This window comes from Amblyomma americanum, chromosome 3 (genome assembly GCF_052857255.1).
Source record: "Amblyomma americanum isolate KBUSLIRL-KWMA chromosome 3, ASM5285725v1, whole genome shotgun sequence".
NCBI classification, from domain to species: Eukaryota; Metazoa; Arthropoda; class Arachnida; order Ixodida; family Ixodidae; genus Amblyomma; species Amblyomma americanum.
Window position 1 is genome coordinate 100,923,153 of NC_135499.1, and position 143,743 is coordinate 101,066,895.

At 47.1% G+C, this 143,743-nt stretch overlaps 5 protein-coding genes and 2 pseudogenes across 8 annotated transcripts; 3 read left to right on the forward strand and 4 right to left on the reverse strand.

Moving 5' to 3' along the window:
* Positions 1 to 24,822: 24,822 nt before the first annotated feature.
* Positions 24,823 to 26,134, reverse strand: LOC144123168 (uncharacterized). The gene is made up of 2 exons (XM_077656049.1): positions 26,037 to 26,134; positions 24,823 to 25,213 (listed from the first exon to the last, which is right to left on the reverse strand). The coding sequence occupies exon 2, from the start codon at positions 25,211 to 25,213 to the stop codon at positions 24,869 to 24,871; it is 345 nt and encodes a 114-aa protein (XP_077512175.1). The 5' UTR covers positions 26,037 to 26,134; the 3' UTR covers positions 24,823 to 24,868.
* A 10,183-nt stretch (positions 26,135 to 36,317) lies between these two features.
* Positions 36,318 to 103,618, forward strand: LOC144123171 (uncharacterized). Its single transcript, XM_077656051.1, has 8 exons — positions 36,318 to 36,466; positions 85,678 to 85,901; positions 88,856 to 88,899; positions 91,424 to 91,489; positions 92,633 to 92,656; positions 95,413 to 95,460; positions 96,740 to 96,773; positions 102,495 to 103,618. The coding sequence occupies exons 1-8, from the start codon at positions 36,450 to 36,452 to the stop codon at positions 102,773 to 102,775; spliced, it is 738 nt and encodes a 245-aa protein (XP_077512177.1). The 5' UTR covers positions 36,318 to 36,449; the 3' UTR covers positions 102,776 to 103,618.
* LOC144123170 (uncharacterized) lies at positions 43,007 to 44,982 on the reverse strand. Its single transcript, XM_077656050.1, has 2 exons — positions 44,916 to 44,982; positions 43,007 to 43,393 (listed from the first exon to the last, which is right to left on the reverse strand). Exons 1-2 carry the CDS (start codon positions 44,925 to 44,927, stop codon positions 43,055 to 43,057), a joined length of 351 nt encoding a protein of 116 aa, XP_077512176.1. The 5' UTR covers positions 44,928 to 44,982; the 3' UTR covers positions 43,007 to 43,054.
* LOC144126361 (uncharacterized) lies at positions 49,027 to 53,899 on the forward strand (annotated as a pseudogene).
* On the reverse strand, positions 59,826 to 81,092 carry LOC144123172 (uncharacterized). Of its 3 annotated transcripts, none has more exons than XM_077656053.1 (2): positions 81,013 to 81,082; positions 59,826 to 60,218 (listed from the first exon to the last, which is right to left on the reverse strand). In XM_077656053.1, the coding sequence occupies exons 1-2, from the start codon at positions 81,022 to 81,024 to the stop codon at positions 59,877 to 59,879; spliced, it is 354 nt and encodes a 117-aa protein (XP_077512179.1). In that variant the 5' UTR covers positions 81,025 to 81,082; the 3' UTR covers positions 59,826 to 59,876. The 3 variants fall into 3 exon arrangements, with proteins under 3 accessions (XP_077512179.1, XP_077512178.1, XP_077512180.1); XM_077656052.1 differs by lacking the exon at positions 81,013 to 81,082 and adding an exon at positions 61,771 to 61,857; XM_077656054.1 differs by lacking the exon at positions 59,826 to 60,218 and adding an exon at positions 79,146 to 79,564 and having other exon boundaries at positions 81,013 to 81,092.
* Positions 103,619 to 105,786: 2,168 nt separating the features above from the next.
* On the forward strand, positions 105,787 to 106,745 carry LOC144123173 (uncharacterized). The gene is made up of 2 exons (XM_077656055.1): positions 105,787 to 105,924; positions 106,339 to 106,745. Exons 1-2 carry the CDS (start codon positions 105,811 to 105,813, stop codon positions 106,690 to 106,692), a joined length of 468 nt encoding a protein of 155 aa, XP_077512181.1. The 5' UTR covers positions 105,787 to 105,810; the 3' UTR covers positions 106,693 to 106,745.
* A 28,302-nt stretch (positions 106,746 to 135,047) lies between these two features.
* LOC144123174 (iris pseudogene) lies at positions 135,048 to 138,622 on the reverse strand (annotated as a pseudogene). Its single transcript, XR_013313029.1, has 2 exons — positions 138,590 to 138,622; positions 135,048 to 136,203 (listed from the first exon to the last, which is right to left on the reverse strand). The product of XR_013313029.1 is annotated as an iris pseudogene (transcript).
* Between the last annotated feature and the right edge of the window lie 5,121 nt (positions 138,623 to 143,743).

Below are 143,743 nucleotides of genomic sequence, written 5' to 3' on the forward strand. Positions count from 1 at the left end.
TGTAACAAAACTGACTCGGATAGGTTGTTCTCTCTACAAAAAAGAGCCTTGTGCACTTTGGGTAGATATACTCTTAGTACTAATGACATATTTACCTCTTGTAAGGTGTTACCGGTTTTTCTATGCTACAAACACTCCTTAGCACTCCTAATCTACCAAAAAATAAAACATGACAATCTTTTTCCCGTTCTTATTTGAATAGAGCAATCACACATAACTTGCGCACAATTTCTTTGATTGGTTCTAGGCCTCTTACTAATTACGGCACCCAGACTACAGATCACCAAATAACAGTTTTATGCAACACATATCCAACATTAATTGCTTGTGCCCAAGAGAGTGTCAACATTCATCAATTCAAGAAGAAAATGAGGCATCTTTTGAACACCCCCGTGTTAAATTTCATTATGCGTACCTGCTGCATTTCATTGTTATTCCTACTGTACTGTGTGTATGTGTTTTTCTTTTGTACGCCACTTACTATTGCTCATTGTTGACAACCTCTTCAGTATTATTTTCTACCTGACCAGTGCTTTTGTAATTTTGAATTCCTGTCTCGCCGTGTTTGGTGTACCACTGTTCTTACATGTTACTCCGCACCACCTGCACCGACGTGTAATGCGGGTGTTAGGCTTCGTCAGGAGACATCCTGGTCTCCTTTAGCCTCTCCCAGTGGACCCCATGTATCGTTGTTCGAAATAAATGGATTTACAACTTACTTACTATTTCAGAAATACAGATATACATACCGCATCCCCACTACTAAGAAAAACAGATTCAACTTGCTGCGCGAAAAGATGCCGAAAAAAAGCACGTGCACAGCTCATGACAAAAGACACCTGAACTAGTGATGAACCGGCAAAAAGGTGAACGGGGGCAACAACAGGTTGACCGGGTGAAAAAAAAAACAATAACAACGGCAAAAAAATTTTTACTTCTAAAGGCTCGCCTCAATAATGAAATGAATGTAAGTGCCGAGGTGAATGGCACGTGCTTATTTAGAAAGGAGGAAAAGGGGGCGATAAAACGACACCAGAAGAGATGATACGGTGAAAACAGAAAAGAACAACACCAATAACGTTAAAGGCACATCGGGGAGGCTGCTGGCGAGTATCAGGACTGATGCCCAAGAAAAGCGATTTCTTTTTAAAGTAATGGGATAGACGCAAGCTTCCCAGATTTCTAGAGCAAGCTGGCTCAAATATTTCTTCATGATGCGGGTTTTGTCAAGCAGGGGAGAGCATTTTCATTTGGTGCGGTGAATGACTAGGTTACACCCCGAAGTGGCATTTTGAGAATTAGCGTGCTCGCGCAACCTGCCGCTGAGACATCTTCGAGTTTCCCTTACCTAGGAACTGCCGCAGGAAAGCGGAATTTCGTCCACAACGTTCTTCTTCTCTATTCAGCCTCTTCCCTATTCACACGTTTGCACACAGGACCAAGATTGTTCGGGGCGGAAAAAAATTCACGAACTCCATCCTTAGCACCTATCTTCTTGAGCTTGTGGGACACACGTTTCACATAGGGAACAACGACTGTACGCGATCGTTGGATGTCCGTGTGTTTCTTCTTAAAATTCCCGCGGATTTCCTGAAAAAGTTTCTCCGCCAGGTATCGCAGCAGGTCCTCCGGGAAACAAGCCGATCTGAGCCGGCTCACCTGCGAGTTGAGGCTGGCGGAGACTTAGTGTTGGCAAGATCTGTAAAGGGCCTTTTTATTGCGGAGGACATGCTTCGCAACCTGGCGGAAAAACATGTTCAGGAAATCCGCGGAAATTTTACGAAGAAACATACGGAGTGGGAATGATCGCGCACATTCGTTCTTCCCTATATGCATGGTGTGTCCCACAAGCTCAAAAAGGTAGGCGCTAAAGGTGGAGTTCATGTAATTTTTTCTTCCCCGAAAAAACTTTGTGCTCTGTGGAAATGTGTGAATAGGGAAGAGACTGAACGGAATGAATGTAGGAAAAAAACGCCAGAATCCATTTGTACACTGTACGAAAAACGCTGTGTACGAAATTCCGCTTCCCTGCGGCAGGTCCTATGGAGGACAAACTCGAAGGTGTATTAGCGACAAATTGCGCGAGCACGCTAATTCTCAAAATGCCACTATGGGGCCTAACCTAGTCATTCACCGCACCAAATGCAAATGCTCTCCGCTGCTTGACAAATCCCGTGCCATCAAGAAATATTTCAGGCAGCTTTCTCAAAAAATCTGGGACTCTTATCATCAATACAAAAGATCACAGTTGTGTCAGTGCGCCGTCTATCACATTACATTCAAAAGAAATCGCTTTTCTTGGGCATCAGTCCTGATACTCGCCAGCCACCTCCCCGATGTGCCTATAACCTTGTTGGTGTTCTTGTTTGTTTTCACCAGATAATCCTCTTTTTGGTGTTGTTTTATCGCCTCTTTTTCTCCTTCAAAATGAGCACGTGGCATTCACCTCGCCACTTACTTTCATTTCATCCTTGACGCGCGCCTCTAGCAGTATAAATGTTCTGACCCTTTTTATTGTTTTTACTTGTATGTTTTCATCCGGTTACCCTGTTATTACCTCCGTTCACCTTTTTGCCAGGTCGTCTCTAGTTAAGTTTCTTTCGTCATGAGCGGAGCATGTGCCTTTTTTCTTCGCCATCTTTTCGCTCAGCAAGTTGAATATGTCTGTATTTCTGAAAAAAACGCCAGTTGCTAGTTAGCGCCTGTGTTATGTTCTCGCTCCGTCCTGGATTAGCTCTGTTCCCAACATGATCTTAAACCAGCAAGCCTAACTCTCCACTCGTCTGAAAGAATCCTCGTTCAGTGAATGATAACACCACTCGGGGTTGTAAATTTTAAGGCGGTGTCTGTTCGTTAGCACCGATATTTTTCTCTTAAGTTAATTTTAAAGAGGCTCTGAAACACCTGCTGAGGAATGCACATCAACTCGCTGAATCACTGCATTGTGTTGTCATGGAAACCTGAGCGAAATAATACACTTCTACACGCAGCACAGGACCCACAACCACGCGCAAAAGTTGGCGAGCCCTTCCCGGTGACTTCTTTATGCTCGCACCTTCCTCCGCATCTCGCATCTACGTATACATGTTAAGAGTTGGCTACTGGTTGGATTCTTTCAGACGTCAGGCCAATGCCGCCGCCAATAAGGCGCGGAGTTCCGGAGGGTCAGGAAGCTCTCCCCCGGAGGAGGGGCCGGCGGAGGAGCGCCTACCTTAATAATAATAATAATAATAATAATTGGTTTTATGGGGAAAGTAAATGGCGCAGTATCTGTCTCATATATCGTTGGACACCTGAACCGCGCCGTTAGGGAAGGGATAAAGGAGGGAGTGAAAGTAGAAAGGAAGGAAGGGGTGCCGTAGCGGAGGGCTCCGTAATAAATTCGACCACCTGAGGATCTTTAACGTGCACTGACATCCCACAGCACACGGGCGCCTTAGCGTTTTCCCTCCATAAAAACGCAGCCGCCGCGGTCGGGTTCGAACCTGGGAACTTCGAATCAGTAGTCGAGCGCCCTAACCACTGAGCCACCGCGGCGGGGCGCGCGAAAACTCGGAAATTCTAATTTTGACTACAGATAACTCGGGTTCTACAAAGTGCATTAGAAAATTTCTTGCTGGAGAGTATTTGTGAACAGGCGTGCTTTATCATCCCAGCCCTACTGGAGCCCCTTTCAGAGCCCCTTTAAGCAAATTAAGCTTTCCGTTCGTCCCTTTATTATATATCGGCAAACTGGGTCATTCAAAACTGTCCTTTTTTCACATCCCACTGAGCGTTCGGTGTTTAGTGTGGGTCTCACTCTGCCATTAAAAAATCAATGTTCATTAGCACAGCTAATCCAGGATATACAAAGCGAAAGCGAGATTGAGGTCTCCACTAACCTACGGAGCCGGTTGTGCGCCTTTCCATTTGTGAAAATGAACGGTCTTTGCAACATTGTCTTCCCCCTATCCCCTCTTCCTGTCCCCTCACCTTTTTCATTTCATTTCTCCATTCTGCCTGCTGTCCTTTATTTCCGCTGCCCCAGCTCAGGTGCTTCAGTATCGATGGCAGATGCCGGGGCTAGCAAAAATCTTTTCCTTGCTTTTTACTATTACTTTTAATAAAACCACTACCACCACCAACATTGTCAACTCCAATGAACTGTATGAACGATGTCTGCTCACTTGTGTTCTTTATTTTTTGACGAAAGGAAATCGCACAGAAACCGTCTCACATATCTCGGTGGACACCCGAACCGTGCCGTAAAGGAAGGGATAAAGGAGGGAGGGAAAGAGGAAAGAGAAAACTGAAAATCGTGAAAATTGAAAGTTGCATTTTGAGGAAAGGCGCGGCGCTGCGCAGTGGCGGAACACCTGTGGCTCAGTGCTACTAGCGGCGCATGCGCAGTTGTGACTAGGGAACGAGAGAGAGAGAAATGCGCCGTGTGTCGTCACTGCTCCTCGAGCATGCGCAGCACGGCTCTCCAGAGATCACGCAAAACAAAGGCTTTCGCTTTAAAATTGGTTTTTCAAGGAAAGAAATAGCGCAGTACCTATTTCACTGCTTGATGAAAACCTCAAGCGCACCGTAAGGGAAAGGAGAAAGGTTGGAGTGAAAGAAGGAAAGAGAGTGAGGTGCCGCATTGGAGGGCTCCGGATAAATTCGACCTCCTGGGGTTGTTTAACGTGCCGTTGACATCGCACAGTACACGGATCTCTAGCGTTTCGCCTGCATTGAAATGCGAGCACCGTGGACGGGATCGAACGTGCGTATTACGGGTCGGCAGCCGAGCGCCATAAACAATGAGTCACCGCGGCGGATTGTGTGCAGCGTCCGTGAGGGTAGTGTGTGCCTTTTGCAATGCACGGACTCGCTTGCGTCATGGTCCATATGCCTGATCTGCCAGAGCAAGCTCAGAGATCAGATTAATATTTGCTATAACAAAGAAGAAGTGTCAGAACTTGTGACACGAGATACGATTTCTTGTATCAAATTTTCGGAAATATGGCCGCTTTGATACATGCTTGCTGGTATCTGTGAAGCGAAATTACGTGTGCTAACAGGAATACTGAGACAGCCAGCAGCGGTGCCTCACAAAATATTGGGAATGCTTGTGACACATCCCCCAATATTATTGCCTAATAGAAAACCCAATTAAACACGTGTTTCTGTGCTACTACGGTGCAAGGAACAACCGCTCTGGTTTCGTACGTATAAGAACATATTGGGTATTTTTTCCCCATGGAATGAATGGGTACGTCGTTTTAACCAACAGTTACCAGCACGCAAATCATCTGCATCTTTCTGTAGATGTGCATTAAATTTTAGTTGCTTTATGAGACGCGCTTATGACTCTAATATAATGCCACGTGATCGCACTTCTAGGCGTTGGCTACTCCCGGCTGCACTGTGCATGGATTGGAAATATTATAGTGCTGCAACAACGAAAAAGGAAGGTTATTGCACACACTGAACTATTCTAAAGGTTTCTTCAGCAGGACCTCGTCTTATCTTCATTGCTGTTCAATGTGTTGGCTCGCCATATACCTAATCTTTGGGATCTCCGTGTCAACGTAAACGTTTATGAAGCATCACTTTCTGCCGATGGCGGAGACATTCATGCGCTATAGCATTTTTTGCAAGAGCACTTCAGAGCTCTGAACTTTTCCTTGGAGATTAAAAGCTCTATCTTAAACGTGAACAAAAGTGCCCTCGCCGTTTTTCTAAGGCCTCTCCGGGGCGCTGGAGGTGGTGAACACCATTTAAACAGGTTGCAGAGAGGTTCTTGGGTTAGGACCCTCTTGGCCTCATCCCCTCACAATACTTGGTGGAGCCTCTATTCTGGGCGGCACCCCTGGCGGTTCCAGGTATCCGGACTTCATGCGTGCTTCGGTTGGCCACAAATTACACATAGCTCGAAAGTAACGTATAAAAATTTAAAGGCCGTGCGCTTACGCTCAAAATAAAAGCACGCACAAAGCAAAGTAGTCCGCCTACACATGTTGTATGAGAAGTGGTCCGATGGTTTCCTCGAACAACTTATCACCTGTTGTCTATTTATATGTGTCGACAGTATCCTGGCAACACATGGGCGTTGCCGTGATTGGGCATCTCAGCACGGCCAGCACTCTGATTGCGTCGGAGTCGTCACTACAGCGCAGATAATTTGACAGTTGACACGGCTTCCGTGCAGGGGCAATCCAGTCGAATAAAGGTGTCGGCGAGGTAAAGGTTAACAGCTTTATATACAGTATTTACATCTGCATCGTACAAGAGTTCCGCATGGAAGCGGAAAGTGTTATGGCGTCTCAGACAGGGCTGACTCGGTGACGAACTTATACTACACTTAGTATAACAGTCCGCTTTAGATTATTACTCCAATCCAAGAACTTAAAATACCAGGTGGAGCTGGCGGACATGTCTTTCGATGCGAAATACCTTCTTTGTATGGCTTTCAGCCAGGCTGACCGAAATTCTTCTTCTGAGGGGAACTCGTTCCAACTAAAACACAGTTTTGAAGCGATAAGCTTCACTACGCCAGCTTTTCGAGCCGTCAGCGGAACCGCAAGTTTGATCTTGAATGTAGCTAGAGGTCAGCGGGGCCGTAAGTTTTACCTTGAATGCTGCTAGAGGTCAGACCATGAGCATAGATATACTGTGCTGTGTATCGTCCTTTCTTGTCCTCTGGCCTTGTGCCGTTGCGCTGTTTCACTGGAAAGCTATACTCCGTTTCAAACATCATGTGAAACGCTGCCAAAGCTAGCGCCCTTTTTTGCGCTGCCTGCATCCGCGACACAAAATACTGCGTTGCTTGTGGTGAGCGAAAAATAACAAATGCTTTGCCAGCAGGCCTCGCAGATAATACAATTGTCATCAAAGTGACAAAAATTCTCTTATTCCGAGCGAATCGATCGAGATCTTTGATATTGTATTCTGCGTTTGTCGTCTTTTTCCAATTGATGTTTTCGCTGTTCCCGCAACCCTGGCCACCGTGTTTAGTTTTCCGGCTTTTTTTCTCTTTTGAGAAAATGGTGTCCAGCATAGCGACCGCGGTCACCTCTCCTGTACGCATTTTCTTGAAGGTCCGTACATCCAAGCTGTCCAGGACCCGTTTTCCGGAGAAGTCTGTTCGGGAAGCGCTGAGTGCTGTGAGCGAAGATACCGGAGTATTTCCGCGTACAATTGCCACAATCAAGGCGGAGCGTCTGTGTGGGCCTTTGGAGTCTCCGAAGAAAAGACCTCGCGACGTGAAGATTTCAATCTCGCGAACAGTCAAGCATGACAGCATCACAGTCCATGCCATCCGTCCGAATGTGCGCAGTACGTACGCGAAGAGAGAAGTCCCAGCACTGGACAGTGTGCTAACGGCTGTCAATGAGGACGACGACCTGCCGAACTTCAAGAAAACGACGTTGTGGAGGTTTATAAAGGATGTCGGATTCACATTTGAAAAAAGAAAACGGAACCTTGCGCTGATCGAGCGAAGTGACATCATTGCCTGGCGTCGCAGGTACCTGCGGGCGATCAAGGAATTCTTAAGACAGGGCAGGTACGAGTCGTTCCTTCGTTATTTTCTTAAGCAGCACATTTAGACTGGCTTCATATAGCGCTTGATATTAGCGGTGTAACCTCGTAGTCGTAACAGTGAATGTTGCTTCAGAATAACAGATTTAGAAGACATCGTCTTAACCACGGTACTGTAGACGGCCTTTTCATAGAGGTGACGTTTCATGGCCAGTTTTGCGCAACGTTTGTCTGGGGCACGTGTCTGCTTGGGTCAGATTTAATCGCTAAATTCCAATTCGTGCGGCAAGCAGAAACAACAAAACTGCCAAAAATGTCGCAGCATTGCAATGGGTAGTGCCATCTCGTCGTCACCATAGGAACGAATGAACACCCACTGTACGCTGCCCGTTGCTCCGGAAGTGCGAGCTACTGGCGCTACTGCTACGAACGTTGGCAATTTTTGGTCACCGTCGCCGCAAGTGAAGAAACTTCAGATGTTGCCGAATTAGTCAAGTACCCCATGTAAACATACAGTGAATATAAACTGGCTACCAAATGCCGCCTGAGCGCGAAATATAAGCCCGAACAAGGAAGCAATAAAGCCGCGATAATTCTTTTTCTCGATTGTCTTTGAGCGGCTGTTTGAGAGACAGTGGTCAGCAGTGTGTTTCAGTGCATTGCCTACTTACATTCTGCAGTGTGTTTGTTTGCTTAGAAGCATTAACTCGTGTTCTCGGTTGCTTCGCATGTACAGGTGCATCATCTACCTAAATAAAACCTGGGTCAACGCAGGACACACAAAAGAATATGTCTGGCAGGACAAGACCGTGAAGTCATCTCAGGATGCCTTCCTGAAATGTTTAACTACGGGATTGGCTGCGCCTTCGGGCAAAGGGGCCCGTTTGATCCTTGTACATGCTGGGAGCAGTGCAACAGGACTCGCGCAAGTCGCTGCTGACTTCTTCGCAGCAAAAAAGGGAAACAACGCTGACTACCACTCTGATATAGATGGCAGCTACTTTGAGAAGTGGTTCACCGACATGCTTTTGCCCCGGCTAATAGCATTGCCGTCATCGACAATGCTTCATATCATAGCGTGCCTCTTGAAAAAGCACCTACCAAGTCTACGCGCAAAGTTGATATTAGGCTTTGGCTCACAAGGAAAGGTGTTCTGTGGTCACAGGACATGGTGAGGGCAGAACTGCTGGATCTTTCTCAAAAGGTAAACACACCCAGCGTTGTGTGCCGCATCGACACCCTGGCAGCTACCCATGGCCACGAAGCGCTTAGTTTACCACCGTACCACTGCGGGTTCAATCCCATTGAACTTGTCTGGAGCGAGGTGAAGGGATACATCGCAAGTCGCAACAAATGTTTCACTTTGGTTGAAGTGGAAACGCTCCTGCCGGAAGCACTGGCGTCTGTAAGTCAGGAAAACTGGCTGTTGTATTCAAGTGGAGCAAGTTGAGGCTGAAGCATGGCAACGCGATATGATTGTTGATCCTGAATTTAAACCGGTTGTCTTCAGCATTTGCGACTCGTGCAACTCCTCTTCTGATGAGTCAAGCACTCATTTCAGTGACGAATATTTAAGTGACATCGAGCAACTTGTTTGACTTCGAATGGATGTGTAATACACATGCTACTGAGAAGCAAGAGATGACTCATCAGCATGCTGTGATCACCCTTGTGCGTGTGTGGGTGGAGAGCAGAAAATATGTGTGCATGTGGGTGTGTGTGCGTTGATCAGTCTACCGAGGAAAGAGAGAGGACTCATCGGCATGCTGAGATCACTCTTGTGTGTGCATGTGTATAAAATCACATGCTCCTAAGCATCAAATTGTATCAGGCAGTAAATTGTAGTGCAGGTGTTGAGGTGGATGTGAAGGCCGTGGTGGTGGGGGCGGAGGATGAGGAGATGGTGGTGTTAGTGGTGGTGTTGGTGGTGCTGCGCGGTCGTGTTAATAGTGTCTGTATCGAAGTATAATTTGTAAGGAAGGGCCAATACTACTTTAACCAATTAGAATGTGAATCGTGTTACATGTCGTCAATGTGTGCAGTTTTTTGGAGATTCATTGCAGAAAAATACACTGCAGCTTAATGAAGTGTTGTGTCAATTATTCGAAAAGTATCTGAAAATCTGAGAGCGAATTCGATTCGTTTAAAATAATTTTCAACATGTGCTGTTTGATTCAGTCGACTATTGAAAAGGAATTTATTCAATTTGCAGTCCAAAATTTTCGAACATTCACTCACCGCTAAGAATGGGTCTAATTTTGTGTGTGAGGGTTGGGAACGGTATGTATGGGTGTCTGATCTTCATGTCCTGAAAAGGAAGCCCTGGTTTTGTGTTTTCTTTCATTGCTGTCAATTCCTGGTCGTTTGACACGTTATGCAATGCTGCAGTGCCAGTGTTGAGGTAGCCAGTACTGTTTGTTTTATCCTTAATTTTCGGGGGTGTGAATGATTTCAATAATGGCTGTGGTGTCTTGTCTCGCTTCGTCCCCGTCTTTATTCGCGCTGTATCGCATTATGGAAAAATACCAACTAGCCCGATCTGCCACTCTTGCAAATGATTTCAAGCTGGCTCTTGCTCGGTTCAGTGTGAATGTTTTGTTTCGAGTCATGTCTTTGTTAGTACATGTCCCAGGAATTTAATTTCGTTGACTGAATAATGCACTGCTTTTTGAACCCTCTCCAGATATTGGTCCGGTTCACGTGGTATGAAATAATGTTCGATGGCCTGCAGATCTTTTTTTTCAATTTTGGAGCACTTGACTGATTGTGTGTTGGAGTACCACCACTGCGCGTGTCCTTTAATTTGTATGCACTGTGATACATGCCACTGGCTGTTTCCAGAAAAAACCATTTCTCGCAAACACTGCGGGGTCAACATTCTTTATTGTCCTGTCTCATTTATTGTTTGCTCTTTTGAAATATTTCTTCATAGCGTTGTACAACTTTTACTGAGTTCTTACTTGGCGCTCCCACATATTCATATATGCAGCCGACATAGCTCTGTGGTGCCGGGGACCACCGGGCGACTTGTTCCGCGGGCGGGGGTGCCTTCAGGGAACCCTGACCGCAATCGATGCCAGCTTCCGCGGTCTTCGTCTGTTGCTGAGCGCGGACAAATCGGTGGCCATGGCCTGCGTTTCGCGCTCGCGCGCGCACCTTACACCACTGTCAATGGACGGGACACCGATTCTTTGGCATAAATCGGTGCGGTACCTTGGCCTGGACATCGAATGGCGCCTTTCCTTCCGCCCCGCGGCGACCAAGGCCTGTCTGCAGACGAAGAGGATCACCTCCGCCGTACACATGCTCACCGCTCGAGGCCAGGGCATCTCCCAGCAAGCCGCGCTGCGGCTATACAATGCCGATGCTTTGAGGGCGGAACTCTATGCGCTGCCGCTCGTCACGGTGCGCAAGCCGTGCTGGAAGAAACTCGAGCTCCAGCACCGCAAGTTCCTGCGCGTGTGCCTATATAGGCCTGTCCAAAAACTCGCAGTGCGCCGCAACGTTGGCCGAGACAGGAGTGTGGCCACTTGAGCTCCAAGCAGCGCGCAGGACACTGAATCACATCGATCGGCTTCACCGCGCACCGGACAGCGGCTCGCTGCTGCAGCGTATGCGCTCGCACCCGCGCTCAAGAATGGGCGCGGCGCTGCTCGAGTATGAGCGCTTGGCACAAAGCCCACCCCCCTACGACTACTGCGCGCCCTGGCCTGCTGCCTCGGAGGTACAGCGAGAGATCGTCGGCATTGTGGGAAAGTGGAGCACACCCCTCTGTGCTGTGCAGCAGCTGGCCAGAGCCGTCATACACGAGGAGCTCCAAGATCATCTCCTCATGTACACCGACGGCTCAGTGGCCCACGACAGCTGCTCCCTTGCAGCGGCGGCTACCATCCCCGCCCTGCGACTGCACAGCCAGCAACACGCAACCTTCCTGGGCTCCTCCACCACGGCGGAGTTGATGGGGATCCAGCTAGGGCTGGACCTGCTGCTCACCCTCGGCCCTCCGCCGCCCAGGAGTGCTCTGCTGTGTTACTCCCGCGCCTCCCTCAACCGCCTGAAATGTAACGGCCGCGGTACCCCTCTAGTACGGGAAATTCGCTCGCGCATCGAGCGCCTCGCGTAGAGAGGATGTGCCGTGCGTGCACAGTGGGTGCCCGGTCACTGCGGCATCGCCGGCAACGAAGACGCTGACGACCTCGCGACCGCTGCACAGCAACTACCTGCAAGCGAACTGCCCCTTGCGCTGGAGGACGTGCGTTCGGCCATCCACGACCTCTCCAAAAGCAGCACCCCGACCCACGCATCGCCGAGGTGAGCGCATCGACAGTATCACCGGCTGTCGCACACTTACACGGTCACAACGCGTAATGATCCTCCGCGCACGCATTGGCTGCGTGTGGCCCGGGGAACGACGGGAGCGTCACGGAATCGCGACGAGTGATGTATGTGACGGATGCGGTGCAGTGGAAACACTAGAATACCTGCTCCTTCACTGTGCCGCGTTCGCCGATGCTCGTCGCGATATGCTTGCGGCCTATAGGGCTCTGGGCATATTACCAGACTCCATCAAGACGCTGTTGTGGCCGCAGGGCAGTGCGCGCACTCGTGAGCGAACTTTGGTGAGCCTCTGTGCATTCCTCGAACACAAGGGCTTGACGTCACGTCTATTCTCCGTCAGGTAGCTACACGCAGTGACCGAACGCTCCGCAAGTTCTACTTTGAACGATTAATAACTGGACGCCCCACTCCAATTGTAGCAAAAACAGTGCTGTGGGCGTGTGTTTTAATTCCTATAAATTGAACTTATCGCGTGCACAACGTGGACACATTTCTTATTGTGTAAATAGTTTGCATATATTACTGCTCCCCCTATCCTCTCTTCCTGTCCCCTCACCTCTTTCATTTAATTTCTCCATTCTGCCTGCTATCCCTTATTTCCGCTGTCCCAGCTCAGGTGCTTCAGTATCGATGGCAGATTCCGGGGCTAGCAAAAACTTTTCCTTCCTTATTTCTATTATTTTAATAAAAAGCCACTACCACCAGCATAAAACGCCGATGCACTTTGATGCGTTCAGCGGAACGCTAGGTGTGAAGGATGCGACGCCTGCCGTGGAGAGCGGCAGATGGGTGCTCCGTCACCGCCTTGCGGAGAGAAGGAAAGGAGGCGTCCCAGACGCGGTATTACGGATCGCTCTCAAAAACGGTCTCAATTTTGAGTTCGTGACATCCAAATGACGACACCGTGGGATGCCGACCGCGGAATCAGCCAATTAGCAGCAAGGTCGCGGTGGCTATTAGCAGGGCTCCGCCCCAGAACCATTTATTCGCACTACAAGGGACCGTGGATTAATGTTTTGCTGTAAAGACGCAGTGAATAAAACGAGTAATGTTTTATTTTGCTAAGAAACTGTATTTCAAACTCAACAGCATCAAGCAAAACAACCAGTATTTTCAGTTTTGCAATTAAGTTTCTTCTTCACTCACATTTGTTGCCGCGAAGGTGCGCTGTCAGCGGTAAAGCGTGAACTTGTCAGTTTAAAAATAAACAGGAACACAATTAATAAAACAAATAATGTTTTGTTTTAGTAACAAATTGTTTTGAAAACTCAACAACATGAAGGAAAATTAGAAGCGTTTTCAGTTTTGCAATTTGCTGTTGGATAACTTCATTTGCTTGAGGGCGCGCTGGCTGTGGAATCGCGTGAGCAGTGCGGCCTGCAACAAAACATGTGATTCCATGGCTAGTTCCTGTTTTCTTGCGTGTCGTCTAAAATCAAGGTACTTTACGGGTGTCTTAAGTGCGCAGACAAATCTTATTGAAGGCAGTGAATGCTACGGGCCTGCCGAGATCAACTTACAAGCAGCGCTCGGCTCGAAAATCGACGAAGATAACTTTAGTCTGTGTTCTCGGTCGGCGCCTACTATCGATGACCAAGTGTCGTGTGGTTCTCTTTATTTTTTTTAGAAAATACCATAAAACCATGAATTATCACACAGAAGCAACTGCCGACAGACGGGAGCAGAGATGTGCAGCTGCTGATAGTTTGCAATGTCGTTGCGGGAAATGAGAGCCGACACGATCTGCCGCTGTGGCAGCAATCACTCTTCTGCCTCGTAACCAAGTGATGCCGCCCACATCGGGCTAAGCAATTGATGTCCTGTTGGTGTTTTGTAGCTCCGCTCGGTTGATGTTAAGCTCTTGCGGTAGTTTTTTTTCTGTGCAAGATGCAGAAATTGCGATGTATATGCTCCACTGAGTTTGTTCACAGAAAAGGAAGCACTTGGTTTGATAACTTTGCTATTGTCGTTGAGGAGGGAACGAGCTTGTTTCATTAACGTTATTTGCTGATCTTTACTGTGGTCAACCAGGCAAGAATAAGATGCTTGTATGGCTTGTGTAGAGGCTAATTGCTACAGCGCAGAAAGTTGAGCAAGTTTGTTCACGTTCGCTGGTACACAGCACTTTAATTCTCCACATTGAATGTGTAGAGGCAATGTTCAAGTTTGCATATGATCCAGGGAAATGAAGTAGGTAGGACAGGGGAGTGATGTTGGTATAGCTAGGTTTATGAGGGAAGTGTTTCAAGGGACTTAAATACTTTACATAGCTCCTAAAAACATGCACTTCCTTTCTGCCCGGAAGAACACATAGGTTTTTTTTATAGCCCATCTTATCTGAGGCACCCTGTATACAGGCCACTCCAGTAGGAAAGGAATCAACCAGTTGAAAATGACTAGGATATTAAATACCTAGAGAGAAAGTAGCTTGAAAACAGTTACACTTGTCACACATATTATGCGTTAGCATAAGGCATTGTAACCGTCTCATGTCATCATGGACAATACTTCATAGCCTTGTGTTATCGCAAACCGAGCTAGGTATCAGTTATAGGGCAATAACCGAGTGCTCAAAATTTCCCAAATAGAGCTGCCTGTATATACTTAGATCTGTAGAGCATTCCCAGTAACGGTGTTGCATGTTTTGTTATTGTAATATGGCCTCTACTCACACACCACCTCCTCGGTGATGTGTCTGTGATGTTTACACATCTTTGTCTATCAGTGAAGATGTTCTAGTCGTTCAGCCGTCATTGTAGCCACTGCACCTTACAATATTTATTATGCATTGTTGTACAGTGGTCTCCTTGCAGTAGGTACAGCTTTTAGCACAGAGTGAACCCCTAGTCACATTCCAACAAGCTAAAAGCTTAGCGTTGGTATTTAGAGATCTTATATGTGCGAAAATGTATTATAGTACAGCAAATGCATTAATTACACTGTACCATGCAGTATTTATTGTAAGGGTAGCCTCTGTATGAAAGAAAAGAGGCACTTTGAACTAAATTTTTCAAATTTTTAACTGCACTTGGAAATGCCATATGATAATTGTACATCAAGGAAAAGTATGCTTGTATGCACACAGCCTTTTCTGCAAAAGAAACACTCGTCTCAAATGCTGTGCCTAAAAAATAAATGCACTTATTGAATGTATGATGCACTAAAACACAGTTTTGGTGGTGCTTTTTGATTCCAACAACCATCACAAATATTTCGTGTCTTATTCCAGCACTACACTTTGGTTCATGCATGTTTGTCACACGGGTAATGACCACAGGCATTCCACCAAGCTGGAAGGAGATAGCAGAGAAGCGGCAGGTGGGCTGACATAAGCATTGGCAAAAGAGAGTGCAAAATGATGCTTTTCATAAAATGTGTAAGCTGTTTCAACACACCGCCTTTAGGAAGAGACTGCACAACACGCTGCTGAGTGACTGGCAGATATACTGGCAAACACACTGTCAATGAAGTGACAGCCGGTGGGGGCACTTGTTTGTCATTGCAGTCATCTGGCCGCACATAGGTTGGCCAAGAGTACAACCACATCACACAGTTGCTCACAGTCTTTACGAGGTAGCGACCATTTAAAGGTGGCTCGTTGTTATCTGGGTCAGTGGCAATGTCGCCTCCACCCTCTGCTGACATGGGCGCATCCAAACAAAGGCTATGAAGCACAGCCCGTGCGGTGATGATGCGCACTGTCCACTCCCACTGGCAGTGGGTCGTTTGGTGCCTTCGCAAGCACCGGAAGCAGCTCTTCAGCGCACCGGTACAGGGCTCAACCACAAATTGTGCGAAAGCAGGTGGCGTGTTGTATAGGCTTTCTGCTGAGTCGGGTCTGTGATGCCACGCAATTGGTGCAAGCAGCCATGGCTCCAGTCGGTAGACATAGTGTTCTGCACAGCAAAAAATGACGCAATTAAGCACGTCCTTTCTCAGTGATCTAAACAGCCTTACAGGTCGCTCTGCTATAGAATAGAAGACTCGTGCCAAGTAGCCCACATCCAGGGTTTGCTGAATATGACATTCAGGAGCATACAGACACGCAGGATTCAGATGTATAAGTGGCACTGCTGTAAGGTCAGTCTTTTACTACCATATTGATATAAATGATGCGCTATGATTACATATAAACACAAGCGCTGTCAGGTACATTTTGCTTTCTTTTCTTCAACAGGAAAGGCTATGCATTTCAACAATGTAATATGTGTCCTGTGTTTCTGCTGCAATTATAATTAACAAAAGGGTGGAAATACACTGTATCATACTGTAACGTGTCTGCATTGGTGTAACTAGCCAGACTCATACTTGTAGCTTTAGTAGATCCGGGCAAATGCATAGTGCTGTAGTGACTGAGTTCGCCCGACGGTTGACACAGCTCTTCCTCAGCCTCGGAATGCCGCCAGACGAACGCATCGTGGAAGGACGCGGGTCAGCGCATGTCCACGGCCAGATTGCTCATGTTCGCGCCACAGATCTGAGAAAGAACACGCACAGCACGAACTTACCCTAGCTGCTGAGGTCCGCACTTGTGCTAAACTCATGCGGTCAAAAACAATGGCCGAGGTATACTCACTATCACGTTCGCAGCGTAGAAGCGCTTGCGGCTCGTTCACAGCACTGCCCCAGACTCATTGATAGTGATGAGTGCCCAATCGACACACCTGAAGACGCCGGGGATGCTGCCTCGGCGAACGTTTAGGCAAAGGAAGCCCTCCTTCGCCGCCGCCTTCTTCTCGGGTCTCCTCGGAAAGCGAACACACCCCTTCTGCGCCTTAACATTGAGACTGGTCTCCGCTACACGCCGCAAACACTTGTTCACAGTCGGTTGGGCTGCGCCGATGTGTTCTTTATTTACAACGGCGCCTTGAAACCCACCGGTGGCGAAGAAGCGCAGCGGATCTTTAACGCGTGCACTGACATCGCACAGCACACGGGCGCCTTAGCGTTTTTCCTCCATAGAAACGCATAAAGATCCCCAAGTGGTCGAAATTATTCCGGAGCCCTCCACTACGGTATTTCTTTCTTCCTTTGCTCTTTCACTCCCCACTTTATTCCTTCCCTTACGGCGCGGTTAAGGTGTCCAACGATATATGGGACAGGTGCTGCGCCATTTCTTTTCCCCAAAAACCAATTATTATAATTATTTTTTGACGAAAGGAAATGGTGAAATATTGTCTTATATCTCGCTGGGCAGCTAAACCGCGCAGTAACGGAAGGGGTAAGGAAGGGACGAAAGAAGAAGGGAATTGTTGCCGTTGCCGTAGTGCAGAACTCCGGAATATTTTCGACCACCTGAGCATATTTAACGAGCAGCGACATCCGGGCCCGCTGTAGTGGCTCGTGGTTAAGGCGCTCGTCTAGTGAGCCGGAGTACAGGGGTTTCAAACAAGACTGCGGCGGCCGCGCTTCGATGGCGGCGAAACGCAAAAGGCGCTCGTGTGCTGTGCGATGTCAGTGCACGCTAAAGATCCCCAGGTGGTCTAAATTATTCCGACCTCCACTCTGGCACTTCTTTCTTCCTTTCTTCTTTCACTTCCTCCGTTATTTCTTCCGTACAGCGCGGTCCGGGTGTCCGCCGAGAAATGTGAGGAAGCTACTGCGCCATTTCCTTTCCTCAGAAACCAGTGTTCATTACACTGGCACCCGGCAGGTGGTTGTGGAGATATTTTAATGAAATTGTGAAGGAGGTTGTATCCGTGGATCGGCTACTCATCATATTAACGCGACAGCGTTAAGGAGCGCGTGTAACAGAAAAGCCGGTGTCGGCATCAGCGCCCTTGGCCTTGAGCGAAAAATACTCCTTCTCGGACTCCTCCTCTTCCTACCCGCAGTGAACCCCACTGCCCAACAGCTGGGTTCCTCTGTGAGGTGCCCCTGTTCGGTCGCTGTTCTGGTGCGCTCCGTCAATTTTTGTTTGCATCATGTGCCTGACCGCCGTTTCGTGAGCCCACTGGCCCTTGTGTGGACAGCAGCAGTTCCAGCGGGATTCCGGTACGTCGAGTCCAAGATACGAAGTGCGCTCTTTTTGACTTTGCGCTTCCGCTGCCACCACGATGGTGGGGGACCAACCCCCAAGCCCCCAGTCTTCCCAGCCTCGAGAGCTCTCCTGGGAATAATGAATGCCATTCCTGGGTGCATTGGAGTGCCGGATGGCCATCATTTGGTGAATAACATCAAGCCACCATTAACTATGATTGATGGAGCGGGAGCTATGACAATGCAACCTCCAGCAGAGGATAAAGAAGAGGAAGTGGATAACAAAAAAATTGCCGTGGTTTAGCTCTGGTTAAACCTAGTTGAACTGCGAAAGCTTCGTTTCCTCGGCACGTCGTCTACGCAATGTCTCATTCTGACGCTCTCGAAAACTCAAACTGGTCTCTTCCGCAATTGAAGAGTCACTCCAGGACGTGGCACGACTTCTTCTAGCCGCATCTTTGTTACGACGCTTCTCGTGTCGTGCGTCGCGTTCTTCTGGTGTCTCTTGAGCGCGTTGTCCCTTCCTCGCTTCGTTCTGTCGTTGTTGCGTCTTTTTAGCGCTCTCCATAACGACTACAATACACTGTTTCTCTTTCTGATATGAAGAAAGAAAAGTAAAGTGCACGGGCCTGCCTACTGGCTCAAGCCAAGCCACGCTCGCTGCCGCGTGCTGAAAGTAGGCGAGTTAAAGAATAGGAAAGCGAAGATAGAAAGAGAAGGCGCGCGCTAACATGCCCCGGGTCGATCCCAGAGGCAGTGCAATACAGGGCCGACCCTGACCAGAGTGCTTCAAGCCAAGCACTCCGCCATATTTCAAAATAAGTTTAATACCTTGGGTGCAATGGCCGGCAGCATTTATTAAATCAGGTATCAGATATAATCGCTACAATACACTGAGGCGAAGCGCATATATATATACCCCTGCAGAGCACATCTGGTGAAGGAAACGGTGACGGCAGTGGCGTCGACGGCGGCGGGATCTGTTGGAGCGCGGCTGCGGCTTTGCCAGGCAACGGCGGCTCAAGGTCGTTCGTCGACCACGACACAAGGCTTACGGCACACGGCATACGGCATCCGGCTGAAGTGCGCGACGAGCCGAAATGGCTCGCTGGCTTACGTAGTAAAGCTTTCGCTTTAAAAACCTCACCTCCGGGAAATTTCCAAAGTGAGAGCACATTAGAGGATGTGCGGAGCGAGCCGGAGGATATAAAGTCTGATGAAGCCCCGTTTACGCTCGTCTCGTATAAGAAAAAGCGACCGGAAGGAATTCCTGTGCAGTTCCGTCCTACTGAAGAGGGCCAAAGCTTTTGGCAAATGAACCCAAACAGAGTTTCGTCAGAAAGGGTTGCTGCCGCAAAGGAGAAAGTTACGTCACTCAGGGTAAATAGAGATGACAGCTTCTCTGTATGTGTCAATTCCTTAGTATCAGCTAAGCGACTCTTGTTGCTATGCGAGGTGGCTGGATTAGGTGCCAATCCTTACATTCCGGAGTCCTACACAAGGAACGTTGGTATAATCCGCCACGTTCATCTCCAGTGCAGCAATGAGTAACCTAAAATTTGTGGGGGATGCCGGAGTGATCTGAGCACGCCGAAAGACTATGCATCGTCGTTAAGAGGATGATGCGGTGGAATCCCGTCCCCTATACTCAGCGATTCTCACATTGAGGGATGACCACCAAATGCAAGGGAGAGTGCCTTATGGGCTTTACTAGTGATCCTGTGCACGCGTACTCTAAGCCAGCAGCCCGCTTTATTTATTTTTATTTGTTAAACATTTTTTCTTCGAAACGCAATTACAGGCGCTCACACAAGACAGTATATATTTAATGTAGCTTCGGCGATATTTACATCTCTATTATTGCTCGTTCTATGTGGAGATATGGAGCCAAATCCGGTTCCAAACGACGCGAGAACCATGAAGGTAATTTCAGAAAGCCAACTGAAAAAGAAATTGGGTTTGGGGGGAAAGAAAATGGCGCAATGTGAGACAGGCGTCATTTCCCTTTCTTAAAACGAACTTTCATTTTCCTTAGCTTACGGCGCGGTTCGGGTGAACACCGATATATGTGAGACCGGCAACGTTAGCATTGCTGAGCGCAGTGCTCGTCACGTTGGTAGCCACGTGCTCTCCATGCTATGCGTGGCATCGATCACAGCTAGCGTTCCGCTGAACGTTTCAATAATTGGTTTTTGGTGGAAAGTAAATGGCACAGTATTTGTCTCATATATCGTTGGACACCTGAACCGCGCCGTAAGGGAAGAGATAAAGGAGGGAGTGAAAGAATAAAGGAACGTTTCAATGTGCATCAGCGTTTTATGGAGAACCCATTTTCATGATCGGCGCATGCGATGCCGGCAGGCGCTTTAGCGTAAACCAAAGGTCAAAGGTGGAGATAGTTGGTGTAACAGCCGCTGGTGTCGCTGATGTAGCTGACGTCATGTGTCAAACCTGAAGCTACCAGCATGGTGGCTGAGGCCGTGAAGCATCAGCTACACCGTCCTCAGCCGACGGGCTCTGTTCTGATCGTGAATAGCCTTCGGCCGAGCATGAGAGATGGTAGGGAGAGCCCCGTCTGCCGAAAATAATGTTTTTCTAGACTAGATTAGACTACCACCAGTTATGCTCATGGTTTGACCTCTTGCTACATTCAAGGTCAAACTTTCGGCCCCGCTGACGGCTCGAAAAGCTGGCGTAGTGAAGCTTTTCGCTTCAAAATTTTGGATTGGACTGCAAAAAATTTATTGTCCAATATAAAAGAGAGCTTGTAAGGCTCCCCGCCTAGACGACGGCTAAGAAGTCTTGACTCTTGGAGGCGGCTTCGGCCATTCGGACAGCTTTTGGTTGGATCTCTGGGCTAGAGCTGCGTAGTAAAGCCTCCCATTGGTCCAGTGACTATTTTGCGACTTTCAGGTGGGGCAAGAGAGAGTTCCGAAAGGATATGATTAAGGTTAGCTTTATTTTTACAGAGCTTACAGAGATCAGAATATTGATCCGGGTAATAAATTCTGGACATCGCCGGGTTTGGAAATGTATTCGTTTGCAGACGACGCCAAGTAGTGACTTGGCTTGGGGATACCTAGTGCTGCCGAGTCTGTAATATTGTGTAATCTCTCTGTAACACACATGGTGATCCCTATCTGTGAAGCCTTCGGTGCGACCTACAGCTCGGAAAGCGAGACCGCGAGACAGTTCGTGAGCTCTTTCATTACCAGCGAGGGATGCGTGTGAAGGTGTCCAGATACTTCAATTTTTCGATCGTGCTTTGCGTTATAGGGTATTGTGTTCCGCAACGGGTTGATCCTCCCTCTGGCGAAGTTCATCACTTCAAGCTTGGAATCGCTGACTATAATTTGCGCCTTTGAGCCCGCAATAGCGAGCGTGGTGGCAGCTTCCTCTACTATTTCCGGGCAGCCCGAAGTGAATGAGGCACCGGTTCTGAGATGCATTTCGGCGCTAGCTACCGCTATCACCATTTCTCTATCAAATAGATTTGAAACGTCTTCCGAGGGCTTAAAGCCGTTTCTCGCTCGGATCCCTGTAGTGGACGGCATGCCTGTTCTTAGGTGGTGGTTTCCTTACCCTATCACGGTCACTTTAATCTTACCTTGTTGATTTTCATAATTTATTACAAGTTGCCATAGGATCTCACTGCCTGTGACGCTTCCCGACAGTCTTTCGTACTGCGAGAAGCGAATAAAGGACTTTGGCTAACTATACAGTTATCTTGCTAAAACGAGTTTTGCCATGGTGGTAATGGAAATGGGCTCAATATTTAAACGCGGGCTACGCTCAATTCTCGTTCGCCTTCCAGCATAGCTTTGATTGACAGGGGAATAAAGCCTCCCGTCTGCTGCTGTGCCGGGTGCATCGTCGGTCGAGTCGGTAGCGCCGTCTCACAGGCCCGTTTGGGCGTGTCTCAGGTGTCTGCAAGGTTGGATCTGCCACAAAGCGGGGACATGGCACCTGCGAAGAAACGCCGCAATTACTGGCGGTGCGGTTTCTGTATCGAACTTTGCGGGTCGGAAAGAGACGGCGGTCGGTCGCATTGGGTTCTTGCAGTGCCTTGACCGTGCCCGTAAGCGCAGCCGTGCCACGCCGCGTACACTTACGGCTTTGCGGAGTGCGCCGCGTCTTTGTTGCGAGCGCTTTTCTCTGAAGACACCATGCGGGAAAAGGAGCGAAGCCGCCGCCTGCGTACCGGCCTAGCGGCGGACAGCCATGAAGTGGTCGTACCGAAGTCTTACTATTCAAGACCTCTCGGCCGCTAAGTTTAGCTCAACCAAGTATTTTTTCATCTTACTTCAATTTTGATAACTCCGCTCGCGTTGCTTTTCAAGTGTCCACTCGGAGTGAGAAAGGCAGCATGCATATTTAGCATATTTACTACGGACTAAACGAACCCTAGAATTTGTAACTTGCTGTGAAGAGAACGTAAAAGAATCCACTTTTTTGCATGTACTGATCATTGCCTACTTGAATGCACTGTATGACTGGGAACAGACTTGCCAAAAAGGAATTTACCGTTACTACTACCCTGTATATTCATTCGGCAGACATCGTAAAATATTATGTGGCTTTGGCGTTAGGGCCCTGATGCCAAGGTCGCGCGTTCGAACTCCACCATGATGGCTCTACTTCGATGAACACGGATTACGAAAACGCCTGTGTACTGTGCTATGTCAGCGCTCGTTAAGGACCCCCAGATTGCTTAAATTAATCTCGAGTCCTCGACTGCTGCGTCCGTCAAAACCCATGTGTGACTTTTGGATGATATCTCCACAATCTGCAATTTTTTGTAAATAAAACACTCCATTCCCATTAATCACCATTATGCAACGACCGTAACAGCAATCTCCAGCCCTTTGCTCTTAGCAACAACCTTATGTAGCCTAATGAGAAGACACATTGTGGCAGTCTGCTAATTTTTTTGGTACGTGACTCTGGAAAAGCCGCCTCTAGGTTGCGTTAGAAATCCATCTCACTACCACTTTTTAAACATTGCTGGTACTCAATATTACTTCCCGTTGGCTTACCAGTTTTCGACTCATTTGTCTTGTTTTACACGCTTTCAAAAATACTTTGCACTCATGCTTGTCTAGCCGCCTTTTTCTCACCTAAGTCTATCGATTTGTTAGCATTGATAAGAGATTCTTTGAAGTTCTTAGAATTTTGGACACATTTCTTTTTTTTCATCGTGTAACGTGGCATTTGACGTGACGGTGTGAGCTTTTGGAGCACCATACTTACTTTTATCATAAAACATCAGTTTCTGATAAAAAATAGACACTTCTTCTGACAGTTGTACTAACGTTTCACACACGGGCAAGTTCTGTATTCGAATGACTGGCGGTCAGTGGAGCATCGGGAAAAGGCTGCTCATTACGTTAATTAGTGTGAAGTAGTAAATGAAACTGCTTGACTCTGATTTCATCTTCGCTTTGAATTTGTACATCGCTGCCAGGGATTTCTTGAAGATGATGCCTATACTAAGAACGGCAACCGCGGGTAATCGTCTTACCCTGTATGTTCCTTTCTTCTCTGGTACAAATTGTGGGGTTGCCACTGCGACCATGGGTCAACACCACTCCACTAGCGGCGACCGACCAGACCTGTGGTCGCTCTGAACAGCGCACAGAGAAAAAGCCAGCTGACAAAAGAGTTTATTGGCGGCCTTCTCTTCTGCCACAGGCAGGCAGGCATAAGAGGGCAGATATTACCTTGGCAGCTTTGGCCCTCGTCTTCTAGCCCACCCCCTCCCTTTAAGGGGCAGGGTATGCTGCCCCAGTTCAGGAGTAGCTTTCGATCACGAAATATACGGAATGCTTACTCTTAGCAACAGAGGCAAGTGCAGGCATAGTAACCTGATGCTGTGAGCAATTTGGGGGGGGGGGGGGGGGGTAAACGCGACACCGGAGGCTTTCAGGCTAGCAAATACAGTAGGTTGAAACCTCGGTTAAAATCTTCGTAGCTGCTAGAACTCCAAATGTTTTGAAGAGAGGTTATGTTCCCGTTGCCAACCATAAGCATTCCCTCTTTTTAGTGGAGCAAGTCTACCCCAGGGCTTGGGAAGCATACCCTGGCATGTGAAGGGGTGCGCTAGAAGAAAACTTACTCCCTTTTTACACCTTTCTGCTTACAGTGTAGTGTTCTTTCTCTGCTTTCTCCGCCACCGACCTGAGAGAAGTCGGGGCGGGAAGCAGTCGCGGTGGGCCTCGAGAGAGACGTGAAGAGGCTGATGGGCGTCTCAGGAGGGCGAGAAATAAAACACTGTTCCGCGTGAACTTCGAACAATATAAAGATTATTTGTGTAATAATGTGTAGATTGAAATGAGCCTTATAACCGTGATAGAACTGGCGCCAAAACTTAGTCCTAGATAGGCTCGTCCTGACACCAGAAAAGTTGAAACAAAAACTTGTGAGTGGCTAAAGTTGGTATTCATTCTTTTACGTCTACACGTTAAATACCACTTGAGAAAAAGCTACTGCGCGCGCCCTACTATCATGAAAAGCGCACTGAATATGTGGACATCATACAACTGAGTTCCTTGTCATGTAGAATGAGCATCAGAAACCAAGTCGGCAAAAACGAGCTGTTATCTGGTGAGAAAATTTTTCAGCTACATTTAGAGAAAATATGTGCGTTTTTTCGTTCGCGTAGAAAAATTCTGGCCGAGTCTTGAATTCACATCAAAGATAAGGAAATACCTGTAACGTCGAGATACTAGTAAAATTGTTAACATAAAAAAGCGGGTTATTTGATGCCTGCGCGCAACATGCGCAGTCATGCCAGGAACCATAACAGAAACTCGAGAACAAAAAAGACAGGATCATAAAAAGGGATCAGTTTAAATTATGGCGAGGGCGAATATACTTCCGCTCTTACAGACCTGTCATCTTCACACAATCTATCCAGAGTACCGCAAGTCGGAAGTGTTTCAGATCATTCCACATAGCATGAAGGAGCCAGAGCTACGTCACAAGCACATCACGAAGGCACAAGCATATTTATTTACACATTAATAAATACAAAGTCTTTTTATAACTACCCGTGATAGCCATGTCCGTGCCCGTAGCTTATTACTTTGTACCCGTGTCCGTAACCACCATGGCCGTATCCTCCATAACCGCCATAGCCACCGTAGCCGCCGTGGCCGTACCCTCCATAGCCGCCGTAGCCACCATGACCGTATCCTCCATACCCTCCGTAGCCACCATAGCCTCCGTAGCCTCCGTAACCACCGTGGCCATATCCCCCGTAACCGCCGTAACCCCCGTAGCCACCATATCCGCCATAGCCGCCGTAACCTCCGTAGCCACCATAGCCGTGTCCGTAGCCGTAACCGGCTGCGGCAGCAGCTATCAGGAGGCAGAGGGTAAGCACTGACATCTGAAAGTAAAAGAAAAAAAATTCTCACATTACTTTTAGGACCTTGTGTTCTGGAATTCTCCAAGAATTATTTGCGCCCTTTGCGACCGGTTCTGTGCTTCAAATGATAAAGAACTAGTGATGCTGATTTACGACCTGAAACACTATCCGGCGTCAGTAGTTGAATGGCTTTGTTGGAGAAACTGCAAGCAAATAAGTGTTCGAACTTAACTTTCAGGTCTCTGGATTCTGTTTACCATATGCTGAAAGCGGTATTTCGTTTTCACAACGCAGTACGGGCCCAATTAGGCAGGATACAGAACTGAACTCATTTGGCCTTGGCAGCTTTTATGCGGCGGGAACACGAAATTGGTGGGTAAGAATAATACTTCGAAATGGTTCCGTTCATCTAATGGACATTGGACATAACGACCTTAAAAATAAATGGCTGCTAGATAATTTTGTAAACAACAGAAAACCAAGATAATTATAAGCAGGCGAGTAAGCAGGCGTCTAAACACTCGGGTGTCGTGATTAAGTATTAGCATCTGTAGGGTCGACGCCTTCATGGTTGTTGTATCGAAGTCGATGTCCACTGCATTAGCAAAGAAAATGAATATTTCAAACAAGACTTTATTCTTTTTCATGAGTTCCATGTTTCTTTCTCATCAAAAACAATGGGTGGCCTGCTTCGATGCTCTCTGTCTATAGATTGTACGCTAACATCTCCGAACTGAAACAATCCTGCGTCAGTGCTAAGCAAACCGCGCTCCCAACTTGTCTACATGAAGCACTCAAGCGAACGCGCAAAACAGCGGGCTGATGTTTCAGGAATCGATCTCACCAGGGCCTTTATATTTCGCTCGAGTTGGCGGCAACGGAGTGCGTCTTGTCCGAGAGCGAAGCTTGCAGTATGTCTTAACGTTCAAGCGCGTCAGGTTCCTATATATACCAGCGCCCTGCCGGGAACCTCCCTCCGCCCTAAATATCTGTAGACACGGCCGCTTCGGTGCAGAGCCGGAGAAAGGGTGAACGCTTGAAAAACAGTGAAATCCGGAAGCACTTTTCCGGTTACAATGTATTCAAGCTAGGTATTATTTTTGCTTTTCGACTGCATTTTTTTTACTTGAATAGCTCAGGGTCAGTGGCATTCGTGAAGGGAGTCGGCAAAAAGAGACACGGTAAGCGCGTTAGGTCGCTCAAAAGGAACAAAATTCTTGATAATGGCAGGTCTGAAACGGTGCAGCGCTGGGGTTGATGTGAGCCTTCCGGGTGTGTTACTACTCCCAAGACCAAGGCTCACGATGCAGTCGTAATGTTTTCCGTCTTTTTTAGCACCTTGTGTGGCAGAGGGTGTGGTGTCTAGTTTACAAATGTGCCATACACATTTGCGTGGTGCGGTTGTTATGAAATATCTGCACATGTTGATGCTGAGTGCCTCTAGGTTTTTAGCCCCATAGACCCAATGATTGAAAATTGTAATCACCGGTAGGCTTCACCGGACGTAATAGTTCGACTGTTTTCGTGATCGGTTCCACAATTATCCATTTATCTGCACATTATAGCTGTCTATCACTTAGCAGACAAATGCTGCACAGAATACGACACGTTCGTTTTGATCGATCTTACAGCTTGGTATCACATCCGATACATTCCGTGAAGAGAAGTAGCCCCGACGACTTGTGCCTGTTTATCGCGCCGATTTTATGGCACTGACAGTTTAAAACCTGCATGCTGTTAGTTATCACTATGTCAATACGTTTTATTCTCAGTGGCCAGCAAAAATAAACGCACCCCGGAGTAAATTAGATAAGGTCTGGTGGATTCTTCGGAGGGGCACAGGCCTCTCCAAACGTAGTTATTCGGCAGTACTGAAGGAGATGATCGATGATGCAGATGATGAAGACGACGAAATATATTTACATGAATGTACAAGGGCAAAATGTAAGTTACAGAATTAAAGTCACGCAGACGAGCTGAACAAACTGTAACATAAAGGAACTCATCTCGCACGTAGAAACAGCACTCGAACACCTTACTTATTGATCAAAGATCTCGGTTAAAGCTTAGATAGTATTTAAGTACTTCCTAAGCATGGAACCTCTAACTAGGCTGCGGTCCAATGCCTTTTCTTGCATTTTTATATGGTTCGCCAATAAAGAAGTTAGGGCGGTGATGATTCAATGCCCGCCCTAGAATTTCCTAACCAGTGAAGGTTTAACACAGTAGCCAAAGCCTCTGAAGTTTCAGCTCAACCTCTAGCCCAGGGCTTGGTTAAAAAAAAAATTCGCAGCTGCTTAGCTCGGCTATGCCAGGTTATACGAAGCGAAACATTGATCTTCCCCTGTCCATACCGCTTTACAGTTGTACCGCTTTACCGCTGCAGCCACTGTACAGTGGCCTAACCCATGCGAAACGACTGTGATACGGCCGATGTGTCACCTCTGCATTTTGTACACGCAGCTGTGCAAGCGCAGTTATGCGCATAGCTAGCACGTGGCATCCACGTGTGTCATCCGTGGCCCCAACGGTGAAGGCCAGCCAGCTGCTCCTCTCTGGTTGCCGCGCATGCGTACAACTACGGTGACTAGGAGCCACCGCAATACAACCGCTCTTCCACGTGACCTCACACGCGGCGCCGGCGGTGGAGTCGGCGTGCGACAGCGGCGGCGGCGAAGCTCTGACGTCACGCGCGGCGCACCTGCTGCTCCACTCCGGCCACTACGCATGCGCACAACTGGCCTCTCAGGACCACAGTGAAATGCTCGACTGGTAGCCAAGTGTAGCTCTCGCTACAAAAAAGAATCACATCAAGAAAGCATTCCGAAAACCCTCTACTCGCGGGAGTCCTTGTCCTTATCGCGTGATGTTCTTTCCCTTTTCACTTTCGCCGCCGAATATGCGTGGTGGTGGTGGTGGTGGAAACTTCAATTGCCAACCAAGTAAATGGTGGGGGCGGAACCCCTACATGGCACTTGGATGCTCCCTCACTGTGAGGAGTCAGCCCTAGAAAGCGAAGGATAGCCCTTGGAGAGCAATCCTTTTGAGAGCGCTGGAGATAAGCTGGTGCTGGTCTTGTGGAGAAGTTTCGGTCAGAAGAGCCTCCCAGTAAGACTCCGCCACGGTCAGTGATGGGGGATGAGGGAAGGTGGGGCATGTGAACAGGTTGTGTAGAAAGTCTCCTGGTTTGCCGCAGTTTGCATGACGAGGGGAATTGGTCTGAGTATCGGGCATGTAGTAGTATGGGGTATGGTGCAGTCCGAGATCGTAGTCGTCGCCAGTGTGAGGCCTTCGCTATGGGGGGGAATGGGGCTGGGGGTGCGTACTGCCTTCGTTGTTGCCGATAGTACGAGAGAATATCACGGAGGGAGAGCAGGTGCTCCTCGGCCCGTAGAAAGGGCTCGACTCCTGCCCGGGATGTGAGACCTCGGGCTAAGGAATGAGCCTCTCGTTTCCAAGGAGGCCGGCATGTTCTGGCCTCCGGATGTGGGTTATGGGGTGCCAGGGCTGCCAGAAGCGTAGTAAATGAGCCGCAGTGCGGGATATGTAGCCATTGGCATAGTTGAGAACGGCAGATTTAGAGTCAGATATCATTTTTGTAGCAGAGGTAGAAATTAGAGCAAGCGCTATGGCTGCCTCTTATGCCTCTGAGGTAGAATTGGTGGTGATTGAGCTGGAGGTCAGAAGCTTTGCTTGATTGCCGGCTACCGCCAGGGCCATACGAGAGCCTGACGTGTACTCCGCTGCGTCCACATAGACCACCTCATGGTCATCGCCATACTGTTTGTGGAGGGCCCGAGCCCTTGCTACTCTGCGGTCCCTGTCCCGCTCAGGGTGCATGTTCTTGGGGACGGAGGTATTTTGACGTTAGAGCGGAGGATAGGAGAAAGGGGGAACCCCTCGGTAGGGTGTGTATTTGGGGTAAGGTTTAATTGCGGTAATAAAGTGCGGCCAGCCTCTGAGTTGGATAGACGGGATATTTGTGCCGTAAAGGTAACCTCTCGGAGGATGACGAGTTCTAGCTAACTGCAGGACGAGTAATTTGCTGGCTCGTCGCGGGAGTGTAGATCGCGGAGGCAGGGAGCCAGCCCCGTGAGTCGTGACGATTCGGTGCTGGTAAGAATGCCATAAAACGAACGGGCCCTTCGCGAACCTATTCGCATGTTCGCATGTTTCCGCGGAAGTGTTATGGGTGTCCGCTGCCGTGGGAACGGCAGACCGGATGGAGCGGCACCGCCTAAAGCCCCTTGATAATTTATCAATGGGCTTTAGCGCCGCCTGCCGCTTACTGCCATCTGCACGCGCCACGCGTGCTTTCTTGGTGCGCTGGCGGATGCGCGCGCTTAACAATGCAGGAGTCCTCGGCCGTCGTAGCGAAGTTTTTAAACCGAAAATAACTTCCGCGCATTTTTGCGTGTTTGCGGGGGCGCGTGGGCGGGGAACTCCGAGAACTCAGAGCGTAGACCGGAGCCGTGCAGTAAACGCAAGCTAAATTAATTACGAATGTTAACAGGCCTTAACGAGCCGCGGCCTTACACACCCCCTCTAAAAGTGTAATTGAGCTTGAAATGCGTTCAATTCGACTAAAAAAGACAGCTGCGATAACTAAAGCCTACAAGCTTTCCTCCTTATCCGACAACAGTGTCTCCTGGCTACGGCGCACGAATCTGCTCGCGATAACCACAAACTCAGATAAATGAAAAACCAAGGAATGCACAAAACTGGTCCATGTCAGCATGCAGATCCGTATATGGCACAAAAATTTCTCATGTAAATAATTGCGACGCGACATGCACATAATACAAATTGCTGGTGGTTTAGCTCTGGTTAACTCTGGTGGAAAGCCAAAAGCTGCATCTCCCTGGCTACGTTTGTGGTAGAGTTGCTGGCAGTTTCCACAGATAGGCATATTGACACACAAACAGTAGTAGGCATTTTTTTATTTTTGAAACATCTTGCTTTCTTCGAAGCGGCCTTAAAGGCCCTCACAGAAGACAGTATATACTTAATATAGCTTCGGTGATATTTACAACTGCTTATTATTGCTCGTCGTATGCGGTTGGTTGATTGGTTGGTTTTTGGGGGGAAAGCAAATGGCGCAGTATCTGTCTCATATATCGTTGGACACCGGAACCGGGCCGTAAGGGAAGAGATAAAGGAGGGAGTGAAAGAAGAAAGGGAGAAAGAGACGCCGTAGTGGAGGGCTGCGGAATAATTTCGACCATCTGGGGATCTTTAACGTGCACTGACATTGCACAGCACACGGGAGGCTTAGCGTTTTGCCTCCATAAAAACGCAGCCGCTGCGGTCGGGTTCGAGCCAGGGAACTCCGGATCAGTAGCTGAGCGCCCTGACCACTGAGCTACCGCGGCGGGTGACAGATATGAGACCAAATCCACTGCCAAATGACGCCCAAACCCTACAGATACTCTCAGAAAGCCAAATTGAAAAAGTAATTGGTTTTTTCAGGAAAGGAAATGGCGCGATGTGAGACAGGTGTCATTTCTTAAAATCATTTTTCATTTTCCTTCGCTTAAGGCGCGGTTATGGGTGTCCACCGAGATACGTGCGACAGACGTAATTTCTTTTCCTTAAAACCAACTTTCAATTCACTTTCCCTTCCTTACGGCGTGGTTCGGGTGTCCGCCGAGATATTTGAGACAGGCGTCGTTTCCTTGTCTGACCTCTAGCTACATTCAAGGTGAAACTTGCGGCTCCGCTGACGGCTCGGAAACAGCTAGCGTAGTGAAGCTTTTCTCTTCAAAACAGGATCAGGTAGAGGCGTACACAAATCTGCTATCATAGCCGCACAGCGCAAATACACGGAAGACGCACTCGCATAAGAAACAAAGCAAAGTACACTTAGTTGCAAGTGTCTCTACGCCAATTTTGGCGGTGCTGAACAGTTCGGTGTACGTCGGCTGTTGGTTGAGCGAGAACGTTAACGCTGGCTATTCCGTTTGATCTGCCCCAAAGGTGGATCATCGGTCCTTCCCTGGTGCGGTACCGCGCGAAAGAATTGTACGGCGGCTCCAGAACCGATGCCGCCCAGTTTCTATCTATGCCATGCTGGAGGCATCGGAGCCTCCTCCGGTTACCCTGACCTAACTGGACTCTTCCCCAGTTCATATGCGCATCTCGTCCCTCGCGCTGCGAGGCGGATGTGCTCATTACTGCCTGTGTCATCTCTATGAGACCTGAGCTTACCCTGCGGGCCTCTGGAGTCTCGCCGACTGATTAAGGGCAAGCCGACACTGGCTTGCCGTTGCAGATTCTTTCTGGCGGCTGCATATTTTTGAGGCTGTCAATTGCTGTCACGCTTGCGTAACTTATGAGGGACTCGTCCGCGTAGACGTCGCCACTGCTCTGTTCTAGCTTAGCTTGGTCGCTGTGCTGACCAGGGCTATTCAGCTAGCAAGGAAGGGTCGGTTCAGCGCACTCAGCACTCCGGTCCTACTTCCCCAAGCCCGCTTTTGGGCGTCTTGCAAAATCCTGCACAAGTTGCGCGTCTCTCGATTCATATAGTTCCCTCCCTCGCCCTTCTGAACCTTTACCTCTAGCTTCGTGAATCGAGTGACTGCACAGAACCCTCGAAAGCTGCTCTTCTTCTATAGGGATAGAGCGAGCCGCGGCCTGCACGGGGTGCTGATCCGGAGCGTCGGTAGCCGCTGCTGTTCTAAGCTCTTTATTGGGAGTCTGAGTGAGCTTTTGATCGGCCAACGGCCTCACTTAAGCGCGATGGTAGTCTGCCACTCCGGAGGTTCGAGTATTTCATTTTCAGCTTCGCGACTCTCCTTCCCTGCCGTAGAGCTATCAGGGCTGGTGAGCTGGTCCTCCCCTGAACCTGGTTCAACTAGCTGAGCCTGCCACACTGCGTTGTCGGTCTCAGCGGTCGTGAGTTTCCCCAGCTGCGCGGCGAATGTTCCGTTCATCACCGAATATTCGGCTGCTGTGTGGACTAAAGCGGTAACTTTCCGGCTGTCGATAGCCGCTTCCAAGTCGGATGACCTGGCTCTTACGTTGCCTGTCCTCCTCGGCGTCGGGTCACAGCTTCATTGACCGTGTGAATCGTGGGTTGGGTGTGTCGTACGGGCTTTTATGGGTGACCCGCTACGCCGAGGCAAAAGCCCTACCGAACTGAATAGTAGCAGAAGTCGCAAATTTTTTTCGTAGCGATATATATACCATCCGCAGACCAATGCATACCATCCGCAGACCAACGGACTGACAGAGCGCCTGAACAAAACCACCGCTGGCATGTTCGTCATGTATACACATCGATGCCAAATACAAGACCTCGGTCGTCATCCTACCTTACATCGCCTTCGCCAACAACACCGCAGTGCAGAACAGCACCCAGATGACGCCTTTTAGTCTCGACCATGGCAGGGAGGCTACGACCACGATAGACGCCATGCTGCCCAACGTTACCGAAGAAGATAACGTCGACGTCGCCGTCTACCTGCAGGGTGCAGAAGAAGCCGGAAGACTTGCCGGACTACGGATCAAAGACCAGCAGTGGACCGATGCCAGACGCTGCAACCCACGAAGACGCAACGCGGAATACAAGCCCGGGGACCGTGTCTGGCTCCCGTTGTCCATTTGCCGCCGCGGTTTGAGTGAAAAACTTTTGCACTGCTATTTCGGTCCGTTGAAAGTTTTTCATCGGTTAGTTGAACTGGACTACGAAGTCGTCACTGAGAAAATGACTGCATCTGAGTGACGCCGCATACGACCAGAAGTTGTCCATGTCGTCTGTATAAAGCTTTATTATGCGCGCAAAAGTATTCTGTGTTTCTACTTTCGGTGTTTATTGTGCAGTCTCTTTTATTTGTTTCTAGTCAAGTTATTTCTTTTAAAGCATTGGGTTGATGATTCTTTCAGAGGGGAGTAATGCCGCGAATGTTAGCAACGTTTGATACCGCAGCGGTGGCCAAGTGGCGGTGGCATGCGGGAGGTGCAGGGTGCGATCCCCAGTGCCGCCGGGTACCCACCGGTGATACAATGGGTACAACATTTCCCCTGGCCTGGTGCTCGGCTTATTTAGGGTGAAATGCATGAGAGGTGGGTCTTCGATCCTACCTAGAGAATTTGAAAATACCTTGTGTCATGGCGCTCTTTGGCCATAGGTTACCTTGCGCCATAAAAATGCATCACCATCAACGTTTGTACCGTTTCTTTGTTTATTCTTTGTTTGTGATGCAAGACGAGACCAGATTTATCTCAATCGATCGCATTTAGGCGGAGCCGATTCTACGTTGTTCCAGAGCGTTGCGGTAACTGTGCACGCCGTGTCTCGAAAGTTCGCTATCAGTTTTAAATTGAGCACGGCCGAGAGCGGCGGGCATTTCTGTTCGACGACCACCAAGCACGCTTGTTGCTTTCGCCACCGCCGAGTCCTTCGGTTCCTTGTGGCTGCAGGTCAGCCCAATAAACAGTTTCTTTTGGAAGCTTTCTTTCGCTGCCTTCTTCACTGCCTGGACTGCCATCACCACTACGTGACAGTGTTAAAGGGACACTAAGGAGAAATTGAAGTTGGCTTGTATCGATAGAATACCAGCTCCTGATCACAAAAACGCCGCTCTTACTGAAAACAAAGCTCTTGTAAGGTAGAAAATAGCAAGAACCAAAATACATGTACCGCCACCACAGGCCAATCTCGCAAGTACAAGCGTGGTGACGCCATAGGACAAGAAACGCCACCTTGGAGGAATTTTCCATCCTACATGGCTTCGCGAATCTCTGAGGCTGACAAAGGTAGGTTGCGCAGATCAATATTGAAGTAAGTTTTGTTTAAAAACCAATAGTGCACTTTTATCACACAAGGAAGGCAGGCAAAAGACAACCTGAATGTTGTAAGCAAAGAAAACGGATGCTTGGCGGCGCCACAGGCGGTCAGGAAAGTTTCCATTTGTTATGGCGCTTCGCGTCTATGAGTTTTGCGTGCCATGTGGTTTTGTTTTTGACGCGCTTCGATTTACAAGCGCCGAACAGCAGAGGAACTCCAAGTGCCGCTTCAAGTGCTAGTTAGCCTTTGAACGAGCCAGTTAAGGCTTGTCAGATGATCGCCACGGTCGATGAAAAGCTATCATGGCACGATGGTCGGTGATCGTACAAGGCAGCACTTGTGTATTCGCACGCTCGCCCGGCGAAACATTCCCGGCTATGCCAGTCAACTTCAAACTACTTAACGGAAATCGTTTATTAGGGACGGGAGACAAGGTACAAGGCAGTTCAGAAAAATTGCTGATGGCCTAGCTCTGTTAGGCCAGAATATACCTAGCGAAAGCGCGGAGATTTCTGCATTAGAAGAGTGCATTCACTAGATGCGCCTTTATTAACGGCTCTAACTTGAGCTGTGAACTTGAGCCGTCGTGGCGGAGCGGTAACGCTTCCGCCTCAAACGCCGAAGGCCCTGGTTAGATCCCGAACCTCGGCATCGGACATCTTTTCTTTTATTTAGTGAGTGGGCGGGGTATTTCAGTGGTTCCCATGGATGCCGCCGCTGAATACGTTGGTTACCGGTTAAGCGCAGGCTCTGTTAAGGCGCGTTTATGCTGCGGCGAGGCGCGCGCGCGCGCGCTGCACGGCGAAGTCAGGTCGGTCAAAGCGAGACCCTCTATACTCCAAGTGCGCTTGACCGCCGACGCGTTCGGCGGCTTCGGCGCACTCTGACCGCACTGGCGGGAGATTGGAGCATGTATCATTTCTCGGCGAGTGCGCCGCCGGCCCGGCCAGACTGATTTGGCTCCGCGGCGAGGTGCGCGTTATATTCAATAGCTGCGGCAGTTGGGCGGAGCTGTTCTTTTCGAGCTCGGCTATTTTAATCCATTCACAGTACATATCTGAAGGTACATGCAAGTTGGCGAGAGAGCCACATCAAGTGGACCCGTTGGATCTAGCGGAAGCCGTTGAAGTGTCGTGCGTCGGCTTTAGTTTCAAGCCGCCGACTTTAAACGCGACCGCCCTCGAGCACCCATTTGTTTTTTGTGGCAAAAAATGAATAACTTGTCCCTTGCAACCGTGGGAGACCTCGACGCCGCCTGCTGCGCCGTGCAACCGCGCCGGTCAAGGAATCACCATCCGTTGGCCCCAAAGCCCCGGCCAGCCTCCGATGGGCGTAAGGCGCCGACCTTGCCCTGGCCCCTTGCGATTCCCCGCACTGGGGTTATGATATTTAGTTTGCAACGGCTGCTCTCTGAGGAAGGGGGAAACCACCCGCCGGCGCCTAACCTAACCGTGCTCCCTCAAAAGCATCGCATGCTCTGTGGGGCTGAGGTCGCTGAAATGCAGGCCGGAGTTTTTGCGAGAACTACGTCGTCGGGTTCGGGAACGGGATCCATCGTAACGCTGGCAAGACGCCGGTGCAAACGTAAACGAAGCGACGGTAGCGACCCCCGATAGATGCCTTCAACGTGCGGCGGCGGTAGCTTTCATTTCGGCAGCTGCTAGACCGCACCGCTAGCCTCCAGAAATCACGGAGTCTCCGTTTACGTCACGTTTCACGTCACTCCGTTCTGTGTCGTCATAAGAGTTCTCGAGTTTGAGTCGGAGCGGCGGGAAAAAAATTTTTCAGCTTCGAATCCAAATTTCTTTGAAATAAATGCACCTTTCGCTCCCGGACAAGCGTCAACAAAGCCATGAAATGCCGTGCTATCAGATATTGGTAACAAAAAAATTTTGATAGAGTTCTCCTCAGTGTCCCTTTAAGGTTCTCGTAGTATTCTGTTTTCTGTAGAGTTTTTAGACGTTTGTGGCTAAAAATCGCTTGCGCACATCACCTAATTAAATAATATGTGCTTTACTGCTATAGGCTTTAATTCTGCGAACCGCTTCCATTCTACAGCTGGCGAAAAAAGGATTTAAACTTTTTGCATGTAAGGCTGGCTTCCAAGAAGCTCATTATCTGCTGCACTCCGATGCACCATTCAATCGGCGTGCACCTGCGTGATCTCTTTCTAGAAATATGAATCGACGTACTGCTGAGATTTTCTTGGAATACCGCTATTTCGCGCAGCGCATTAACAAGCGGCCGCTGTTTCTACGCGTTTAATATTTCTGGTCCTTTCAAGTACTCTTGAAGGAAGGGTGTTCCATACCCCACCAATCTCTTTATGTCTTAGTGAACACGACACGTGAATTCCAAGCCTGTTTTCATGTAATCTGCGTTCAGAGACGTAACCTGTCGTCCTAGCAGTTTACCTATAGTGTAGGTGGCGGTATTTTCATCGGTACTGAAGACCTGCGCGACAAAGGGATGTCTATTCTACCACGGTGAGTCTTATTGGACCAGTTGTATTGTTGGGAAGTGTGTTTACGTTTGGTGCTTTATCAAGTAGGTGCAAATACGATTGGTCTAACAGTAATATATATAGTGTCTGTGCTATTTTGGCGAAAGGCCGCAATCGTTAGCGAACGGAGCGGTCAAAGCGACGCTTGTGTTGATGTAACAATTGCGCCTGTTTCAAGCACTGAAAATTCTCAGCAAAATAACCATCAATGGATGTTTGTAAGCAACATAATCTGAATGAAAAAAAGCAACGCCTATGACACCATTGGAATTTCCACACATTCCATAAGACATGTATTGATAACGCAGTATGCACAGCTGTATAATATTCAAAAACACTTGTAACTACAGCTAGCCTATCGGCACAGATTTGAGTCAGCCCTATGAGTTTTCTCTGCTTCGTAGTATTCCTTGGTTCGAGCTAACACAAAGGCCAGAGCAAACAGTTGAAAGGCAATTAAGCTCGCTGTTCCTTGCGAATATCGTTCTTTCATCAAAAAATCATTATTGTCCGGCAACGCTGCCTCGCTGGAGTTTCTTTAAAGGCAATTTCATGGCTCTTTTTATATTTTTCTGAGTAAATAGCCGTGGAGGTATGAGAATCAAACTCATGGATGAAATGCTTACTGAGCGTACCTTCTGCCGAAATGAATGCCAAATTGTGAGCAAGGCAATTATTCGTCTACGACTGAGGTGACTCCTGAGCCACCAGTTATCTCAGTTTTCGGGGCTTTCCTCTCCATCCCTGTATCGCCAGCGTGACCTGAGCTACAATGGCGCACCAAATTCTGTGGGGTCAAATTCGGCGCTACGGCTCGTGGAACATGCCTCCGCTGCGAAGCCAGTGACACTGCAGGAGCCTGGGTCTGTCATAGCATCGACGACACAATGCATCCACCATGCACCCTAAGGACTGGTACTCTTTCAGATAGTGTATACCGGCTACTGTACTTTATTTAGCAGCTATTTTCTCCTCACGAATTGCCTAAGAAGTGAAACGCTTCCTTCGACAAAAAGCACAACTGCCAGTGCACTCTACTGCCAAAAGCAGTTGCAAGGCGTTAATTTTCGTCGCCTATGTATCGCAGCAGGACTTTATGGTGACCTTTGACCGACGTGTCACGAAAATTATGTCCTTCGCTGATTCTACTGAAAAAAGCCGCAGGGAAAAATTTATACGCATACCTGAGTAAAGGCACTCAGTATGTACCATTCATCGAAGGCACAGGTACATGGGTATGAGAAGAGGCTATTGTATGTGTTGCAACGTCTATGAAAGAATTATAGCTCTATCTTTCAGCGGAAGTAATTTTGGACGTTTGGGGGGCTATTCACATTTTCGTTATTCTGTTTCAAAACAACGACCTTCAGAAAAAAAGCGCTTCTCAGAAAAGAGCGACGCATCAGTTTAAGAGAAACACTTTTTCCAAATCCCCATAAACCTCCACGATTCGCCGCGAAATATCAGTCTCAATACTTTGTATTGTGGTACAACTACGGTGCAAATGCTCGATGTGATCAGAAGGAAAGCTACACATGATTAATAATGCAGATAACTATTTCACAAGATAACCAGTCATATCTGTTCCCAAAGGGTGAGCCTTCAACATATTGTATGCCATGAAATTGCTTTCGACCGAAAATTTTCTGCTGTCTGCAGCTTTTGCTTGGACTGTTCCATCATCTACTTGGCTGCGCCAACCGCAACACGGCAGCGATCTGTGTGGCCAGTTGAAACACTGGAATTCCCAAAATGTACGAAGGTAGCCGCCGTCGGACTCATAATGAAGCATATAGAGTATGTGCTCATAAGCAGCGACGCCCATTCGTATGGCATTCAAGAGGAAGCGTGCCCGGCTGATAACGGAAAGCTCAGCGGTTCGTTTCACCGCCTGCCTACGGCTTTTTTGTGATTAAATGTTCGTAATAGAACCAGTGTATGCACTCCTGCAGTGGGGGTCCGCTGCAATCTGGCTCACGCAGAGTACACCGATTCTGAAAAAACAATTGAAATATGGGACAAGCGTTTACCCCATCTATAGACATTCCCAGCCACTGCTTACTTTTAAGAGTGGGCGTTAGAATTTAGTTTCAATTAACAAATAATGTCATTTTGGTTCTTCGTAATATCTCCCAACGGGCACAAGCTCACAGCGTCCTCTCCCATTCGTCAATCGCTATTTCAAGGATGCCCACATACTTGCTAACCCGAAAAGCGAATTGTCTAGCTACACAGTGTTCACTCAACAGGTGAGGACAATAGGCTATTTTTGGCACGAATATTATTTCCTTAGTGCATAAAACAACAAGAATATATGTCTGCGAACAGGTGCCTCAAAAGTTCGAATAACGGAACCTTTGCGAATTCCTTACTTTAAGTGGTGCCACGTGATAGTATTATTCACCAACGCCCTAATTCCTTACTTTAAACTTACATGGTTGGCCTTTTCAAAAATGTTTTTCACAGAAATGACACCAGAAATGACACAAATAATTTCGGCAGTTTATTTCTCCGCTATATCAGTGTTCAATGCCATGTCCAATTGGCTTACAACTATCCGGCGGACTATGTCGGTTCAAAAAGTTAATCCGCCTATGTTCTTTGTCTTTTTAATGATTCAGTTGTTATTTTTGTTTGTGTGTGCTTAAAATATTTAGTGCTCATATTGCTTTAATTCTTGTATTAAGTTTCGGACGACAAGGGGGAAGGGGCGATTGGTTGTTACATTCGTCTGTATGGATCTCTATAATAGGAGCTGCGATGGTTGCACATTAGCCTATTAGTTCTAACAGCACATCTACATCCGCGAACACGAATATGTGGGAGGCGCAGTTCACAATCCGGTGATAACTATATATGGTAGGCTCACTACGGGCAATCGATGTAGCGTCGGTCTTTTTTATCCACTCTGCTCTAAATCTCACATGGTGTGACAGGCGCTGAAAAAGCTTCCAATGCTTGATAGTTCACAACCTTCCTCATGAGGAGGCTAGCTGCTGCCGGAAATGAAGCGTTGCCGTAACACATTATGCACAAAATTTGCAATAATTTTCAGCACACCACGTATCCTTCTGGATCACGCAGCGGTGCTGGCTTTGCGTCGTCATCATTTTAAATCTATCGAAGGTGAAACAAGGGACTTTTGCTCTCTACTCAACCAAGCTTAGGACGTTGAGGTGTTGTGAGTAACCCGCATTGTGTGTTGGAGCTGAATTCCTTGCGCTGTGAATTTTAGACAAAGTCTGAACAGAAAATATCATGCTGCTTGTAAAATTAGGGAAAAGGTATGACGTAGAGTACATATGCCGTTTACCGCTTCCGTTAATCTGAGTCACTTGTTCCGCCAAGCGGAGCAGTAAACTTCGAAAGGTGCCGCCGTAATTAGATCTCGATGTGCCGTCAAGCACCTCACAAGATCTGTTCACTACGTTGTGATGGCCGTTGGGCAGGTGTTGGGCCCAACGGGCGCTCGCGCCAATGTTCACTTCATAAAGGACCGAAAATCCTTAGGTTACCCTAAGGACAAAATGGAAGCGGCTTGTATCCTACATTACCACATTCTACTTAAAAATAGGATACATTCTCTAAAAGCGAAGCTTTATCCAGAAAGGCAAAAAAAAAAACACGCATTAGTGGTATCATCACCACCGGCCGGTTTCGCAAGGAAATCGCACTGATGTCAAAACTCGTTGTCACACGAATCACTGAGGCTGCATCACCATTCACTTCCCAACGGTAATCACGGAGGCGATTTTGATCTTGTTGTCGCGACTTTGAATCGATGGCGGGAAAAAATGTTGCGTTTTAAGTGAATTTTGTGAGCTATAAACTCCTTGCTGCCGCACAAATATCGCTATAACCGGAAGAAGCCGTAGAGTCGATTTTTACTAAGAACAGAAACTGAATGGAGTTCTCTTCACTGTACCGTAAAAAGTGTGCGCCTACTCTATCCTGGCCGCCCACTGGGACACGTGGGAATGCAATCCAATATTGTCGAAAAAGTGGGATTTGTACCTGCACCGCCTTCAGGAGACACAGAGCGCGGCCTGGAATTCCGGCCGTGGCTGCGTAATTTGGTGGTGGCGAAATGTAAAATCGCTCGTGTGATGTGCGAAGTCAGTACGCATTGAAAACCCCCAGGTGGCCTAAGTTATCACGAGCCCTCGACTGCGGCGTCTCTCATAACACATGTGTCTCTATGAGAAGTTAAACCCCCATATACCATTGTGATTACCATTCTGACTGTAGTGCACTTTTGTTTGGATTTACGGTTTGCTCTTCTAATTCGCTAGTGCTGCTGATATGAATTCGTGGATTTCTTCGCTTGGGCTGCGTGTCCACGTTAACTTGACCGTTTTATGCGTTTTCAATAGAGGGTTTCAGTTGCGAGCTAACTCCGGTCTGCGTAATGTTTCATCTGTGAGCGTTCGAATGTTGCGCAGAAATTTTGCGCTGCTTTTTGGCTTCAGCACTTATGTTTTGGTGTGTGGCGCTACAACCCAGGGTGATTGACAAAAAAAATTTCTGCATTTTGTAAATATTGTCCGCCTATGGCGCAATATTGCCGAACTTAACACGAAGTAGAAAGAAGTCCTGATCAGAAAAATGTATTCTTAACGTCTGAATCGGCATCTTAAAGAAGAAATCTCTAAAAATAAATTTTTCTAGAAACACTTGCGATATTGGAACATAGTTGCCGGCCGTGTGCAACCAGGAGGTTAAACTCAATAAACATAGGAAATATCTAACCACGCATAGCCTCAGCAAATTGGAACATTGGCTGATACGAATGCCTCGAGAACTTTTGGAGCAAACCAATATTTCTAGGTATTTCTCACAAATGAATTTATAACATCTGTTGTATCGTGCAGATAACTTTTAATTTTCTTTAAGACTATTGTTTCTTGTAAAATACTTTCTAGGACTAAAGAGCTACGAATGGGCCATGGAAAAAGGGAACACGCATGAGCACACACAGCGATGTGTTCTCCCTGCGTGTTCTTTTCTTCTATGTTCCGTTTGTCGCGCTGTAATTACGGAATACCGCCAACAACTTGCCGAACAACGTACCTTTTAGAAGACTTATTTGTGAACGAGTGCTTTTGTTGCAGCGTTTCCTCTTCTTGTTTTGAAGCTTAATTTCCGATGACAATATTTTATTTCTGTTTAATAGCACTGCTTTCTCTCTTGCTCTTGCGTGTGATACGTTATTCACCGTGAAGCGCAATTTCAAGGTTATGTACGCTGCTTTTGGCGTTTTCTCCACTGAACAGAACTGCGTTCTTTTCTTGCGGCTGTTCCAAATCGGAAGTCTGGTGGTTCGTAGCTTTTTCAAGCTGTTTATGTGAACAGTTTTTGTACTGGGTCTTCATGTACGGCGCGATGGGCGGATAATTATTAACATTGAGAAGAATTTCTTTTGTCGCCACAGCCATCAAAGTCATTATTGTTCATAATCGTTTGGGCAATTTTGGGAAGCATCAAGCAGTAAATGATGACACATTTTTAACTCGCAAAAATTTCGCCCCTCCTAGCAACAACAGGAAATGGCGACACTTTTTTCGCCTGCACGAAAAGGACACGTTTTTACACATAACGTGAAGGGGATTATCCTTCTCATACCAGGTGTTTCAGGGAACCCTGCCACTAATTTTTTTAAATACTTCCTTTTAGTTAAAGGGAACCTTTTTGCTGCATAGTAATTTCAATGTTGGCGAACGTCGAAAAAAAAAAACAGGCGAATCATGTTAACTAACAATGTGGTTAACCAAATTCTAATACCAAACTATTTAACTATTACCAAAGGCGCCTGAATGCAATTGGAGATTTGTAGCCGACCGTTATTAATAGCGATATCAGTCTTTAGAATTTTGAAAACGCGATTACCCTCGCCGCTCTGACTTAACAAATTTAGCCATTTTTCGCGCCATTGGAAGGCGCCCGCCTGAAGGAAGCGCAGAGTGGCGTCCATCAAGTCGCGAAACTTCATGACGCACATGCCGTGGGACACTCGTCACGTAGTGTCGCGATTTGATGGACATAGGTTTGCGTTCCCCGTGCGCGATCGGTTCTTGAATGGCATGAGAAATGGCCCAAACTCCTTGACCCTGACCTCTGAAGGTGATCGCGCTTTCGAAATTAAAAAAATTGATATTGCTTTTACTAACGGCCAATTACAATCAGATGCTTTTGGTAATAGTTAAAAAGTTAACTATAAGAATTGAGAAGACTCTACTATTTAACGTGACCCCCTGTTCTTCAACGTTCGCCAGCAGTGGCATTACTGTACCGCAGAAAGCTTCCCTTTGCCTCAAAAACTTTTTTTAATCAGTGCCAGGTTTCTTTGACACACCTGGCATATAGGAAACAACGGATGTAAGTCGTCATGGCGGAGAGAATATCACCCTTTCAAAAATTTCCCTTTCGACGCAACATACCTGAAGCACCGCGAGCCGGAACAGTCTTCCTTGATTTCGTGGTGGGTACCAAGCAGGAGCCACATCATAAGCACGTATGTCACAATCACAAGAATGTTTATTACAGCATCAATAAATACAAAATCTTTCCACAACTACCCGTGATAGCCATGTCCGTGCACGTAGCTTATCACTTTGTACCCGTGTCCGTAACCACCATAGCCACCATGTCCGTATCCTCCATAACCGCCATAACCTCCGTAGCCGCCGTAGCCGCCATACCCGCCATAGCCACCATGACCGTATCCTCCGTACCCTCCGTAGCCACCATATCCGCCGTAGCCGCCGTATCCACCGTGGCCATATCCACCATAGCCGCCGTAGCCTCCGTAGCCGCCATATCCACCATAGCCACCGTAACCACCATAGCCGTGCCCGTAACCGTAGCCAGCCGCAGCAGCAGCAACCAGAAGGCAGAGGGTAATCAGTGACAGCTGAACAAAAATACATGAAATCAGCGCATTAGTCTCTCGAATCGAGGTGGACCTGCTGCTGCAATTCGCTTCTAGGTATTGACGTCCTTTGTTCCCTGCTTCACGTCCCACACAGTGTGCTATGTAAATGAGACGATTTATGCTAAGTTGTACAAGCCTGGCCAGAACGAAAATGATATCACAAGCATATTTATTTTGTGAAGATGTTGATTACTGAAGACATGTTTGGTCCAGATGGTGCATGGAAGAATGACAGGGTACTCTTATCATGGATGTAGTTAAACTGCGCCCACATAAGAGCTTTTTGGTCAGGGGCTTTTATTTCTGCGGAAATTATAATACAACACACAATCTGCACCAACGCCAAAATTACTACGGGGTGATAGCACTGTGAATTCTGTTAACATTTAGCTGAAAGCACCTTTCGATTTTCCAGCGCCGCATGGTCAAATGTGGCAATACATAGAAGATAGGGACATGGGAGTTCGGTTGGGTACAACTGGCCAAGAGCAGGAAAGGCGTGTTAATAATTTTGTTCTTCAGAGAGCGACTATACTAATTTGGCCTGGCAGTTCTAATCAGAGCTCAGATTATAAATATTAATTTGATAGGAATAAGAAATGAAGTGTGATTACGGATGGGAGCAGGCGGAAAATGTGAAACGAGTGGTGTTCAATTGACGCATGAAAGCAAACAATTAGTCTATCTCCACTACTCCAGAGTTAGAGAGCGTATCTTCTGGGTGACAGGCTCAGAAGTCGAAATCTCAGGCACCGGCCTTTCGGAAGTTTTCCAACTACCTTCCTCCTTTGAGACGCCGGTACATGTTACTGGTTAATATTGTCAGCGTGCCAATGAAGATGCCTCTATTGCTGCCTCGTGTGCGTAATTTTGCTCCCTGGAATGGGCTTCAGAAAATGGACAGTGTAAACAAATATCTAAATTGATTGCTTTCTGCGAACTTAAACTGCTACGTCATTAAAGAAATCATTTAAAAGGAGCGTACATAAGCACTGCAATTTTGTGTGCACTGTCACGGCCGCTCAATGTAGGCGCACTGTGGAGGCGCGCCGTGGCACTGTTAAGTATCGCTCATTTGGAAGAAAATAGCTCACATTGCACATACAGCGCGACCAATTCCGCACAGGTTTATCCTTCAGTTCGCGCTTCTGAATTACGAGATTTTGTTCCTCCAGCGCATGCTAAGTGCACACATCTATTGAACCAATGCTGTAATAGATACTGCAATAACTATGTTGATATCCGGTCGCTTGCATAGCATAGGAAAGTCATATTTCTAGAACAAAATTTTCTTTTCACTAGTTGCATGTTTGTTTCATGTTCCTCTCAAAAGGACAATTAACTGGCTGTTTCTAAGCTGCCGCCTATAGATTTACTTTAACGCCTACAAGATCAAGTAATTCTGCGTCACAGATATTCAAACCACCCTTACGGATTGTCTGTATAATGCATCAAGCGAATACTTGAATAAGGTTCCGAAAGCTTCAGAAATCCATCTCACCAACGACTTCATGTTTCTCTCCAGTTGGGGGCTCTGCAATGCGTGTTATCCGCGAGCGATGCTTGTTCAGTATTTTGGCTCTGCACTGCGCCGGGCGCGTATATATACCCGCGCCATGTTCGATATCTCTCTCTCCGCCCCAAATATTTGTGGACACGCCGCTTGAGTAGAGACCCGTTAAAAAAGTGAAAACTTGGCAAAAGCGAAATCCGGAAGTATTTCGCCGCTTGTGACCTAGCCCCACTGGGTTAGCTTTACTCTTTCACGTGTGTTTGTTTCGGACAGCCTCAGGGCCAGTAGCATTCGAAGGTGGGGCGACGAAAAAAGATAGAGGAGGCGAGTTACATCGCAAACAGGAAATAAGCGACAAAGACAGGCCTGAAGTGTCTATTTTCTAGGGTAGGGGTGAGCCCAGCGGGCGCTAGCCTTGTAGCAACTAAGGCGAGAGGTCCTGCTGATTGCTATGTCTTCAGGTTAATTGTCGCATTTGAAGACCTTGCGCGGCTAATCGTTCTTTGCGGGGATTTCCAATGTTGTGTGTATGTGCCTGGTGTGTCATATCTCAGGTGCTACATCTCAGGCAGAATTACAAAGAGAATTTTCTACGTTTTCCCGAAAATGTCCCGCTGTCATACCACTGTGCCGAACTTTACCCGAAGTGTACAGCAATTCTGAACACAAAAATGTTTTCTTAACGTCTGAGTCGACAAACAAGGAATCTAATAACAACTTTTTTCATAAGCATTTGCGAGGTGTTAGCATTGTACCCGGACATATGCAGCCATAAGGTTAAACTCATGGAAACTAAGAAAATATCTAAACGCACATAGTCTGAACAAATGAGAAAATTGGCTGTTACGAATGCTTAAAGGCATACTGAGGCAATTTTAGAATCTGCTACCCTTCTCAGGTTCTGAAGTAGACTCGTTGTTTATCACGTCTGTGCAGCTATTTTTTCTATTTTGGCTAAGCCACTGAAGCAATCACCAATTGAAAGTGCGGTCTTTAAATCTGCCGCGTCCCGCGTGAGCGCAGGAAAGGAAAACAGCGGAGATGGAAACCTCGTCCTTGCCGGCCCGCCTGGCATCACGTTGAGTAGTCGGGGGTACCTTCAGCGAGCCTTGATTCTCGCACTGCGTGCGTTGTTCCTCGTGTTGCGTGTGTTGCGGACGTACGAAACGCGTCAGCTGAGTTTGAGCGCCAGGTTCAACACGAGGTACCGCTCTGCGTCCGGGTGCGCGAACAAACAGGCCACCACTGTGTCTCTTCCACCGTTCCCTGCAAGATCAAAATCTTGCGGCGCAGAGGGTCGCTGCGCTGAAGAGGGAGAATTTCATGCGGCCAAAGCAAGCGTGTTCAGCTCTAAACCCTTTCGCCAGAGCGGTTGCATGCATAACATGCCATTAATGAGATCTCTTGGGCTTTCAAAAATTCATCGCGGAACAACGACATGGTTCCTTCTATTTTGTGCCGTACTGCATGCGTGTCCCCACTGCCAAGAAGCGCATCTGCTAAAAGAAGAAACATGACGTAAAGGCATCTACTTCCGATTCTAATTTACTCATATTGCGACTGTTCAGGCCTCTTTGTGCGTGGAGCTTTGCATGAAGTGTTGACAGACGTTGCTGCCTCGTCACTAATCATAGCTACGCGATTTAAATAAAACCGTTCGACAGAGGTGTGTGTCGTTTGGGATTAAATTTTAAGTGAAAAATGAAAGACTACCAAGTTCTTGTAAAAGAAACCCCCGACGTTTCGAAAACAATACTCAGTCTCTTCGTCAAGAAATGACTGCGGGCGAGTTTTAGCTTGTCTTTTAAACACACATATAGTTGACGCAGAGGTCACTGAACTTAAACTGTGCATCTATGTAGAGAAAAGAGCTCCGAAAAAGCGATTAATATTTCCCGGTGCCTGCTGAACGTGTCATGACTGAAGCAGCAGCCTTGTGCGCGGATCAGATTTGATCTCCAGCACAATAATTATGTCAAAGTCTGTTTTCTGGTCACATGCCTCGCAGTGTTCGGCCACTGCGCTTGGATCACTATGCGTCAGCTTTGTGCTGCTTCATCCTTTCCGTGAAATTCCCGGTTTCCCCAACGTACAGCGCGAGGCACTCGGAGCGGGATATTTTTTATACACAATGCTTTGTACCTTTTCTTCATGATGACGGTTTTTCGGGCGGGGCAAGATATGTCCGTTGGTGGCAATAGGCTTGAGTATTTTTCACACCTCGTCCTTTCCAAGAACACGAGCCGAGTTTGCGCTCACGCCTTTTACGCATGGAATATATTCGCATATTTCCCGCTGGCCTATGCTTGGCCTAGGCGTAGAGTTGTTTTGGTTGCGCCTTTTTTGGTTTCGGGTGTTACGTGGAATGAACGAACTGGGGTATCACGAACTTGAAAGTTCATCGAAACGAAAGTCGCCATAATCGCTTCTACACGTGGAAAGCTGCGATCTGCACTTAACGCAGCGCTGGATCTATATCGGCAGCTTCTCCTGCCCTCAGTGCGTCGTCACGCCCCCTTGACCAATCACAGACGTCGCGGCCAACGGTGTGTTCCCCGGCGCTGGCTGCATATTCAGGCTAAAAAAGACAAATCGTTCTTGTGTTTGCCTAATTTGGGTTCGATATTCGAATACGTGGCATGAAAAAATGTGGGATGTGGCTGCAAGCTCGATTTTCACAAAAAGTGCTCCATTGCCCTTCGAAGGAACTTGTGGATAGAAGCAGTAGTTCGAACTATTTCTCACAAATGCGTTTAGTGCAGGTTTTTTTCTAGAGTGCACAACTTTTACACTCTATTTTGAAACGTGTTATTTGTGAATGAGTGTTATTCGTGCCACGTATTCTGTTCTTGTTCCTCCTTTTATTTCAGATCTCATTGTTCTAGTACTCTTGCGTGGCACTTCTTTTTATCATGTTGTTGCCTCTGATGAATTATTCGCCTTTAAGCGCTATTTCATGGATGTGTCTCCTGCCTTTTTGTGTTTTCTCCACTGCAGCGAATTACTTTCTTCTCGATCTGTTCTGCAAATGTAGAAAAGGGGGGGGGGGGGTCCATAGTCTTTTATAAGGTGTCAATGACACACTGTGACGGCCCTTGACTTCTTATAAAAGGAAGGATCGAATAATGATTAATATAAAAAAGAATTTGCTTAATAGTTGCAGCCATCAAAGCGATTATTAGTGCGAAAGCGTTACTTGACAACGTTCGTGGTTCTGTGTCCGCATAAAGTGGACGCAAAACGTGTCGGCAGCCCTTAGGTCGTTCGAGGAAGAGTTAGGAGTAAAAGAGTGACGGGGTATGATGGAGGATAATCAAATGTCTCTGCGCGTCAAATTTTGTTGACGTGGAGTGAATAGTCGATTAATTAGACGTCAATATAGTGAGAGGACATCAAACTAGCCGTGGACGCCGAATTTTCCGAAAAATATGAAAACAAGGTGGTCAAATGTTTCAAAAAGACTAAAAAGTGTTCAATTGACATTCATTAATATACACACAAACCAATTAAGACAACATGCCGAAACCATACCAAACGACGTCAACGCGGCGACCACACGTGACACAGTATCGTGGTGTGCCTTGGCGTGGTTGCCATCATGACCGCCGCCGTGACGTCATGGCGCACCTAGCAACAGCGTGACGTCATGAGAGAGACAGTGGTGGCACGTTGGGGTGGACCAACAACCTCTAAAGAACTTAAGGCCTGATGGCTGTTCCTTCCCCCGCAGAGCTACGTCACGCGAAAGAGGCCGACATAGAAGTTCCATGCAGCACGTCTCGAAGCTACGAGCGGCGCACGGATGTTGAGAATGAGGCCTGGAAGGCACACAATGGTTAAACACAAATGCATACCGAGAAGTCAGGGTGGGGGACGACAGCGACGACAATGCGACCGGTTCTGGAAACATGTGACACTTCCTTCATTGCCTTGTGGAAAGGCGTGGCATGTCGCGACATGCTTCCGAACGCACTTTTTTTCTAGACGTTGACTGTGCATGCAGATCCTACACCTTGTGCTGCACGTGCGGTTATGTCCATCGAGACGATGTTCTAGTGCCATCGCTGGAGTGGAATGTGGATTACGCTTCTACCAGGATATGCCTAATAAGTTCCGCGTTCCCAATTGCCGGACTAATTACGAATCGGGTCCTAAAAACAACGTTTTCAAGTTTCCCCGGGATAAAGAACAGAACGCCTGGATTAGGGCAATACCACGAGCGAGCTTCGTTGTGTCACCGCACTCCAGGGTAAGATGATCGAAACTTCATCAAATAATAGTTACATTTGAAAAATAGGATAAAGTTATGCGCATCCATTATCAACAAAGCGTATTTAAACTAGGCTGCTTGTTAACACTGCAGGTCGCAAATGCAGACTTTCAAGGAAACTTTTTTGCGAAGTTACAGCTGCTATTTCAACAAGAATTTAACATCCCTCTAGGTTTGCGAGCTTCACTTCACTGAGGCCGACATCGTGCGAGAGGCCTCCCACATCGACAAGGTTACAGGGCACACCACCACGGCATCACTTTCGCATTTGCGCCTTCCCCTAAGCGCAATCCCATCTAATTTTCCGGGATGCCCGTCTTATATTTCGAAGCCAAGCAACTGAAGGGATGACCCAGACTCGAAGCGCATGCGTCTTGAGGCTGCTGCTTTGAGGAAAGCGCTTGAAGAGTCAAGTGAAGTATTCCACAAAGAGCAGGAAGCGGATAGGGTTCTAAACCTAAAAGACGACCGAATATCTAGCAAGCAAAAAGTCTGCGTTATGGCCTGCTATTGAAGGAAGTGAACGCCTTTTATTAGTGCGCATCATTGAAGACGGAGCTCCATGCATCAAATATTCAATTGCAGTAAAAGCTGATCTTTGCGTGACCGATAACGAAACTAGGCACCAATTTCTCAATCCCAACAGTCATCATCATCATCATCATCAGCCTTACTACACCCACTGCAGGGCAAAGGCCTCTCCCATGTCTCTCCAATTAACCCTATCCTTTGCCAGCTGCATCCACCCTTTGCCTGCAAACTTCTTAATCTCATCCGCCCACCTAACCTTCTGCCGCCCCCTGCTACGCTTACTTTCTCTTGGAACCCACTCCGTTACCCTTAAGGACCAGCGGTTATCTTGCCTTCGCATTACATGCCCTGCCCAAGCCCATTTCTTTCTCTTGATTTCGACTAGGATGTCATTAACTCGTGTTTGTTCCCTCACCCACTCTGCCCGCTTCCGATCTCTTAACGTTACACCTATCATTTTTCTTTCCATGGCTCGCTGCGTTGTCCTTAACCTAAGCTGAACTCTTTTCGTTAGCCTCCACGTTTCTGCCCCGTAGGTGAGTACCGGTAAGATTATGCTGTTGTACACTTTCCTCTTGAGGGAAATTGGTAAACTGCCACTCATGATCTGCGAGAATTTGCCATATGCGTTCCAGCCCATTCTTATCCTTCTAGTTATCTCCCTCTCATAATCTGGATCAGCTGTCACTACCTGCCCTAAGTAGACGTATTCCGGCACAATTTCTAGGCTCTCGCTGCCAATTGTGAACTGTTGTTCCCTTGCTAGGCTGTTGAACATTACCTTGGTTTTCTGCATGTTAATTTTTAGACCAATCGATCTGCTCTGCCTGTCTAAATCGTTGATCATGATTTGCAGTTCACCTCCTGAGTGACTCAGCAAGGCAATGTCATCAGCAAATCGCAGATTATTTAGGTATTCTCCATTTATTCTTATTCCCAACTGTTCCCAATTCAGGCTTCGAAATACCTCCTGCAAACATGCGGTGAACAGCATAGGCGAGATCGTGTCTCCTTGCCTGACGCCCTTCCTTATTGGAATTTTATTGCTGACTTTATGGAGGACTATAGTAGCTGTGCAGTTGCTATATATATCTTCCAGTATTTTGACATAAGGCTCTTCTACCCCCTGATTACGCAATGCCTGTATGACTGCTGAGGTTTCCACTGAGTCGAATGCTTTCTCGTAATCAATGAAAGCTGTATATAGAGGTTGGTTATATTCTGCGCATTTCTCTATCACCTGATTGATAGTGTGAATATGATCTATTGTGGAATATCCTTTACGAAAGCCTGCCTGATCATTTGGTTGATTAAAGTCTAACGTTGCCCGGACTCTATTAGCGATTACCTTAGTAAATACTTTGTAGGCAACGGATAGTAAGCTGATCGGCCTGTAATTTTTCAAGTCCTTGGCGTCTCCCTTCTTATGAATTAAGATAATGTTTGCATTCTTCCAAGCTTCTGGCACAGTTGAGGTCATAAGGCATTGCGTATACAGGGCGGCTAGTTTTTCCAGCACGATGTCCCCTCCATCCTTCAACAGATCTGCTGTTACCTGATCCTCCCCAGCTGCTTTTCCCCTTTTCATTGCTTCTAAGGCTTTCTTTACTTCATCTTTCGTTACTGGCGGGATGACGCATTGCTGTGCACTGCTGTCTTTCTCATTAGCGCTCTGATTACATTGGCTACTGTACAGGTCTGTGTAGAACTCTTCGGCTACGTTAACTATCTTATCCATATTGCTAATGACATTGCCCTGCTTCTCTCTTAATGCATACATCTGGTTTTTACCTATGCCTAGTTTCCTCTTCACTGTTTTTAGGCTACCTCCGTTCTTTATAGCATGCTCGATTCTCTCCATATTAAACTTCCTTATGTCGGCTACCTTGCGCTTATTTATTAACTTTGATAGCTCCGTTAGTTCTATTCTATCGGTAGTGTTAGATGCCTTCATGTTTTGGAGCTTCTTAATCAGATCTTTCGTCACCTGAGATAGCTTCCCGGTATCTTTTCGAACTGTCCTACCGCCTACTTCTACTGCGCACTCCGTAATTATTGATGTCAGGTTATCGTGCATTGAATGAACATCAAGATCATCTTCCTCAGTTAAAGCCGAATAACTGTTTTGCAGCGCTATCCTAAACTCCTGTGCCTTCCCTCTTACGGCTAACTCGTTAATGGTATTCTTCTTCGCTAGCTTCTTCCGTTCCCTCTTCAAGTCTAAGCTAATTCTAGACCTTACCATTCTATGGTCGCTGCAACGCACCCTTCCGAGGACGGCCACATTCTGAATGATGCCAGGTTTAGCGCATAGTATGAAGTCGATTTCATTTTTAATCTCACCATTGGGGCTCTTCCAGGTCCACTTCCTGTTTTCTCGTTTGCGGAAGAAGGTATTCATGAGCCGTAAATTATTTCTATCCGCGAATTCGACTAATAACTCTCCCCTGCTATTTCTAGAGCCTATCCCATAGTCACCTACCGCGTGGTCGTCAGCCTGCTTCTTCCCCACCTTCGCATTGAAGTCGCCCATCAGAACAGTGTACTGCGATTTTGCTTTTTTATTCATTGCTGATTCTACGTCCTCATAGAAGCTTTCAACGGTCTGGTCATCATGGCTGGATGTGGGTGCGTAGGCCTGCACCACTTTCAGCTTGTACCTCCTATTCAGCCTAATTACTATAGCTGCTACCCTCTCGTTAATACTGTATAACTCCTCTACGTTGCCAGCTATATCCTTATTAATGAGGAAACCCACACCTAGTTCTCGTCTATCCTCTAACCCGCGATAGCACAGTATGTGTCCGTCCTTTAGTACTCTATACGCCTCACCTGTCCTCCTAACTTCGCTAAGCCCTATCACATCCCATTTAATTCCCGCTAGTTCCTCAAACAGCACTGCTAGGCTAGCCTCACTAGCTAAAGTTCTAGCGTTAAACGTTGCCAGGTTCAGATTCCAATGGCGGCCTGCTGTAGCAAACAGCAGAAAGCAATGTTGGAGCTTCTTGAGATCATTGAAGAAAGCAGTGGCGACCTCAATCAAACTCCTTAATCCGTCAACGAAGACATCTGCAAGCAGATTCTTCTCCTGCTGGAAAAATCTTTATCGCCCACGGATAAAGGCACCAATGCCGTACAACTTCTTAGCGAGCAGTCGAAGCTTCTCTCAATGAAGAAAGTTCGGAGACGTTGCTCAGCCGACTTCATGATATTTTGCTGTCTACTCTTCACTGTATCGCCTCACGCATACAAATGTATCCGCGGATCTGGAATCATGACTCTGCCGCATCCAGTGACCATTCGCTCAATATGCCCATCGTACGGCATGAATCCTCAAATCGAACATCAGAGGGAGTTGTTCCTCCGGTACATGGCCGGAAGAATCACCGACTTGAATGATCGTCAACGTTTTGTGACACTGATGGCGGATGAAATTCTCATCAAGCCTTATTTCGACTACAAAGGAGGCAATATTACAGGTGCTGTTCTGAACAGCTCAGGTGCAGCAACCAGTGCACTTGTCTTTATGGTGCAGAGCCTCTTGTGGCAATTTAAGGAAGTCGCTCACATTGTCCCTGTCCAAAAAGCAGAATCAGAGTATCAGCACCAGTTGCTGAGAAAAGTTATATGTGGACTAGAAGAAATTGGCTACAGGATAGTGTGTGTCGTAAGTGACAACGATGCCATCAACACCAAAGCTATGCCTTACTTCTCATCACCTCCTTCTAAACAAATTGTTTATTCGCATCCATCGGACCCTGCAAGACCTCTCTTTTTTGCAATAGACCCGGTACACATACTAAAGTGTATACGCAACAATTGGCTTAATCAAAACAATGACCAACATTGCTTCTACTTTACCGAGTTCGGAACAAACCTCACTGAAGGACAGCGAATGCCTTCTGCGTCATTTGCTACCATCAGGAATCTTTATAAGTTGGAGTGCGAGAGGCTGTTAAGCTATGGCTACAGACTATCAAGAAAAGCTCTTTGTTCATCGAACATCGAACGGAAAAATATCAAGTTGGCCTTACAAATCTTCAATGAATACCTTCCTCAGGCCCTGCGAGCCCTTGGCATGAAGCACAACCTGTTATTTTTCGAAGGGACTGCCACTTTCATTGAGTTGGTGGTGAAATGGTGGAAGATTGTGAACGTGAAGACCCCTTGAAGGGAAAATGGCTTCGAGACAAGTTCCAAGAACTAGTGTTTCCTTCTGAAATTGACATCAAGATTGATTTCCTGCGCAAACTTTTGGCTTGGTTACACGAGTGGAAAGGCAAAAACTTGGACAGTGGCACGTTAACAACAGAGACCCGTGCCGCTATGGACCCCACAACATATGCTTTTGTGGAGTTTACAAAGTACTGCTTCGAAGAGCTCAAGCTTTCATATGTCCTGCTAGGAAAAATCCAAACCTACAGTTTGGAAGAGCGCTTCGGAAAGTACAGCATGCTAGCTGAATCCCAGTATCATGTGTCGACGGGGCAAGTGTATGAATGCGAAAAGAAGCTATGGGTGCAAACCACTTTGCCAACCATCAGTAAGGATGAGCAATGGGATGAGCTTCACTTGCGACCAGACTGTCCACGCCCTAGCCTAAATGTAGTGGTGACCGAAGATGCACTGTCGGAACTAAAAGACATCGTCGCGGTGCTGGTCTATGTGGCAGGCTATGCAGTGTACGCAACACTTAAAAGGCTGAACTGCACAAAATGCTGGGATGCGCTCACCGAAAAAACGACGACATCAGTATCCGACGCGGATGGACGATACGACCTTGTGAAGCAACTTGACAGGGGCGGGCTTGTTTACCCAGCTATATTTGCCGTCAACGCTGTCGCACACAACTACGTGGTTGTTAAGCAACTATCAACAAATAAGGACTTCGTCAATCTGCCGAAGCAGCGGCATTTATCCACGGACCTCGCGCTTGAACTGCTCACCGGTGACGATTCCTCAGAATTTGACACCTGCAAGGATGGCCACGAGTGTGAACTTGTGTCGAAACACCTGTTATGATGTAGCACCAACATTTTGCTGAATAACTACTGTTGCAAGATGAATGACAAAATATTGGATGCCAACGCCAAGGCAAAAAAGAGAAAAGCTGAAACTCTGCTGAATAAGGCAGCGGTTCCTTTGTAAATAGCAACATAAGTGCTTTATATGTAAACTTCTAAACCCACTTGCTGGGTTGTAATTACGTAAATTGTGGCAATGTATGTATCTGTATCGAAAGCGATCGTATTCGTTTTAAAAATAATCTTCGAACAAATACATGTGTCGCCAATAAAAAAATATATACGCAGTTGTGAAGCTCATCAAGAGTGTTTAATTTTCATAAAACTCCATAACACTAGGTGGGAAAGGAAACTTTTTAAAACATTGGTAAATTTATTTCATGCAAAGGATAAAAAAATTTTACTGAGAAAGATGAGAAAGCGCAAGAGAGTTGCTGACATCAGTCCTTAAACAATCTTTGCGCAGGTATTTCGGGCTAGTGCCTCTAAATAAATTCCGCGTAAAGTGGCTGCTCTTCATTCCAACATTTTAACTAAAGAAAAAATGTGGATTAACAAATGGAAGCTTATTGCTGCTAGTTGATTCCAGTCGCGCTTTCATAAACTTCGCCATAAGTGGCGGCGACTGACGGCCTCTTTTCGTGACGACACGGGAGGAGCACTCAGGCTTTCTCAAATTCTCTAGAGGGTGATGGGTGGACCATGGAGGAAGGCAAAATTAGAGAGGCCGTCACTCATATTTTTTGAAGCCGGAAACGAGCTCGGCGCCATCTTGTCCAGGCGTGCTCTTGTTTATTTTTCTCCGCGCTCTTGTTTACGTTTTTCCGCGCGCGTTTCAAACCACGCGAAGAAGCTGGCCTAAAGAGACTCCAGTGCGAGACGCGCTTGGATTCTGGCCGTTGCTCATGCACGGGAGACCTTGGAAATATTGGCGCGACACATTCGGCTGCTTCCAGTTATTGCTCTTTGCCGAGTCATCTCCGCGCCATCCACGCTCTCTTGTTTGAACGAAACAGTCCGACCTTGCATGGTGATAATATAGTAGCATTCGGCGAAGGCACTTATCGCAACTGCGGTAAACGCGGGAAGGAACTTTCACTTATTGCGGTGGCCCACCATGGTATGCAGTGTCTTTCGTCGTTTTTTGCCTGCGTCGTATTGCGACGGCGTAGGTTTGTCCCTGGATAACTTGCAGGCAGCGCTTGGCGATATATATTGGTATACTTACATCCAGTTCTTCCTACTTTCGCGTTAATCGCAGGGCTAGAAGGTTAATTTCACCAGGAGTGGTGAAGGGCAAAATATGTTAGTTCAGTAAGATTGTGTATAAATACAGCTGCTGCCAAACTATAGCAGGAGAAAACAAAAGCAAATCTTGCATGCATATGTACTCTTTGAAGCGCATGCTAGTTTGTGGCCTCTTTTTTTCTGATATAAACTGTTACATGTTGGTGCCACTGAAATAGAACTTGTTACATTGTGCCGTGTATCGTCTTTCATTCCTTTATTTATGCATCCCACTGTGTATTTCATGATGCTTCCAAACCAACTGTCCCACCTTAATGCAGTGTAAAGTACTGTGTTGTGTTGTGTTGGGTTGTGTTGGGCAACTCAGGCCATCATGCGCCAATCTCAAGGTAAGAAAAATTGTTTTCTGCAGACTTTTTCAGAAATATGAATTATCTGTGGTGAAGAGGGCATAAAACATTGTCTTGTATTACCTAATGATGAAGGAAGAAATTTTATGAATGGCTAATATTAAGAGCTTTGCAGAAGGTCAGTCAGTCTCAGCAGGCATCCTTGGCTGGGAAAGGATGTTGAGCCTTCCAACCAGTAAAACAAAACCGCAGCCTTCTCAGAAATGAAAAGGCGGCTGAGGTGTATAAATGAGTGAGTCAATGCATAAAAATTTAGACTTTGCTTAGAAAACCTGCTTCCCTTAAAAAGCTAAAAACACATGTGTCAACAATTGCATCTTCGCTCAAAAGAAACATTAGGTGTAAAAGATTGTGTTCATTACAAAAGTGTGTACAATAATTTTTCCTAAGTTTGTCAAGTTTTGGGCATCAGTATTAAATTCTGTTAACTGTTAGCCTTAAACACACTTTTCACAAATAAGTATGTCTTCTTTTGTCAATAGAAAAATGTGTTTGATGTGCGTGTGGCCTATACGGAGATGACATAAAATAACTTCAATGAAACGCTCCTCGTGCAAACATGACTTCCATTCACCTGAAGATGACTTCAAGTGTCGTTGGTTGTTTACTTCGTTGTTCCAAGCTGCCTGCCATTTTTTTTCTTAATTTCCTTTGTGCTAAGTTAATGCAATCCTTATATTTACTTTTTTTTATTTCCTTGCTGCGTGCTTTTACCTTGCCACGAACCTTTTAATGCTGCTCTTGTTGCTGAATGTTGCAACCTGTCTTCATTGCATGTATTTGGGCAGCTGGGTCAACAGGGCTTTCTGCTGCAGCATTGACGACAAGAAAAATCCTACAGTATTTTGTTTTTGATCTTGAATGCTGTAACTTCAAGCCGCCGCGGTGGCTGATGGTTATGGCGCTCGGCTCCTGGCCCGAAAGACGCGTGTTCGATCCCGGCCCCGGCGGTAGAACTTCGATGGAGCCGACATTCTAGAGGCTCGTGTACTGTGCGATGTCAGTGCACGTTAAAGAACCCCAGGTGGTCGAAATTTTCGGAGCCCTTCACTACGGCGTCCCTCAAAACCTGAGTCGCTTTGGGACGTTAAGCCCCCATAAACCATAAATCATTTAACTTCATAACACTTCATTCCTTCATTCCTGGCCCATGCCAGGAATGCTTTGTCATACCGTAGCGAGGATGGGCAAATATACTAAAAAGTTCCAGTTCTTGACCCTGAATGCTAAATGTAGTATCAAAACATGTTCATAAAGGTTTCCGTGTCAACGATGACTTTTGATTCACAGCTCCAACATATATACAATATGTTGAGGCAACAAAATGAAAAAAAAATAATGGCCTCTCCTGCACCACTACTGTATAGCGGGTATAATCCCAATAATAACATAAAAGATGTGGCCCTCGAGCAATTGAAATTTTGCCACCGGAGGGTGGAATGAAATCAATAGGGAATGCTACTATAGCGACCCACAGCCGGGGGAGTGGGCCCGGGAGACTCCCCTGATCTCCCCTGGGAAGTAGCAGAAGCGGTTGGATAAATGGGTTATGGGAAATTGGAGGGCAACCAGCCACTCATAGAGGAAACAGAAACAGACAGGGCCGAAGTGCCTATAATAGCACGGCAGGGGAGAATATATGGCGGTGGTGGTGTCGCCCCCCTCCCGAAGTAAGAAATTTTACTTAGGAAAACCATGCCGAACCCCTTTTCCTCAACGATAACAGCCCAAGAAATACATGTTTCAAATAGGACCAGCCCTCCTTAAGAATGATCTATAAATCCACCCTTTGTAGTACTGCAACATAGCATGTGCACACCCTAAGATCTATTTTGGTGCATAATATATATGACCACAGCTTTTCAGACTGCTTCTAGAAGTTTAGAAGTACCCAGTGGCTGCAGTATAAGTTTCGGAGTGCTATGCATTATTTCAATGCTGTATTTCATGTTTAACGTGCAGAGCTGTAGCTGTACGCACAAATTTTCGCTGCTTGGTGAAATACTAGCTTGTAAGGTCACTGTATAGTTCCACACTTTACTTGTGATCGGCAATACAGCGAATTAAAGTGAAGTTATTGCATGTAATGAACTAAAGAAATTATTTTTCTTCTCCATAAGCATAGGCATCATTTCAATTCAATGCAAATGTGCATCGGTCATTTCACTAAGTGCTTTTTACCACAAATAACACTGCCACAGAACATGGTCACAATAAACACCAGTGAGGAAAGGCCTACAAATTCAGTTAGAGCTTCGCCGTTTTCGCATTTCTTGACCGTAGCCTCAGCCAGAAAAGCAATTGCAATACCTGCTACAGGCAACTGGTCTAAAAATCGCACGCGGTCAAAAGTTCAGACTGGGCCTCGATATGAAAGAATACACTTGAGCCCGGCACACCAGAGAGGCAAATAGCTCCCTAGACGCTTCCGACGCGTAAGTAGCAACGAGGTTTCACTGCCGATGGAAACGGGAGCGCGAATGGCACACGCACACTGCACGCACATGACACGAAACGTTTGCACTACACGCCGACAAACACTCTGCAGCGCACGCCGTAATGAACAATGGTGAACGAACGGCCGAATGCTCCTCAGCGAAGAGCGGCGGTCTCCCGACGGCTCCCTGCATCGTCGCAGTTGTCGAAAAACCACGCGAAAAGATTTTTGCGCCGATTTACACCTTGAAATATCGGTGAACGCCGCCAACGTCAGCCTGCGAACAGCACCAAAAACATAAACTCGAGCAGTTAAGGAAAGTACGCCTACGCCGCTCCTCAAATGGTACGCCGTGGCCCGCTGCTGTCCCCCGATTTTTAAACAGGAACTACGACGCCGTTGCTAAGCTGCCCGGACAAGAAGCCTCCCGATCGAGAAAAAGAACGTGACTTCCTCCACACTTTTCTCCCATGATATTGTATGGGAAGGACCTCTCCTGAGTTTTCCTTCTTCCATGGGGTGGGTGGTGCCGCGATGGGAAAAGATTCCGAACGAAGCAAGAGAGGCAACTAGTGTGGAAGAGGCGTCAACGCTCTCGCATCTCCCAATGCGGTTGCCGCCGTGATCTCTAACAATTTTTGTTCCTACTCGTGCGGTGTAATTTTGGGAAACATCGAGCAATGAATGATGTTGCATTTTCACTCATCTGAGAACTTTCACCATCCTTGCCAACAGCGGCAAACGGACACTTTTTTTGTTTTATACGAAAACGGCTCAGTTTAAATAGGGCGCGAGGGCGAATATCTTGTGTATAAGAAGGAAGCAATAGAGGTGAGTCGTCAAGGCGGAGAGAAAATTGCCATTTCAGAGTTTTCCCATACGACGCAGAATGCCAGAAGTGCCCCGAGCCGGAACAGTCTTTCTTGATTTCGTGGTTGGTGGCAGAGCAGGAAACACTTCATAAGCATGTACGTCAAAGTCACAACAATGTTTATTGGCCCATCAATAAATACAAAAATCTTTGTACAACTACCCGTGATAGCCATGTCCGTAGCTTATCACTTTGTACCCGTGCCCGTAACCACCATAGCCACCGTGTCCGTATCCTCCATAACCACCGTAGCTTCCGTATCCTCCATAGCCGCCGTAGCCTCCGTAGCCGCCGTACCCACCATGACCGTATCCTCCATACCCTCCGTAGCCTCCATATCCCCCGTAGCCACCGTACCCACCGTGGCCATATCCTCCATATCCGCCATAGCCTCCGTAGCCGCCATATCCGCCGTAGCCGCCGTATCCACCATAGCCGTGCCCGTAGCCGTAGCCCGCCGTAGCAGCAGCAACCATAAGACAGAGTGTCATCAGTGATAGCTGAAAAAAAAGGTAGCGAAATCCGCGCGTTAGCATTTAGCACCATGGTGGGCCTACTGCTGCAGTTCTCTTGAAGACATCGACGACGTTTGTTACCTGCTTCGTGGCCTATATAGTGTGCTATGCAACGGCTCTTAATGAGATTTAGGGAATGCGGGCAGAAGAAATTATATACATGACAAACATTTGTCTTCTGTGGTGTTGTTGATTACACGAGACACCTTTGAGCCTGGCGTTGCGTTTGAAGCATTTTATGGGCAAGTTTATCATGGTTCTAGTTGAAGAAATGAAGTGAACGACGGCGTAAACAAGGACACTAACAAGAAAAGACACCACATGCGCACACATGCGCACGAAGTTCAAGAAACTGCAGCCAGGTTACCAGCTCTTCGGTCGGGGCTTTTAGTTCTGTGAACGCTATATTAGGGCAGCGCATGAAATGCAGCCACCCAAGAGTATTACGTAGGGATAGCTCAAGAATTCTGGTAACGTTCAGTAGAAAGCTCTTTTCGATTTCCCAGCGCGGCATGGCCATATGTGGCAGTAAATTGAACATAACGGCATGAGAGTTTTGTTAGGTTAAACAGGCCAGGAGCACGACAGGCGCATCAAGAATTTTCTCCTCCACAGGGCAGCTATACAATTTTGGTCTGACACTTGTAACCAGGGTTCCAACTACAGAGAATACTTTTACAGAAACAAGGAAAGACATGCGATTCCAAATAGGAGCAAGCGAAAAAAATGTAAAACATTTGGCGTTTTATTGACGCTACAAAATAATCAACGAGTCCAGCAACACTTCTTCAGAGCTAGAAAGGATATTTGCTAGGTGATAGCCTTCTCAGTCGGAGCCTTAGGTACCCGATTTTAAGAAGTTTTCAAACTACCTTCTTCCTTTAAGACTCAAGAACATGTAGTGATTAACGTTGTAGAGTGCTATAGAAGGCGCCTCTAATGCTGCCACATGTGCACGTTTTGTTCGCTCGAGAAATGACAGAAAATGTGAAAGTTTATAGTCGGAAGTGATTGCTTTCCGTTCACATAAACACCTGCGTCATTAGAGAAACCTTTTAAAAACAAGCATACATGCAATAATGCAGTTTTGTGTCCACTGTTAAGTGCCATTCATTTCAAAGAAAGTTTTACATACTGCGCGACCGGTCCCACATAGGCATAAGCTTCTGTTTAGCACCGTTCTAAATAAAGATATCTCGTTCTTTCATCGTACAATAAGTGCCCAAAGCTATTGAACCGATGCTGTATTATACTGCAATAACTATGTTGATATCCGGCCTCCCGCATAGCAAAGGCAAGCCGTATTTCTGGAATGAAATGTGTTTCTTCGTTAGTTGCATGTTTGTTTCAAGTTTCTCTCAGATGGACATCAGTTATCTGACTGTTTGTACGCTGCCGCATATCGATTTACCTTATCGCTTTCAAAGATCCAATAATTCTGCGTCACAGGTATTCAAACCACGATTCCGGCTTGTCTATGTAAAGCACCAAGCGAATGCGTGAATGAGGTATCGAAAGCTTCAGTAATCCATCTCACCAGAGACTTCATGTTTCTCTCCAGTTGTTGCTCCGCAGTGCGAGTTATCCGAGAGCGATGCTTGCTCAGTATCTTGGCTCTGCACTGCGCCGGGCGCGTATATATACCCGCGGCCTGTTCGATACCTCTCTCGCCGCCCCAAATATTTGTGGGCACGCCGCTTGAGTAGAGACCCGTTGAGAAAGTGAAAACATGGCAAGAGCGAAATCCGGAAGTATTTCTCCGCTTGTGACCTAGCCCTACTGGGTTAGCCTTCCTCTTTCACGTGTGTTTATTTCGGACAGCCTCAGGGCCAGTAGCATTCGGAAGGTGAGGCGAAGAAAAAAGCGTAAGCGAGTTACATCGCGAGCAGAAAATATGCGACCAAGGCAGTCCTGAGGTGTCTGTTTGCTGAAGCAGGCGGGAGCCCAGCGTGCGCTGGCCTTGTTACAACAAAAGGCGAGAGGTCCAGCTGATTGTCATGCCCTCAAGGTTTTTGTCTTATGTGAGGACTTTGTGTGCATAATCGCTCTTTGCGCAGGCTTCGAGGGCTGTATATGTGTGCCCAGTGTGTGATATTTTTTATCTGTACACATAGTGCTTTTCATCGCCGGTAGATTTTTTGATGGTGAGAAGGTTAAGCAAAAGAAATGACGGTGAAGTGGGAATTTGTTTTTCAAAAAATTCGATTTTGAGATACTGCGACCATCTGACAGAGAACTTCTTTAGCTTTCAGAAAAAGTATTGCAGTTGAGTGTTCGAGATTTCAAAAATAATATTTGTCTTTTTTCTTCGTAGAACCGACCGGAAGAGTGGGTGCACCTTGACGTCGTGTCTTGGTTTCAGGTACTTGCAAAAATTCAATGCTCAGAAGTTCTTGATCAGAAACCCAGGTTCTGGTTTCAGTTTGGAATTTGGAGTTGTTCTTAGTACGTTTTTAAGCCACTAGGGCTGCTCCTGTATCTCTTCTCGGAAGGTAAGTATTGGTGGGTAAAACGGTTTTCATAGACTTCACTGACGTTTTGCTCAAAACAACATTTTGGGTGCTTGTGCGCCTTTGTCTCTGAAACTATAAAGCGTAAGCAAAGAAATAATTTCACATCCTTTAATAATTAGCATGTTCGTAACTAGAACGATAATCACTAGCCTAGGTGCATTTGTAGTTTCTAACGAAAAAAAAAACAAACTCATCCATATCTGTCAATTTTATTGCATCCACAAAAGTAAAAAACACAACAAATCTACTTTATGTTAGAAGCGCATAACTTTAGTTCCACTTGTGTGAAGCACTGGCTGCTACATTCTTACAAAATTGCAACACTCTGCGAATTGTAGAGTTTAAAAAAAGGAACATTAGTAGAAAAAAAACAGAAATAAAAAATTGTAACTAAATTTTAAGCTAGTTTTAAGCTCTAGTGCAAGCTGCGTCTATATTTAAGATTCCTTGCAAATTTTGTAGCCATAGCTTTTATTAGAACCGCTGTACAGCCAGCTTTTGAAACTCATTTTCAGTCTCACCCCACCTTCAGTCATTTCAATTACGCTTTGTAATAAACAGGCGCATCAGTGATGTCGATGCTGCAGACACACTTCACTATTCCTGTGAATTCAACTCAACGGTACATTGTTCCAAAGGAAGTCGATCGGATAATTTCAGTTAATTAACAGTCGGAATATTCTGCTCTATCACGTACGTGGCGTGCGCCTTGTTGTATAATACACCTGCACAGGCTCGCAGGTTTTAAAGTATAAATCTGTAAATATAAAAACAACCTGAATAACTCCCAGGGGTTACCTCTCAACATCTTGCAACCGTACCAAATAACAGGTGTGTAGGGTACGGTGCCTAATGGATCCCTGGGGGCTTAACGCCACAGTTCGGGTCATTGACTATTAGAGGGGCCGTAGTGGAGGTCTCCGGACTAATTTCGAGCATTTGGGTTTAACGTGCGCTGATATCGAGCCATACACAGGCATCCAGGCATTTGTGTTCCATTGAAATGCGGCCGTTGCGTCTAGGATTTGATCCCGCTGTTCGACCCCGCGAGGGTCGAACCCTTGGTAGCGCGAACAGATCAGATGCTCTGGCCGCTGCTTCAGGCCACTCTGCCATCAGAGCAGCCTTCCGACCCATCGGAGCAACCTTCCAACCGAACTTTCATCCATGCTTCTGGCACTGTGCTGCTGTTGTTGTTATTGCTATCCTCATACAATGGCACATGCTCACACAGGGGGCCCTGTGCTGGAGCATGGAGCATGTCACGCGGAACGGTGGCAAATGTCAACCACCGATGCAGGCTAAGAAAGCACTTGAAATGCATTGATGTGTGCGAATTCAGTTCGACACAAAGCGCTCACGAAATCTGAACCCACATGCTAAGATAATCCCTACGCTTCATTCGCACTGATCGCGCATGAATTTATCAAAAAATTGTGTTCAGCAAAACGGGCGCTGGTGTCAATGTGCGCTTCATAAGGGTCTAGACCTTCTGAGAGGTCTACACCCATGTGTTCCAGCCACCATCCTTTTCAATAAACGTTTACTCACTCACTCGTTAGGGGACGGTTAGGAAAAATCGGAGATGGCCTGCATCTAGGGATTACCACGTTATAAAGAAAGATAGGTTACTTGCACGAATATTGAAACCTTTATAAGATAGAAAGGTAAAAAATACAGCAGAATATCTCCACTACCAAGCGCTTTTGCTTGGAAACTGCGCTTACGTCAAGACTTCTCTGGCGCGGATTGCTCAGACTCGGCCAGAGAGTTTTTTTTACTATTAACTAGAGGAAAAGCTGGCGTTCCGCCTATGGGAGTTTGCATGGAGCTTCTTCGAGACCACCAGAGCCACCATGTGCGCTCTAAGCATCATGGGGCGGAGAGCTACCGACTGCAGAACCACAACTTTTGGCCAAAAAATAATAAAAAACAAACATTGTTCGATAATCAAGAATGTACTAACATTTAATATCCTGTCTATAAATTGCAACAAACGAGCAGAAAAGCATGTCAATTTAAAGTTTGTCCAAAATACGCGATGGCTTGCTCTCCTATTAGACAAGTATTGCAGACCACAAAAGCCAATATTTCGTGCTCAATAGGCGCACTTTTAAAAAGAAATATGTTTTAAAAAAAAGATGTCGCTTCAACAGGTTACGAGGTTTTTTCATAGAATTTTGGAAAACAAAGCCATTTGTTGGCGTCGTGTGCTGTTGCGTTTTCGCTACAATGGCTTTTGCACACTACGTTCGCGCCGAAGTCGTCTGCGCGCGGGACGCGCCGTGGTCGGAATGGTACGTCTCACTAACACCACTCTGTGTTCCTAAAAAAAACTAACTGTCCAGCACCAAGTAGCTCATCGCCCCATGATGCTTTGAGCGCCCTTGGTGGCCTAGGTGCTGCGCCGCCAGCTTTCCCTCTAGTTAATAGTAATAAACTCTAAGGCCGAGTCTGAGCAATCCGCGCTACACCGTCATGCCCTTCCAGACAGGAATCACGGAGTCCTTTTCAGTATTGACGTCGCCAGTTTAATAGATGGCGGCAAAAAATGTTTTGTTTGAAATCAGTCGGCTTAGCAATCAACTCTTCGCTGCCGCCGAAGCATCAATATAACCGAAAGAAGCCAAGTACAAGATTTTTGCTCAGAAAAAAAAAGTGAATGGAGTTCTGTAGTATACCATAAAAGCATGTGTCTGCTCTAGCCGGACGGCCCACTGGGACAGGTGGCCAAATAACCTAATATTTTCCATACAGAGGAATTCATCCCTCCTTTGCCCTTCGCGGGCTTGAATCCGGGACATGGCGGCCACATTTCGATGAAGGTGAACGCAAAAACAAGAGTGTGCTGTGCGAAGTCGGTACGCGCGGAGAGGCTCCAAGCGGTCGAATTATTTCGAAGCCCTCCTCTACGGCGTCTCTAACAGCTCATGCGTCAGTTTGAGAAGCTAAAGCTCACATATGATTGCGATGACGAATTTTAACTCGGTAGTACTGTTAAGGAGCTAGTGTGGCAGAAGATCTGGCGTTGCCGTCGGCCTCGTTGGCATCGTTGATCGAGCGGAAAATTCCTCGGAAAATCTTTAGGGAAGCAACCAAGAAGGCAGGTGGGCCATCTAGGTCACGTAACCTTGTGGCGTTATCCCCACCTGCCCAGCGGATAATTAACAAACTGCCTACCATGGCAGGAGCAGGTTAAATTATAATTGGTCGCGAAGGATGTTCGGCAGAGCAACGTGTGCCGCACAAGCCCCACCGGTGGCAGCGCCTGCCATAGCAGGGCAGTGGCCTAATCGCCACACCACAATAGTGGTAGCACCAGAGTGGTAGCAGAGTGGTAGCCTAACCGCCACACCACTGCGCTAGGAGGGGTATGAGGACTGCAAGAATTCATGAATGTTAAGTAGAAAATGATGAATTTTGCATATTATAACGTGCAACGCGAGAACCTCCGGAGAAGAGACGTAAACCTGCGGCCGTCCCTAAGTGGTCCAAGCGCGCGAGCGAGAGAGACCCATCTTCTTTCTCTACGATTGCAGGCGCTTCTACTTCTTCTATAGGGGCACGTATCACTGCCCGCTCTTCTGCAGCATCGCCACCATGCAGCTAGGAGGCGAATGTCAGCGAAAACACAGCTGCAGTGAACCGCTGTTCAGTCAGGTAGTCTGTCGTGGTAAGGCTTCATGCGAACAATGTGTATATCTGTGTATATTGGCGAGTCGGGTAACTTTGAACGAAGAATACGGGATCACCAGAGTGACGTCAGAAACCGGCGCGCAGGTCAAAATGCGCTTGCCGAGCACTCAGTTTCCGCCGCACACAACATAGACTGGGCCTAGGCACGTGTGATTGCAAAAGAAAGGGACAGCAAGTCACGGCTCTATCTGGAATCACTGATTATTCAGACGACAGAGCACACGCTCAATCGAAATGACGGGAACTTGCCCCCAATCTACGCCAGGTGTCTGGGGTCGCTCATGCGCATAAATAAAGGACAAAGCTACGTTATGCCTCATTGTGAACAAGGCTCCCATGGGGGAGCCGAAACGTCATCCCATCTTTTCTTTTGGTCGGCGCCTTCTTCTTTCGTCACGCGAACAATGTGCACGACTTCAGTACGGTGCGACCGGCGCGATAAGCAAGCCGCTTGGGAGAAAGAAACTGCATACGTCACATTTCTGACGCGGCGCACTACTTCGAAAGGGCAAAAGTATCTGCGCAGCAACTTTTCAGAAACGCCGCGGCGACGGACAGGTGTCCAAACTCACATCAAGTCGCCAGTCGCGTAACCGATGAAGCGGCGTCCGAGGTTGTACCTAGCGGCGTTAGTCTCCTGTGTGACGGTTAATTCGCACGTGTGCCAATTTCCACGCTTCCTCAGCACGCTGAACGAAGGTGCCTGCGTCGAGGTCAGCGTCAGAGTCGCAGTAGGGGTCAACGGGCAACATAGCATCCAACGGAGAGGTCACTTGCCGACTGAAGACAAGCTGAAATGGGTTCAGTCGGGTTGTCTCCTGCAGGGCGGTGTTGTACGCAATCGTTACGTACGGCAGAATGGTGTCCCAAGTTCGATGGTGGAGACCTTAGAGCGCGTCGCCCGCTCCGCCCGCCGACCGCCGGGAGAAGGCTGAAGCTGCGCTGCACTCCCGAAACCAGCACACGAGGGACAGTGTGCGCATGTACATCGACGACACGGCTCATCTATTCAAGCGTGCCGACCCCAACATGATGGAGGAGAAAAAGCTTCGCCATCTCTTGCGAGGGGTTAAGCAGGAGTTCTTCGCAGGCCTCGTGCGCAGCCCACCCCACACTGTAGCGGAATTTCTCCCCCAGGCTACCAACCACCATGGAGACGGCGCTCAACAACGGGCCCAGAAGTACAATTGGGACATCAAGAGCATTGTGCCCGAAACCTTTTCGTCGTGCCTAGGCGGCAGTAGAGACACATTGCGCGAACTGATTAGGTCAGTTGCCCGGGAGGAGCTCCAGCGGTTCCGTCTGCCCCAGGTTGCGACTGCACCGCTGGCAGCGCTGACAGAAGTCGTCCGGGACGAAGTGCGGCAGGTTGTGCAGGCACCTCCTGTTCCCGAAGCGCCGCCCCAGTTCGATGTCACACCCACATACGCATCCGTTGAACGTCGCACGGCTGGCTACGGTCCCGCTACTCCGACGCCTGCCATGAGCAGCATCGGCCTATGTCACGCTACCGCACCTGGCTACGGTATCACGCCCACGTATCCCGTCAGTAGCACCACCTCATATTATGCAACTGCAACTGCTACAGCTCAGCCACGTCCTCGGAAGTCGGATTTGTGGCGTACACCGGACCGTAGGCCTCTGTGCTACCACTGTGGGGAGCCCGGGCATCTCTACCGAGCCTGTCCGTACCGCCAAGTGGGTCTTCGCGGTTTCTGTCCCGACGCACCTTGTCCTCAGAACGGTGAACGACCGCATGAGATTGCGAAGCATCTCTGGGCGCGCCAGAACCCTGTTTACTCTGGTAAGCGCGAGTCCCGTTCGCCTTCGCCTCGCCGCTATCGTGCTTCCAGCCCCGGTCACCAGAGCAGCTCTGCTGGGCGTCGTTCGCCCAGTGCGCGTCTGGAAAACTAACACCAGCGACCTCTGCAGGCAAGGCCGCTGACGTCGAGACGTGTCAAAATCCTGCATCGCTAAACCATCAAGCCGACGATACCTGGACAGGGAAAGGCGGCGACAGTGCCCTATACGCTGCATCTGATTTGCGGGTGACAATTGATGGCACTGAGATTACCGCGCTGCTCGATTCCAGTGCTGATTTGTTCTGTTATTAGTCGTGCCTTTGCTAGAGACCTTAAAAAGGTTCCGACACCGTGGACAGGGACATACATGCACACCGCTGGTGCCTACCTAATTTCCCCTATTGTCAAGTGCACGGCTAGAGTTTGAATTCGTGGTTTCACATACGTTGCTGAATTGGTCGTGCTCTCCGAGTGATCCAGAGACTTGATTCTGCGGATCGACTTCCTGCAGGCGAACGGCACTGTGATCGTCTTTAAGGACGCACGTGTCACGTTCTCGACCAAACAGGCCGTGGCCCGCTCTGGCTCCCGAGATCCTTGCAGCAACGCTCTGCGCATTGTCGAGAATGACGTCACAGTGCCGCCGCGGTGCAGTGTCCTGGTGTTCGTGTGGAACGACCTATTTCACGACTACAAAAGCCTGGCGGACGGCTATACTCAACTCCAGCGTGAGCGGGGCTTTGTCGTTGCCCGAGGTCTCGTCCGACTATGTGACGGCTTTTCCCAGCACCTCCACGAAACAGTAACGTGCAACGCGAGAACCTCCGGAGAAGAGACGTAAAACTGGTGGTCAGGACCCGGGACTCCATTGTGGCACCTGGAGCCAGACTGCTGGGGTAGTAACCACCATCCTATCATCATCGGTCTCCATCCATCAAGGGCCCGTCAATTACGCCGTAGGTGTTCTGCGGTCAATTGAGACACGTTTCGCACCATCATCGAAGATCTCTCTCTGCAATCATCGACACTACTTATGAACTGCATACAAACTGCGCTGAATAAGGCTACTGCTGTCGCCTGGACGGACGTGAATCGCACGGCGCTGGATGTAGGTCTGCTTAACCTGTGGGCTGCTCGCCGACAAGCGGAGATGGCAGCTTCCCGAGACCCGACTTCTGCGCAAGCACGAACAAGGCTGAATTGCCTTACTGCCAAGGCTTGTAGATATGAACGCGAAATCTCTCGACGGCAGTGACATGCGTGGTGTGAGCAGTTCTCGACAAAGCCATCGAATGCTTCTCTCTGGCGAACGTTTTGTGCAATGGAACATGGTTCCCGTCATACTGACGCAGCGGCCACAGCATGCTTCCCAGCTAACTTAGCTCCGGATGATTTGGCCAGAGAGGCAGCGCGGAAGTTTTTCCTCAAGTATGATGTATTGCCTCCAAGGGTCATAGGAGCCTTCTTGGCTGCCATTCCAGCATATGCCGATAAGCTCCCGTCTACAGCCGACGCCGAGAAAATTGCAAGCCCATTTTCAATGCCCGAGTTGCTGGCAGCAATAGATGAGGCCCGTCGGAAGACTGGGCCTGATCCGGACTCCATTCCGTACGAGGTTTACAGGAACTTATGTTCCGATGTACTAAATCAACTCCTCGCCACCATTAACAAGGTATGGATAGAAGGCGTCGTACCAGAAACCTAGAAATCGACTATTGTGATCCTCATACGAAAGCCGGGGAAGCCGCCGACAGACCTCAAACATTTCCAGCCTATATCGCTTACGCCAACATTATGCAAGCTTACTGAAAAAATGCTTGCCATACGACTGTCGTGGTGGCTTGAGCACCATGATTTTACCCTCCAGCCCAAATTGGCTTTCGTACGTCCATAGGTACAGAAGATGGACTGGCTGTCTTGGCGTCAGCAGTTCTGGGCTCAACTCGCCGCCACAGTGCACGTACTGTACTGGCCATCGACATTGAAAAGGCGTACGATAATATCAGCATGCTGCCATCCTGGAATCGCTTGACATGCTGCATTTCCCCGTTAGAGTGCGCAATTTGTTAAATCCTTCCTTGAAGGCCGACACTTTACCATACGCCTCAGTGATGAGGCCGTCGGATTATTTGTGCCTCTTCGCGGCGTTCCCCAGGGATCGGTGTTATCGCCAATATTATTTAATATTGCTTTTATCTCCCTTGCTTGCCACTTACATGATGTCTCTGAGATTAAGTTGTTTTTGTATGCTGATGACATAACGGTGTGGAGCACTCACAACGACCTGATGACTCAAGCAGCCGGCCTGCAATCAGCCATAGATATTACGTCGACCTTTGCTTATTCAATTGGTCCGCAGCTTTCAGTGATAATAATAATAATAATTGTTTTTTGGGGAAAGGAAATGGCGCGGTATCTGTCTCATATATCTCAGGTTGTTTCCAAGGCTACTCGGGTGCAGGGTAATTCAAGCTCTATTCTGGACCTTATTTTCTTAAGCGATCATTTTATGAAGGAAAAGGTTAGCGTGAATATTTTTGATGGTTTATCTGATCATAATATCGTTGTGTGGACACTGTCGTATCCAGGACGGTTTCGTCAGAGTGGTCCTACAAAACGTGTATATGCCTTTAACAAAGCTGATGATGCAGCTATCATGACATACCTTGCACACGAATACCTCGATTTCCACAACTTATGCACAGAAAGCTCTGCAGACATCGATGAAATATGGCTGCAGTTGAAAAATCACGTAATGTACTGTATGGAGCAGTTTGTCCCACTAATAAAAAAGACCATAAGAAAGCACAATTCATGGATAAAGCGCGAAGTAATTCACTTAAAACGTAGAATTAAAAGGTTGAGAAATTCCAACAAATCAAGCCCGGTCTCAGACTACTGCCAAAGGATTAATACAATGAACAAAAAACTGAAGCAAAGACAAAAGAAGCAAAGCAGCACTTTTGTAAAACAACTCTTAGGAAATTTATCAAAGAATCGCCCCACAAATTCTGGCGCTATATAAGTGACAATGAAAACTTTCCGAACCCTTTGCCATCGTACGAAGAAAAGAAGCAGGCGGTTGCGTTCAATGCATTTTTCAAATCCGTATTTACACCAGACAATGGTATTACGCATTCTTTTAGGCAAGAAAACAGAGAGCAATATGGCGCACTTGATGCCCCAGTCGTAACTTAGGAAGGAATACTATCACTGTTGTTAAACCTAGATGATAAAAAGTGCAGCGGTCCGGACGAAATTCCAAATGTCTTCTTGAAACGTTATGGCGAACCCATGAGTAATTACCTATGCCTTTTGTTCAATAAGTCCATATGCGAGCACTGCCTCCCAGCGGAATGGAAAGTTGCAAAAATAATACCAGTTCATAAATCAGGTGATAAGACTTGCCCATCAAATTACAGGCCTATTTCTCTTACGTGCACTTCCTGTAAAGCTTTAGAACACATTATCCTAAAATCAATAACAGAGTTCGTTGAATCAAATAACATTCTTCATCCCCAACAACATGGCTTCAGGCGTGGTCTTTCCACTGTTACACAACTTGTCGAGACTTTACATGACTTCGCTAAAACAATTAACGACCAAATGCAAACAGATGTCATCTTCCTAGACTTCTCAAAGGCCTTCGACCGACTCTGCCACCCCAAACTACTACAGAAGCTAAGTTATATATTAGGGGATGGGTCAGTAGTCCAATGGATCGCCAATTAGTTTACCGACCGTCGCCAGTTCGTGCAACTCGGCGACCACACTTCAGATACTGTTCCGCTCTTTTCCGGTGTTCCACAGGGCTCTGTTTTAGCCCCAATTCTCTTCCTTCTCTTCATAAACGACATTGCTGACCAGGTAGAAGCGGAGCTGAGGTTGTTCGCAGATGATTGCGTACTATATAGAGAAATAAAAAGCAGAGAAGATCAAATAAGCTTAAACAATGATTTTGGCAAGATAGCAGAATGGTGTTCGAAGTGGCAACTGGCCCTTAACTTAGATAAAACAGTTTCAATGACTATAACGAAAAAGAAATCAAAACTTAGCTTCCCTTATGGCTATAGCAGCACTGCACTCAAGACAGTCACCGAGCACAAATACTTAGGCATCATTATATCAGCCAATCTGGGGTGGACAGCTCACGTAGATCATGTAACAAGCAAAGCGATGCCTAAGCTCATGTTTTTAAAAAGAGCCCTGCGGTATTCTACGGAAGAAGCCAATCTTCTGGCGTATACTACTATCATTCGCCCAATACTAGAATACGCAAATGTCGCTTGGTTCCCGTACACCCAAGCAACATAACTACGATTGAGGCTGTCCAGCGAAAACGTGCGAGCTTTATCTGCAACAGATATAGGTGCACCGATTCTCCGACGTTGATGCTATCTGAGACTGGGCTTGACACGCTAGCTTGTCGTGAGACGCTTCACCGGCTGAAGTTTCTGTACATGATTTTGCATGACAAACTTAAAGTTGATTCTGCTAAATACATTACTCTGAACACTTCCAGAGAAACGCGTCACAAAAATGAACTTACCATACAAGAATATTTCTGTGCAAATAATACCTTTATGTTCTCCTTTTTTCCGCGAGCTGTGCGCGAGTGGAACTGCCTTGATGAATCAGTGATTATACAACCAAGTACTGTGAAATTTTTGGCGCTAGCTGGCAAAAGTGTATTGTCAGGAAAGAAACTGTGATTTTTATTTCCTTTTTCTAACATTTTTGTGTTTTTCGTTTATTTGCTTTTCCATGCATTTGTATTTCCATGTATTTGTATATTCCATGAATTTACTTGTACTTCTCGTGATAATGTAAGTAACGAAAAGGTGATGATTACTTATGGGTTATCTTTGTTTTTGTTTTTTCCAGTGCCTATTCTTATTCTCCCCATAACCTTCACTGTACTTTTTGCATGATGGAAAATAATGTTTATGACTGGTCGACAGTTTGCCTACGACCAGAACCCACTCCTGTAAAAATCCCAGATACAGGGATTGGCAGTATTGACAAATAAATAAATAAATATATCTTTGGACACCTGAACCGCGCCGTAAGGGAAGAGATAAGGAAGGTAGTTAAAGAAGAAAGGAAGAGAAAGAGGTGCCGTAGTAGAGGGCTTCGGAATAATTTCGACCACCTGGGGATCTTTAACATGCACTGACATCACACAGCACATGGGCGCCTTAGCGTTTTTTCCTCCATAAAAACTCAGCCGCCGCGGTCGGGTTCGAACCCGGGAACTCCGAATCAGTAGCCGACCGCCCTAACCACGGAGCCACCGCGGCGGGGCAGCAGCTTTCAGTGAGCAAAACCACTTTCCCGTCAGTCGACAACCGCTGGGGGCACCGTAAACTAGCGGCAACACCCATTCATCTGCATCTATCCGGAACTCCAATTCAAGAAAGTTCGGCATCAAAAATCTTGGGCTTGATAGTACACGAGTCAGGAACATGTACTGCTTGGCTTTCTCGGGCTAAAAAGCTATCAGTTCAGGCGTCGGGTCTGATTAGACGCAGTGCTCTTAAAACAGGCGGAGCCCGCTCTCATGTTGCACGACAGTTGGTGCGGGCGGTTGTGCAACCGCGCCTCGTTTACCAAGCCCAATTCAAGCATTTGACGAGGGCTCAATGGGATCGTCTAAAAGCTGTTAATCGAGAGGCAATGAGGGTCATCACTTGCCTTCCCCGCAATACCCCGATCGTGGCGCTCCAAGAACACGGGCAGCTTAATACACTAGATGAGCTGGTGCAGCAACGACGCGATGCTCGCCGCCTAAAGTCAAATCTTACACACACACAACGTGTGCACTCAGGGCGTATGCTTCATCGCGCTCCATTCCCCGCCAGTTCTTCCGCCCTGGCGTTTTGTGCAGCTAAGCGACAAAAAAGCAACTGATCTACGTCGGCCATCATCTACCCGCGCGGCATCGTCGTTTCGCGACCTCATTACAGAGCAAGATGCCAATCTGCCGCATGGCTCCATCGTTATGTACGTTGACGCAAGCATCCAGATCTGCGAAACAACAACAGCAATTTACCGTCCTTGCAAGCCTGCCCTGAACAAAACGTCAAGGTTTTGCCTCTCAGAACCTCCTTCCTCCATCTGTGCGGAGATGCTTGCGGTTCAAGAGGCACTTTGCTCTGTGGCCACCGTTCCCATGCTACCTACGGCCAGCATTGTCATTCGCACCGACGCCCTTCACGTCACACGCCTACTACGGCGAGTCAGTTGCACCCCAGAAATCTGTCAAGACACCCATCGTCTAGCGGCACGCATCCCGCAGCAAATCCGTATTGAGGGGTTCCCGCGTGACCTCCTGAGCGCACAAAGCCGCGCAGATTCTGCGACCCGCCTTTAGACCCCAACCTCGTCTTTGCCTCGAGTCCTCACTCTGGATAACACCACCCTTCTTTTATCAAGAAAGGAACACCTCCGGCGCCGCACACGTGCTCTAATCCCTCCATGTGCGGTAACCCTCCCCCGTGGTCTTACCCGTGCAGAGGAAGTTGCGCTTCGGAGGATACGTGTCGGGGTTGCCCCAAGTCCAGCTGTTACAAGCAAGTGGGCGCATTTCAAAGATTTATATCCCCGCCCCGGGTGTCCAGTCTGCAAGATCAGAGACTGTGAGGCGGATATCCACCACCTGTTGTGGGACTGCCCGGCGCTGAAGCCGACGAGAATCCGGCACCTGGCGGCAGTGGGTCTCTCGGCGGACAATCCGGATTCCTAAATTGCTTGGACACAGGGTCCATATCATCGCTCACTTCTTGATTTCATCAAATCAGCCCACCTTTTTCATTTAGTTAATCACCTTACTGATCTCTCATTTAATAGTTTTTATGCCCTGAGGCAATAAACATCGCTTCCAAAAAAAACGTGAAACTGCGGCGCTCCCTAAGGAAGGAAGGAAGGCCTCAGACATTGCTGTCACATACCCACTACGAGGGAGTGGCCAAGACACAGGCGGTTAATTGCTGGATACAGGAAAGTTTTGATGGGAAAGGAGTGGTAATAGTATGTAGTCTGATTGGAAGACGGAAGGACCGGGGTCCTGTTAACTTGGAGATCGAGGACGGTAAAATAGCTTAATGTGCATAATAGTATACAATACCTGTAATGTTTCAAAGTCGTACTGACTGAGAGCGGGAAAAAGAAATTAGAATGGGAGTCACTGTGTTTCTTGAAGAAAATTTTGCACAGCAGAGCGCACACTCCTATGGTACAAGCACGCAAGCGAGAGAGAACCATCTTCTTTCTCTACGAATGCAGGCGCTTCTACTTCTCCTATAGTGGCAAGTATCAATATACGGTCATTAATCGATTAGAATGCCGCGTCATACTCTTAAGGCGGCGCTTTAGTGTCCCCGCATTCTTTTAATCTGGTATCATTTAAATTAGTTGTTACGCTTTACTCCTCTTTTTCGCCACTGCTTACTATACGTAGTCATGAGCTTCTTCGCTTGGATCATGAATCTGCCTTAACGTCATTGTTGCTGTGTGTTCACCATCGAGCATTTCAGCTGCGAGTCAGCTCCTGAGTGTGCAAAGTTTCCTTTGGGAGCTTGCGGATTTTGCGCAGAAATTTTCGCTGCTTTATCGCTTGAGTTTGTAAGGTATGATGTGTGAGGCAAACAACTCTGGGAGAATTAAAAAAATAATTTTCTGCGTTTTCTCCAAAATGTCCCACTGTCATACCACGCCGCCGATATTTACCCGAAGTTCAAAGCTATTCAAATATCAAAAAAGTTTCGTTAAGGTTTGACTTAACCTGTTAAACAAGCAGTCTGTAATAACAAATCTTTTCTAGAAACACTTGCGACATGTGAACATCCTGCCCGGACATATGCTACCATAATGTTAAACTCAGTGAAAATAAGAAACTATCTAACCGTGCATACTCTGAAAAAATTGCAGTTAGCTGTTACGAATGCTTAAAGGAGTACTGAAGTGGTTTCGTACTCTGCTGATCTTGTACGGTTCTGCAGTAGACTTTTATACTGCGCTACACTGGCGCAATCACCAATTGAAAGCGCGATGTTCGAATCCCCCGTGCCCCGTGCGAGCGCAGGAGGGCATGGCTGGACTACGACACGGTTCCTTCGATTTTCTCGTTTATAAAAGACGTGTCACCACTGCCAATAGCGCCCCTGCTAAAAGAAGAAACACGAGGTAAATGCTTCTTCTTCCGAATCTAATTTCATCACTTTGCTACAGTTCAGGTCTCTTTGTGTCCACGTGGAGCTTTCCATGAAGTGTTGGCAGCCGTCAGTACCCGGAGAGTGACCCTGTGATGGGACGGACAGACATCTTCAGCGTCTGGCCGCATCGGCGTCTCTTTTTTTCATGCAAGGAGACACAGTACAGGCATCTGTGCTAATCATCGCGTGACACATAAGCACCACGATCATTCGCGTGCCGACGGGCAATTGAGAAGCGCCCACTGTTCTTTCGGAGGTCGCGGTGGTTCAGCGAGATTCGTTCCCTCATTGCATGCGCCTGACATTCTCCCCGAGCCCCTGCAGAAGCTTTACAGAGGCTGAGACGTGTCCCTCTCCTCAGCACAGTCACGGCCAGACATCCTGGGCCATGCTGAGCAAGGTTCGGTTCGAAGCGCCTAGGCAAGCAAAATATTGAAGCTCTTCATATGTGGCATCTTGTTGTACCACACGTTTCTGCCTCGTCACTAATCATATATATAGCTGCGCGATTAAAATGGAAACGTTCGACAGAAGTCTGTCTGTTTTCGGATGCAAGTTTGAGCGAGAAATGAACGCCAATCAAGTTTTCTAAGAAAACACGACGTGTCCAAACGTTTCTCGGTTTCGTTGTCAAGGTGTGACTGCGGGCAAGTTGTTGCTTGGCTTTTTTAACCCACATATAGTTGACAGCGAGGTCACTGAACTTAAACTGCCGATCTGGGAAAAGAGAAGAGCTCCGAAGAAGCGATTAATATTTCCCGACGCCTGCTGAACGTGTCAGACTGAAGCAGCAGCATTGCGTGCGGATTTCGTTTGATCTCCAGTACAATAATTATGTCAAAGTCTGTGCTGAGGTCACATGGCTCGCAGTGCTCAGCCACTGCGCTTCGCTCACTATGCGTCAGCTTTGTGCTGCTTGATCCTTTCCGTGAAATTCTCGGTTTCCCCAACGTACAGCGCGGGGCACTCGGAGCTGGGTATTTTTTTATACACAATGCTTTGTGCCTTTTCTTTGTGATGACGGTCTTTCGGGCTGGGCAAGAGATGTCCGTTGGTGGTAAAAGTATTGAGTATTTTTCCCACCTCTTCCTTTCCAAGAATACGAGCCTAGTTAGCTCTCACGCCTTTTACGCATGGAATATATTCGCGTCTTTCCCGCTGGCGTATGCTCGTCCTAGGCGTAGAATTGTTTTGTTTGCGTATTTTTTGGTTCCAGGTTATACGTAAAATGGCTGGGTTATCCTTTTCTTTGCTTCTCAGCGAAAAGATAGTCGTCGTAATTGCTTTTACAACACCGTGAAAAGCTGCGATCTGCACTAAACGCAGCGTTATGATCCATATCGGCAACATATCCTGTCCCCAATGGTTCGTCACGACCTCTTGACCAACCACAGGCGGCGGCGCGACCACCGGTGTGCTCCACGGCGCCCGCTGCATATTTCTGCTAAAAAAGACAATTCGCGCTCGTTTTGCCTAATAGGGGATCAATATTCGAGTACGCAGCATGAAAATATGTAGGACGCGGCTGCAAGCCCGATTCTTCACAAAAAAATGCACCAGCTTCCCTTCAAGGAACTTGTGGAGCCTCGCAATATATAGTGCGAACTATTTCTCACAAAGGCGTTGAGCTCAAGTTTTTCTCTCGAGGGCATAAATTTCATACTCTCTTTTGCCCTTATTGTTTGTTTTCAAAGACTTTATTTGTGAACGAGTGTTATTTTGTTCACTGAAGTAATCTGTGCTTATATTTTGCTTTATTTCAAGTGTCGTTTCAGTCCTATTGCATGACACTGCTTTTTCTCCTGCTCTTCCGTCTAATGAATTATTCGCCTTCAAGCGTAATTAAATGTTGTGTCTGCTGCATTTTATGTTTTCTCCACTCCAGGGAATTACCTTCTTCTCGATCTGTGTTGCAAATGTCGAGGTGAAGAAGGGGGGGGGGGGGCGTCCGTAGCTTTTTTAAGGTGTAAACCAACAGCTTTCACACTGGGCCAGCTCCTGACTTCATATAAGACGAGAGGATCGCATAAAGATGAATATTAAAACGATTTTTTTTAATATTTGCATTCATCAGAGCAATTTTTCTTCCTACTCGTGTGGTGTAAACTTTGGGAAGCCGTCGAGTCACTAACTCTCGAAGATAGTGAATTTTTGTGGTTGATTTCTTCGCGCTTAGCAATGGGCACGGGTGATGGTTGTTTTTGCCTGTGGTGCTTTCATCTTTTTCTTTGTAACCAAAATCATCATGTCATTTTCTGTTTCACATAAACAGCGTAACACATCCCGACTAAAATTAGTTGCAAGTTCGCGCTTCTTCTGTCGTCCTTAACGTGTGTCTTGTTTGCTTAAGTCCAGCGTGGTTCCCACACGATGAACCACCAACTAGCCGCTGTAGATTGCTCTCTTGGGAAGCATCAAACAATGAATGATGTTACATTTTTATGCCTCTGAAAAATTTCGCCACTCACGTCAACAACGGGAAACGGCCACATTTTTCTGTATTATGCAAAAAGGACTCAATTAAAATGCGTCGCGAGGGATAATATGTTGCATATATAAAGGAAACAATTGAAGTGGGTTGTCAAGGCAGAGAGAAAATTGCCCTTTGGGAGATTCTTCATACGACGCAGTATGCCTGAAGCGCCCCGAGCGGGAACAGTTTTCCTTGATTTCGCGGTGGGTGTCAAGCAGAAACCACATCATAAGGCCGGAGGTCACGTCGCAAGGATGTTTATGAGCCCATCAATAAATACAGAATTTTTATACAACTACCCGTGATAGCCATGTCCATGTCCATAGCTTATTACTTTGTACCCGTGTCCGTAACCACCATAGCCACCGTGTCCGTATCCTCCATAACCGCCGTAGCCTCCGTAGCCGCCGTAGCCGCCGTAGCCTCCATAGCCACCATAGCCGCCATGACCGTATCCTCCGTACCCTCCGTAGCCGCCATATCCACCGTGGCCATATCCTCCATAACCGCCATAGCCTCCATAGCCGCCGTAACCGCCGTATCCACCGTAGCCGCCGTATCCACCATAGCCGTGCCCGTAGCCGTAGCCCGCCGTAGCAGCAGCAACCAGAAGACAGAGAGTCATCAGTGATAGCTGAAAAAGGAAGCAAAATCCGCGCATTATTATTTCGCACCATGGTGGGCCTACTGCTGCAGTTCTCTTGAAGATATCGACGTCCTTTTTTACCGGTTTCATGTCCCACACAATGTGCTATGTAACTGCTATTGATGAGAAGATTTGGGCAAGCCAGGCAGAAAAAAATACATATATCCCAAACATTTCGCTTCTGTGTACTTGTTGATTACACGAGACAGCTTTGATCCAGGCACTGTGTTTGAAGCAGGTATGGGCAAGTTTATCATGGATTTAGTTAGAGAAACTGCAGCCACGTAACAGCTCTTCGGTACGGGCTTTTCGTCCTGCAGACGTTATAATAGGCTAGTGCATGAAGGCAGCCACCCGAGAACATTACGTGGGGATAGCTCTTGAATTCTTTAAAATTTTTAGTAGACAGCGGTTTTCGATTTCCGAGCCTGAAATGGTCAAATGTGGCAATAAAGAGAACATAATGGCATGGGAGTTTTGTTGGGTTAAACAGGTCATTAGCAGGAAAGGCGCGTGAAGAATTTGGTCCTTCAGACCGCGGCTATCCTATTTATTCTGGCAAATATACTGAGAACTCGAAATGCAGAGCATAATTTTACAGAAACAAGGAATTAAGTTCAATTCCAAATAGGAGCAAGCGAGAAAGATGTGAACCGTTTGGCGTTTTGTTGACTCTCCAAAGTAATCAACGAGTCTAGCTCTACTACTTCAGAGCTAGAGAGCATATCTGCTAGGTGGATAGCCTGTTGAGTCGATGTCTTAGGTGCCCGCTTTTAAGAAGACTCAAGAACAGATAGTGATTAACATTGTAGAGTGCTAGAGAAGGCGCTTCTATTGCTGCCACATGCGTGTAGTTTTGTTTGCTCTAGGGATCTCAAAAAATGTAACAGTTTATAGTTGGAACTGATTGGTCTACGTTCACATACACTCCTGCGTCATTAGAGAAACCTTTTAAAAACAAGCATACATGCAATGGTGCAGTTTTGTGTCCAGTGTTAAGTGCCATTCATTTCAAAGAACGTTTTACATACTGCGCTACCTGTCCCACGTAGGAATAAGCTTGAGTTTAGCACCTTTCTAAATTACGATATTTCGTTGCTGCATCATATACTAAGTGCCTCCAGCTATTGGACCGATGCTGTAATAGATACTGGGATAACTATGTTGATATCCGGTCTCTCGCATAGCATAGGCAAGTCGTATTTTTAGAATGAAATGTTTTTTCTTCATTAGTTGCATGTTTTTTTCATGCTCCTCACCTATAGATACCAGTTAGCTTTCTGTTTGTACGCTGCCGCATGTCGATTTACCTTATCGCCTTCAAAGATCAAATACTTCTGCCACACAGGTATTCAAACCATGATTCCGGCTTGTCTATGTAAAGCACCAAGCGAATGCGTAAATGATGTACCGAAAGCTTAAGGAATCCATCTCACCAGGGACTTCATGTTTCTCTCCAGTTGGGGGCTCCGCAGTACGTGTTATCCGAGAGCGATGCTTGCTCAGTTTGTTGGCTCTGCATTGCACCGGGCTCGTATATATACCCGCGCCCTGTCCGATACCTCTCTCTCCGCCCCAAATATTTGTCGACACGCCGCTTCAGTAGGGGCCCGTTGAGAAAGCGAAAATTGGCAAAAGCGAAATCCGGAAGTATTTCGCCGCTTGTGACCTAGCCCCACTGGGTTAGCTTTCCTCTTTCACGTGTGTTTATTTCGGACAGCCTCAGGGCCAGTAGCATTCGGTAGGTGAGGCAGCGAAAAAAGTTAGCGCAACCGAGTTGCATTGCGAGCCGAAAATATGCGACCAAGGCAGGCCTGAGGTGTCTGTTTGCTGGAGTAGGCGGGAGCCCTGCGTCCGCTGGCCTTGTTACAACAAAAGGCGAGAGGTCCAGCTGACTGTCATGCCCTCAAGGTTTTCGTCTTATGTGAGGACCTTGTGCGGCTAATGGCTCGCTGGGAAGATTTGGAGTGTGGTATATTTGTTCCCGGCGTGCATCATTTTAAGGCGAAAGCCTTTAATGGCTCATGCTCGCGTCCGTCCGTCCGTCGGTCCGTCCATGACGCTCTTCAGTCCGATAACAAAAAAACACCTTTGTGCACGATGCGATTCGAACTACCATCCTCGCGTCCCGCAGCCGAGCGTGTTAACGACTACGCTACTTCCTGCCAACGCATATGCATTTCTCTCTTTTTAGGGCGCTGGAGAGTGTATGCAGAAAGTGGTCGAATCAGACGGACGCCTCCCAAACGCCCTTCAGTGCCTCCAGAATTTAAGGTTCACAAACAATTTTGTACTTAATTAAAAACTTAACAACTCATCAGTGACACAAGCAGCTACACCGCGCTAAAGGCTTTCGCCTTACCGCACTTTGGGTCAACTAAGTGCCTCGCTGTATTTTTTTCGTCTGTAAACTAGCTGAATTTGATCACCGGTAACTTTTTGATAGTGAGAAAGAATCTTAAGCGAAGAAAATAAAGGCATTTCTATAATGCTTCGTAACTGGGAATGACTGGCGCTTTTGTTCAGAAATGCACATGGCCACTTCATGGCTCTTTTAAGGACTCACATCTTCCTGAAATAAAATGTGTCACAAAATATGTTGTTACAGAAGGAAGGAAAATGGGGGTCGTTGCTGACCTGCATACATGAAAGGGAACTTAACTGTGATGCTTTTGTTGGCCGTAGAACAGTTGCAGCGGCTTAAATTCCTCCCTATCTGTGGAATGCTTACATGTTGTTGATAAACTGCTGGTATATATATATATATTTTTTACTTATTATTCTTACTGTTAGCCCTCATCTGAGGTAGGTGACTGGGAGTGGAATATAATGGTTTAAACAAGCCAGAAATACGTGATTAACTTTATACCATTAATGCAGTGAATAATTTGTTACAGATTGCAAGTAAAACGTTGAAGCACTGTTTGAGGTTAACGGACTATATTCTGAAATTCTGCTTCAAAAGTACTAGCAGGGTGCTTGCGGGGTCGCTCAGTATTCGTCGACATGGCTGAAAAGTCGAATTTGTGTTGAGGCTAACGGCCTCCTTCGCGTTGCCATGATTTGTCTCCGTGTCAAAGGTGCTGAGACCACACGCGGGGGAGTGCAATTTATGTCCAGATTTGTACTTGGCATTCGACCAGGCCGCTCCTCCACTGATGACCTGACTATTCATGATCAACAATGCCTGTATTGAGTAACCACGAAAGACCCAAAATATCATGAAACTTCTCTTGGTACTCTGGCAGCATTAAAGCCTGCTGAAATTGTTGAGCGCCTGCCTGACATCAAGTCACTTATATGACATTATGTTTTCTTCGTCCGGTGTGAGGGAGAACCAAAGTCTCCTGGTCTCGTTTTTCGCACGCTGTCGTGCTCTGTTACACTCATCGGTTTCTCTTCTTATATTCACACCGAGCCCCGCTCATAATGCAGGCGGAGGATATCGGCATCTGTACATCGTTTGACGCGCCAAAAAATTATTTAGCCTCAATGTCTCGCTTCATCATGAACTAATCACGCGTGAAACCCGTACATATTTACTATTGTGTAAATACTTTCTTGTATATTGCCTCTCCCCTCCTATCCTCTTTCCCGGTCCCCTCACCTCTTTCATTTAATTTCTCCATTCTGTCTGCTATCCTTTATTTCCGTTGTCCCAGCTCTGGTGCTTCTGCATCGATGGCAGATGCCGGGGCTAGCAAAAATTTTTTCCTTCCATTTTATTATTACTTTAATAAACCGCTTACTACTACTACAAAGTCTCGTTAATAACTAGCTGTGATTCTTTACTTATTGGTAGAACCTCATGGGGCACATATGTGGTGTAGATGCTGCAGACGCAATGTACTATTTATGGGAATTCCGGGGTGCATTCTCTTTCTTGGTATTCAATGAGCGCTTTAGGGTGTGCAAAGCACACCCTGCGATAGTTTTTTGGCATACCCTTAATTGCTTTTACTGCGGCGACTATATCATGCCTCGAAAAACTCTTTCCTCCTTGCATGTAGCTTCCGATAACGTCCGAATGCATTTTGGATAACTCATGTAGTTTACCTCTCCCAGTACTTGCAGCTGCACCTCCTTACAGGTGGTACCGCATAGTACCGCATTGAACTGCAGTGGGTTTAACGTTACAGAGCTGCTGATGAGTTATTTGAAACGCCGTAGCTGAGGTCTACGGAATAATTTGGCCACCAGTATTTAATGTGCACTGATATCGCACAGCACACAGGCGTTTTTGCATTTCGACTTTTGTCAAAAGTGGCCGCAACGACCGGGGCTCGATCCCGCGACCATCGGACTCAGGAAACGAAATCTATCTTAACAGGTTGTGTACAGCATTCAATAGTATGCTTTACGCTTATCGTGATAGTTTGCTCACGTTTCTCGTTGTCACTTTACTTTTCTGTTACTTCCGTAGGTCTGGCCTTCAAGACTCCACCGGCCTTGAGTCTAGCCGCCTAAACTCAGTTAAAGATGTAAGCTTTGAAAATGGCCGCGTTAGAATTCCAAAATGGCAGAGAAAGGAGGAGGAAGAAAAAGTTTATTAAAAACAAGGGGAGTTTTTCGAGCTTATCGGTGGGGCCCTCATTCAAGGGCTCCACAGGCTTTAGCTGCCCTGCAAACCTGCTTTATGAGGGCCCGTTGGTCCTCAAGGTTATCGCTGATCAGCAGCGCCTCACACTGCTTAAAAGACGTGTTTCCTGTCTGCCGATTGTCTGCTTTAGCCCTACATCCCACGAAATGTGAAAGAGTGAAAGCCACCAGGGACATGCGTTAGAGGAAACGACCGCGAGCGTAAAGAGGTGGCGGAAATAACTGCTTTGAAAGCTGTGCAAATGCTGTGGTCATCACGGCATAGCTTGTTGTCATCGACGTAGAATGTCTTGACTGGAAAGGTTGAAAGTCGCAGCTCTCAACATTGATATTCAGGTTATTATAGAAGACAGCCCTCAACAGAGACCATCAAATTTTGCCTTTTAGGGCAGTCGTGGATAGTCGACGCTATTCTTTTAAGCCTGCGAATAACTCATGCGCGGAAATGCGTGAGATGCGTCGCGCAACCATTTTCAGGAGGATACAATGTAGTGCACCAAAGATTCGTCGGCACCTTTAGGAATAAACGCATCGATGAACACGAGCGATCACAAAAAGTTTGGTCGGTGCATCTGCATCGCGAACACTAGAATGGATTACGCGATCACGGTTCACACGTTTCCCAGTGGGATCGCGGTGGTTGTTTTCTGATTAATAATATCATGAATGGCAGTTTACATATATCATTCAAGATAAAAGTATACAATAGCTGTATCTTACCGGTACTCACGAATGGGGCAGAACCGTGAAGGCTATCGAGAAGGATGCAGCTTAAGTTAAGGACAACGCAGCGAGCTTTCAAAAGAAAAATAATAGGTGTAACGTTAAGAGACCGGAAGCGGGCAGTGTCGGTGACGGAACAAATGCGGGATAGTTGAATCCTAGTTGAAATCAAGAGGAAGAAATGGGATTGGGCAGGGCATGTAATGCGAAGGCAAGATAACCACTGGTCCCTAAAAGGTAACGGAGTGGATTACAAGAGAAGGCATGCGTAGCAGGGGCGGCAGAAGGTAAAGTAGGCGGATGAGATTATGAAGTTTGCAGGCATAGGGTGGGCGCAGCTGGCAACTGGCAAAGGACACGGTTAATTGGAAAGACATGGAAGAGGAGGCCTTTGCCCTGCAGTGGGCGTAATTTGGTTGATGATGATGACATTTATTGCTCATTTATTTTGTTTTACATTTGAAAGCGAAATCGAAAGTTCAGTGTGTGATTTTTAGAAATGATCGCACCGAAAAGCGCAGGAACACCGACCGATTCGATATGATGCATACGACCATCAATTCGACGGCTTGCTTGGAAACAGCCAGTCGAGACTTTTATGTCAAGGTCAGCGTCCAAATCCTACGAAGCAGGCGTTTTGGAGGCATGTATGCACCACAGGACCCTACTCTAAGCAACTGTAAACCAAGAACTTTCTGATTGCGGTAAAATATGGAGTGATTTCAACAACGTGTTTTGCATCTATCGAGTCGGCGTCTTATACTGCCTTCTCATTGCAGGCCTTATGTGGAAAACCGGCTGTTCTATCTTCACCCCGTCCTGATTGCCGTCGGTGTAATGTTGGCAACGTTGCCGACGCCCATCCTCCTCGCTTCAGCGGAAGACCCCGAGAGGGGCATCGGGGAAATCCTCCGCGAAGGCGGATACCGGGAGGACTTCGCCGGCGCCGCCTACATGAACAAATTCGCGCTGGCCTTCAGATTGGTCAACAACATCGTATGCGGTTAGTGCTAAGCGCACCCCTCAGTCCTTGATCCCGTGGTGCTTTGTTCAGTACTCAAAAACTGAGAACATTAACTTGCTCAGAAAGAAAGTAATATGTTTGCTATTTTTCTCGTAGGCCCCACTTAAGGTATTTCATTTTATATTACCTGTAAAACTTGCCTGAATTAGCTAAAGCGATAGTCAATGGTATCCACAGCACTTACGCTGTGCCGAAAAACATGACAGCTCTATAATTCAGCCTTAGTTATGGCACTTCAATAATTTTTTTTAGTAATGTCTCTGTAAATACTAATTCTTTTTAAACACGTCTAATATTGGTTCGACTTGTAGAGCAATGCTTTACACTGCCATGATGTAAGAAAAAGTTATTTTTTGCGCTTATCAGTATCAAAGCAGCAATGATAAATTTGTGCTGTTAAGCTATGGTGGGGGTTTGATTTTTTGCTCAAGAGCTTGTCGCAGATATTATTCATATGATATATCCAAATCAATTACACTACGTCTACTGGATAGTAGATGCGAGGTGAGACCACCGAAGTGTGGTTTATGATTTCTCGATGTTTAACGTCCCAAAGAGACACAGGTTATGAGGGACGCCGTAGCGGAGGGCTCCGGAAATTTCGACCACCTTGGGTTCTTTAACGTGCACTGACACCGCACAGTACACGGCGGGCCTCTAGAATTTCGCCTCCATCGAAATGCGACCGCCGCGGCCGGGATCGAGCCCGCGTCTTTCGGGTCAGCAGCCAAACGCCATAACAACTGTTCCACTGCGGCGGGCGCCCCCAAAGTAAAAGAGATCATTTCAGATGATGCTCTTTGGGCACACATAATGATCATGCCTGAGTGCTGATCTCGTGATGATCTGAATAAGAAAATTTAATAAACACACGGCTTTGTACGATTTGAATGTAGCTCCGAAAGCATTCCTGTTACTTAGGTGTCCTCCATTGCACGACCGCCTGACCTGTTGGCCGGAAGGGTGCGGCTGTTTAAATGGAAGGCGTGGAGCCTTACCTAGATGATGATCAACACAGCAAAAGTACTCCAATCTCTTCTAGGCTCTCGTATTTTTTTTTTTTGAAAATTCGTTGGCTATTATTATGAAAAACGCATTAGTTGGATATGGAAGTATAAGTAAGTTAGGGATAGGGAAGCAATAAGAATGTGAGAAGTGCATTTCGCAATTCCCAGTAGTGTTACGCGGCATGAGTCATCAGGCCTCAATCCATCAATGCTGCATTAGTCGCATGAGGCCACTCACTGGTGGGAAGCAGTCTTGTCAGCTGGCGGCAACAGAAACAGAAATGGAAACGGAAAACAATATACAGTGGGGGCTCTGTGCGGCTTACCGTATGACATAATGCAACATTTTATTACGAGCATGATGTCAGACTGAGCGCACGAAGAGTATTTTACTTGCCGTATTGGAATTTCTAACAATGCCTGGAGCAGGCAAAAGGTGTCTCCTTTTTGCACGCTGTGTTATTTGAAAGCGGAGCCTCCTGTGTTGAGATACCATAGTTAATTTCATAAAGGCGCTTTTTTAATCTCTAAAATTTTAGGGGTAATTTCCTTACGCGGAGCATAATATTCAAGAACTCAAAGCTGCAAAACAAGTAAAAAATAGGCTGTTGGAATAATTGTTTTTCCGGTAGTCCTTACCTTAACAAAACTTAACAAAATATTAACAAAACTTAACAAAACTTAACAAAACTTAACTAACTTCACAAAATGCAATCTTGATCTAAATCTACTACACTTTATTTATAGGCATAGTAGCACTAGCTCTGACTCGGGACCAGTAGCCCATGCGCACCTCATCGACCTCAAAGAGCATTGTCAGCAACTTTCATACACCTTGCGTTGTGGGGCATAACGCTGTTCAAAAAGATCATTGGAGTTCAGTCAAGCAGAACTCACAAATATTCAGCGCGAAGCCCAACTGCAGGTGCTACACTCTAAACATGAATATGCCGGTATTGGAGTAAGGAGGGAGTAAGCTGTTCTCTAGCGCTGTCCTAGATGGCAGCTTACTCCCCTTTTCACTACTTTCTGTATAAAATTACACCTTTCAATATCGGACATATAGCAGACAAATGACACACAACTCTGTGTGATTAGGCGTGGTTACTATTCGTTCTCGGATTCCGCGCGGAACATTCTTATGGGAGGTTCGTCTCGTAGGGTGGGTACAGCGCATAACAGCATTGCGTTGTTCTTTCGGCGTTCAAGAAACAGGATTTGTTAGCATTCACTGTCACTGAGAGCAGACTTCGAGCCAAAAGCATGGAGTTCGTTTGGTACGGGAGGGAAAAGACTGTACGTAATTTCCAGTAATTTGCTGCAACACTAAGAACTGAAGGCACAGAGAAAGAAGTCGGGAAGATTGCTCCATAGACATTCCCAGAAACAAATTCTTTCAGCAGTGACACAAAAAGGTGCTCCCGGGGCTGAATAGCAACGCTCATAAGCAGGTATAGCCTCGCGACGTGTTGAATGTAGGGCAGAAGTGGTCGTGTGAATGTGACAGACGTTGGAGCAGTGTTATGTCGACGGAGGTGAACAGTTAAAACAGATGAGCTGAGATCACTGCTTCCTCCGATGCTGAATGTATCCTCCCTGTGTCCATGAGGTCAGCGCTCGTTTCCTACTTGTTTCCCGTGAACTTTCATTTGCATTCGTAAACGACAGTTAGAAATGTCCTGCAGTAATACTACAGCCGGAAAATCTCTACAGTGAAGCGTGCGCAATCTTCTGCGCCCAGTTGAAGTATTTTACCTCAGCTGTCGTATACAGAAGTGCAGTTTCGATTTTTTTCAACCGTCCGCTGCATGCCTCCATTCATTATGCTGCGGATAATCTGTATAATCCGCCTTGTGTCTCATTTGAAATCTGAAAAGGCTGTTACGAAGAAAATTCGTTCATTCCCCTCGTTTCGTTTACACCCAGGAAGATGCAATGCAACGGAAAAAGAAACGGGTTGTCTGCCAAAGGCAAGTCTTTCGTCTACTCCCGATAAACTATTATCAATTGAGTGCGTTGAGTGGTGAATATGTTGCAATATATTCCTGAACGAATGACGATAGTAGAAAAATTACTTTTATTACCTTCATAATGAGCTCTTATAGTGTTTTTATGCTCGGCGCGGAAATAATTGGCAAGTAACATTTGGTAGTTAGCGAAGTCACAGAATTCAGAAAAACGCATAAAAAGATAAAAAGGCATTGAAACCTTAGGGCAAACAAATGTAGGCGCTGCTCCTTTGTGAGAAGTCTGTGACCGTTAGAGGGCGATAACATGCTTAAAACATAGTTTTTAGAGCCTCGATATTCAGAAAATCATGCGTCGTCGGCGCTGGCCGCAATCGAAAAAGCTATCGCCTTAGAAGGCCTCATTTGTCGGCTGCTTTGGCAGCTTTACGCAACTGATTGGTGCAGTAGCGTCGGCATGCGGTGGCCGCCGCACCTAATACCCCTGTCACACGGGCACTTTCGATCCTCATTGAGCTCGATCTGCATCGAGATTCTCGAGCACGCTCGAAACATCCGGTGCTACACGGGCATTTTCAATGCTCATTGAGAAGTTTCCCTCATGTGTGTTAGGTGGCGCCAAATGTTCCGCCGACAGCCATAACATGGCGATGTCCGGCAACACTGTGCAGTCGGGGGCAGCGGCAGCCAAATCCGTAGCCAAATCGGTACATTGCGTATCTGCGCCAGGTTTTTGGATTTTGTGGCGCACCTCTGCTGCTGTGCGATGCACCCCGAGGGCCCGCAACGCCTCCGCGATTTCTGCATAGACTGCGGCGTTTCTCTTCTGGCGCCGCAAATTATTTAGGCGGTCCTGCCAGCAGTCGATGAGCGCGGCTGTCTCGCGCTCGCTCCACAGTTTCCGCGCCGACGAGCAGGAGGACGCCATCTTTGTTTACACTGACGGCGAAGCTTGGAGCGTGGTGTAGAGATTATTTTCAAATGTTTGCATATAAGCAGGCATAGTACCTGAAAAATGTTCTCTATTACATTTTAATCAATCACAACAACAATTGTGGTTTGGTTTTGTTAACTTGTGTTTATTTTTATAGCTTCATGAAAGCGAGAGTTCTCGATTGTGCTTGAAACCTCAAGCACTCTTGAGGAATCGGTATCGAGTCAAGCAGGATCGAGCTCGATTGCGCTTGAAAGTGGCCGTGTGACAACCGTCGATCTGCATTGAGTTCGATGAGCATTGACTCAATGAGGATCGAAAGTGCCCGTGTGACAGGGGTATAAGACTCGCCTCGGAGCGCCGCTACGCCAGAGCTGCAGCAGTAGCATCACCAGCAGCAACGCAATGGAAAACGAGATAGCCGCTGCTCAACTGAATGGACGAATCAGTATTATTTCGTGGCAGCATCGCAAACATTTACGGCCTGTCATGGTTTACGCAAAACGCGTACAGGCGCTAAAAGACGAAGACAAGCACACTCAAGACGGCCTGTGTTCGCCGCGCGTTCCTGTTCGCCTCGCACTCTTCTGAGTTATATAATTTTATGTTTCAAGTCTGCTTTTTGTTCGCGTTGTTATTACATCATGTAATCGTGATGCCCGCTACATTTACAAAGCTATCGGGGCGCACCCTTAAGGCGGAAGTTAAGTGTCGTTTTTGTTTTACTCTCCTGCGTAGGAATATTCATTTGCTTAAATTGGCGGCTTTCGGGCTGAAGTTGGATTTGCGAAATGCAGATCATTAAGCTAAAGAAAGGGCTTTACGTAATCTTTCTAGGTGAAAAATTTTCTATCTGGAACTAAAAGTCGCCCGCCATGTTTTCAAAGTAGCGCGCAGTGTTTATGTGATGTCATATCAAGGACAGAAGACATAGCAAGGTGAAAAGACACATGCGCCCAACTCTGTGATATTAATTTAGGGCGCCGTAATATGTGGATAACTGGTAGTACAGCAGTGCAACGACCTCTCCTTAACTATTATAACAGACCCCGTTGTATTAGTCATTACTGACTCCAGCGGTGGCCTAGAGGTTTGAGCATCCAACTCGCATGAGGGAGGTGCGGGGTTCTATCCACAGTGCCGCCGGGTACGCACAGGTGATACAGTGGATACAAGCTTTCCCATGGTCTAGTGCTCAGCTTATTTAGGATAAAATGCTTGAGAAATTCGCCTTTTGACCCCACTTTTGTAGAATAAAAATACCTTGTGCCGTGGAGCTCTTTACCCGCGGCTGCCCTTGTGCCATGAAAATTCAATATCATCATCATCATTATCATCTAGTTATTAATTTTATGGTTTTGGCCTGACGTCTTCGATTTTATCTTCGTGTTTCGTGTCTTTCAGTTAACATTTTCAATTTAATACAATATGCGCGCGACCAGATGACCGCATCTTAGCGCATACATGTTCAATCATTAGCTAAATGCGACAAGCAGTATTTCAGTGTGCAGATGGGGCTCGCAAACAATTCTCAGCGGCAAAATAATAAACAAGTTTTGTAAAATTCTTCTCAAACCTTTTCCTTTAACATAGTTTGAAAAGCTGAAGGACAGCAACGGCATCTGCGACAATGAAGAGGCGTACTACGACACTGGTATTGTGAGTTCACATCTCTTGTAATACGGGTGTTTTGTACTGCCCCAGAATGTTGCTGCTGTCCATGGAGAACGATCCTTGATTCTCATTTCGTTTGCACCGTGAAGCGTAAGCACTGTCTTTATCTCGAGGTGTCTAGATAAGAATATTAGCTAGGTGATGCAAGAAAATGAAGTAAAGCTCAAGGAGCGGAACACTGAAGATACCGTCGCAAACCAATTCTCTGCCACCAGCCATCAGGGTTTCGGTTTTGTCCGTCTCACTCTATGTGCTATCTCGAATTTCAGCTTAAAATAACTTTTTGTTGGGCTAGATGGTGCATTTTGTAACAAAATAACTGTAGCGCAACCAAGACGAACAAAAGAAAGAGGCGCACAGGACTAGAGCTGAACTCCATCTAACTTTATTCACCGGCAGCGCAGCAAATATAAGGAAAAACCAGATCACCTGCAGATGCCAGTTCACACACACCACTATCAACAGAACCGTTCAAGATATGCCATCTCCGATTTGTATAGGCTACCGCAGGCTAGATGCCAGTCCTGCAAAAAGTGTCAACCACGGTTTCATGAGATAAAGATTTTAGGTAAAAGCAAAGATACTAGGGCAAGGAAACTACTGGAGGCATTTCATATAAGGAAGAGAGGTGTATATTGTGTTAGCGATACGTATGTGATTCTATACAAATCGGAGGTGGCATATCTAGAACAGTTCAGTTGATAGTGGTGTGTGTGAACTGGTATCTGCGCGTGATCTGGTTTTTCCTTATATTTGTTGGGTTGCCGGTGAATAAAGTTAGATGAAGTTTAGCGTTAGTCCTGTGTGCCTCTTTCTTGTGTTAGTCTTGCTTGCGCTACAGTTCTTTTGTTACGAATTTCAGCTGTAGGCCGTCCGCAGCTACCAAGCAGCTAATGTGCTACTCTGACCATTATAGTAGACATTTCAGCTGGAGAACCTATACAATAACAAACTTGTCAATGGTTTTGTTAAAAACCCTTTAAAATAATGGATTCTGCAAGAAGAAAGAGTTTGTTTTATGAAAAAACGTGCTCAACGAAAAACAAGAAAGGGGTGCGTTCTTGGAAAAACTCAGCAATGCGATGGTTTGGCCGACAACTGAATGAGCATTATTTCGTTCATCCGCAGGACCACGAATTGGACATCTTCCTGGTAAGCAAATGAAAATATTTATCCACGGATGGAGCGCTGAGTGAAGTCTTCAGTCCAGTTTGAGTTACGTTTTCGTTTTCAGCGAACCTTCTCGTGCGCATTAAATCATCAGCTATCCGCTGTCATCGAACCTTTACTGAGAACACAGCAGCCGCAGTGCACACACGACATGTATTGATCATTTGTGTCATCAAACGACTGTGCTCTCTGTCCGTCATGAGATCGTGCCATATGTGCTCACTGAGGCGGAACCGCTGCTCGTGGGTGTTTACAAGTAACCGTAACAAAAGGCTGTCCCTTCTTCACTGCAGTATTAATTTTGGGCGCTTCCTCGTCGACCTCATAACAACTGCTACGAAAGTACAAACTCATACTCGAATTCCGAAGTTGAGACGTTGTTAGGGTTTTCCATCTCAGTGAAAGAATGCGAAGAGCTTGGCGGCCTGCGGGTAATATGCATTAACGGTATATGAACATCCGTCTGCCGAATGCAGAAGGTATTTTTGCGGAAGTAAGGCCTTCACACGTTTATGCGACGTTTAACAGTTGTCCAACCTGAAAGAAAAGCATCCATTCGGGCTAATCGCGTACCGGAACAAGATGGCCGTCGTATTAAAACAGCAGCAAATAACTCTGCCTCTTTATTAGCGCAGAGTGCATTGTGCTTCATAAGCTTGAGGCTTTAATGTGCTGCTCAGTTCTTACAATCCGCATGTAACTGGAGGAAACAGATGGATGAGAACAATTAAGTAAAAAATTCAACACGTAGACACACATACTGGCTGGCGCAGCTACCTGTAAGCAAGATTTCAAAATATACAGGTAGTCCTCAGCGAGTGAAACTTATTCTGTGCCTTTGAATGTCGCATGGTTTAATAACCTTCACTTGTAAACATTACCTTGCTAGCATATGAATATCGGTGTCGGGAATTATGGTTCAAATCAGAAGTCGTATATTGCCTTAGAAAACAGACGGCCCAAATATGCATCAAAGCGCCGTATAAATTCAATAGCTTTTTTCGTCAACTTTAGCAAGAAAACTCTCAAGTTCAAAAGTTCTTGGTGCTTCAGCGTCCAAATACGCGTCTCAGAAAACAAGATTCCTTTTTCAGCAGCGCTCCCTCCGACGGGACTTAGCATCTGCACTTGTCGAGAGATGCGCCAGCAACTCTGACGTGGTTTTCTTTTAGTGCCGTTAAGTAAAGTTGCCTAAATAGTGTCTTTGTGCAAACATTTTAGCCCGCTGTTTTTAAAGACAATCTGCGGAGCCTGTATTAACACTTTATTCCCGAAGCCAATACACAAGAAGCTAGCTAGTTACTTTTTACTCGTTATTTAAAGTTGCAAAATTAAGAATTGCTGCATTTAGGACACACCATTTTTTATAATCTTGGTTAGTCTTACCGAGGACACCAGGTGTGAAGGTTAAGCCGCAGAATTTTGAACACGGCCTCGAATCCTGCCTCTCTGCTCACAGCTCGTCCTGTCTTCTTCTCTGTATGCGTCTCAGTTTTATGCGCTACTCTTTTAATTAATGATGACATACCAACTAGCCCAGCTTTCCGAATTGATAGCATTGATTTCTCTGCTCACGTTCGCGCTGTTGGAATAGACTTGGCCTTTTCAACAACGGAAAGCGATGCTTCCTGTATATGTTACTGGAAATTATTCAGTCTCCATAACGAAGTCTGGAGTGCTTTCACGCTTGAAACAGAAGTTAGCTAATTAAGCTTTGCACAAGCGCTACGGCGTGATCGAAAGCGTTGAGGTTACACTGTGCAAAACATGCAACAAAAGCTGCAGTAAAAAACTCTCACTTCTATCCGTGCAGCAAAGCGAGAACGGCGAGTCTGTCAAAATCTTGGAACAGGACACACAAAATATAATAATAATTGAGTGGCCAGCAGAAACAAGGTTGAACAGCGGGCAGGGAACGCTAGCATCGGTGCTCTGATTGCGGGCCTGGCGAGCGGAGACCAAGCGCGTCTGGTCGACCGTGAAATTGAACGACTTTGGGGGCGGGGGGCGGGGGAGGGGGGGAGCACAGCCGGTGGGGTCACCTTTTCGCTGTCATTTCCACTTCCCGCGCCCTCCAAAAAAAAAACTGAGCCGCGTCCTAGGGCCAATTTCTGCTTCGAATGCCCAAAGGGTATCTATGCTTCACGCCTCCGCGGCCCTTTTCTGCGATTTAGTTATTTGCTTCTCGTGGTTGTTTGGACTCGCTTTTTTTTTCTATAATGTGGGAGACAATATTGCTTTCAGAAGCATTGCGCCTGTCTTCGTGAGACCGCGAGAACACTATATCCTGTGGCTGCCGTGGCAGCCAAAGAGTGCGGCACCGACCAGAAATCTGGGCGTCTGTGCGCAACTAGCTCAGTGGATTGAGTCTGCGCACGTGTCCAGATAGGACGCATATTTCTAGGCTAAGGCCTTTCAAGAAGCACCCGTGAAAGTGTGAATGACCTTGTTCAGTCGAAAATGAGAGCTGCCTTAATCAAGCAATTTCTCCCGAGCCATTTTTCTTTCCAAGGTTGAATTCATTTTCAGATTCCAAACAACAGTAAATTACGAAATAGGAATAATGTCACCGCAGACACAGAGAGAAAACGAAAAATGGCTTTCTAAAAGCGCACGTGTCTGCACTGCACTTTAATGTTTCGCACGAGAGGGTACAACTTTCGACTTCGCGTAACGTGCGTGGCAGCATTCGAGAGTTTGGTAGTATGCGCTCTAACCTTCCTTCTCGGTCTTTGCAGCCCTGCCTACTGCGTGACAGCGATGAATCCACGATGTTATGCCTCATGGTGTGTGCCTTTATGTGATAGGAAACATTCTCGCGCAGTCGCGTTGAGGTGCTTGGAAATTTGCAATTTTTACTTGTTTCAAATTCGTTGAGGACAAAAGGCAGCTGAGCATGTTACAGATATTTGAACAATGGGTTCTGGGTAGATACGGCAAATTGTTTCGCCTCACCAATGCTACCCAATAAGTAGCATGGCAAAATGTTTCCGAAAAAAATGAGCTACATAAGTGTGCGCGTTAAAGGGGTCACCGACGATAGTAAAACTCCTTCATATGTGAACACGGTCGTTGTTGCTCGACATGCCGTCGGTTCCTCCAGAATTTTACCTGCCTGCGCACGGCTAAGGATGTTGGGTCTGCATGAACGCAACAGGAGTGCATCTCATTGCAACCGCTAAGTCGGTCGGTGGCCAGTTATGACATGCAGGACATCAAGCCTCATGGCAAACTAGTGTCATATATTGTCGGGTGTTTCCGATTTATTGACAAGCTTCCACGGTTCGGCTAACGGTGACAAAAAAGGTGACCAAAAATAATGCCTTTGGCGTTATTCAGTGTTCAATGTAACGGCATGCTGCGTACATTTCCAAAGGCAAATTTCGCCTTATCCCGAGTCAGTATAATATGTAGACATAGCATTAACTTCTGGGTGGTGTTTCCAGATGGCTTCATCGGCATTTTTAGTGTACTAACAATAAAGCCTCCGAATCTCAGGTTTCGCTGATGTTTGTCTGTCCAAAGCCTCTCGCCGTGACCTTGAGGTTGCTCGGGAAGAGCAACCTGGGTCGCACAAGCCCCACCGTTGAGAGCACCTGCCATCGCAAGGCAGTGGCGCATCGCTTAACCACCGCACGACTGCGCCAGGAGTGAAATGAGGGCTGTGAGCGATCTGTGAATGTGGAGTAGGGATTGACCAATTCCGAATATATGGGAATTAACTCATTAACGCTATCGCGTCAACCCTGTAAGGCAGTGTTTAAGTCCGATTTCGCCGATCTATGTGTGAAGCCTGCTTGACCTTGAAAACCGAGCCTCAAACCGAAACCGAAATGAAAACTCAAGTGGTAGCGCACATAGTTCGTGTTTGGCCTGACAGCGCTAAGTTGTCCGCCATTTTTTTGTCTGCAAATTAGGCAGAAGGCATAAAGCGTCTGTCCACATTATTTTACATCTAACAGCTCCAGAAAAATCTGAACGGCGGAATGCCTAAGTACTAACGTTTTGCCTCAGGAATTCTAGTTTATGAAGCGGCGATGACAATTTTCTACTTATTTACCGCAGGAGACTCCGATGGGCGTGCCACTTCCAGAGAAAGGTAATGCGCACATTGCTTATTACGGTCACGAACTGTCTTCTAAAATTTGTAGAAGTGCTGACTGGCCATTGCAATTGTGGTTGCAGGATGTAAATTTCAGCGACACGGAACACTTCGGATTTTGTGCTCCAGTTTTAGTGTTGCTGTCGAGTTCCCACACATCTGTCGTTACGGTCAAGAGTGTCGCTGAACTAAACATTTTCGAGTAAATTTGTTCCAGCAGCTAGAAAATGTAAGATTAAGCCTCAAAGTAGCGCTTACTGGGCAGGCTAAAGTTATTTCTGCATGTAATCTGGAAAAGCAGCCTTCTTCTGAAGTGGATATAGAGCGTATGCAATAACTGCTAGCAATATTTATTTAGGAACGCCACTTTCCTCTTTTCGAGCATTTAACATTTATTTATTTATTTATTTATTTATTTATTTATTTATTTATTTATTTATTTATTTATTTATTTATTTATTTATTTATTTATTTATTTATTTATTTATTTATTTATACAAAATACCTACAGCACCCCCACTGGGGCATTTTTGTAGGGGGGGGGGAAACGTCATAAAAGCAACAGATGAAACACAGTAATTGAGGCAAATGATGCAATACACTGAGAAAATCCAGGGACTATGAGAGGAAAGGCAAAAATGAAAAGAGCGTTGCAGAAGGACAAACACGCCCGCGACAGACGCGGAGAAAATGGCATTTAAAATACAACACTGTTCTATCAACACAAAAATGGAACAAAATGCAATGGGATAAGAAATATTGCTGCACTGATATTAACATAATTTTATTTAACCCAACTACGAATGATTTTTGCGCAGGAATGCCGCAATTGCGTCCCAGGGGCTTTCTAGCTCCTTGTTTATTTTGAAGCAAAGAGGAACCTGTCGTTTTTAAATCCGTGATGTATTAACCTCATGTCTACGTGGACTATGTTTCCGTCTGTTGTATTCCCGTCAATGTTTGTTGGTTTTATATTTAGCGATTTGTTCAAAACCAGCGTATATCGGCTTCGCATTTTCTTGCTATTATGGCGCCACCAATATACTTGACGTTTAAATCTGTGTTTCACAATTTAGATATTTAGGGCTGAAATCTTATTGCTGCTCTTCAAGCGGGCTGAATATGTTGTGATCAACTAAAAGAAAAAAGGAACAGCGATACACTGTATAGCGGCCTTGCGCCGGTTTCGGCAAATCTGTTACGCGAAACTTAAAAGTATTCGTTTGCTTTTCTTTCGAGGGAACGCTGTGTTCTTGTATCATTCGATGTATCTGACGGAAAAACGGCCACGTCGTCACGGATTATTTATCTTCTTGGTCGCTAGGGCAGCCGCCCAGTTCACGAGTCCCGTACTAGTGTTCACGTGTTGTTGCAGTAAACACAGCCGACATGGCAGGCACGCCCTGGAATGAAACTAAACAAAGACTTCGTCCGCCTCGCAGTCGGGCGCAGTGACCGCCGCACAAAGCGCGGCCCAGAATCTAAAACGCCGGTTAATAACCAAGAACGCGAGCGGCGTTTCGGTGGCCGGCGACCCACGCATAGCGCAAATAAAGGCGCCGCCACAGATTGCTGGGCTGTCACGAAAACGCGTGACTGTCGGCGTTCGGAAACCGAATGGACTTAAGGGAAGGAACTGACTTCCGCCTCGACAGCTGTCAAAAGTGAATTCCGCGCAGCCAAGCAACCAAGAGGCTGCGCCGAACCAAATATTTTGGCTAATCAGCGGACGGTGCGAACCAGTGCATAGCTCTGCGCCTCGGGCCGCGGTGCACGACGTTGAGGTCAGCAGAACTCCTTCGGTTCACTACAGAGCTGCGAGAGAAGTTTGTCAAAAGTAAGGTTCAGTTCGGCCTGGGTGCAGTATTGTAAGAGAGTATGTTAAGAAATTAGGGCAGTGAGAAGGCAGATGAACAACGGCGCAAAGCGTCATATACGAAGAAAACTAAAGAAAAATACAGAACGAACTTGTCTGTGGAAACATACAGAGAAAGTAAGACAGCTAGAAAAATAAAGTGATCACGACCACAGTAAGCATTCGCAAAAAAAAAACAGCTATGTGTGCATTTACTACCCTGGAACCTGCAGGCGCTTCATTTGCTGCAGTCGCTGCAGAATTTTTATTTATCATCTTCGAAAGGTTGATTGCGCGGGGAGGGAATGATGAGTGTATTGCAGATGAGGTGCAAGTAGCCTCACCTATCTTAAAGCATTATTCATGGTACTAAGTTGTATAATCTCTTGATTTTAGGTCACGAATTGTCCAAAAGACAAGAAATTATAACTTCTCTGAAGCGCTTATGCCAAGGCTTCACATGAAGAAAGAAATACTCATAAACCACACCTCTCCTGATATGTCAGCATCGCGACCAAAAGGAGCTTTAACGATCTAAATTGTGATCTTTCAAATCATTCCTGTAATAAGAAATTGATAGGCAACAGATCAGCAATGTCTACTCACTTCAAGTAAAAAACTACTAAATAAAAGCGTCAAATTGCCTAGCCATACTGAGCGACCCTAAAAAGCGATGCAGTGGATCTTAAACGATAGAAGAGGCTGTACAACGTTCTGTAAAATCGTGGTTACGGTGGAGCGTGAAATTTCGATTCCTTCGACAGACGCACTAGAGCTCTTCACCTTCAGAAGAAGACTAATGGGAGAAAGCAAGAAAAGGCGGGCAAGTAGTAACATGCCTACCGCCTGTTACTTCCTTTCTCACTTGATCGATTTGAAGTGGCCTTCGCCTGTCACACGTGTTAAGGATAACTCTCAAGGGCGCGCAGATTTCACTGAGGGAGTTATTGCTCATTGCAAACAGCCCAAGCGCACCCATGGGGCTGAAATCAAAAGTTAGCCAGGTGGAAACCCGCCATTGCCATGCTTCCCGTGCGAAACAGTGCAAGAAAAACACGCACAATTCAAGGCACGGTTACACAACACGGGCCCAAACTGGCAACTACTTCCTTGAAGAAAAACGCAATGCCTTAAAGAGGGTAATAAAGGAGTCATTACTCATTAGCATCCTTCCAAGCGCACCTATATGGATACAAAGGCCACCTTGGGGGTTTCTCCTTAACATTGGACCAGCAGCTTTAAAGAGAGCTTTTACGCCTGGAATGAAATAGTCATCCCAGCACCATCAATCGCATTCTCAAGAGAACCCTTTCTTTATCATAAGTTCAACAATGAGGAACGCTTCTGGGAAGCCGGTGCCCAGAATATTGTGACGCATTGGTGACGACAGTCCGGCGGCCAGGAAGAGAGTTCAAAGGCTTCCGAAAGATACCCTTTAGGGGGCTGACTCGCGCCCACAAGCAACTGAGTGACCCGGCGGTGGCGTCGCAACAAGCCGGCTCGGCAGTCGTCGAAAAGAATGCCAGAATGCCTGCAGCTCTCGGGCAAGGAACCCTCAAGATAAGGCGCCGAGGCAGCTGCAACAGTGGTGAACAAAGAACCTGTACGTGGCTGCAATTATTCGAGATAAGTGTGGTCGCATCTCGCGTCACAAGCAAACGATAAAGCAGAGTGCCGGCGGCTTTGAGCGTGAACAGAAAAACAGTACAAAGGTTGGGGAAAATTTTTTATACAAAGCAATTAGGAAACATTACCAAGCGCTGACCGTTATGCGTTTTCCCATTACCCCACGTTACGAAGTCGCCTGCTTCCCGTTTCGTCATGACGTCCCGTATATATAGAGCATGTTAAAAGTGGACGCACGTGACATACCACATCGCCATCTAGTCCTAGAAAGGCCGATTGCAGGACCTGAGACATCGACTTGCGCCGCTAAGGGTCATAAAGTTACTCAGGGCACAGGGGCTCAGAGTCGCCTCACGCCTTTGTGCCCCTGTGTTGCGAGCAGCTCGCAAGGCTTGCATACTAGATTGTAGTGCTGTCCGCAGCTCAGCTGAAGTGACACTTAACCGGTTATACTGAGCCGCGGAACAAAGGAGACAAGGCAGGCGAAAAAAAAAAGTATTATGTCCAAGGTGTTCGTGGTGCAGCCGTGAAGCTTTAAACTAACGTACAAATATTATAGCCTCGCGTGTTGATGTGCAGGAATTTTTTTTATCTGGTTTCACAACTTCACTTCTGCTTATGATAAAAATATGGTAATGATTTCTGGCCATATATGTGGCCGGGGCCACACATTTGGTCAGCAGTCAGCTTGTTATTGTGGTCAAATACTGTCCGAGTGCTAGCAGTCTAACAGCCGTGGTGTCCTGTTTTCGTAGACGCTGCTACTTAGCCATGCAAGCTGCGTTAGTCCTATTTATGTGCATCGCTGGTAAATATTTTCTAACTCCGAGCACGTTCGGGGTATATTGAACTATCTCCCTTATTTTACAGCCTGCTTTCAGTGCAAGATGATGCATAACGGCCGGTGACAACAGTGCCTAGATTTGGTACCCGTAGAAAGTATAAGCATACTGTAGGGCGTGCGAATATTCAAAAATTTTGAATAGAGAATCGAATATCCTCCTATGCGATTCGTCGAACGAATCATGTAGTGCACTTTCAAAATTCTTCTAAACTATCGAAATATGTTATGAAATTTTCAAATAGTTTTCTGATTGGAACGAAGTTCGAAACATGCCCGCCGTATATTTCTTCATTGGTTGTAACAAAAGTGGGGGCCACACAGACACTCCGTATCGTGCTGCCACGACCGGTGTGCGCGTGCTGTCGCGGGATGTAGCGGTCCTGTGAACACTAGTCGGATGCAGGGCTCAGCGCCTTGAGGCGATCTAGTCTGGATGCGTTCATAGTGCCCTACATGACCTCCCAGATAGGGCAAGGCTGAAACAGGTTCAGAAAATCCTGCCTTGATGCCCGATTTCGATAGCCACGGTTCATGCATAGCTCTCGCCGGACTCATGTACTGAGATGTGGCTGTAGTTTATTGCCTTCCGTCACTAATAGTAAGAGCTTATTTTCCGATACATACAACTAGACGGTCATAGAGTTAATATTCTGACTTTTTGTTGCGGACGCCTAGTAGCGCCGTACTGCAGCTCCACCGGTTAGCACTTCGGTGTTTCGCATGAGTGCTCGTTTTGCACAATTATTCGCACAAGAAGCTAATGTTGTTAAAATATTTATTCGTATTCGATTCGGCTTTTAGCTACACTCATCGTATTCGATTCTGAAGCAAATCTACTGTATTTGTATTTGATTTGGTGTGAAAAAAAGTATTAGTCGCTCTCTCCTATAGTGTACTGCTTTAAAAAGTAGACTTCACGGGCTGTCTGTGTATTGGCTGTAGGGCGAATATCTTGCAAATTTTCTTTAAACAGTAAATTCTGCGGTTCAACGTTCCGACGCGACACTGGCTGTGAGGAACACCAAAGTGGAGGGCTCCGGATGAATGTATACAACTTTGGGGTCTTCAACGACCTCTCACACCGCACAGCACCCAGGAATTTCCATGTTCCGGCTAAATCAAAAAGTAGTCGCTGCGTCCCGGATCGAACCCGCGACCTTGGGACCAGCGGCCAAACCACCGCGACGGGTCACAAACTCTATTGTTACGTGTGCAACGTCCAGAATGCTTTTTCATGAATCTCAGCACGAACAACTTCAAATGCAAAATTCTCTTCGCATGTCAGAGAAAAGATGCATCCTGGTAGCGCGGTTTCAATTTGGGCATTCGAAAATAAAGCGGCGGGTTGAAGTGGAGCAGCGACTTAAATGGATGTATGTGTTCGATTTTGCAGTGGACGCAGAAGAGGACGGCACGCAGACAAGTGCAACCGATGCCGGACACGCATCGGCAATGAACGGAAGCGACGAAGCTAAGAAGCCACTGGTGCCCCTTAGGACGCAGGAGATAGTGGACATTGTGTCCGACGCCAAAATTACCCGCGTCATCATCGGAGAGCAGCTTTCAGATTCTGTTCCGGGGCGGCACCGGACTCTTGTTCACGATAAACACCACCGCAGGCTCCCAGACACAAAAGAACAGACCAACACAACAGAAAAAGAATGGCGAAAATAACCTAGCAAAAAAAAGAGAAGCGAGTAAAAAATAAACCTTACTTTTATTAACAATCATACACGCTCTTTCTCATGGACACAAACGCAGAGCAGAGGTAAGCGCAATAATAAGTTCTGCTATCAAAATCGTTGATCTTAATGAAAGTTAGAAGTCCTATATGGCCCGTCACACAATTCTGACCGCTGGACAAGATATCGAAGAACTTCGATACATGGAGTTTCCGCATGTTATTAACGCGTACAGGCACAAATTTTCTGGGTGCCCCTTTTTCGCCTTAAAGAGACCTGTGGGCCTAGTAATTGTAAAAATGAGCTCAAATAACCATTGCGCAGCGTTAATAAACAACTACAAACGATTTTGTACCAGACGATTTAGTCTCGGTTGGCGGCAGCGCTGCAATGCACCTTAACGTCGCAGTATACCTGCCAACCTGGACTACCGCATTCCAGATGACATCAGCGTCGGCGGCAAGCACTAGGTGTTCTTGTGAACTTCCACTAGGTTCGGTGACAGCACAATAATTACGGTAAATGCACCTTAACGGCACTCGATGCTGGTGGAAATGCCGAGGGGCTCCTCAGAAAAATTCAAAATAATTTTTTAATTAACTTTCACCTACCGCCTGCAACTGAAACTTCAAAACAAAGCAAATGATATTGTCTGTTCGCGCCCGACTTTTGTGTCGCGGACTGTTTAATGGTACGGCCGGGCTTTTCTGTTTCTCGTCTTCTGGTTTTCCTGGAACAGCTTTGCAGGAGTTTCCACGGATGGCAGGTGTAGTCTGGCAAGAGAATCTCGTAAATATAGTTCTGACATGTAGAGTGGATGTTTTTTTGTTTCCAGCGGGGAAAAAGAAATAAACTTATACATAATTGCCCACAGCGTTCGTCCCTGTGTGAGGATTCCTGTTTGAATTCAGAAGCATTCCTTCTTATAACCGGCTCTCAGTGTTCTCTTGGTATCTTTGCGCCATGATTGCCCACCACGAGTACGCGAGAGCGTCCGCCAGGTTAATCTTGGTGGACGAGCAATGTTATCACGCTGCGGGGACTACGTATAAAACATTCCTTAAAACGACCTGACTACGGCGGGTTTTTCCTTGGTGCAGGATTGCCTTTAAGTGGCAGTTCATTTGCGTAATAATGAAACCCATATGGTACACCGCTATTAGCAGCGTGGGCCTGCCAGCAGTCCTCAAGTGCCAAGTTCGCAAGAAGGTACTATGAACTAAGCAACCGTATCGCGAACGTCATGAACTACTCATACATTTCGTTCTTCTTATGCTGGACGTTTCTCGGAGCATAGGGGAGCACGCCGAGTCGGCACAGCGTACTCGTTGCAGACCCAAAAATTAGGGAGAAATATACCGGAACAATTTGGTAATATTAGGAAGAAGCATTCATACGAGGTAATGCCACATAATTTCGGTAGCAGTACTCATTGTACTCTCGTCCACAAATGTTTTGTGATGTGCGGGTGTGCGCGAAAAAAAGTTTATTTTGACGCAGTCACGTAAGGCAATCGACTGAATGTCTGAAGGCGTGTGGGAAGAGAATGCTCCACCAGCTGCCAATCATATCGGGGGCTGGGCCTCAAGGCAGCGCAACAATAATCTTTTGTGCAAGAATACGCATGCAGTAAACTTTTGTAGCCGATAGAAGATTTCGCTATTACACTGATCGTCTCCCTATTGCGTCACTGAATTTATTTCGTCACACAAATACACAATCACCTCTGCCCGCACACACACGCGCACAGAGAGAGAGCGAGAAAATTACGTTTCCTGACAGAGCGCTATACGCTGACAGTAATATACCCGCCTTATGAGATTACCTCACGTGCATCCGACCTGCCGAACAAGCGCTGCCTTAAGCAAGATCATATAGTGTGAAACTAATCGCTCGCCGATTCTTCCGTAGAACTGAGCGTGTTTTCTTCCGCCCATCATGTCGCAGAAGAGATCCTTTATTTTGTTTACTCTTCAAATGTCCCCTAATATGGGACATCAAACAAAAGTGATATATCTGCACAAACAAGAGAAAGAGATGCAGTTCTAGGCGGCTCCTGTGTATGGCCGATCCTTCATCTTGCTCCTGGCAGCTTTTGTCCGTTTTTTTTTTAAGAAAATACGGTCCTTGCCTTCCCTGGTTTTTATTTTTTTAAGACGAGACCCGCACAGTTTGTCGTTTCTAGCATCATAGCACATTGATTACTTTCGACAGACCTAATTTTTCTGCGAATTATCGCAGTCACTCGCTTGTTTTTTGAGTTTGCTATAAATACAGTGATGCACTCCTGCTGTCCAGAATGTCTTGCGTGGTTTATGTATAGAGTGCAGCCACGGGCCGCAGTTGGCTCTAATCTTGACAAGTGTGCAGTTCATGTGTCGCTATCACCAGCCATGTGTTTCTATAGAGACAGAACTTCGCCCAGCACTTTTGCTCCGGAAGCCTTCCCTTAGTTTTCATCGTGCACATTTGTATGGTGCTTTCTCCCTGTTGTATGTTATAGTTGGTCCTTAAAATATTCCCGACCGACTAGCAAAAACGAAGAGTTCGAAACCACCAGCCGACAATGTCCGTGAAACAACAATGCCTTCTTGCTTTTTTCTTTCCCTTTCCTTGCGAGACTTACCGGTGACCGTAAGCGGCCATTCTGAAAGCACAAACAACAAATCGCGGTAATGGGAAAAGCTTGGGCCGCAATTCTTGTAGGTCGCGCCTAAAATTAAAAAGCAAGGTTAGCCCGCCGATCGGGCCTCAATCTAGAGCTGATTGCCTTTAGTTTCGCCCTCCTACGTTCTTTCGTTTCCTCTTTATGTTTCTTTTTCTCATTTCGGGCGTTACGGCACCTAAAGAAAACAGCCAAACGAAAAAAGCACACCTTACTGGGGACACGGCAAATTGCTTCCGGATTATGCTCCTTTCCCTCAGCGCTTTTATAACCTAGTCACTCTCTGCTTCAGACTGTCCTCTGTGCGAGAGAGTTGGAACGAAAGGAATGTTCCGAATTCAACAGCACGTATATAAAGGACTATGCTCAGCACATTGGACAAGACAGCAGCAGTTCGACGTTGCAGCACGGCCAACGTGGCTATCGGATACTCCCCAGCGTACACCCGCCGACACAAGATAGCCATGAAGACCCTAGTAAGATGTATTTGATGTACTTCATTACTTTCCTACCGCCTGAGATCAAATCTTATGTGCTTTAATACTTTCATGTAGTTCACTGCAACTTGAAACGTAACTTGCACGGCCGACAATGTACCATTTAGCTTCTAGAAGCCATGACAGTACCACCGTGATTGTTTATGAATGTGAAAGCGCGAAAGACCGTGATTTTCAAGAGCACTTTCGACATATGCAAATTGTCCGATGTGTCTTTACGCCTTACTCCTGCTGTCATTTCAGCTCATAGCTTTCGTGCCCCTTGTTCAGGTTTTAATGTCAGTACTACCTAATAATTAACTATGTTGTGTTGCTGGCAACCAATGTACGACCATCTCATGTATTACCCAGATAGTTTCCGAGTCAGACATCTTTCCTTCGCTTATTTTTCAGCTGTCCCTGCTCACTTTGTGTATTGCAATTGCTGTTGTCACTGCTGGCTACGGCTATGGACATGGCTATGGCGGCTACGGAGGTTATGGTGGCTACGGCGGCTACGGACACGGAGGCTACGGCGGCTACGGAGGTTATGGTGGCTATGGAGGTTATGGACACGGAGGCTACGGTGGCTACGGAGGGTACGGCGGCTACGGAGGGTATGGCGGGTATGGCGGCTACGGCCATGGCGGTTACGGCGGATACGGAGGCTACGGTCACGGCGGGTATGGTGGCTATGGCGGATACGGCCACGGCGGGTACGGATACAAAGTCATCAGCTACGGACATGGACATGGATACCACGGGTAGATACTTCAGAGCTCTGTATTTATTTAAATGTAAATAAAGATACTCAAAATGTAGTCATTTCTTGATTTTCACGCCATATTAGCGGTGTGGTATTTTTCTATCAGCACGCTGAAAAAAAAACACTAGTTTTAGTGCACAAGTATTTTTCTAATCCGCCTTTATGGTAAGAATTTTTTTTTGTTACAGAAACACGATAGATAGGAAAAGATATTGGAGTAACGGCTTTTGTCGGTTATTACCTAGCGTTACTAGCTAGCGTTATTACATTTTTACCTAGCGTTGCCAAGAGCGATTAAAAAACTCAGAGGGTAGTTACCACTGTGTAACACGAGATTCAGCGATGGCTCTTAAGGTATTTTCATTTCACGTTGTTTTGAGGTAAATAATTTGAGAGCAACATACGTATATGTGCAATTACAGGCAACTCTTTACTTTTCAAACTTTCAAGGAGCGCTTCTCACTAGTTCCTTCAAGTCATGAAATGAGCTTTGTGATCTTAGAAGTGGTAAGAAAAGCTTAGGAGGTGCTCGACAAATTTCTTAGTGAAAAACGAAGTATATGCACGCGTTTCGGGAGGTCCCAACAGCAGTGGGAGTAGTTACAAAAAAAAAGGAACAATGCTGACACGCGTAACGTCACTCAGTGTGATGCGTTGTCATAGCACGTTTCAGTGACGTCATGAGTGATGCCAGTGCCACCATCTTCCTCCTTGCATGGGTGGTTACCATGGTTATCGCCCTCCAGTTACACCGATTAGTACTGCTACATTAGAGAGAACACTAAATAACACTCATTAGCACTCGTCAAAGCGTTGACGGGGATCCTGGGCGCAGCTCGGTCCCAGCTGTGTCCTCCCCCTCAGCCGTCGTCCGGAATCTCCTGGATATAAGCAGCGGCCAGGGCGGGACGGATGACTTCACGTTGTGCCTGTTCTTCCTGTTCGAGAAGCAGTGCCTGCCAGGACTCATTTGCACTGTCAGGTTCTCCAAATCTTGGACACGAAAAACTGATTGCGGGGCGAGTTGGTGCATGGCTATTTCTAAGAAGGAGTTGCGCATTCATATAAGACGAACACACGGCAGACGATGAAAACGGAAAGAGTGCAAGCTGTTTTCTAATCTTATTTGCGTCAATACTGCTTACATAGGGAGCGTACACATGCGCCTAAAAAAGAGGCGGTTAAAAGCGAGAGAGACAGCAAATCAAGTTTTTGTTGACGTGGAGGATTCGTTTTATTCAGTTCCAAATGATGAACTGCTCGTAGCCGTCAGAGAATTTATTGAAAGAAATAACGAAATTACGTTTCAAAACACTGCCGGCATGCCAGCAAAGGGCTTCATTTCTTTGCTCGAATTTTATTTGCAAGCCACTTTTCTCGCTTTTAACGACGACTTTTTGCATCCTACGACAAGGCATTTGTATCTGCGCCTGCGTCGTCCCGATCATATGCAACATATTCCTATCTGCGATTGGCCGCTCCCTGAATCATGAGTTTACTAAACAGGGCGTTTAGATATGTGAATGATTTCAGTTGTCTTATCTAAACGCAAAACCATGACCCGCACTGATTCAATGAAAAGTATTTTAAACATTTTAGACAGTATAGGAAGGTTATGGAGTTCATGCAGGAACTTCCTAGTAATGGTTCATTGCATTTTTTAGATCTTAATTTCCTGTTGTGTTTTCATCAGATCTGTTGGCACTATGCTCCACCAGAACAGAAAAAGCTTCTTTCATACGATTCTGCACATTCTAAGATAGCCAAAAAAGCTAAAGCAAGCTCGTGCCTAGAATGCGCTCTTACAAAGTCAAGCCCGTATGCAGTGCGCGTCAACTTTCATGATCGCATTAACAGGCTTATTTCAGTCGGCTTCCCTTCGAGGTCGTCTCAGGTGTGGCAAAGAGCCTTCTGCAGAAGGTAAAATATTAAGAACGCGGCAACAGTAACGAGCGCATGCTCAAAAAGAAGGCCAGAGTTGTGCCCTATATGCACAAAGAACCCACAACATGAAAAAATTGGCAAACAGTCATGGCCTCAAAGAGGCTTTTAAGCGCCACGGTATCTCGTTGGGTTATGCTCGAGGATCTGCAATGAAGGATCAGGTCGAAGCAAATGCAGAGTAAAACATGCCCAAACTTTCAAGAAATGTGCCGGCCACGCGTAGTATCTGAAACATCGCTCAAGTGTGGTCACTTGTATGTTGGCCAGACAGGCCGCTGCGTGAATGAACGCGCAAGGGAGCATCCGCGGTCAACCTGGAACAGGAAATGGGCAAATTTGCTGGCTCATTGCATTGCATGCAAAGCTTGTGAACCACGGCTCAAGAGCATGAAGATTCTTTGCAAGAGTGAAGACAAATTAGGCCGTGAGCTTCTATAAGCATACTACATCAAGTTAAAGGGCGAGGAGTGTATTAGTGACACAGGAGTTACCCTGCATAATGCTAAAAAAACTTTCTGCGCGCATCTTGTTGATTATTCGTCATGCTTGATTTACCCTCTCTTTCGCTTCTACCATTTTTTTTTATTAGTCACACAAGTGTACACTACGTTTGTAAGAAGCATTGATATGAATAAAACCAGTTCATTGTTGTTGTTGTTAGCAACAACAGTTATAGTTCATAAACTAGTTCATAGTTGGCCCTCTTTCGGTTTCATCGTCTTTCCTGCCTTCGACCTTTATATATGCGCAACTCGTTCTTCACAATAACTACTAAACCACTATAATTATGTTCAACCAATGGAGCCAGCTTTACAACTATCGCTACAGAAAAATGCAGACGCAACTGCCGAACACTGTGAACAAGTGCTGCAGAAGCGCATTATCTCATAATGCTGCTTCAGTATAATATGTTAAGCGATGACCCACGTCTGCTCTTCTGCTGATTTCAGCAGCTTGAGTAGAACCCCATATGTTCCCTACAGGCCATTTTTCTCTTCGTATACCGCCGATCTTCATCTTCCAAGCTATGGACAATGTACGCTACCCCGTACCTGCTTCATCCTACCTACGCGGCCATTTATACTGCGTGCGCTGTCCACGCTGTGTTAGATGATGATGATGATTTCGAAGATTGTCTCCCTTTGTGAAGACAAGGTTCCCTTTCGTTGTCATCCAGCTGCTCTGTCTTGCGCATGTGGAACGTGGGAGCCCAATAATATTTTTTTATTTTTTTATTAATTTTCAATACTGTCGGTATCATCTGAGACAATAGCAGGTGAACGCATACTTTAGAAAAAATTAGCAGACGGTTTAGCATGGCTAAACGCGGAATATCGTGCAATAGCACTAGTTACGGTGGGCGCTTAACGTCCTCACATGCTAAAGGTATTTGACCTTAAGCATTTACCATAAAGGCCTTTGGCCGAAAGGTTTTTACCCGGAAGGCATTTACCATCAAGGCTTTCATCCTACAGGTTTTACACCTAAAGGCCTTTGTTTTAAAAGCTTCATTACGAGAAAGCATTTCACTGAGTGGAAACCTTGGCCGCACCAGAAGCTTAGAAGAACGCAAAAATTATCTTAATTCATGCCTAAAATTAATTACTTTCTAAGTATGCCAAGTTTCCTCTTCACTGCTTTCAGGTTACCTGCGTTCTTTAGAGCATGCTCGATTAAACTTCCTTCCTATTAACCTCCTTATTATTCCGTCCATATTACACTTCCTAAAGTCGGCTACCCCTTGCGCTTATTTATTAATTGCAAAAGCTCTGCTAGTTCTATCGTGCCTGTATACGGTTAGGCGCCCTCATGCTTTGGTGTTTCTTAATCAGATCTTTCGTCTCCTGAGATAGCTCGTCGGTATCCTGACGAGCCGTCTTACAGCGGGCTTCTACTGCGCACTCTGTAATGATAGCTGACGAACTCTATTAGTGATTACCTTAGTAAATGCTTTGTAGGCAACGGATAGTAAGCCGATCGGCCTGTAATTTTGCATGTCCTTGGCGTCTCCTTTCTTATGAATGAAAATAAGGTTTGCGTCGGCCGTCACGGCGCACATGAGGCCCCCGGACAGCCTCTGCACCTACCTGTACTACACCGACGTCGTAGTAATCGCCGATAAGCTGTCCGCTGCCAAGACCGACACCGGCTGGGAAATGTTCCAGAAGGAGACCAACATACGCAGGAACACCAAAGGCGGAATATATCGGTTGACATTCAGTGAGATATGCCGTTTTTGTCCCCTTCTTCCACGCAAGTATTCACTGCGACGCCCGTGCTGGAGGCCGGTACACCAGGTGTTTCAGGGAAGACTAAGTAATCTTCAAAATAGTCCTTATGGGGTAAAAATATGACTTTTGCGGCATAGTATTGCCAGTGTTAGCGGACACCGGTAAACCGGTGAATTGTCTTGAGTAGTAGCTGGTTACCTTATTTCTGGTAATTAATTTTTGAACTACCGCAGTTAGGCAACTGATCGCAGCGAGATTATCCTCGGCGCTGTGGAGGAACAAAATTTGGCTACATAATGCAAAAATACAACCGGTTTCGAAAAGCTCGCAGGCAAAGCAACCTTTATGATGCACGTATCTATATAGTCAAAACAGCGAAATTTGGTCGAGCCACAGCCCCGAGGATAGTCGCGTTTTCGAAATTCTAAAAACTGATCTGGCCATTTATAACGCCCGGTACAAATCTCTAATTGCAACTAGGCGCCTAAATTCACCAGTTAAAAAATTAATTATTAAATTTTAGTTAACGAGATTACTAAGAACGATTTATCGGTTTTCTGGTGTCCGCCAGCACTGGTAATACTGTGCTAGAAAAGCCATATTTTTACCTCAGAAAACTTATACTTGAGAATTACTTAGTCTTAACTGAAACACCTGGTATCTCTTCTCTGAGATTAGGTGCGCGATTTGGCGCTCGGCTGGTTTTCTTTACAAATTATACTGCTGGCGCAGAGACTCTTAAGCCTTTTGCTTGAAACTATCTCTATAGTTTCCAATTACGTCAGATAGGAATTGGAATATTTGCCAGCGCAAAACAGAACGATTCATTTCTTCCCAGGAAAGTGGGTACTGTTATGCCCGGCGTGCTTTCCAGCCTAAAGAAATAAAGACGCGGGCTCCCTCAACCAGAAGTTTCAGAAAACCAATGCGAAGGCGATTGAGATTTCTGAAGAAACGCTGCTGCCTGGCGTTCGAGGAAGCAGTGGCAGAAGCAGCGGTGACAATGGCGGCATCACGCGGCCGAGTATGCCATCGGGTCGCAGGACGGAGCGTTGCTTTCATCAGACACGCTGGGGTTGACAATTGACGGTGCGCTGTGCCTTCGGCCGAGGTTCCGCGTTTCGGACAACAGGCGAGAAAGTGCAAGGTCTTTCAACCCCCCTGCTGGGATACGCACTTGACAATTCTGTGCAACGTGGGCGCAATCCTGTACCACGTAGGTGAATGCCAGTGCCAAGTGGGCGCATTCCGGACCCACGTGCGCGCCCACCTGGCAGCTGTGTTGACAACAACGTGACCGAGACTTGTACCCTTTCCATCGACGAGCTGAGAGCATCGGCACCGCCCCTGCCGTGGGCGGTACCGTCAGTGTCATCGTCTGCACGTTTGATTGGACATCACTCTTCGAACTGTATTCCCCAGCCAGGGATTTGGGGAATACGAAGGGTATTTAACGAACTGCTGGTTTGGTACCAGCGAGACCCTTTTGGCAGTGGACCCCGATTGCGGAGAGACACCCGTCACCTAAGACTCCCTTTTACTGAGAAGCATTCCCAGTTGCCCGTACTCGTACATTATGTAAATACTTTGTATAAAGTTTTCCTTGTCTTTTCCTTCGTAACCACGCCTCCGATCCTCCTCGTCTCTTCTCCGGCCCGACCACGCTACCCCATCCCAACAACTGGTGGTAGCGGTGGTATGCTGCTACCTGAGTCCCAAGAGAGCACATTCTGGCTCTTGTTACTTTAATTTGTTATCGAGACGCTTTGCGTACGCAGCGCAAAATGCCGTCGCAGTTCTTTGCTTTCTTGTGTGACGTGGACGTAATTCGATCGGAATCAAGCATAGCCGGACGAAAGTCGCCACTCGCAACAGCCATTCTCGGTTCATCCGGGACGAAATTCTCGTAAATTTCGTATTTGACCTGACCTAGGCAAGAACAAGAACATTAACCAAGGAGATGTATAGCCAACATGCCATTGCGCGATTAAAATTTTGAAAAATGATCACTCCTGGTGGCCTTCATAACATACGCGAATTGTCGATTTCGTGCCCTTTATGCGGTGGACCGAGATTTGTAGGAGCCTTTGCGATATAACAGTTGTACAGGCATAGGCTGCCATACCCCTCTATTTTTATCACGTTCCAATCTCCCTGCTCCACAAGGGGAGAAATCTGTTGCATCAGAATACACAGCTTGATCAAAGCCTTCGAGCATTAGGCCAGAGGAGGGGGTGGGTTCGAGACATTCGATACATTCAGACAAGCATACATCTACTTATGTGCGTCTCGTCACACCTCTTTTCTGTCTTTCTTCACTTCGATGCTCCTCTAATGTTTATTCTCGGTTCAATTTTTGCATCTCTTGCGCTAAAAGGAAACTCATTCCTTTTTCAAAGTGCACCGCTTTTATAAGTCGCTTTAGGTATAACTCTAGGCAGTGTTTGTAACGCTCCAACTGCACTCAGATATAACCGCGGCTTCAAGCGTCTGTGCAAAGTGACGCTGCCATTGGGAAAAAATGACCGGAACTCGCCATTCGTTGCATAGCGTAGTCAGTGGCCTCAGGTGGGGAGGCCCGGTCACCTACTGTTGATCGAGAGCTGCACCCCACCAGTGGCTGACTATCACAGTCAGTGCTAACCAATGGTCAGTAGCCAATCCCGCAGTGGCCGGGTCGCTTTCCACAGACGCTTGAAAGCCGCGGATATATCTGAGTGACCAATAACAGATGACCAGACGGACGCCAAATGGCCATTTTAAAAAGGACAGCTTATAGAATGCGGCTCCTGGATTGTAAACGAATCTGTATTGAACGTTTCTAGGTTAATTTCGCACATCTACCTAATAACGAGGGATAATTTCTACCAGCAACGTTTCCTACTTCTCTCCTTGTCGTATCTACTGCAAAGGCTCGACGTCGTCATTATCTACACCACAAACAGCAAATGCCGCACTCTACGTGCTCCGCTTTCCAGCTCAGTCCGCGGCGTATTCGTGGCAATTATGATGCCACACCGTGAAATACCTGTAACGCCATGGCGACGCGTGACGTGTTGCCGTCTTTGAATCCCTTGTAACATTTTCTGTATTGAAACTCTCCGCATATACAGATGCACTCTCGTCATAAAAAGCGGTATACCCTAAGAGCGTCCAGTCATCTGCGACTTATCGCCACGTCGTTTTCCCGCGTTTTTTTTTTTTTCGAGGGAGCCGAAGGACCTCCAGAACCGCTTGAATGAGCACGAATCCTGCTCTTCCCGTTTTGTACTCTAGCGCTAGTGCTTGCCGAGAATGCAAAAACCTGGCGGTACTGTGCAGTTAGGTTGAAACGCACATTATGTGCACCCCTTTTGCCCCCAAATAAATCACTACCTTTCTTGATTGTGCTTTAATCCGTTTCAGGTACGTAACTGCCAAAGCAGCACAACAGCACTGGGCGGACGCCGGGAGATCATTGTCAAAAATTTGCATGAATGGCGGTCCTACATTGGCACTTAGGCAAAGCGCTACCACTTTGACACATTGGCCGCACTTTCAGGCCAGTTTCCGGCCAACGTTCGGCCAATCGAGCGGCCAACGCAGGCCTGGCCTTCGTTCCGCGACATGGGCCAGTAAAGGCCTCAGATTGGCTTTGCAGCTTTCGAACACTGGCATCCAGCCTTCGAACATTGGTATCCAGCTTCGAAACACTGATGTCCAGCTTTCAAACACTGCTATTCTGCTTTCGAAAACTGGCACATGCAACATAATCCACTTGCCAATGACTCGAACTGTGGATGCACCATTCAACCGATTAAATATTCAGAAATGAGCGCAAAAAAAAATCAGAAAATAAGACAGGTTTATTGCATCGAGTTACAAGGATCACGCTTCTATCGTATGCAAGATGGCTTACTCTACTACCAGCCATCCTGGTAATTAAAGGAAAGGAGGACCCAAGAGCATGGTGACAGAGGCTCAGGGAAAATCACTTATTTTCAAGTTAGCTGCGTGCGGATGACTCAGATTCGACAACGCAGCTCGGCGTTCTGCTGTCGCAAGAGTAAGGCATCCATGGTGTGCTTAACGGAGCTGTCCTCCAGTGAACTGATCAGTCATATCGGAAGTAAACGTTGCACTCCTCTTGCAAGAGGACTCTTCCACTGCACTCAGATTCCTCTTCCAGCTCTTGCACGATGACTTCACAATGCGTAGGGCCTGCAAAGAGAGGCATGATGTCATGATGAACCTAAATATGGCCGTCACAGGACAAAAACAGAAATGAATAAATAACACTAAATTTTGTGAGGCACAGTCCGCGTGAAGGCACTCGGAACACGTATCACAGGATAATTGAAACAACTAACACCGCATTAATTGCATAAAGTGAAATTTAATTTGCCTTGTACCAAATGGTTGAGCTTTTTTTTATTTTAGTGCTCCATGTCGCACCTCCTGTAAAGATATTCAGTGTGACAAAAGCAACACAAAAACACCCTTATGACAGTTCCGAGTAATGCCTTTCTTTCTTTGAGAGAGAACTTGGGCAAAATCTTTAACCGTAAATTGAGAATTTTCTATTGCACCCGCAAGTGTGGAAGCTAAGGAGAAATACGGCAGTAGTACACATATTCTTACCGACTGGTCTCCAGTGAAACACTAAGCACCTCTTCATAAGCTGTACATGACAAACGTATTCCTGAATGCATCGGATGTCAGGTCACATGAATTCAAACCTGCTGTTCGACAAAGTACTGAATGTTTGGTGAATTCATCGCACCGAAGACGAGAAATAAAGTTCTTACCATTCGGGCAGATTTGCACTGGGCACGACATTAACCCAGACATCTCGCTATGAGAGTAGGTACACAGAAGTCGTCCTCGTGCTTTTTCTTCTTCTCTTTTCCTGCCGGAAAAAATAAAGCCGCATGCCAAAGCAACACTTACTTTCAAAACAACATTCATTTCCGAACGTATCTCAAAATAAAATAATTGTGGTACTTACAAATAAGATATTGCAGACCAGGATAGAAAACATAGTCGGAGCTCTAATAGAGTATCAGTTGTGGCTTTTTGCTTGCACAGACTAAGAACGGTGCTAGCTCGAGCGTAATTGCTTTTAGGTCACGCTGGTTGTTCGGTTGGGCACCGCTGTACCAGACAAGACTTGTCAGTCAAAGATGTGCCGGGGTGATGCATCGCACTTTGACGAAAGGCAGTGGCGACGACGGTCATTGGGGTAGGGGTGGTCCTTTTGTGGTCGCGAGAAAAAAGTTTCCAGCTGAAAGGTGAAGACAGAAAGATCTTGGGGGGGGGGGGGGGGGGGTTACGAACGGCGAAGCCTATAGCTGCGCACGGGGCAAAGATCTAGGAGCAAGTGAGTAAAATCACAAAGGAAAAAAATTGCCCTTGCGGGGTACGGGTTTATACACTGCCTAAAAAAGTAGGGCCAGGAGAAGAGTTGGGGAGATACGAGACTTGAAAGATAGAGGGGACGGGGGCAGAAGCATGCGAAGAATTCTTTAGAATTCTCGGAGAATGAGCCATGGGCAGTCCAGAAGGCCATATCTATGCGGAAGCGTCAAAGTATTGTTGGAAAGCCGCAGAAAAAGTATCATGTTAAGCGATCGAAAACTTTGAAGCAAAAACGTGGAGCTTCGAGATCAACTTCGCCTTTAGACATTCGCGTATTTTATAGGGCCGTTTGTTAGATCAATATGGGTAAAAATGTTTCCAAAAATTAACAGAAATACAAAACAATAAATAAAATACTGTGCAAGCAAATTCGTGCTCTTTCGTAGTGTTATATGCAGCGTTTTTCTGGAGGCAAAACGTTAAGACGCCCGTGTGCTATGCGATGTCAGTGCACCCTAAATATCCCCAGGTGGTCGAAATTATTCAGGAGCTCTCCGCTACGGCACCTCTCTCTTCCTTTCTTCTTTCACTCCCTCCTTTATCCCTCCCCGTACGGCGCTGTTCAGGTGTCCAACGGTATATGAGACAGATACTGCGCCATTTCCTTTCCCCCAAATCCTATTATTATTATTATTATTATTATTATTATTATTATTATTATTATTATTATTATTATTATTATTATTATTATTATTATTATTATTATTATTATTATTATTATATATTTTTATTATTATTATTATTATTATTATTATTATTATTATTATATATTATTTTTATTATTATTATTATTATTATTATTATTATTATTATTATTATTATTATTATTATTATTATTATTATTATTATTATTATTATTATTATTATTATTATTATTATTATTATTATTATTATTATAGTGTTATATAAGGCCCAAGTGGCAAACAAGCTAGGTTAATATGCGTCAAGAGAGAGAGTAAACTTTATTGTTCCAATTGAGAGGTTTGGTTGCGTGCCCGGAGACTGCCGATGTCTTCCAGGCTGAGCGTGGTTGGCGCCCCTAGTCCAAGGCACCACTGTCCCTGGCCATCCGGCATGCGTGGCTCACTAGGTCCCTTTGGACCTTAAGCTGGCTGCTGGTTAGCTGGTCCTCCCACTGCTCCGCAGAAGGTCCCTGTTTGGAGTCTTCTCCAGCATGTCGCCTCGTATTGTGTTAGCTGAGGGTGTGGCTGGGGGTATTTGCGCCTTCTGCCTTTAATGAGGTTGAAGATAGCTGCGTACGTGAGCTCCACCGTCATCCCCAGGCCGTCTGAGGCATTTGACGCACCAGCTCGGGTAGTGAGCTCGCGAGCTAGCTTGTCTGCCTTCAGATTGCCTTTGATTCCGGCGTGTCCTGGTACCCAGTAGATCCTATGTTGGATATTTTCATTGGTTCGCTTTCTTTTCAAGAGTATCTTTAGTGCTTTCTTATTGATTCTTCCTGCCATGTAGCGTCTGCACGCTTCCTGGGAGTCAGTTAAGATTGTGAGATTTGTTGGTGCGATAGCCCTCGGCTGCCGCTAGGGCTACGGCTATCTCCTCTGCCTCAGCTATCGTTCCATCTCTCGTGGATGCACCGCTGATGAGGTCACCTTCCTTCGTTGTTACAACCGAAACTGTTTTCTTGATGCTTTGGCTGCGATTCCAGGGATACAGTGTGGCGTCAGTGTACACTACTCGATCTTGTGTGGCTATCTTCGTTTCTACATATTTAGCCCTTGCCTGTCTTCTTGCTGCGCGGAGGTTTGGATCCATATTCCTGGGTATGGGACTAACATGGAAGGTTCGACGTATTTCATCTGGGATGTTTTCCGACCTGTCCTCGATGTCCGAGGCTTCTTTATAGTTCAGCCTTCCTAAGAGGGCTCTTCCTGTTGTCGAGTTCCTTAGCCTTCGTATTTGCGACATGAATTGCGCCTTACTAAGCTCATCAAAAGTGTTGTGCAGCCCCAGTTCTGCCAGCTTGTTGTGACGTTCCTTGTGTGTGCTACGAGGTTCCGCGTTCGACGGCGCGGCATAGACGGAGACCCAGATGACAGCGGCATCATCAATTACCCAGCCATGCTCGTTGAGAGTGACGACCAGAACGAAGGGGTTTAAGCCCAACCGGACCCAACCGGACCTGCCGCCGCCGCCGCGGGGAAACGTGCTTTATCCTCCCCAATTGCCGTGGCGGTTCCAGGGAAGGCCTCCCGAGCACATCCCAGGACAAGGAACCACTTTCCCGGCCGGTGACCCGCGGGAACTCTCAGCGGGCCAGAGCGCGCCTTACCTTGAGGAGCGAGTGTCAGTTGATGGATGGAGAGCGGAGGCCGGTGACCCGCGGGAACTGTCAGCGGGCCAGAGCGCGCCTTACCACAGCCGACGCTATGCGCTACCTCGAAGACAACCTTCTTTCCCACGGACTCAACACGTGAGGGGGGCGAGACCATAAGTGCGGTGGTATGTTTGTGCGCCCAAGTGAAAGCCCTAGCCCCCCTCCTTCCCCTCCGGCGTGGGCGTCCTCACCCTAGGGAGTGTGGAGAAGAGGATATAAAAATCGACAACCAGTACGGAAGAGGGACGCTCAGGACGACATCGTTCGCCAAGAGGGCCTTCAGCGCCGAAGCCCGACGGCATGCAGCTTCTGCCAGCAACCGCTCGAGCCCAACTCCGGAGCCACTCCATCGCCCCCATGAAGTCGTCGGCACGTAAGCTCGGACGCCCCAGCCTCTGAATCTTAATCATGTATAATTATTGAATATATGTGTTTGTTTAAACTGAGCCATACGGTGTCTCTTTGCCTCTCCGTCCCGTGTGGACCTGCGCATTATGGGGGTCATCACACTGGTGTCAGAAGTGGGGTCTCAAAAGCAAATGTCCTCTGAATGCTGCGACATTCTTGACTTCAAAATTGTAATCAAAAGGGAATCACGGGACTGATTGTGGGACTTTTACCCCCCTTTGAGAGGCTTGAGGCACCGGAGGGCTTGAAAAAAAAATGTCTTTATCTGAGGGAGCTCCCACTCCAAAGCCGTCGCTCGGAGCAGGCATGCTGGCATTAGGAAGCGTCATTCCGACGTTTACAGGAGATAAGACAGGGGTTCCAATCTGCGATTTCTTTTCCATGCTAGAAGAGATTGGGAAAATGGGGGGATGGTCCGATGCTCAAATGCTGGGAATGGCGAGGTGTAAGATGGCAGGAGCTGCTCATGATTTTGCATGGCGAGACGAAAAAGTAAAATCCACAAAATCATTTGCGGAATTTAAGAAGCTCGCGTTTGAGCATTTCGACACTGAACCACGTCACGTGCGGGTACAGAGGTTCCGTGACGCCGGACAGATGGTAGGGGAGGACGTGCGAACGTTTGCGTCGCGGCTTCAGCGCTTAGCGCGCGATATGTTAAGCAGGGAGGAGGAAGGAGACCAGCTAAAGAAGAAATACGCGGAGGATATACTTAAAGAGGAAATGACCGCTTTGTTCGTGGCTGGTCTGCAAGACCCCGTGCGCCGGTTCGTGCTCTCGCGCAAGCCGAGCAATTTCGACCAAGCCGTGGAGGCCGCATTGGATGAGGAACGAAATGAGGCGTTAACGACAGCCGCAGCGAGAGTACGCGTCATAGAGAGAGCGGTGCTCAACCCTGAGGTTGCTCTCTTGACAGAGCGGTTAGATCGCTTAGAACAGCTGCTATCTCAGCAGGTAGAACGCCAGGTTGAAACGCGCGCTCAACAGCGCTCATTCGCTGGAAACCGGAGACCGCCACAAAGCTACAGGCGCGGTATGCGAGATTTTGAAGAAATCGTATGCTTCGCTTGCCAGGGTCGCGGACACATCGCCAGGTTCTGCCAAAACGGGAGCCGTGGGGAGCCACAAAGAGAAGCAGGCGAGACACGCCCTAAGCAAGCCTACAGCGGGGCTCCAGATACCGAGACAAAAAACTAGTTAGTCCTCCCCAGCCTGAGGAGCGTGGGGAGGGAGCAGTGGATGATGAGGTGGTGGTAGTTTGTGTGGCAGTGGCCGACGAGGCATGCCCTGTTGTGCGTTGCAAGTTAAATGGTTGTTGCATGGAATTGTTGATAGATACGGGGTCAAAGGTGACATTGTTTAAGGAGAGCAGTTTTAACACGCTTCGAAGGAAGGGGGACCGCGAGGTGTTGGAAGCGCCTGGTGGTATGGCAACCAAATTTGTAGGCATAACGGGGGATCCTCTTGGCATAAGTGAACTCTACCGGTTACACTTCTCTCTCGGCGGAATTGCATTGGAGCACCCCTGCTACTTATGCCCGGACACGGTGTCTCTGCCAAACTGAGTGTCAGGTATATTAGGGCAGGATTTTTTGAGAAAAGGGAAGGTAGGAGTCTCATTCTCTGAGGAAGAGGTTAATGCGGGTGGCTCAAAAGTTCCGTTTTTGAACAGGAGAGGGGCTGAGATTCGCATTACCGATATTGACACCCGTCAAACAGTGGGATCATTGGAGAAGGTATATTCGCGGGTTGCCGTCTGGCTGGTCGAGGAGGCGGTCGTCCTTCCTTGGTCGGAGCACATTTTGTACGCGTTTGTGCCTTCAGATGTAGAGAGCGGTGCCGTGGGAGTGCTTGAGCCGGTCGACTCTCTCAGCAATGGCCTGAAGGCAGCCGCGTGCCTCGTGACAGTTAATGACGCCCACAGAGTGCCCCTACGGGTGGTTAACTGTAGCCAGCAGCCACTGAGCCTTCCCAAGAACAAAACATTGGCTTCCTTCACCTCTGCGATAGAGAAACGTTAGCCCACCGATACGGTACTCGCAACTGTAGAGCATGCTAGTCGTTCGGCTGCTCCAAACGTGTCGTTCGATCTTTCTCACGTAAAATCCAGGGAGAGGGAGGCTCTGGCTGGTTTGCTGAACGACTACTCGGAGGTATTCGCCGCGTCCAACCTGGATTTGGGCTGCTGTGGCGTTATAAAGCACAGGATAGAAACCGGCACTTCATCGCCCGTTTACCAGCGTGCGTACATGATTCCTTACTCCCAACGTGAGGAGATGGAGCGGCAGGTGCAGGACCTGATTGATCGTGGCATTGTCGAACACTCAAAGTCACCCTGGGGAGCACCAGCACTATTGGTGGAAAAGCCAGATGGCTCGTATCGATTGGTAGTGGACTACCGCAAACTAAATGCCGTCACTCGCACCGATCCATACCCCATCGCCAATATACAGGAGACGCTTTCTCAGCTGGGCTCTGCCAGGTACTTCACGGTAGTGGACATGGCGGCGGGATTCTGGCAGATAGCAATGGATCCGGCAGATGCCGAGAAAACGGCATTCAACACGCCCTCAGGGCACTATGAATGGAAAAGAATGCCGATGGGTCTGGCCAACAGCCCTGCTGTATGGCAGAGAACCGCTGATGTTATCCTGGCAGGTCTTCTGGGGAGGCTGTGCTTCGTGTATATGGATGACATAATCATATACAGTGACAGTTTTGAGAACCATTTGCGCGATATTGAGCAGGTTTTGGTGCGACTAAGAGCAGCGGGTCTCAAGCTGAAGCCCTCTAAGTGCCAATTCCTCAAAAACGAGGTGAAATACCTCAGGCACGTTGTTTCAGCTGACGGCGTGCGACCGGACCCTGAGAAACTAAGGTGTGTCTCGGATTTTCCATCCCCGACTAGCGTCCGCCAGGTCCGGCAGTTTCTCGGCCTGATCGGTTACTACCGAAGGCACATAGAGGAGTTCGCCAAGCTCGCTAAGCCGCTCACCGCCTTAACAGCCAAAAATGTCGCCTTTCGCTGGGACGAAAACGCGGAGGATGCTTTTGGGGCCCTGAAAAGGAAGCTAATGAGTGCACCACTGTTGCGCCACCCGGATTTTAATTTGCCCTTCGTTATGGCCACAGATGCGTCAAAGTTCGCAGTTGGTGCCGTGCTATCTCAGGTTATCGAGGGCAAAGAACATCCCATTGCTTTTGCTAGCCGACAGCTGAGCCCCACAGAGGAAAAGTACGGAGCTACGGAAAGGGAGTGCCTCGCCGTTGTCTGGGCAGTAAAGCACTTCAGATGCTACCTTTACGGCCGCAAATTCAAGCTAATCACAGACTGCCATCCTCTGAAATGGGTGATGAGTGTCAGGGACCCTAGCTCGCGACTCGCTAGATAAAATCTACACCTGCAGGAATACTGCTTTGAAGTTGAGCACAAGTCAGGAAAGACACATCTGAATGCTGATGCACTCAGCCGCACAGCTGCCGTGGCAGCTATAGATGAGTTTGTCCCCGTAGTCGACCCCGCCGAATTACGCTCAGAGCAGTGCAAAGATCCTGACCTGAAGCGAATAATCGAAAGCTTAGAGGGCGCACCGTCTCACCCCGAACAGCTAGGTTATTTCATTGGCAAAGACGGCACCCTGTGTCGGCGCACGAGGCCAACCAGGAAAGGGAGACCAGAGAAAACCGCTTGGGAGAGAGTCGTCATACCTCGGTCGTGGAGAGAAAGGGTTCTTCGCGCGTTTCACGATGCGCCATGCGCCGGTCATTTTGGCGTAGCGAAGACAAGCAGGCTCCGACATGGCCCCCCGAGGCAACTCTTGACAGATCGGGGAACGAACTTCGTGTCGCAGCTAATGAGGATAGTTTGCGAGCTGCTTAAGATCGCTAAGAAGCAGACAACACCGTACCATCCGGCTTGCAACGGCGCGGTGGAGCGACTGAACCAAACCGTGGCCGGGTTCCTGTCGCATTTTGTTTCGCGCGACCAGCGGGACTGGGACTTGTGGCTCCCGTATGCAATGTTTGCCTACAATTCCGCAGCACACGAGAGCACGGGCGAATCGCCATTCTTTCTTCTCTACGGCCGAGACCCGGACCAGCCTAGTGAAGTGCCAGAGGGCCCCCGTCGTGTCCCATACGCTTCACTGGACGACTGTAAGGTTGAGCTAGAATCGCGCTTGCAAGTGGCGAGGGACATCGCAAAGGAGGCCTTAAAGAAAGCGGCGAAGCGCAGGAAGGAGGTGCACGATCGCAGTGCTAGAGACGCGCCGTTTAATGTGGGGGACAGCGTGTACATTGAAAACTACCAAAGGCAGATTGGGCTAGCTCGTAAGTTCCAGACGAAGTGGAGAGGACCGTGCGAGGTTGTCGAGAAGCTTTCTCCGGTAAACTTCAGAGTCCGAGACGTGAACCGGCGCTTGATAAGGATACACGCAAATCGCCTCAAGTCGGCACCGGTTCAGTATTCACGAAATGAGGAAAGGGAAAGCGCGGATTTTGATGGGGACAGAAGTGAAGCGGAGCGCGCAGATAGTTCGCAAGAAACGCCCTCTCCTGTATTTGTTCGGCAGGCGCCAGAGGTGACGGCCGGAATGCCACCGGATTTACTTCATGCATTGCTAGAAGAAGAAGCGCGCGAGGTTGCCGCGCAGATAACGCCAGGAGAGGCTCCTGCCACGAGCCCTCGCGAGTCCCAAAGCAGACAAAGGGTCACAGACTTACTTAGTATGACTCATGAAGGCCGATATCCGCCGCGAAATCGGAAAGCTAAGTCGGACTAATGGCGTAAACAGAGCGGAGTTGTGAACTGGTTAGAATTGTGTAATGCCACAGCTCATAACATTGCTATGTGCCTATGTGTTAAGTTATCGGAGTTGGTAGTTAAACCTTTCTGTCATTAAGTAACACCTTCACAGGAGAGCATGCGGAGCGCATGCAGAACCTGCCTTACTTCCTTTCTTTATCTATATTTTTGTCTGTGCCGTGATCGTGCTAGAAGTGGGAGCTCCTTTGTAACTGTGGTAAATTTATTTCGTCCAGTTTGGACTAGAAAGGAGAGGCTTGGGTGCTGAGTTTCATGTTTATCTGTAAAAGAAGAACAGTGCTGCCCCTGGAGACGCCAGTTATGACAGCGGAGGCATATGGTGTTGTGCAGTGGTGTTGAGTGCAGCGAAAAGTGTTTTGTCGGACGCACTGTGCGAGGCGATTCAGAAAGACAAGGGGAGCTGCATGGACTCAAATGTTCGGAGAACATTCTTATGGAGGGTGAGCGAGTGTGACGTTCCTTGTGTGTGCTACGAGGTTCCGCGTTCGACGGCGCGGCGTAGACGGAGACCCAGATGACAGCGGCATCATCAATTACCCAGCCATGCTCGTTGAGAGTGACGACCAGAACGAAGGGGTTTAAGCCCAACCGGACCCAACCGGACCCGCCGCCGCCGCCGCGGGGAAACGGGCTTTATCCTCCCCAATTGCCGTGGCGGTTCCAGGGGAGGCCTTCCGAGCACATCCCAGGACAAGGGACCACTTTCCCGGCCGGTGACCCGCGGGAACTGTCAGCGGGCCAGAGCGCGCCTTACCTTGAGGAGCGAGTGTCAGTTGATGGATGGAGAGCGGAGGCCGGTGACCCGCGGGAACTGTCAGCGGGCCAGAGCGCGCCTTACCACAGCCGACGCTATGCGCTACCTCGAAGACAACCTTCTTTCCCTCGGACTCAACACGTGAGGGGGGCGAGACCATAAGTGTGGTGGTATGTTTGTGCGCCCAAGTGAAAGCCCTATCCCCCCCTCCTTCCCCTCCGGCGTGGGCGTCCTCACCCTAGGGAGTGTGGAGAAGAGGATATAAAAATCGACAAGCAGTACGGAAGAGGGACGCTCAGGACGACATCGTTCGCCAAGAGGGCCTTCAGCGCCGAAGCCCGACGGCGTGCAGCTTCTGCCAGCAACCGCTCGAGCCCAACTCCGGAGCCACTCCATCGCCCCCATGAAGTCGTCGGCACGTAAGCTCGGACGCCCCAGCCTCTGAATCTTAATCATGTATAATTATTGAATATATCTGTTTGTTTAAACTGAGCCATACGGTGTCTCTTTGCCTCTCCGTCCCGTGTGGACCTGCGCATTATGGGGGTCATCACATTGTCGTTTGACGTGTTTCTTGGTAAGTGCAGAGCTCTTTTGTAGGCTGCTTTGATTAGAACCTACGTCTGATTTTCCTCGCTTTTGAGCATGTTGTGGTATGGTAGTGAGTAGATTATTCTGCTGATGACTAGGCTCTTCACTAGTTTCAGCGTGTCGCACTCCTTCATGCCGAATCTTCTGGATGATACTCTAGTTATCATGCGGCAAACTTGTTCCGTTGATTTTTTAAGGAGGTTTATCGTGTGGTTGCATTTGCCGTTGCTCTGTAGCCACATGCCTAAAATTCGAATAGTCTCCTTTTCCGGGATGGTGTTGTCCTCGAGCTTTATTTCTAGTCTTGCATCCGTTGGTTTCTTTCCTATCCTAAGGATTTTCGATTTTTCGGTTGAGCAGGTTAAACCCCTCGTTTTGGGGTATTGCTCGATGCAGGTTGCTGCCTCTTGCAGTTGCTGTTCCTTCTGCCCCAGTGATTCCTGGTTCGACCATATGTTATATCGTCCGCATATATGGCGTGTCCTATGCCCGGGATGTTTTCAAGTTTCCCTGCCAGACCGATCATGCTTAGGTTAAAAAGGATTGGCGATAAAACCGATCCCTGCGGTGTGCCTTTATTTGGTGTGTCTATGGTACCGCTTCTTATATCTCCTAATCCTACTGTGGCCGTTCTTTCTGTCAGGGAAGATCTTACATAGTCGTGGATTCTCCTTCTGCAGTTGGTATTGTTGATGCCTTCCATTATAGCCGTGTGGCTAACGTTGTCGAAGGCCCCTTTGATGTCAATTGCCATAATTATGTTTTCTCCTTGCTGCGGGGAATTGGCAATTACCTCATGTTTGAGTTGTAGCAGGATGTCTTGCGTTGACAGGTTTGCCCTGAACCCAAACATGCTATGGGGATACAACTCATTGTCCTCTAGGTAGTTTTGAATTCTTTTGGTTACAATTTTTTCATAGAGCTTGCCGAGGCAAGATGTGAGTGAAATGGGCCTCAGGTTTTCTGTGTGTTGTTTCTTTCCGGGTTTGGGGATCATTACAACCATAGAGTGCTTCCATTCCTTGGGCACCAGTCCTGCCTCCCATTGTTTGTTTATGTAGGTAGTGAGCCGTTCGACTGCCTCGTCACCCAGGTTGCGGATTAGGGAATTCCTAATTTTGGCTTCTCCAGCTGCTCTGTTTCTTTTGATGGACCTAATTGCAGCGTAGACCTCATCTCTGGAGATCGGTTTGTCTAGCTCCGGGTTTTCTCTGCCTTTGTAGTTTTCTTGATCGGCCGTGGGTTTGTCATGGCCGTAGCATTTGATGCTGACTGCTTTAAGTAGCTCCTCATCGGTTCCTTCATGCTGGTGGACAAGGCGGTGGATGGCCTTGTTGCATTCCGTGTTTGTTTGGTAGTATCCATTAGACTCTTTAAAATCCTCCATGTTTTAGTCGTGCTCAGCGTGCCGTTAAGTGAATTGCTGAACTGTTCCCAGTTTTGCCTTGCTACCTGCATCGCGTATTCCTCCGCCGTTGCCGTAATTTCGGCGATTCTTTTCTTTACCTTCCGTTCTACTTTTGCTTTTTTTATCTTTTCACGAGGCCTCGTCTTGCCTCCCACATCCTGATTTGTCTCGAGTTTATCTCTGGTGTATTCTCAGTTCTATCTATTTCCTTTGTATACAGCTCTTGTGCTTGACTTAGCTGCTGGGTCCACTCCTCGATTGAGGAGATCTCCCCTTTTATCTGTTTACATTTCCTGCGGAAGTTATCCCAATCCGTAATTTTGGCCGCACCTATTTTTCTTTTGACGTATTTGGTCTCTATCGTGGTTCGGATTATGTAGTGGTCGCTTCCTAGGTTCTCTAATAGATTTGTCCACTCTGCCTGTGCTCCTTTTACGAAGGTTAGGTCTGGGCATGTATCTACGATGACGCTATTGCCAATGCGGGTGGGTTGATTTTCATCTGTGAGGAGGGTGCATCCTGTGAGTTCCGCCGCTTCGTTTACTCTTGCTTCCTTCTTTTCCCCATTATATGGTACCCCCATTTTGGGTCTCTCGCATTAAAATATCCGGCTATAACGAGGATGTTGTCCTTAGCTTTCTTGCTTATTTCTTTAAAGAGTTTGTTGAAATCTCCGTCCTTCTGTCTTGGGGGGCTGTATAGGTTGACAATGAAGATGCTTTTTGCTTTCCGCTTACGTTTCGGTATGACTTCTGTTATTGTGTGTTCGATTTTTGTGTCCGGAATCTCTCCATGATCTATCGTATTTAGCCTTTTGTTGATGAAGGTGGCTATCCTGCCGTTTTCTTGGCATGTGAAACCCTTTAGTGATGGTGGTGTGGCTCCTTTTGATTCCTGCAGTAGGAGGAAGTCCGGTAGCGTTCCTTGTGTGTAAATGAATTGCTGTAGGAGTGCTTGTTTCCTCTTAAATCATCTGCAGTTCCACTGCCAAACATTTATTGGTTTTGTGCAGCCATGATAGTTCGTTAGAGGTGCTTCTTGAGTTTTCGGTGTTGAATCTTCTTTCGTTGTATAGCCTGTCTCGGGCTTCACTCGTTATCTTTTGTGTGTTCTGAGTTTTTATGTAGCTTCGGATGTACTGTATGTCCTGATCGTGGGCTGCCTGTTTTAGCATTAGTTGCTCTATTTGTTTACTCTGTTGTTCTATCTGTTTACTCTGCTGTCCTTGTATCTGCTTAAATTGCTGCATAGCCTGAATTAGTGGTTATAGCTGTTTTGTTAAATTGGGTTCTTTAGGTTGCTGGAGCGTTTATTCTGGGGCTGGGGGTGATTTTTGGGGGCTGCTTTCTTTTAACCTCCTCACCTCCCTTCTGAGCTCTTCTATTTCTCCTAGTAGCTGTTTGTTAATCAATGCGTCAAACGCCATTTGTCAGATTTATTCTCTGGTCGTCGAAGAATCTTCAAATTTTTGGTTGGTGTGGAAGTTTCACGCAGAAAACCACAAACAAAAAACATGTTGAAATGTGATTCACAACTATTTTTGATTCTTTTCAACAATGAAGGTATTGTTCAAAAGCAAAAAAAAAAATAATTTATGCCCGGCATGCCCGGCCAGACGCACGGCCGAACACCTTTTGTTGCGCTGCCCTGCTTTTGACGTGGTGCGGGAGCGAGCACTTCAGTCCCTGGGCGGGCACCGACCTGGCACCTTGCAGGAATGGGTCGATCCACCATTACACATCGGATCATCGGACGCACTCCGGCTCTGGCGGGCTTTTCTCCTATACTTCAAGGAAGAAGAAGGGCCTGGCCGTTTCTTCGCAGAACCGACCACAGGACCACCCCACTTCGAAGAAGAAGTGGAGACCGGCCCTCCTCCCCCTTCCCCACCTCCACCCCCATGAAGCCCCTCATTTCTGCCGCAAGGCTAGGCCTACTTTATGCAGAAATAAAGACGTATAAAAAAATAGTAATAATTTGCGAGCAAATAAGCAGTAACGTGCGCAAGAACTATAGCCCTCATTGCAAATTACTCAATGGAACAATATAATGCACAAAAACAACAAATTGCAACATTACGATTTGCCGAAAAGGAAGGAAAAAGCAAATCGAAAAAAACGGGAGAAGGCGCGATCTCAGGGTAAGACGCACAGAAGCGTAGGAATCTCTTACCGCGTGATCGCGTGCATTTATGAAGCGGCGGCCTAATATTTCGCGCGTGCGCAACTTATAATTCTAAATTACGACGTCACTGCTTCGTTTCTGGACGTTGCTAAAATTGCGCACAAGGTCGGCTTAGTGAATGCACTTGTACTAAGTTATTAAGTTTGATTTAGGATCTCCATTAAGCAGACACACGCTGCGCAGTGTGGCAGTGAATTCTCTACAGGGAAGCAAAAAATGTATTTTTAATTATAAAACAACGATAAACGTATCTGCATTACGATGATCCATATTCTGCACTATCAGCGCACAAATCTCGGGCTAACAGCCTTCGTAATACTGCTCTTAATGAAACAGTTCGCACATGCTCACCAAGAAATCAAGAACGGGACCACTGGCAAGTCGGACTAGGTGTGACGATGCGGAGCGCTAGGGGAGGGGGGGGGGGGGGGGTGCACATTGTCGGCCCACTTCTTTCCAAGGAGCATATTTTCGAAGAAAACGCGCAAGTGACCGTCGCGCAGCATGTTCAGTTTTGAGCAAGCCGATGAACCAATTAAATCTTCGCTTGTGAAACCGACGTCCACCTCCTAAACGTTGTATGCGTGACTTGCAGCTGGGTCGACTTCTGGTTACGAGGCGGCTTCGCAAAAAAAGCGACGTCATGGCCTCTCATGTCCACTGAATAATTTATAGCCGAATTTTTCTATCACGCTGTTTTGGTTTTGGTTTTAACAGCCGATGATGCTTGTGACGTAAAAGTGATTATAGGTCACATGAGACATGAAAAACTGCAATATAATATTTCTACGGTCATTCTTATCCCGGCTCTTGAGGCAGCTGTCTTTAGCATTGTATAAAATCAAAACGACGAAGAAGCGATTATATCGCAGCGTTTTCATCTCTCGCGTCATACATAGGCCCACTTTGACGTCACAGTCGTCGTTCGGGTGTTGAAACCGAAACTATAAGAGCATAAGAAATAAACTCGAATATAAATTATTTTAACGGTCGTAGGCGAATACCACATGGTAATCCATGTATAGCAATACCTCACGCATCATCACAAAGAATAAAACACGCAACCAAAAGTTGTGTCTATACTTCTTTTACAAAACTATGATTTTGTTTACTTTTGTGGTTGGGCAGTGGACGCCGTGGACCACAACGAATTTGTTCCTAGTAACGTTGGCGGACCATGACCCAGTGTTAACCACTGCTTTTTTAAGTTGTATCTTACTATAGCACTTTTTTCTAGCGATGGCTGAATTACGGTAGCATTTCGAGCCGTCAGCGTGGCGGCGCCGAAACGTGGTCACGTGGTTGGCCACCTGGTGCGGAGCAGCTGCCGGCGGCGCGGCGCCATGGCTGATCACGTGACTCGGCACGTGGCTCGTCACGTGGTTTTCACGTGACCAAGTTCCACTCGGCCAGCTCTAGCTATCGCGTCAATACAGGTTTAACCAGAGCTAAACCACCACCAATTTTTTTCATTGGAGGAGAGGGGAGGGGTCGTTTTTATTATTTTTTACTTGTCGGGACAGTGCATTTCCACCCGTTACAAACGAACTGGCCAATAAATCGCCAAGTTCGGAGTCTCAAATGCACCCACTCCTCCGCCGCTCCATAGCGAACAAGGAGTACTTTTCCTCCATGCTAACGATGAGAGACCACGGCTGGTCTCGAGGGGACAGCACGCGGTTCTTCTAAAGACCGACTAGAGAGGCCGAGTAGTACTCCTGCTGACTTGTGTGCGCCTCCATGATTGCCCCCTGCAGGCAAAAAAAAAAAACTTGTTCTGCGTGCGCACGCGCGCTTGTGCTTTCTCGCTAGCGTTTGACGCCGTTGCGAAACTTTTGCGAACGCATTTGGCCTTTATAGAAGGAGCAGGTCGTGTGTGCGGCGTTAAGCAAACCAAGCAAAAGCGCCCTGTTCTCGTCAAGCATATTTTTGTGTCGAGAGTGAATAACCACGTGAAAACTGAAATTAAAGGCCGCCTTTGTACAAAACTGCGGTATGAATGCACCTCAGGTTTTATCGTGTTTTTCCCTGACGCCTCGGAGATGCGATGGCGCTGGCGTCAGCGTTGACTTTCATTGTATAGGCAAAAAAGGGGGGACCGTCCGCGTTCGGTGCACCACGCTTGCGTATTTTGCAGCAATAGCTATAGTACGGTACCATTTCGAGCCTTCAGCGTGGCGGCGCTGCCACCCTGTGGCTGCGCAGCCACGCTGTCACGTGGCTGGTCACGTGGTGCGTAGCTACCACGTCACTCCAGGTTTAACCAAAGCTGAACCACCGCCAATTTTTTGGACATGGTCTGCGACTTGAGGATAAATTGGGGTGCAGTTGGATGAGCCTCAAAGCAGGCGCAAGGTAGAGGAGTAATTTTCCACAAGTTTATTGCAGTGAGATAGGGGCTAAAGCGAAGGCAGCGGGACAAGTTCGACGACGGTTCAGCTTCACAGTTAAGATTCCATTTCGGAATTCAAATTTTATCATTTAATTTGTGTATATTAATCCGCATGGCTGCTCTTCAGTAGCGTGGCGAACAGTATATGAATCAATCATTCGCATTCTATCGTGCCCTCAGCATAAGAGTTTAGGCATGATATTTCGTGTGATAGTAAGGGCACAGGGTAACGTAAAATAGAAAAAATCGTTTTTTTTTCTTTTGGAATTTTAGAAGTTCAATTCTTTCTACACATGTTCCATGATCGCACTTTCCTCAGAAATCCATATTTACGGCTGAAAAAAGCTTTTTCCGAAACCAAGTAGTGAGCGGCCACGCCCCCTTTCAGGATTAACGTCAATTTTTTCAACCAAAAAGTCCACCACCTGATTTCAAAACTTGTCTAAAATCAACTACATATAAAAAATTGTCTGGCAACTATTGTACAGCTCCTCTTTTTTAGCCAAGACAATCCTGAGACGCTTTGCACGTTTTTTCCACGTTTCTGCAACCTTCATGCAGCTGCGTCCGAGTGCTATCCCTTTCGATCAGTATTGTAAATTGTGCCGGTGTTGGTTGCTGCTGATAAGTTGAGATGCCCAGGGCAAAGAAAGCCTTCGTCAGGCGTGAATTTCACGGCAACAGCTACGCTCATCGTGAAAAAGCAAAAGGATGTCCACGACCGAATGAGATCCCGAACGCCGAACGCGCCAGCTCCTCGACATCGAAGCTTTCAAGATTTTCTCTGTGCTTCCAGGAAGAGGATATGCTACAGAGCAGCAGCCAATATGCCTTAATGGACATGGACGGCATTTGTGCCGCAATTACACAGATTTGTGTGTGCAGAGAGTGCGGTGGAAGTGTTGAGCTCATCGAAATTGTGACAAAACGGGTAGGTGTTGCAAGCGTTTACAGTTTGAACTGTGAAGTGTGTAGTGGCGCACAACGATTTGAGACGTCGAAGAAAACTACTTCTGGCCTCTATGAAGCCAACCTCAGGTTAGTGTATGCCTTGAGGTCCATTGGTAAGGGAATGGGTGCAGGAAATATACTCTGTGCTATGCTAAACCTTCCTAAGCCGCCGACAAAGTTTGCGAAATACAATCAAGAGCTTCTAGGTCACATCGAAGCTGCTGCTCAGGTGTCGATGAAAAGAGCAGCTGACGAAGCTGAGCAGCTGAATGAGGGGGATAAAGACATCGCAGTTGATCTTGATGGAAGCTGGCAGAAGCGAGGCCATACTTCCAATAACGGCATAGTCTCTGCGACCAGTGTAGACTCTGGGAAAGTGCTGGATGTGGAGGTTTTGTCTAAACGTTGTCCAAAGTGCAGCATCAAGGGTACAAACAGTGACCCCCTTCATAGAGAGGTGTGCCAAAGCAACTACCAAGGCACCAGCGGTGGAATGGAAGTCGCCGGAGCACTGAAAATTTTCGGCAGGAGTGAGGAGCTTCACGGCGTTCGATACGTCAAATACCTTGGGGATGGTGACAGCAAGGCTTTTATGGCTGTGAAGGCACAAATGCCATATGGTGATTCCGTTGAAATATCCAAGGTTGAGTGCATAGGGCACGTGCAAAAAAGGATGGGCACAAGGTTACGAAGGCTAAAAAAAGGAAACAAAGCAGAAAAACTCTCTGATGGAAAGAGCCTCTCGGGCCGAGGCCGACTGACTGATGCAGTAATAGACAAGCTCCAGACGTACTATGGTTTGGCCATCAGAAGAAATGTAGGAAACCTGGGTGAAATCCGAAAGGCCGTTTGGGCAACCTTCTTCCACTTATCGGCCACAGATGATGACCCATGCCATGGACTTTGCCCAAAGAGACCTGATACGTGGTGTGCCTTCAACAGAAGTCAGTCAGAGGGCAAGCCATTTTTCCACAAGGAGAGTTTGCCTGCATCTGTCTTGGAGGCTATCAAACCCATTTATAGGGAGCTATCGAAGGCTGAGCTCCTAGAGAAGTGCCTGCATGGGCGAACTCAAAATGCAAATGAGTCGTTCAACCATGTTGTTTGGGAACGCGCGCCAAAGAATGTGTTTGTTAGGCTTCGGACCCTACGGATGGCAACACTGGATGCTGTTCTTTCATTTAATGATGGTAGCATCGCACGGGCCAACGTTTTGAAGGCGTGTGGATTGAACCCAGGGAGCAACACCATCAAGTGGCTGAGGGAAGCTGACCATAAGCGCATGTACTTTGCGGACCGAGCAACACGACAGCTTACAAAAGAGGCCCGACAGTCAAAACGACAAGCCCAAAAGCGAAAAAATGACGGCGACAGGGACTACGAAGCAGGGGGCTATTAAACCAATTACTATGGAGACGTTTCTGCGAATAAAAAATGGTTTTTCACATCTTTTTTCTCTTTACGCTCTATTATCTCAAAACAGTGTTTTTTCTTACAAAGGTACCATTATTTCCAATGCCTTTCAATACAGACGACTGATTTTTTTTTTGCAATCATCTACATAAGTGTTGCCAACTACTGAACTAGAATTAAGCAATTTCACTGAGCAGTTATTCTGTTATGAATTTTGAAATGCGCAAAGAGAGGCCAGATTTGTTTACTACCGGAAAAAATTTTATTAAAAATCGAATTTTCAACACATTTCAAATATTCTAGTTCAGTAAAAAGAGCACAAAATTTGGCAAACAATGAGCTACTGTTATTAGTTAGTGAGAAACATGTACCTCAACATTGCCTAAAATGCATGGGAAGTATAGGGCTTACCCTGTACCTCATATGCTAATCGGCCGAACTATATGCTGAGCATCACTTCGCGCAAAAAAAAAAAAGACAGAATAGCTGTTACCAGTAGCCTTGAAGATACAGAGCAAGCAGCGAAGCATGCGACGTTTGAAGCAACACCGTAGTCACGTAACAGTACGCACAACGCGTGGCCCTTTTTCTGTATCAAATTTTCATTTCCGCGAGTTTCAGCAAGTCTGCGGTTTAAACAGCGGTCCCAGAGAGCGATTCAACGAACCTAAGACCTCGGCAAAGTGAAGCAGTACAAAAATAAATGCTCGAAGCTCTTAACCCGCTACAGTGGCTTAGTGGCTATGGCTCTTGGCTACTAAACTTGAGAACGCGGGTTCCTATCCCGGCCTCGGTGGTGGCGGCGGAATATTGATGGAGGTGAAATTCAAAAACACCTTTGTGTCGTGAGATTTCTGTGCACGTTAAAGAACCCCAAGCGGTCAGAATTAATCTGGAGGCCTCAAACGCGGCGTTTCTCATAGCCCGTGTGAAGCCGTGAAATGTTACCACCCCACCCCCCCTCCACGCCATACCATATCGCTCCAAACGCCTAATTTCATATAGCTTTTGCCTTCCTTGCGTTATGGCGAAGTATATGTTATTGCTCTTAAATCTGTACACTGGGACTCCGTTCTTTGGAAGTATACAGACAAGGCCCCTCTGAGATCGAATTACGTTCCATTTCCCCCTTGTCTCCCTGGGGTCCTGCTCCGCAAGGTTATGTCACTTTTCCCTTTTATAGCTTCTGGCTCTACGTGAACATCACTATTCTCGAGTCGCAGTGCTTAGTTTCAGCCCGCAATGTACAAAAAAAATCTACAGCACGTCAGCAATTCAAGGCACCTTGTCCGACCTAAAAAATGGTTCAAAGGGGTAATACCTGGCAATGAGCAGCTCGTAGTACCGCACGTGGTATAAGAATGTAGCTGTCAAGCAGAATCGAAAAAATAGAGGAATTTTTCCTCGTTTTTCTTTGATGCCTAAAGGTATAAATATATTTTAATTAATGTCGTCGTGGCGGCAACAGTGAAGAAACACTATGAAAGCAGTGCAAAAATTTTGTTCGTCTACCGCAATCAGCGTTCACAGCTTTCGAACAGACCCTAGAAATAGGATAACATCTAAGTTGTTCATCTTAACCAGGAACATGAAAGGATGGTCCACAACGAAACGCACAGCCTGGGCCGCGATCGAGCCAGCGGATTCGATAAGCGCGTTCGCTGTCGCCGCCTCAGGCTCTGTACCTTCCTCGTCGACCTGGACGAGCGCCTTGTGGACCACGTCAGAGACACTGGGCGCACCGGTCTCGAATACTCCGGCAAGGTCGGCCTTGCCCGGCGTGAACAAGTCCTTGACACCGAGGTCCTCGAGCGTCTCCCGCATAGCCACGCTGTGCTCGATCCTGAACTTGGGAACGCTGACTTCCACGTCGTCCACCAGCTTCATGCTCGCTAGAAGCGCAGATAGGTTGGCTGGAGTCAGCGTCTCTTCCAAGTCGTAAAGTCCTTCTATGTCGTCCGGAAGGAGGATCACCATCGACATCATCTGACCCCTGTATGGGATCTCAAGTGCACGAGCGCACAACTCCTCGGAGTGGCCCATCTTGAAGCTGCGGTTCTGGAACATCATGTTCACTCGCACGGCGTTCTTGTAGTTGAGACGGAACTGCTGACGCGTCGTATGAACTGAGCGGAAAGGCCACTGCCAGAAGCCCCTGAAGCAGATGGCGCTGAGATGAATCAACGCCGTGTTGGCGTCCACACTGGAGGGCACAATGGCTTGGATCTTGGAGGCTGTTTGCTCCGAAGCCCAAGCGTTGGCTTCGCGCCGAACCGACTCGTGGCCGCTTTCGAAGTCGACCGACTTCATGGTGGCACCGTAAGACGCTTCCAGAAGGACGAGGTAGCTGCCATGAATGGGAAACTTCTGGTCGCTGTAAATCCGGTTGGCGACGTGGAATGTGACGTCAGGCACGTAGCCCGATAGGATCGTCAGCAGTTTGGAGAACTGGTCTTGGATTCGGTACTTGCTCGCCTTGAGGTTTAGCACAGCGAAGATCTGTTTGGCCGTGACGTTGCGAGAACCGCTGGCGAAGATTGCGAGTGCGCAGGCTATGCTGAACGGCGAGCATACGAGGTTTTCGTTCTGCTTGTTGTGGGCCTGCAGATGCTTGTACATACGCAAGGAAAACTTGAAAAGGGAATCGCACTGCGTACATGACAGCATGCCTAGGCCGGTTCTGCAACATGAAGAGAACAGCAAAAATAAAGAGTCAGAAAGACCTTTGCTTTAATGCGATTACCAGATCCCTCTGAGACTTTTTGAAGGATGCAACACGGCAGGAAAGAATGCGATTGGGATGTGATGAGAAAGCTGCTCACCTAGTAGGAAAAATTGTCCAGGTGCTTCTGCACAATTTTAATGGCCTTCTCCTAGAAAGAGGATTCCTTCGTACTTAAGTGCATGTTTCGAGGAGGCTAAATTTGTAAAGTGATTCGTATATTAATGCTTTACTTTTGAAAAATGAGTTTTTATCTCACAGATTATCTTCGTATAATAACGCAGCAATAACAGTAGACCAGGGTTGGTGGAAAGCATGGATTCTTACAAACGCAGCACATGATTTCATTAAACTCAGAAGGAGCCCTAAAGATGTCCCTTACCACGTGCATTTTTGTTTATATAAGATGCCAACTAACTATTCCTGGTACTCTCCTCTTTATTGTGCTGATTCATTATCGTCAGCATCATAATGAACCTAAGTTCACTCCAGGACAAAGGCCACTTTTCCAGGCACCCAATTAACTTGTCCAGTCAGCTGCGGCCACCTTATCCTTGCAAGCTTCCTAATCGCATCCGTTCACCTAACTCTATATTTCTCCCCAGCTGGTATACGTTTTCCTTCTCTTGGAACACATACCGCCACCCATGTAACGCTTCTTCCAGCTCTGCTATCGCAAAGGCGACGTGTCGTCTCTTTCAGAGTGCTGTGAACGTTCCACTCCGTGAATGTCCGACATGTCGGCGTCTTTGCGATGCCATTGCTGAAGGCGGCGCTACAAAGCCCCCACCAAGACCAGATGTCGAGAAATGAAAAAAATAAAAAGTTAAATATTAACCAGAGGTCCAATAACAACAGGAATACTGTGCAGAAAGGAGCTATGCCCATATGTATAGGTGTCGTCGGGGTACACATCAAAGTCCGGTGCTGGCTCTTAAGCCTTCGCAACTCTCCGATCACTGCATTTTACCCAGCCTCGACTTGATCTCACCTCGCATGCCTACTGGACTATGAATACTGACTGATATGATCTGGACCAGGGCTACACCTGTACATATGTGCTTATGCTCTTTCTGTACTGTGTACCTTTTGCTCTTTGCCCACTGTTTTATCATCTCTTTTTGTTAATATTTCTTTTAATTTCTATACTTCTGGTCTCGGTGGGGGCCACCTTCTGCGATGCCGTAACAAAGATGTCGGTCACGCGGGGAGTGGAACGTTCGCAGCACTCGGGCAAAGCCGACGTGTTGTCAGCTGGTCGAGGCCACTTACCATCGGCTATCTTCCGTCGCATTACATATCCTGCGCAGATTTCAACCAGGATATTTCTAAATCAGATTTTTTACCTTTCCCACTCTGCTTTCTTCCTGTCTGTGGAGATTAAACCAATCGTTTTCATTTCCATGACTCGCTGTGCTACCCTCAATCTAATCTCAAGTGTTTTCATTATCTTCCCAGCCTTCCCATAGAGACTCTAGAAGGCTAGATTTGCTGGAAAATTCTCACAGCACGCCACTCCCTCTCCCCGCGCCGGCAGGCTTAGCATAAATATGGCCGCCATGGCTCAACGTTGCCAGAGCAGCGAGCACAAAAATTTGGAGGAAATTGCCTGGAGCGGCTGCCTTCCGAAGTCTCTGGGCTATTCTTTCGAACCTGCATACATGCGCAAGGAGCTGTTTAAACGAGTTATAAAAAATATTTCTTTCCAATTTCCTTTCAGTGTTCGTTCATGATGTAAGCTGGCTTTGCCAACTACGTAGAAGTTTATTTTGTCTTTTATAATAACGAAGCTGCGAAGCAGATGCACAGGGCACCGCAGATATGAATGCCATTCTGGTAGCTTCAAACCGGGACAGCAATTAGTGGCCTTTGAGGAAAGGAAACGGCGCAGTAACTGTCTCACTTCTTAGTGGATACCTCAGCCGCGCTCAACTCCGGCTCCGCAGCCGTGGGCCCTAACCACTCAGCCGGCGCGGCCATATATTTTCCAAATCAGTTGGCGGGAGAGTGGGATTGTGGCCCTCACCTCCGAGAGGCTGGTGAATCTTATAGCTGATTGTGTCTCTGTACGAAACTTCGAATGGAATTTTCTGACCAATAAAGCTAGAACGAGACGCTTATTCTGCACATACGCTGGCCGCCACTTATTTGAGTTCATTTTAGGCCAACGGAAGCTTCTCAGCATGTCTGTCAACGCATCGAGGGCTCACACAAAAACTGTGAACAAACTGCTTGTCCAGTAGGATCAGGCACTTCGCACTTCTACGCGATCATTAGGGCTTCCCAGACAAACAAAATAACGGCGCCGTCTAGAGCTGATCATAGGCGCACGCCGTAGGCTTACCTTCACTTCGAATGCTGCTTTGCTTCTTCTTCTACCTGTTTTTTTTTTCGGGCGCGTGGTCAGTAAAGAAGGGGCAAAGCGGGAACATGACCGCTTGTTGATGATGATGATGATGCCCTCCGGCCTAATGGCATATACCCACGGTGAGGGATTGGTCAGGGTGCATTGCGAATACAAATGCAATCGTGGACAAGGAGGGGAGTATTTAAATAATTTTGTAACTGAGATTAGAATTTCTGCAAAAACTCTCATTCTAGCAGGGGAATCTACCTGATCTAATTCTATAGTCGTAAATATAATCGCGCACTGGTTTCAGAGCATATCCCTTGGCGCTTGCCCCGAAGGAGAGTAGAGTCGTAATAGATTGTGTAAGCCCTAGGCGACCAACGGGGATCTTCAAGTAAAATCCACGGAGAGAAGCAAACCGCCGGCATAAGCGGAAAAAGTGCCCTATTGACTCAATTTCGCCCCAAGACTCACAAATGTTGGTCATAGATAAACCCGCTAGACGTAAATAAAATTTAGTCATGGTATTCTGCAGCCCAAGAGGGTCATGGACACCTTACATTGTCTTGAGATGCACATCCGCACACTCCAAGGAAATGCCAGGAGTTGAAAATCCGCTGCAGCGAGGACAAGCTCATAGCTCAAGTAGTGGATACGGTGGAATCGTTGAAAGCGTGCTATATTCAAGCGCTCGCTCTCCAGTGCTTGCTCTTAGGTCGCCGCGCATCTCCGATCGCTGCATTTTACCCAGCCTCAACTTGAACTCACATTCCATGCCTACAAGACTATGAACACTGATATGATCTGTACTCGGACTACATCTGCACTTATGTGCATAGCCCCTTTCTGCATTGTGTTCCTTTTGTTCTTTGCCCACAGTTTCAAAACCTCAATTTTTCTCACTGGACAATAGGCCCATCAAGCCTAGGCCAACCAATCAACAAAAAAGACAGCGTCAGCTTTAGGGTCACAAAATGACTGAGCCCCTCATACACATGTGGCGTATGTTATATGAAAAGCTTTTCTCATATGATGAGCAATAGGTTTTATGAGGGTAGGCGCACTGTCCAAAGGCGTAGGTTTCCTAAAGACAAGAGGCCATTAATGGCGCACGCCTGGGCAGGTGGAGTGAGAATATGGCGGTGTTGCTCGCTATGGGCGTGTTGAAGAGCAGCATGGCTATGTGGACGGCCTGGCGCATCACGTCATACTCCTGGATGGCGGCGAGCTCCGAGCACACCTCGCCTCTCAGCGCTGTCACTTGCTGCCCAGTCTTGAGCACCAAGGCTTCGGATGACTGGAGCGAATAAGGACTGATTTCCTTCACCAGTTTAAATTAAGAGGTGGGGTTCTTGCGTCACCAGCCGGAAATTTCAACGCACCTGTCGAATTGCAGTTGCGTATATAAATTTTAATTGAAGTACTGCATCGACAGCGTTTAAAAGGACCGTTCTCAATTAGAACTGGACAGGCGAAATGGCAGCACCAATATGGCCACTGTTAAATACGGTGAAGTAGCTTGCGCATGGGAGTGTGCATTTAAACGGTCGTACTCGTTGTGCCACAGAGTGTGTCTCCTAATTGTTGGGACGCTCTGCCGCGCTATTTGGCGCACTTTCTGTACCAGGCGAGATGCGGGCGCTTTGTTAACCGGTTCTTATTTAAACCATCAATGCCGCTGAAGCCAACTTCAATAATATTATGGGCGAAGGATTAAATACGTTCGGACCTTCTCCATTTTAAGTATGTTGTTGTTGTTGTTGTTGTTGTCGTCGTCGTCGTCGTCGTCGTCGTCGTTGTTGTTGTTGTTGTCGTCGTCGTTGTTGTTGTTGTTGTTGTTGTTGTTGTTGTTGTTGTTGTTGTTGTTGTTGTTGTTGTTGTTGTTGTTGTTGTTGTTGTTGTTGTTGTTGTTGTTGTTGTTGTTGTTGTTGTTGTTGTTGTTGTTGTTGTTGTTGTTGTTGTTGTTGTTGTTGTTGTTGTTGTTGTTGTTGTTGTTGTTGTTGTTGTTGTTGTTGTTGTTGTTGTTGTTGTTGCTGCTGTTGTTGTTGTTGTTGTTGTTTTAAAAAGCGATGGCACATACCCACGGTGGGCGACAGGCCAGGGTTTGGTGCAGATCCAAACAAGGAGAAAATTTATCCAGGTTTATCTCAAGCGGCTGACAAATATAAATATGCTGGCAATATATGCCGGCAATAAAAGCTTCATCCTCCTCCTAGAGAACGTTGGGCTGATTATCAGGCTGCAGCTATCGAGTACTGAGGAGCACTCAAGCACGTAAAGAATACATTCTGTAATAATAATCTGCCATCGCTCTGAGGCTTATGGCTGATAACCGTAGGCATATTTCAGTTTACAGAAGGGTTTGGTTTGGTTTATGGGGGTTTAACGCCCCAAAGCGACTCAGGCTATGAGAGATGCCGTAGTGAAGGGCTCCGGAAATTTCGACCACCTGGGGTTCTTTAACGTGCACTGACATCGCACAGCACACGCACCTCTAGAATTTCACTTCCATCGAAATTCGACCGCCGCGGCCGGGATCGAACCCGCGTATTTCGGGCCAGCAGCCGAGCGCCATAACCACTCATCCACTGCGGCGGCTCAGTTTACCGAAAAGGGATAACCCAGCACTCAGCATTAAGGTTCAGGTTTGTTGCACAGTTAGCACTCAGCATACCACTAACTATGCAGTTACCTTTGCTCATGCCAACCAAAAAAGCACGGAAACAACGTATAAGTAGGAGAAAGGGAAAAATAGTAAACGGTGCTCAACCGTTTCGTGAGCTCTTTTCTCATCGCAACACTCCCCGCTTGCAAGAACTTCGCACAAGTCGAAGGTGTACCAGCGACAAGAGTTTATCGCCGCAGTCCAGTTCGTTTCACAGGTATCAGTTCAGAAGGCCCTGCCATATTGGCTTGGGCTGTGCGATTGCAAATTTAGCTGTCGAAGCAAGAAAGCTAAAATTTGGGCGTGACCGTGCGGACACACTACCGAACCTTCGTGAGAAGTTTTCAGCACCGAATTAACTTGGTTCGGATGCTTCGTTCTGTGCTCAACGCCTTCTTAGCCTGCCGTGAGAACGTCGCTTTCTAGCTAAGCATGCGTAATTCCACTTCCGCCTCCATAGAAGCGAATAATGTCAACGCCGCCTTGTCAGCAGTGGCCAGTGTGGTCCACTCTCCCTCATTAAAAGCTTGTCTGAAGGAAGGCCGCCAAAAGGTTGGCATCATAATGGTCGGGCTCGGCCTATTGCGGCATGAAAAAGCTGGGCTGCCAGAACTATTTTTAACCTTACCAAGCAGCTGAGAAGGAACTTGGCTGTGGCTAGTGTCGCAAACGTCACGCAGGAAACAGCGCTACTTTTCAGGGCGAGGGACAGTTCGCAGTCTAGAAATCGAATAAAGCTCTTCTCAGCTGCGTGGGCTGAAAACGAAGGTGAGCTGCGGTCTTTTTTTTTAAGTATCCCAGCTCATGGAGTTACGTGAAAGTTAAGTGAAACAGTTACAAAGCATATCACAGCACAGCAAGACTTGGCCAACTGATGCAATTTTCTATCACCTGAAAAACCTTACTAGTTAGGTTCACCACCAACGCTTCGTCGTTGCACGTCCATGAAAGCCTTTACCAGAAGGATCCAGTATGTTGTCCGCAGCAGCCTCGCGCACTGTATTGCAGCACGAACATAGCTCAAGAACAAGAACTCCTGGCGTTGGTTCAGCCTTTTGAAGGAGCAGCTTTGCCGCCGCGTTCTCAAGTTCATTTTATGAGAGTTCCACGCACTCCTACAGATGCAGTTCATGCAATCATAAAGTGACCGTGACATGCCCGGTGCTAAAAAAATCGTTTCATTGCAGACGAATCAGTCATCTTGAAACGGTGTGCAGCCAATGCGGAATGGCCTGAGGAGTTCAAATTATTTTCGAATTTTCTTTCAACTCACTCCACCAGTTCGCACATAACTCAGGCTCAATGGTTCCAGTAACGACCTCTCTAGAGCCTCCTGAGGCATCACTTGTCGCAGAGGAGATGGCCGGAGCCCGAATACGCTTCACCATGGCTAGGCGACCTCTATGTCACCCACAACCGTCTCATAACCGGGATACTCCAGCAGCGGCACCCTTTGAACCTGTTCAACTCGCTGTGGTTGACTGCTTGTTCCGAGGGGGAAAGATGCCTCTCACCATCGGTGTTCTGACCAGACCTCTCCCTATACCTACGTCATCAGCGCTCATGTTTCTGGTCCGATGGGCAAAGCACGTTCTGTACTGAGGAGGCTCGCACCAGGAGAAGAAAGACTGCGAGGCGTCTCGAATCGGGAAACAAAGGCGCCGGGGGAGCGCTCGACACCAGAAAAACCGGTGCAGAACCGGAAGTGGACGATTTTGTCCATCGGGCCACACTCTTCACACGTCACACTGTTTACACCAGGGAGAGGTCTATTGTCCTGTGACAATGAGTTATTGCAACCTCCTCCATAAAGCGGCGGTAATTCACGGAGGCGCGTACGCTCCGTGCTGAGGACGCCGCCACAATAACCACGGCTCTAAACACACGGACCAGCAGCCACAGTCGCCAGTCGTCCTGTCTCCAGGGTTACACTTTTAAATGCGCTAGCACAAAGGCTGCCACTCCGCCGAAAGCTGTTTTCTGTTTGTGTGTCTGATCCATCTGCTACCAAACCTCCTGGGTGGAAGGTGGGCCACTCAGGTCACGTTACCTTGTGACGCAATGACAACCTGCCGGTCGGATAGTCAGCAAACTGCCAACCGTGGCAGGTGGCAGTTAAATTAATGATTAGTCGCGAGAGGTTCCTTGGGAAGAGCAACTTGGATCTCACAAGCCCCACCGAAGGCAGCACCTGCCATCGCAGGGCAGTGGCGCATCGCTTAACCGCTGCACAACTGCGCCAGGAGTGGTATGAGGACTCCCATAGATCTGCGAATGCAGAAAATGACCAGGTCTACTGCAATACAAGTATAAATTGATGCAATATCGCGTAAACTTATATCCTATGATATATCAACCAAGGTAAGCCAGTTAAAATCAAGCAAAACCATACCAAGTGAGATAATTCATGCAAACCTAGGTCTAACTATGCTAGCACACGATAATTCGTGATTAGCCTAAAGCTAAACTGCCGTGATTTTTTC

Coding starts and splice junctions, on each gene's coding strand:
- LOC144123171 (XM_077656051.1), top strand. Junction 92,657..95,412: donor ACGAATTGGACATCTTCCTG/GTAAGCAAATGA, acceptor CGGTCTTTGCAG/CCCTGCCTACTGCGTGACAG. Junction 95,461..96,739: donor CCACGATGTTATGCCTCATG/GTGTGTGCCTTT, acceptor TATTTACCGCAG/GAGACTCCGATGGGCGTGCC.
- LOC144123168 (XM_077656049.1), bottom strand. CDS start 25,213: ATGTCAGTGCTTACCCTCTGCCTCCTGATAGCTGCTGCCGCAGCCGGT.
- LOC144123173 (XM_077656055.1), top strand. CDS start 105,811: ATGCTCAGCACATTGGACAAGACAGCAGCAGTTCGACGTTGCAGCACG. Junction 105,925..106,338: donor AGATAGCCATGAAGACCCTA/GTAAGATGTATT, acceptor CTTATTTTTCAG/CTGTCCCTGCTCACTTTGTG.